This window comes from Staurois parvus, unplaced genomic scaffold (assembly GCF_062004578.1).
Source record: "Staurois parvus isolate SC_StPar_1 unplaced genomic scaffold, SC_StPar_1.0 ptg000604l, whole genome shotgun sequence".
Taxonomy (NCBI): Eukaryota; Metazoa; Chordata; class Amphibia; order Anura; family Ranidae; genus Staurois; species Staurois parvus.
In genome coordinates, this window is record NW_028318400.1 from 3,861,501 (window position 1) to 4,005,679 (window position 144,179).

A 144,179-nucleotide genomic window follows, 5' to 3' on the forward strand; every position below is an offset into this window, starting at 1 on the left:
CTCTTCTCCTGCTCATCTCCAGGACTTTGCCAGAGCCTTTCCCATCCTCTGACAATCTGTCTGACTAACTTCTACTCTGGCTGCCTTCAGACGATCCCTGAAAACTCATTTCTTCAGGGAAGTCTATCACACCTCCAACTGAATTTAGACAGTTGTAACTATAAGAAGTGTCCTCATTGAGATAAAGTGGACCTCTTCTATTGCATATGATTCTGTAAAGCATTGCAACCATGATCACTGGATTATGGGTGCAATGCACAGCTTTCTGCAGACTGTTTCTCCAGCTTATGGTACATGCTTCCAGATGGAGAGTGTCAATGGACTACATCTCAATGTATTTCATGGAGAACTAGAAGTCTATCTGCAACAGCTCTGCCACCAGTCTGTCTGTGAATGAATTACGTGGATGTGCGGGAGGATCCTTGCGTGGCTTGGCAAATTTCAAAAGTGACAGTGGCTACAGAGAAGAAGAATCTCCCCCCGCAGGCACTTGAACATCTTCATGTACAACGCAGGACAAGCAGCTCTGCATTATAGGTGGGGATGCCAGAGGCATGGCCACAGCATTGAGCACCATAAAGAGAGAGAGCTGACTGCTGGGATAGTAGGAAATAAGATAAGCAAAGCTGCTTAATTTCTAGACACAAATTAGCTTTTACCCTTTGCAGTGAGGGGAAAGGGAGACACTGCAAGGGTATCATTGAAATGATCCCAGAGTTCACCTTTAACCCCAACTTTTGTTCAGATTTTTTTTTTCCAAATGATTTTCCTCCCTTCCTGTACAGGCAACGATGGTCACCAGGACAAAAAAAGCAGATAATTTCCCCAGAAGCTAGAAACCAGAAACAGGGCTCAACCCATCCCTACTTTATCTAAAACTAAAAAAAGAAAAGCTTTGGTTAAATGTGTTACATGAACACTTTAAATACAACTTGACCTTACTGGAATAGTGTAAATTTGTTAGCTAAGAGGGAGGCATTTGATTCTATCCCCCCTCCCAACAATGGGTGTTCAAAATATAATATAGCAACATTTTTTTAGTAATATACAAATAACTTGGAGCACTTCTCAAAGCACTGCAAATATTCCCCCTGCAGTCCAAAGCATAGACTGGGCGCTGACATCCAGGCTTACAGAAACAGACTGGAAAAGAGAAGGTGGAAGTGCCACACACTGGAACTCAGCCACTGTATAAACAGGTAAAGACATACCTCCCAACTGTCCCTGATTTTGAGGGACTGTTCCTAATTTGGAACAAAGTCCCTCTTTCCTCCTCATATGTCCCTCATTTTGGTCTGATCTATATAGTTGTATATAAAATTCACTATTTATCTTTCAAAAAGTGTTTCACAGTGATAAACCTTTTACCCAGTATCTCAGTGGCTGCATTTGCAAACGTCAAAAGCCAGTATAAAGGAATAGTAGTTGTAAAAAAAGCACTTGCGGGTTTAGCTAATCTTTTTTGTATAATTCTCCTTTAAGGGGGTGTGTGCTATGCCTACATACATTTGCTAGTAGGTGTGCCTCATTCCCATCTCAAAAAAGTTGGGAGGTATGGGTAAAGATACGGCTTCAGCCTGAACTCCTCCTGACTATGCTCCTCTGACATGTTTTGCCCCCCCCTTCATAGAGCTTAGAGCGATTTTAAACGCTCATTTTTTATTTTTGGAGAAAATAACAAAATGTCTGTACTTACCTGCTGTGTGCAGTGGTTTTGCATAGAGAAGCCTGGATCCTCTTCTTCTCAGGTCCCCCGCAGGATATCCTGGCTCCTCCCTCCTGTCGAGTGCCCTCAGAGCAAGCAGCTTTCTATGGGGGCACTCGCTGCTCTGAGTGTCAATTCATGCACAGAGCCGTGGCTTAGCCCCCTCTCTCTCCTCATTGGCCGACTTCCTGTGATTGACAGCAGTGGGAGCCATTGCCGTCATAGCCAATGAGCAGGCAGAGACTTGGAAAAGTTGAGGCTATCGTTCACATCGCTGGATCGCAATGAGGCTCAAATAAGTATTGAGGGGGCTGGAGGCACTGCTGCACACAGAAGGTTTTTTTACCTTGAGCCTCCTTTTCAGCATCAAGCTTCAAACATTTTTGGCCCCAACAGACTTCAATGTGAGCACATATCGCCATGCATAACAAAACACACAAAAATGCCCTTATCATGTTGTTGTTGTTTTTATAATAACTGGCTATCCATTGGCTAAAAATACTTATGAAAAACACTAAAGCTTCAGATGCCTCTTAAAAAAACCTGAACAATCGTTCAAAAAAAAGAAAAAGCCTGACAAATGACCAAAGATGTTCAGCTCAAGTGTGAATGCAGCCACCAATGTACTACAACGTTCCAATGGATGGAATCATAACGGTTGTGAAAAAAATGCAAAATTATTAATTTTACAGTACACAGCCCTTGACCTCAGTATGGCTATAATTAGAGAATGGAAGCTAGAAAACTACATCTTGAAGGACAAAAATAAATGACAGAGGAGGGGTGTTCCGTGTCAGAAAGAATTATGTCAGCGATGTGGTGAGACACCAAAGATTTCACTTGAAATGTTGAAAACATGGGGTTTTAATTTCCATTGCAAAATAATCAGACAGTGAACACGAGTTTGCTTCTCTGTCATCTATTTTAGGTAGTCAGTAGGAAGTTTCAATAGCTGTGGTAGTCATGTCTTTCTTATCGTTGCATCAGTTAAAAGGCCACAGGAAAACCATGGACACATATTTCTTTCCACTCACCACTGGCCCATTTATACAGTATATGTATTTGAAAGACTTACCAGATCTAATATCAATGCACAGTTTTCCTTGTTTTATCCCTTGCAAGTACAGAAAAAATAAATACTGTAGATGAGAAGAACATCAGGGTTCAATCTGAGTGTAGTATATTAACAGATTTATTGTGGAGAAAAGACAAATGACAACTCATATTTTGACAGTTAAAATCAGGCTCATCACATAGTAAAGGCTTCCAATGGACAGTCCCACAACAATAGACCTCAGACGAGGATAGAAACACTGGGTGGATGCATACACCTGCAGGACCAAGAGAACACATTGGGGAGCACCAAACTAATTGTAGAATTAAATGTACTGAGAAACACTAGTAAGTTAGCAACTCACATGGGAAGAGGAAATGGCACTTTTTGTATGTAATCCCTGAATGGCCAGCTCATGCATCTGAGATATGGAGCCTCTTCCTAAAACTTGCAGCCTGGAAAGTTTGGATGTCAGGTGGTTAAGATAAGGAACCAACAAGATGGCGAAGGGCTTCTTTGGGATACAGAGAAGGTCAGAAGTGATGTCACTGGTAAAAAAGTGAAAGGGTGCTGCGCTATGTGAATGAACAGTAAAAACATAAATAGAAAAAATGCTGAATACAGATATTCCCCTCATCAAAATGTAAAATAACATATCCAAAAAACATGTGAATGGGTGGAAAAAACTGACAAATGACAATAACGGCAGCACAAAAGGCTATAATGTGCTGGTGACAGGGGTGATCATATTAGTAATGATGATGTGTATAGTGTAATAAAAGTGACTCAGTCCCAAAAATATCAATAAATAAAGTGACTCAGTCCCAAAAAATATATATGAGAGTCCCAAAACACAGAAAAAAACACAGTAAATCTTCAGTGCACGCCGTGAAACATCCAGTGCTGCAAAAATATACGAAAATATCCCCCACCGGCTAGTGTGCGCACTCACCTTCAAAATGCGACCCACAAGAAATCACAAAGCATGGAGAACCTCAAATGATGATTCCAAGAAATTGGTCCTCGATTGCAGTCAAATAGCAAAAGGTCATCCCCAATGGCACTGGTGGTCCAGAAATGGCCACAGATCTTTATCATCTCCAGTGTCTGTCACATCTCCACCAGGGACACGGACCATGCCATATTCAGTTCCCAGCTCCCCCATCACTGGTGTATCAGGGGGGCAGAGCTATGCATTTTAAGGCCGCCCAGGCCTCTTTCTCAAGCCCTGGTCTGAGGTTTCCAGTTGTGAGACTGTACATCAGAAGCCTTTACAATGCGATTAGCCTATTTTTAAAGTGGCAGTACAGTCTGTTTTTGTACCTGTACCTACAGGTAAGTCTATAATAAGGTAGGTACTGAAAATATCTCCCAAACATGCACCGTTTAGGAAATATTTAGCTGTGTAGAACACCAACACATGTGCTCTGAAGGAATGGCATGCCTGTGCTGTTCCTTCAGAGCTGTGTGCCGCAAAAACTGACTCCTGTGCGCATGCGCTGGAGTGACGTAATCGTAGCTCGGCCATTCAAGCCACCAGCATAATGTGCATACTAGCACATTATGACATTGTCTTGCAGGTTTGTTACATAGTTACATAGTTAGTCTGGCTGAAAAAAGACAATCGTCCATCCAGTTCAACCGTTAAAAAAAAAAAAAGTTATAATCCTATACCCACAGTTGATCCAGAAAAAGGCAAAAAAACCCAGCAAAGCATGATCCAATTTGCTCCTGCAGGGGAATAAAAATCCTTTCTGATACCCCAAGAGGCAATCGGATAAAGGTTTGTTTTTTAAAAAAGGTTGCAGTTTACTACCGCATTAACAATCACAATGAGAGTTGCCATTTATTCACCACAATAAATCTGTTAATATACTACACTGCGCCCTGCTGTTCTTATCTGTTTGCTTAGAGATACGTCAGTCTCTTCAGAGGTGCTGCATCTGATGCATCTGGTTACCCCAAGCTCTCCATTTGGATTCTTTGAACTTTTTGCTGTTCTGCATAGACTTTTATGTACAGCAACACTTATTGTGCCATATACCCCATTACATAAGTATGTACATACAGAAAAAATACTTGATGAAGAGCATTTTTGAGGAATGAGCAGTGTCAGCCCTGCCCAATTTTCTTTGCTAAACTAGTCAAACCCTCCATCTTTACAATAAAGGCCTATCGTTTTGTATTCTGAATTAGGAACTCAAAATAAAGAGCTCAATTGTTGTAGGGATAGGGCCTGTTATATTAGCTGGATTCTTTAACTAATTCAAGTCCAGACACTTTCACCCCCTTCCTGTCCAGGCCAATTTTCAGCTTTCAGCGCTATCACACTTTGAATGACAATTGCGCTGTCATGAAACACTGTACCCATATGACATTGTTTAGCATTTTTTTGAGGCAGAAAAAACTTTATTTTGCTGGTATTTATTCACCACTGGGATTTTTATTTTTTTGCTATATAAATGAAAAAGTCCAAAAATGTTGAAAAAAAGTGTTTTTTTTATAAAATTTTGCAAATAAATAATCTTTCTTCATAAATCTTGGCCAAAATGTATTCAGCTATCTTTTTAGTAAAAGAAATTTACCCAAATTAGTTTATAACCAAAAATTATAATTTTTCAAAAATTTACATTTTTATTTTAATTTTTTATATTATATATATATATATATATATATATATATATATATATATATATATATATATATATAGATATATTAATATATATATACATTAACATACTGTTACCCTAGCAGTACAGTGTCACCATAGTTTTTTTACACTGATTGCTTTTACACCCATAAAGGCTGTAAAAGCAATCATTTCTCCTTCTCTCTGACTGCATTCTTGCAGCCATTGAGATATACTGTCAGAGCTGTGATTGGTCACAGCTTGTCACATGGTACAAGGCTGTTGTGAATAGCCTTGTATTATGTGACCTCTGTGATCATTCACAGATTTTACACGTAGTAAGCAATGATTTCAGGAAGTGACATCTTGTTTACTACTATTCATGTGATCACTGATTGGCCAATCAGTGATCACATGAATCAGGACCTCACACAGAAATCATTCACAGAATTCACAAGTAGTAAGCAATGATGTCAAGAATTAACATCTTGTTTACTACTGTTCATGTGATCACTGATTGGCCAGTCAGTGATCAGATGAATCGGGACCTCACACAGAAATCATTCACAGATTTCACAAGTAGTAAGCAATGATGTCAGGAAGTGACATCTTGTTTACTACTGTTCATGTGATCACTGATTGGCCAGTCAGTGATCAGATGAATCGGGACCTCACACAGAGGTCCCGTACAGCGATCGGTGTTCCCAGGGAGCGTGCACAGACAATGGATGTGGGGGGACGTTTAGAAATGTCCACCCACTTCGGCAGCACTCCCGTCTGGCCGTTTATCTGCATGGGCCAGACGGAAGGTGGTTAAAGAAACAATAAAAACATGCCATTGCATGGTGTTTTCAGTCTAGTTCATTTTTAAATCAATCAAGTAAAAGCCATACAGAAAAAATAGATTAAATTTAATAAAAACAAATCAAGATCAAGGATTGTTTATTATTTATTTGGATGCTTAAAAATAGAGTAATGGCAGAAAAAAGACCCAGTAGTCCATTGAGTCTGCTCCATTTTTTTTTTGGTTTTACTTTTTTGTCTGAGTATATATCTATGTTTGTCTAAGCATGTTTTGAATATAATTTATTAGGTGCTCATGTAGTACATGTACTGAAGGTTAAGAATACAATTCCCCAGCTGTGTAAACTGAGCTGCACTATAAACCATATGCATGTATAAAACATGCAAAATCTGCTGACTTTAAAAGACCTTTACATATGTTAAAAGCTGACCAGGAAATAAACAGCACTTTCCCCCACCACATAGTAACAAAAACTTGACACAAAACACTACCACACAGCATGCTGGGTCCCCCTTTCAAAATTACTTTGAGCTTTTATGGTTCCCATATATTACTATTTCTTTAAAAAATACACATCTTTTCTTTTTGTCCATCTGAAACATTTGTCATAATATTTATCCAAAACTGAAAATATTAAATTTTAAGCTAAAGCACTCAAGAGGTAGGTTTTCAAAGGCTCAGAGGCTCAAATGTCAGATCTTTTTTGTAGCACGTAAATGAATAAATCTTCTAGTAATGCTATCACTAGGCTGCAGTTAGAGGCAGCTGTACTGATTTGGAGTGTGACTTCAGAAGACTAACAACCAACAAGCTCACATTAACTGCTTAAGGTCCGCCCTATAGCAGTAAGGACCCATGTACAGTGGGGCAAAAAAGTATTTAGTCAGCCACCAATTGTGCAAGTTCTCCCACTTAAAAAGATGAGAGAGGCCTGTAATTGGCATCATAGGTAGACCTCAACTATGAGAAACAAAATGAGAAAAAAAATCCAGACAATCACATTGGCTGATTTGGAAAGAATTTATTTGAATTTAAAAACTTTTTACTATATCCCCCAGACGAAGCTAAGAGTCCCTGTAGCGATACGCGTTGGGGAGGGGCAGTGACGTCACCAAGTATCCGGCTTCCAGACACGGCGAGTACTGACAGTATGTGCAAGCACACTGAAGAGTCTGATTATAACCGCACACAGTGGTATTTACACAAAAGCGCTAACTGTTTTTAATCATGTGAGTGCATTATGGGCACATAATAAATTACAATTTTTTATCAAAGATAAGACACTATGTACCGTATTTTTCGCTCCATAAGACGCACTTTTTTCCCCCAAAAAAAGGGGGGAAAATGTCAGTGCGTCTTATGGAGCGAATATGGGAGCGGCCGGTCCGGTATTTCCACCGCCGCCGTGCAGAATACCGGGCCGGCCGCTCAGCTCTGCAGCGGGACCTTATGGAGATGACTGCTGACTTTTGGGGAGGTGGGGAGCGGGTACCTGAATTTGACAGGTACCCGCTCTTACTTCCGCGGAGTTGTTCTTTGATCTTACCTGTTCCTCTATCCAGCGGCGCGCTGTCTTCCCAGCTTCTGTAGTGTGGACGCTGGGCTTAACAGCCGGGTGCCAAGTGCGCATGCGCAAGAAGCGGTGCTTTTTGTGAATGGTAAGGCGGTACCTGGGACACATGACAGATCCCAGAAGCCGCCGGACCAATCACAAAGCGCAAGTGCTTCTCGCCCATGCGCACTGGGCACCCGGCTGTCATGCCGAGCGCCGACACTATAGAAGCCGGAAAGACAGCGCGCGGCTGGATAGAGGAACAGGTAAGATCAAAGAACAACTCCGCGGAAATAAGAGCGGATACTGTCAAATTCAGGTACCCGCTCCCCCTCCCCAAAGGTCAGCAGTCATCTCCTGTACTGTCCGCAGGCTCTGGTCATCCTTGTGCTGTCCGCAGTCTCTGGTCATCCCTGTGCTGTCCGCAGTCTCTGGTCATCCCTGTGCTGTCCGCAGTCTCTGGTCATCCCTGTGCTGTCCGCAGTCTCTGGTCATCCCTGTGCTGCCTGCAGTCTCTGGTCATCCCTGTGCTGTCCGCAGTCTCTGGTCATCCCTGTGCTGTCCGCAGTCTCTGGTCATCCCTTTGCTGTCCGCAGTCTCTGGTCATCCCTGTGCTGTCCGCAGTCTCTGGTCATCCCTGTGCTGTCCACAGTCTCTGGTCATCTCCTGTACTATGTCTGCAGTCCATTAGTTCAGAATTTTTTTTTTTCCTGTTTTCTGCCTCTAAAACCTAGGTGTGTCTTATGGTCAGGCGTCTTATGGAGCGAAAAATACGGTACTTTCTCTTTTCTCTCTGGCTACTATGAGGATTTATAGAAAACTAGATAGAGGAGACTGAGAAGGGAGTGATCTGCACAGCTATACGATCAACAGCTGGTCGCATTACAGAGGATCAGATTGCAGCATATATTCAGCTTTAGGCTGATTAGAAGGAGAGTATATTGCCTTTTGGAATACTCACAAGACTTCAAATATAATTCCAATAACATTTTATTAATATTTTTTTATTATTATTTTTTCACTATCATTTGGATATACTTTTTCATATTAATAATTTTTTTTTTCTTTCACATTATTTGGAGACTTTTCTAACACTTTTTGTTTTTCACAGTATTTCCTTTATTCATTTTGATTTAAATTTATTGAACACATTGTAAAAAATTATTTTTGGATTTTTTTCATAGTATTTATAATTGAATGATTATTCACTGGTTATCACGTTTTGATATTTTATGCACTTGTCTAATGACCATGAAGAATTCAATCACCAGGTTTATTAATTTTATTATTTTTATTATTATTTATATATAATAATCAGGTTTATACAATATTAGAGCGCTGCACCCTAATACCATAACCTTAGCAACCGTCTGTTTATTCTGCCAGCAACAGGGTCCTGCTCTCACAATATACATAAGTAAGTGTTTGCAATGCTGTTCGATGAGATTTTTCATCCGCAGTTAAAAAAGAACATATATGTCCAAGCATGGAGGCTGGGGATGACCATGTTGGATGGCTGGGGATAATGTTTGGGGGTTCAAAGTAATTTCCTAGCAAAAAATACAGATTTTTGCATGTGAACAAATAGTGTCAGAAAAGGCTTGGCCTTCAGATGGTTAGGTGGTTAGAAGAATGAGGGATGTGTGGCATAAACTTCTAATGCTGGGCATAAAATGCCCCCCCCAAATGTCCCCTTTATGGAAAGTAGAAACCCCAAACTATTTGCTGAGAGGCCTGTTGAGTCAATAGAAGAATTTATTTTTTTACCACATGATTTTGGAAAATGAGAAAACCTTTTTTTTTTAACATAAAGTTGTCAATTAAATTGCATATTGCTCAAACATGCCATGGGTATAAGTGGAATTACTCCCCAAAATACATTCTGCTACTTCTCCCGAGTAAGGTGATACCGGATGTGGGAGACTTTTTGGCAGTCTAACCAAGTACAGGACCCCAAAATCCAACAAGCACCTTCAGGCTTTTAAAGGGCTTTATTTCCTTATTTAATTTCTTGACTACCTATCACAGTTTCAGAACCCCTAAAATGCTAGAATAGTACAACCCCCCCAAAGACCCTTTTTTGGAAAGTAGACACACCAAGGAATTTGATAAGAAGCTTGTTTGTTTCCACAGGTTTTTGGAAAATGAAGAAAGAAAACAAAACCTATTTTTTCTTTTCTTTCTTTATATTTCAAAACCTTGTGAGAAAAAATTAGATCTGCAAAATACTTACCATGCCTCTTTTTAAATTCCTTGTGGTGTTTACTTTCCAAAAAGGGGTCATTTGGGGGGGGGGGGGGGGGGTTGGTGCTATCCTGGCATTTCAAGTCCTCCGAACTGCGATAGGCAGTGAGGAGGTGAAATGAGGAAGTTACGGACCTTCAGGCTTTCAAAGTGGTCATTGGATTATGGGCTCCTGTATTTGGCTAGGCTCCTAAAAAGTCTCACACATGTGGTATCCCCATACTTGGTAGAAGTAGCAGAAAGTATTTTGGGGTGTAATTCCACATATACCCATAGCATTTGTGAGCAATATATCATTTAATTGACAACTTTGTGTAAAAAGAAAATGTTTTTGTCATTTTCCAAATACTTGTGGAAAAAAAATAAATCTTCCATGGACTCAACATGCCTCTCAGCAGATAGCTTAGAGTGTCTACTTTCAGAAAAGGGGTCATTTAGGGGGTTTTGTACTGCCCTGTTATTTTAGCACTTCAAGAAAAAGCTGAACACCTGAGAGGTATAGGAGAAGAAATAGAAGATTGTCATGTCGCAGTACTATTACTTAGTGGTTTATTAGAAACTTGAGAAACGCTTGTCACAGCACTTGATGCACTTCCAGTTGATGAAATTACTTTGGAATATGTTAAGGGCAAGCTTATGGGTGAATAGAAGCGTAAAATAGAAAGCATAAATAATGACGGTGCTTCTATCACAGGGTCTGCTTTAAAGATAAAAAATTGGAATAAAAACAGTAATATGGAAACAAGAAGCACATGAATGCTTTGTGTGCAAGAAACAAGGACATTTAAATGCAGATTGCAGAATCTGGAAAGCTAGAATACAGAAACAATCCAAACTACAGAGGGCAAAAAGTGTGAAGGAAGACACTGATTTTTCTTCAGATAATGTTTTTTAATCCAAAAGTTACACATCTTTTCAGGCATAGTGTGTTGATTCAGGAGTTACGAATCACATGACAAATGACAAAGATTTCTTTATTCACTTTGACCAGAGTAAAACAGAAAAAAATCACAACAGCTAATGGGTAAATAATGGAATCAGAAGGAATAAGAGATGGTTTTCTTTACTGTTGTTAGGAAAATACCTGTAGATAGTGGAGACCAATGGCCGAGAATATCAGGCTAAGCACCGTTCACAGTGCAGAGTTGAATTGTCTGAACCGCTAGACAAGTGATTGGTGTCGGAGTCACTAGCCAAGGTCAATGCAGAAGAGTTTCGTATTCAGGGTCACAAGCCAAGGTCGATTCCAAGTAGTAATTGTGGTAGCTCAAGGCTGGGGATAGAAATACTGAAAGAAGCACAATAATCTGCAACAGGAAGTGCAGAGGCATGGCTTAAATCAGGAAGTGCAAAGGAGGAGCACAGAGTTCAAGGTTCAAGACAAAAAGAAGGTTCAAGACAGGGTCATCCAAGGATTTGTTCAGGGAAGTGTCTAGCATTCCAAGTGTCTTAACAAGAATAGACACTGCTCAATGCAGCAGAGGTTCTGGGTTCAAATCTAATCCCTGACAACTGTCCTATTTCCCATATAGATACCTGTGAAAAATGTCCTGTATGGCCCTAGTCTGGAAACTATTCTTTTGTCAGTGAAGACGCTCAAAAAACAAGGCAATGTACATAGTGTCCTTCCAAGAGGACCGTTGTACCATCACAAAAGAGGATATCTTACTTGCAAAGGCTGAAATTACAGATGAACTGTATCAGCTGAACTACAATGAGGTGGTTAATACTGCCAAGGAGGAAAACATTCAAACTGCATTCACACGTGGCACAGACAACTTGTGCACAGAAATGCTGACATAATAAAGAAATTAACTGAGAATGACTATGCAGGTTGAAAAAAAATTGTGCATGTGAGCAAACAATGAAATGCACCAGCTGTATAAAAGGAAAAATGACAAGAAATGCCTTTCCAAAGCAGAGTAGCAGCAGAGCTAAAAAACCTCCAGACTTAATTCATTCAGATCTTTGTGGTCCAATGGAATAATTGACTCCAGGAAAGTAGAGGTATTTAATCACTTTCATAGATGTTTGCTCCAGGTATACTACACTACAACTGTTGCACAACAAAGTAAGCAACAATTTTGCAAAATGCTGAGTGTATTGCGCCCAGACATTGGAACTGAAAATACAGGTGATAACACACAGGCAATTCTCAGAAAGCATGCCATAATATTTCAAACTACTGTACCATACGACCCAGAACAAAACGGGGTTGCAGAAAGAATGAACCATACTCTATGTGAGAGTGGAAGAACCATGCTGTTTGATGGAGTTATGCCAACCACTGCATGCTATCTCCAAAATCGACTACCAGGAAAATCCATATGAACTGTGTAATGGAAAGGCTCTGAATATTAAGCATTTAAAAAATGTTGGAGGCAAAGCCTATGCGCACATTCCAAAAGAAAAATGTACAAAATGGGATACTCGCTCAAAGGAAGGTGTACTTATGAGGTACAGTGAATCTCAAAAGGGATACATAATTCCACACCAAGACGCAAACAAGGTAACCATTAGTAAAAGTGTAATTATCGATGAAACTTCAGTGTGTTCAAAATTTTATGAACTTACAGAAATGCTTCAAACTGAGTGAAATTCCACATCAGTGTCACATGAAGATAAGCAACAAAGTGAAATAGAAATTAACACAGACAATCCAAAAAGTGTAAAATAAGAAACCAGGCCACAAGAGGCTTCACCAGAAGCAATAGAGTCACCCCAGCCAAACGTCTGTCTTATGTTGCTCACAAAGCACTAAAATCAAAGCCAGATTCATGGGATGAGATGCAAAGACTTCCAACCCATGAGAAACAAAAGTGGATCAGATGCTTTGACAAAACTAAGAAACAGACACATAGAACTGAGATCCGAAATGAAACTAATCTAAAGGGTAGCTGTTGAGTGGGGGTGTTGGAATACAGTGTTCAAGTATTTTGTACAGCAACTGCATCAGTATTCAGTAGAGATATGAGGGAGAGGGAGGAAAACTTCCACAGCAAAAGTGGGAGCGGGTACTTGTCAAATTCGGGTTCCCGCTCCCCAAAGGTGCCAATCCTTAATAGGGAGTGGGGGACAAAGACTTAAAGCGGAACTTCCCCTTTTGGGTGGAGCTCTGCTTTAATTTGCAGCATAACGCATGTTTAAGCACTGTAAGCCTGGGTTCACACTTGTGTGGTGCAGAATACCGCATGTGATTCGCACAGGAACCACACCGCATTCCTGTGTAAATTCCATGTGAATTCTGTGCGGTGCGATTTGAGCCATACATTTTGTATGGCACAAACCGCACCACATTCGCACCAAAAAGGTGCAGGACCCTTTCTTTGGGTCCGCACTAGAATTTGATCGTATGCCCATGTGATCCAATTCTGCACATCGCACCACATTTTGCGAACTGATTTTGGAGTGTTGTTAACTTAAAATACACACCCGCAATGGTTCATGTGAACGGGGTGCGATTATGATGCGGTGCAGAAATCGCACAGAAACCGATGCAAATTTCACACTGCATCAGGGTGAACCCGGGCTTAAGATGTAAATGGGCCCCAAGTTTTGGTGATTGTATTGTATCTGTGTACCATGAGAACCAGTTTGATTTTTTTTTTTTTAATAATCTTAGTAAATATCAGTGTGCATCCCATTGGTGCATGTGAAACAGAAGCATTGCTGAAATAAAGTGCAAAGGTGCCCACAGCAGGAAAAGTGTTAGATGTCATTTGTAGTTCATATAATCTCATGGTTGGTTCACTTTAATGACTTCCGATATACTGAGTTTCATACAAGATAAAACATTCTTTTTATTCAACCATCTGATAATAATGAAACGTTAAGGTCATCCAGCTGAACAATCCTCGCCCCGCTCACATAACAGTCACGGGGTTTCCATAACTTCATATTGTTACTGCATGACACACACTTCTCCAGAACTCTGAAAGAGAGTAAGAATATATCCTAGGAAGCAATGCCAGGCCAATATTATGTGGAACAATATGTAGGAGGAAATGTGTTACTCGTCATGAATACATTGTGTGATAGATGTGCTTACCCAGCCACAATCCGTATCAGCCAAAAAAAAGTGATAATATCTTTTGTCATTGGTCAGTTCTATTGAGCTGATGCAGAACATTCTACTAAAATTCAACAAATGCTAACAGGGAGGTGGGCGGCCAGTTCTAGGGAACTCACATGTGGCACCAAATCTGATAGGGCTGCAGACTGAAATTCTATGTATTCCAACATTGAGCTCAGGTTCACACTGATGCGATGCGGCACATTGCATGTGATTCGCACAGGAATCGCAGGCAAATTCTGTGTGGTGCGATTTGAGCTATACATTTGTATGGCTCAAATCGCACCGTATCTGCACCAAAAAAAGGTGCAGGACCCTTTTTCTGGTCCGCACTAGAATCAGATCACATCGGTATTCACACCTATGCGATCTAATTCTGCACATCACACCTCGTTGTTCAGACCAATTTTGGGGTGTTGTTAACTTAACATACACACCCGCAGTGGTTCGCATGAATGGGGTGCGATTGTGATGCAGTGCGGAATTCGCACACAAAACGCTGTGCATCGCATCAGTGTGATCCCAGGCTGAGAGTCTGTGTTGGACTGGATCAAACACTTACTGTGACCAGGGGCGGACTGACAACTCATGGGGCCCCCGGGCAATAGGGGATCATGTGGCCCTTGTGTCCTTGCCCAAACTCAAAAAAGCCTATGAAAAAGGTACCAGGGGCATCTCATGGGGCCCCATACTGATCCCAGGCTCTTGGGCAGCGCCCGAGTTTCCAAATGGTCAGTCCGCCCCTGCTTAGATCCCATCATCGCCACCAATATGTGATAGAAAATGTGTGTATAAGACAGCGCTGGACCAATATGGAGTCTGGTGGTGATCTGTGATATGGTGCTCTTCAAAGGGGTCCCGTGGGTAGATGAGGGTGAAGGGAAAGGTAGTCCTGATGGGGACTCAGCTGCTCTCTCTCTGGTGGCGATATGAAATCGTTCCACAGAGTAAGTTTAGATGAGGTAGGAGGTGCACTCGATATGCAGGGAACATCACACTTCAGGCTTCTATACTACAGGTTTATTGAGGTTTGCAGTTCACAGGGTACAAATGGAGCCAACGCGTTTCAGGGGAAAAGCACCCATCTTCATCAGGGGCAATTAACAACTGGCCTGGAACTGGAGATAAGTTGTTAATGGAGCTCATAGGAGGCTGCAGGAAATGGAACAGAGCCTATATGTGATGGCGACACTCTCAGCTTCATCCTGCACAGAGATTTTCTAGCTTGTGAGTTGACAAGTACCAGCAGGCTCGGTTCACACTCCTGTAACTTTGGATCTGACTTGCGACACCCAAAGTTGCAGGATATGTGAAATGCTATGCATTCCTATGACAGCCGTTCCAATTACTAATTCTAAAGTCGCTGCAACTTCAGAAAAGGTTCCTGCACTACTTTGATGAACTTTCTTGCATCTTGAGTGCCGTAGAGTGTAAAAGTCGTATGAAAGTCGAACTCCAAAACGAAAATCGCACGACGTTGGAGTTGCCTATTGTGAACCAAGCCTCACAGTGATCATCACTGGGATTGGGCAACTCTGAAGTTAACCCTTATGGGCACACACAATAGCTGCCACTTCATGTTTTAATGGAAACCTGCATCACTGTTACAGTATCTACATGAAGAATTCTAACCTTTGAGACACTCACTGCCTCTCTGGAATATAGCAGAGGTTACAATATTGGAGCATTCTTCAAAGAAACAAGCCTCGGTTCACACTGCTGCCACCCCATTGTTATGCGATTTCCAGTGTGACTATGAAGTGCAACTTGCTTGCGTCTTTTTTATGTGGCATTACGAATCTATAGGACACTAAGTCGCACTGAAGTTGCATGAACGCAGTGCAGGAACCTTTTTAAAAATCACTGTAACCTGAGTTGCATTGATTGAAATGGCCACTGTTGAAATGAATGTGTTTTCACTTGTCATGCGACTCTAAGGGGTTGATTTACTAAAGGCAAATAGACTGTGCACTTTGCAAAGTGCAGTTGTTCCAGAGTTTAGTTAATGAGGTAAAGCTTCACTTTGCAAAGCATACCCAATCATGCGTAAGGAAAAGAAGAAACAGCATTTTCACTTGCACATGGTTGGATGATAGTAAATGGGCAGAAATTCTGCTGACTTCCAAGCTCACACCCTGATGACTTTTAGCATTCATGTTTAATTTCAATGGAAAATAGAAAGCTCAGAAGTTGTGGATGCCGCCATCTTATCTGGTTCCTGAGGTGGGTAGTTACAGAAATGACACAACCAATGAAAGGGTCTGGGGAGTTTATACATAGACATTAAACCTGGTATGATAGCATTTTCTGGTTGTTTGGTCCTGAGCTGATTGGTATCCTCATATTCATCTGTGTAAGCATGTGTTTTTTTAGTTAAGTCATAGCCTTAAAATGTTATTAAACCCAAAAACGAAAATGTAATATATTGCAGCTTACCAATCATTAGATGTGGCGGCTGCATTAGTTTTATTTTTTTAGGCTTTTCCCCTTGGTTTTCACCTGGTGAACTGGCCAGTAACACTGCACCTGTATTAGAGTGCTCCCACTATGGATGAAGGGGTGCAGGGAACCCCACAGACAACAGCAGCAGTATTAAATACACTTACAAATTGAAGCCAAACTCCATTCAGCACTTTATAGTTACAGCTAACATTTTTTCCCTAAGGGATAAAAGTCCTATATAAATAAAAGCTTATTATTGTAAGCACCCCTGTCAGTGGTAAATGGTTTGTCTCATCCTTGTAAACTGATACATCTGTAGGAGAGCTTGTTCTTTTTGAAAAACATCAGATTTACTGTCTGGATCACAGATGAAAATAGAAGAAAGGAAAACAAAAAAACAAATGCAGCCTTTACATCTACAAATTGGTAAGCTTCAATATAATAAATGTTTGCTTTTGGGTTTAATACAGCTTTAATTATGGTTGATAAAGGTATCAAACTTAACTTTGGGCAACTGATCTGTCTGTTAGTGTAGTTCACCAATCTAAGTCTGACAGATGTGTTTTGTGGAAGGCATTTTACGATCTCTATTAGCAGACCTGGATTAGGAGGCATTTACAATTCCATTTTTTTAACTTTGAAGAATTTTGCCAATGATTTTCATAGGGATTTGCTGCCCTCTAATGTCTGTATTTGTATGTGGTTGTGCTAAGTAAGGGAGAAGCTGAAACACATGCCCTACTGTAGCACCCTCCTAGTCAGCTAGTGGGAGCTAGACCTCAGTTGTTAGCCAGGAAGGCTGAGTAGCAGCTTGGGTGTGATAGCTAGCAGGAGTCAAATTGTGGTCAGAGCTTAGAGGCCCTCTGGAAGTTCACCTTGCTCTAGAACTTTGGAGAAAGGTCTAGAAGCAGTGGGTGGATCTGAGGAGTGGCTGATCTGCATTTTTGAGGGAGCCTGACCAATCCCTGACAGGAGACTTGGCAAAGGGGCCAGGGCATCCCTTAAAAGTGAGTGAGCCTGCTCAGCTGCAGGAGAGTTCGGGTGGAAGATATGAGGGAGCAAAGATATAGGAGCCTGGGAGGGGGCCTAGTGGGATGGAGTCTACCTACAGACCAGGAGCTTGGAAGGAAGAAAACTCAGGGCTTCACTGGCCCCCAGAGCGAAGAGTACCTGCACAGCAGGGAAGGAGCAGCCCAGCTAAAAGGCCTGGTAGCAGCCAGCAACCCACCAGCAGCACAGGAGAAGGACTGAGTGAGTAATGCTGCACTTCCTGGACCAAATAGGGGAAGGAGCATTCTGGTGGGAAACCTGATTAGCTCTGGGACTCTTAACTCTTTCAAGCAGCAGCCGCTAGATTCCTTCCCCAGGGATTCCTCCAGACAGCTGGGTAAAGAAGAGTATTTATCTAGGGTCTTGGGTGGTACACCACAAGAGGCTGGAGAGCTCTCCTAGAAGAGAAACCTTTTTCATGAACTTCTACATGGTTGCCAGGAAGTTATCCTCAGTTATTGTTCTTTGGGCATCCCATACATCCCTAACCCTATCCAAGTTGAAATTCCCCTAATAAAAAAAACAAAACAAAGCTCAAGGACTGGTTACTGACTCCTAGCTGCAGGTTTGTGTGAAAATGCGTGTTGCCTGGCTATGCAGGTCTTTAGGGGGACCCAAAACTTCAACAACTCCTAAGGGGGTAGTGCTACACTACTATGGAAAAGCTATTGCTCAATCCAGACCAGAAGGAGAGATTATTAGGCAAGTACTCCTAGGTTTAATAGTTTACTATCATTGCCCATAGCTTCTGGGTGTACATATACAGTATATATCTAAAGATTGGTGGCAGACGTATATCTGTCCCCTTGTTGTTATATCACATGCACTATACCAGATAGCTAAGTCTGTGATACGGTGTGTGTGTATACAAGTTGTGTGTGTGTAGTGGTCTCCTCAATGTATGTTTGTAGGTCAACCTGTTTATAGCAATAGAGTTTATATACAGCTCCTGTTATTGTAGTTAATCCTGCCCCTTCTGGTCTGGGATTCTATAGCTATCTTTAGTTTAGGACTCAATAACCAGCATACACTAGAGCCAGGTTAGGCATTCGACAGTCCATTAGGAAGTTAGTGGACCAGTTGCATGGCAGATTAGAGGTTGCTAAGGATGAGGATGCAGAGTAGAAAGGCTGACTTGGCACTAAGGTGTCACCCACAGTTTCCGCTGGTGAGAAGTGGCTTTCCAGGTTGGTTTGACAACAGTTGAAGGATCTCTTAATCACTGTTGATCTTGTCATCAGGTCTTCAGCATCAAGACAGGCTCTGCAAATGAACTTTCCTGCAACATTGATCTATTGTAATAACTTTGCTAATAACTATTTATATCTGGATATAGGGGCACAATTCCATCAGAACTCCTGTTGAGCCCTTTGCTGATATTACCTGTTTGTACAGTGGTTGTATGTACTGTTACTAATCTTTTATTATATAAAGCTCATATTATTTACATACTGGTCTGAATCTATTTGCTTATGGTTAATGTTATATGCTGGGTGCAGTGGTTCCTCTTCTCCCAATTACTCTGAATAAATTACTGGTTAATTCCCAGGAAGGGAATCACCTCTGTTCATGGAAGCCCTGTTCTGGGTGGAGGCACTGCCTACTTTAATAACAAGCCCCCTCTTCCACCTAGTGAAGGTTCTGGTTCTCTTATTTACCTATAGGTTTAGCACAATATCCCGGTCTAACAAACGGCTTCTGTTAAAAAAGACAGGGCTCCATATGGATCAAAATTTGTCCCTTTCCTGCTGAACCCGTCAAATTTTGATCTGTGTGTGGTCAGCTATAAAGTGCCCTTTGAAATAAGATGGGCACAAGAGGGCGCCAATCTCATGGATTCATGAAAGACAAAAGTTGTCAAACAATTCTGATTTCTTTTTATGAGGAGTTGAGCAAAACCTTGGACAGAGGGGTGGCGGTGGACGTGGTATACTTGGACAGAGGGGTGGCGGTGGACGTGGTATACTTGGACAGAGGGGTGGCGGTGGACGTGGTATACTTGGACAGAGGGGTGGCGGTGGACGTGGTATACTTAAATTTTGCAAAAGCGTTTGACACAGTTCCCCACACATGGCTAATGTGTAAGGTAAAGTCTACAGGCTTGGAAAAATCCGTATGTAAATGGATAGAAAACTGGCTAAAAGATTGTATTCAGAGAGTAGTGGTTAATGATTCATACTCTGCATGGTCTAGGGTTGTCAGTGGTGTACCCCAGGGTTCAGTGTTGGGACCCTTACTTTTTAATATATATATAAACAATATAGGGTCTGGGATTAAAAATCCCATTTCAGTCTTTGCAGATGACACCAAGCTGTGCAGTGGAATAACGTCCTTACAGGATGTCTCCAATTTACAAGCCGATCTCAATGCACTGTTTAATTGGGCAACTATGTGGCAAATGAGGTTTAGTGTAGATAAATGTAAGGTGATGCACTTGGGGGCTAAGAGTATGCATGCATCATACAGTGAGGAACAGAAGTGTTTGAACACCCTGCGATTTTGCAAGTTCTCCCACTTAGAAATCATGGAGGGGTCTGAAATTCACATTGTAGGTGCATTCCCACTCTGAGAGACAGAATTAAAAAAATAATTCAGGAAATCACATTGTATGATTTTTAAAGAATGTATTTGTCTTGCACTGCTGAACATAAGTATTTGAACACCTAAGAAACAGCAAGAATTCTGGCACTCAAAGACCTGTTACTGTGCCTTTAAAAAGTCCACCTATACTCCACTCATTAATCTAACTTAGTAGCACCTGTCTGAGCTCTTTAAAGACACCTGTCCACCCCACAGTCAGTCAGACGCCAACTACTACCATGGGCAAGACTAAAGAGCTGTCAAAAGACACCAGAGACAAAATTGTGGACCTCCACAAGGCTGGAAAGGGCTACAGGGCAATTGCCAAGCAGCTTGGTGAAAATAGATCAACTGTTGGAGCAATTGTTAGAAAATGGAAGAGGCTAAAGACGACTGTCAGTCTCCCTCGGACTGGGGCTCCATGCAAGATCTCACCTCGTGGGGTATCACTGATGATAAGAAAGGTGAGGAATCAGCCCAGAACTACAAGGGAGGAGCTGGTCAATGACATGAAGAGAGCTGGGACCACAGTTTCAAGGGTCACTGTCAGTAGAACACTACGCCGTCATGGTTTCAAATCATGCATTGCACGGAAGGTTCCCCTGCTCAAGTCATCACATGTCCAGGTCTGTCTGAAGTTTGCCAATGACCATCTGGATGATCCAGAGGAGGCATGGGAGAAAGTCATGTGGTCAGATGAGACCAAAGTAGAACTTTTTGGTCTAAACTTCACTTGTCGTGTTTGGAGGAAAAAGAAGGATGAGTTGCATCCCAAGAACACCATCCCTACTGTGAAGCATGGGGGTGGTAACATCATGCTTTGGGGGTAATTTTCTGCGAAGGGGACAGGACGACTGCACTGTATTAAGGAGAGGATGAATGGGGCCATTTATTGTGAGATTTTGAGCAACAACCTCCTTCCCTCAGTCAGAGCATTGAAGATGGGTCGTGGCTGGGTCTTCCAACATGACAACGACCCGAAGCACACAGCCAGGATAACCAAGGAGTGGCTCCGTAAGAAGCATATCAAGGTTCTGGAGTGGCCTAGCCAGTCTCCAGTCCTAAATCCAATAGAACATCTTTGGGGGGGAGCTGAAACTCTGTGTTGCTCAGCGACAGCCCCGAAACCTGACAGATCTAGAGGAGATCTGTGTGGAGGAGTGGGCCAAAATCCCTGTTGTAGTGTGTGCAAACCTGGTCAAGAACTACAGGAAACGTTTGACCTCTGTAATTGCAAACAAAGGCTTCTGTACCAAATATTAACACTGATTTTCTCAGGTGTTCAAATACTTATGTTCCAGCAGTGCAAGACAAATAAATTCTTTAAAAATCATACAATGTGATTTCCTGAATTTTGTTTTTAAATTCTGTCTCTCAGAGTGGGAATGCACCTACAATGTGAATTTCAGACCCCTCCATGATTTCTAAGCGGGAGAACTTGCAAAATCGCAGGGTGTTCAAATACTTATGTTCCTCACTGTAGATACTAGGGGGGGGGTACAACTGGGGAAATCAATAGTGAAGAAGGATCTGGGGTTCTGGTAGATCACAAGCTTAATAATGGCATGCAATGCCAAGCTGCGGTTTCTAAAGCGAGCAAAATCCTCTATTGTATTAAAAGAGGTATAGACTCCAGAGAGAGAGATATCCTATTACCCCTGTGCAGATCATTAATAAGACCTCATCTGGGATATGTAGTTCAGTTTGGGGCACCAATTCACAAAAAGACCATTGGGGAACTGGAGAAAGTACAGAGAAGGGCAACCAAACTGATAAGAGGCATGGAGGAGCTCAGCTATGAGGAAAGATTAGAGGAACTGAATTTATTCTCTCGAGAAGAGATTAAGGGGGGATATGATCAACATGTATAAATACATCAGTGGTTCATATAGTGAACTCGGTGTAGAGCTATTCACCCTGAGGTCATCACAGAGGACAAGGGGGCACTCTTTACGTCAGGAGGAAAATAAATTTAATCTCCAAACACGGAAAGGTTTCTTCACAGTGAGAGCTGTGGAAATGTGGAATAGACTCCCTAAAGAGTTGCTTCTGGCCAGCTCAGTGGATTACTTTAAAAAAGACCTGGATTCTTTCTTAGATACACAGAATATAACTGGATACTAACATTTATAGGTAAAGTTGATCCAGGGAATATTCGATTGCCTCTCGGGGGATCAGGAAGGAATTTTTCTCCCTGCAGGAGCAAATTGGATCATGCTTTGTTGGGTTTTTTGCCTTCCTCTGGATCAACTGTGGGTATAGGATTATAACTTTTTTTTTTTTTAATGATTGAACTGGATGGACTTTTGTCTTTTTTCATCCAGATTCACTATGTAACTATTTATTTTTAGGCATTACTATGATTTATTATATGAATTCTAAGAATACATCATATGTTAATGAGCTAATACTCACCAAGTAAACCTATCTTTATCATATGGTATCTGATGCATCGTGTTATGCAATATGGTTGTACAATGCTTGCTTGAACTTTTGACTGTAAAATACTTGTGTATAACTTTAAGTGCAGTTGAATGATTGAAGTCAGCACAAAATCACCCTCTTCACTAAGCTAAAAAAGAAAAGAAGAAGTACAAATGGACAGAAACTACGTACTCATATTGATAAGAACACTTACTGTATACTTTATTTTGACAGTATGTCACAAAAAACATCATTCAGTTAAAATATCATTGTACAATGTCCCCGCAGACAATGTCCCAAAGCCCAAAAACCATATTGTAGGAGCAAAACCAGTGATAAAGCATACTGTAACCACCAGATGTGTTTCTGTGTATATTTAAATAGGCATTTCTTTTAGATAATACTACTAGCACCTGAAGAAACGATTGTCGCAAAACATGATGGACCAATTCTGCAGCGGCTGAATATCTCTCACCCCCCATAGGATCTTTCTGGTGGTTACAGTATGCTTTATCACCTGTTTTGCTCCTACAATATGGTGGGCTTTGGGACATTGTCTGCGAGGACATTGTACAATGATCTTTTAACTGAACAATGTTTTTTGTGACACACTGTTAAAATAAAGTATAAGTGATCTTATCAATATGTGTATGTAGTTTCTGTGCTCTTAAAGTCCATTTGTACTTCTTCTTTTCTTTTTAGGTTAAACCAGGATGTGGCACTAGTGTATAATTTCTTGGGAGTGACCTAGCACCCGAGGGTACTCCAATCTCTTTTTTTTACTATTCGCTAAGCTAACAGTCTATATTCCTTTAGTAAATCAACTCAAATGTCTATCTAGCTACATACTATATACATAATATATATATATTGTGGCAGTGCTGTAGCCTGCCACGGTCTAAATCAAGCTTATAACCCAGGATTCGCAACCATACAGGTTGAGGGCCTCCAGAGGGGTTCCAGAGGGCAGAGGAAACTGGCTTTTCAGTTTCTTCATTTATTAGTAAAGTCTATTTTGGGATCTGGTGCCTGGAGATTTCAAAGTGATCTCCAATCCTGGGTCCATATTTTCAGAACCCCCAGCACACTGATTGCACAGGTATGTGCAGGCCTTTTTTTGTAGAGGCCTAACCATGATTCTGCACTCCACCCCAGCAGACAGGAGGTCATTGCCCCAGAGTCAGGAGGGCTCCACCTAAGAGAGGTGGGAGCCAGAGCAGCAAGGGGCTGCTAGCTGTGTGCAAGTGGCTGTTAGCTGTGTGCAGAAAAAGCCATTTAGGAATGAGTCTGCAGGAGACAGCCGTGAGCCTGAAGTGGAAGGCCAGAGCAGCAGAACTGTGTGTATAAGCCAGGAGGCTAAATATCTGGGTTTTTTTTGAAGAGTGAAATGCTGAAAACTTCTGTGAGGGAAATTTCTGGAACATTCTTTTAAATAAATTGGGCTAAAATGGCCCTGAAAAAGAAGAAAGCGAGTGGCTGTGTGCTTTAAAAACTCTACGCTTGATGCTAGTTCTCCCAATATATATACACTATATTGCCAAAAGTAGTGGGCCAGCCCTTCAAGTCATTGGATTCAAGTGATGTAATCACCTCCATGGCCACGGGTGTATAAAATCAAGCACCTAGGCATGCAGACTGCTTCTACAAACATTTGTGAAAGAATGGGTCGCTCTCAGGAGCTCAGTGAATTCAAGCGTGGTACCATGATAGGTTGCCACCTGTGCAATAAGTTCATACATGAAATTTCCTTGCTGCTAAATACTCCACGGTCAACTTCTAGTGGTATTATAACAAAGTGGAAGCAACTGGGAACAACAGCAACTCAGCCATGAAGTGGTAGGCCACATAAAATGACAGAGCGGGGTCAGCGCATGCTGAAGCGCACAGTCTGCAGATGTTGACAACTGTCTGCAGAGTCAATAGCTAAAGTCCTCCAAACTTCGTGTGGCCTTTAGATTAGCACAAAAACAGTGCATAAAGAGCTTCATGGAATGGGATTCCATGGCCAAGCAGCTGCATCCAAGCCTTAAATCACCAAGTGCAATGCAAAGCGTTAAATGCAGTGGTGAAAAGCACACCACCACTGGACTCTGGAGCACCAGTGGACTCTAGAGCAGTGAGGACGTGTTTTCTGGAGTGACGAATCACTCTTCTCTGTCTAGAAATCCAATGGACGTGTCTGGATTTTGCAGTTGCCATGAGAACGGTACCTGACTGCATTGTGCCAAGTGTAAAGTTTGGTGGAGGGGTGATTATGGTCTGGGATTGTTTTTCAGGGGTTGGGCTTGGCCCCTTAGTTCCAGTGAACGGAAGTCTTAAGGCATCAGCATACCAAGACATTTTGGACAATTTCATGCTCTCAACTTTTTGGGAACAGTTTGGGGATGGCCCCTTCCTGTTCCAACATGACTGCGTGCCAGTGCACAAAGCAAGGTCCATAAAGACATGGATGAGTGAGTTTGGGATGGAGGAACTAAACTGGCCTGCACAGAGTCCTGACCTCGAACCAATAGAACACCTTTGGGATGAATTAAAGCAGAGACTGCGAGCCAGGCCTTCTCGTCCTACATCAGTGCCTGACCTCACAAATGTGCTTCCTGAAGAATGGTCAGACATTCCCATAGACACCCTCCTAAACCTTGTGGACAGCCTTCCCAGAAGAGTTGAAGCTGTTATAGCTGCAAAGGGCGGGCCAACTCAATATTGAACCCTATGGACCAAAACTGGGATATCATTAAAGTTCATGAGCGTGTAAAGGCAGGCATCCCAATACTTTTGACAGTATAGAGTATCAATGTCTATTACTTCAATTCGGCTTTAAAGTGATTGTAAAGGTTGTAATTAAAAAATATACAGTTGTGTTCAAAACAATAGCAGTCAAACATCACTAACCTGATCAATCACTGTTTTTGGTAGAAATGATATTTCTATATGGCAAATAATTTACTAGCAGGTGTAGTAGAGTAATAGAAATCCAACGGACCCAACAGTCATGACATGCATGCTGCTGATTCTGTGTAATTGAATCACTAATTGAAAGGGGCATGTTCAAAATAATAGCAGTGTGGAGTTCTATTAGTGAGGTCATTCATTCATTCTTTGAAAAACAGGTGGCAATTATTGCCCTTATTTAAGGAAGGAAGGCAGAAAATGTTGTACATGCTGGTTACAGTGCATTTCCCTCTGAAATTGGGTCTCTGAGGAAAATGGGTCGTTCCAGACATTGTTCAGAAGAACAGCGTACCTTGATTAAAAAAAGTTGATTTGAGAGGGGAAAACATATAAAGAAGTGCAGAAAATGATAGGCTGCTCAGCTAAAATGATCGCAAATCCTTCAAAATGGCAACCAAAACCTGAAAGACCTGGAAGAAAGCGAAAAACTACCATTCGAATGGATAGAAGAATAGCCAAAATGGCAAGGACTCAGCCAACAATCAGCTCCAGGAAGATCAAAGAAGGTCTAAAGTTACCTGTGAGTACTGTTACAATTAGAAGACTCCTATGTGAAGCCAAGCTATCTGCAAGAAGCCCCCGCAAAGTCCCACTGTTGAAAAAAAGACATGTGCTGAAGAGGTTACAATTTGCCAAAGAGCACATTGACTGGCCTAAAGAGAAATGGCGCAACATTTTGTGGACTGATGAAAGTAAGATTGTTCTTTTTGGGTCTAGTGGCCGGAGACAGTTTGTCAGACGACTCCCAAACACTGAATTCAAGCCACAGTACACTGTGAAGACAGTGAAGCATGGTTGCGCAAGCATCATGATATGGGGATGTTTCTCATACTACGGTGTTGGGCCTATTTATCGCATACCAGGGATCATGGATCAGTTTGAATACATTAGAATACTTGAAGAGGTCATGCTGCCTTATGCTGAAGAGGAAATGCCCTTGAAATGGGTGTTCCAACAAGACAACGACCCCAAACACACCAGTAAACGTGCAACATCTTGGTTCCAGACCAACAAGAATGACGTTATGGAGTGGCCAGCCCAATCCCCGGATCTTAATCCAATAGAAAACTTGTGGGGTGACACCAAAAATGCAGTTTTTGAGGCAAAACCAAGAAAACCAAGAAAGAGAGAAGAACTGTGGAATGTAGTCCAATCATCCTGGGCTGGAATACCTGTTCACAGGTGCCAGAAGTTGGTTGACTCCATGCAACACGGATGTACAGCAGTTCTCAGAAACAGTGCTTATACAACTAAATATTAATTAAGTGATTCAAAGGAAGGCAAAATCTTCAAACATTTTTCAGTTTATATAGTGAATGTTTGAGTTTGTAAAGAATACAAACACTGCTATTTTTTTAAACAGTCTAATATTCACTTTTCTTCAATTGTTTTAGAGGAACAACACAAATTTGATATATTTTTCTTCATGTTTTGATTTGGAATAGAATGTGTCGTGTTCCCAATGCATTTGTGTGTATGGAAATAAAAGCTAGTAGAAGGATTTTGAGCTTTATTCACTTTTTTCCACACTCTGCTATTATTTTGAACACAACTGTATATTAACTTAAAAAACCTTCTGCTTTAGAACCACTTTAAGAAACCACAGGGACTGGGGACAAATGAGTATAAGACTGGGGAGGGGGCGCTATAACTTAATAGCAAAATGATAATCACCCATGTAGTCCTTGCGAAAGGCAGGATGCACACTGTTTTGTTGCAGTAATGGTCATTGACTAAACATATTTAAGGCTGTTTGTGTGCTACAGTGCCATTAGTTCTGAATCCAATGCTGTTCACTTTGCTACTCATTCTGAATGGCACCCCAACACACCTGTGTTGCAGTTCACCCCAAAGCACAGCAATGTGTAATGGCGCAACGTGTGTTTTGCTATGAATAGTGTATGCACCTTTATTGGTATGCTTCGGTACATTAGGCACCTTTATTGGTATGCTTCGGTACATTAGGCAGCCTATTCAAATAAATAAATGTCTTTAAGAGGAACCCCCCCCCCCGGATTATTTCCCCTTTTAACCCCCTCATCTTTTTGGCTGGTTTACTTGCCTGTCCATTGTATCCAGCATTGTCCCGCCGTGATCCGCTGCTCTGCCGCTATATACCAGGTCCTGTGGGGCCATGTTCTTTCCAAATGTCATCGGGAGCCACCGGCCTCTTCTGGGTTCTTGCATCTGGACACCTGATGACACATCTTTGGGCAGAGGCCAATGCCTCATGGTATATCTGACATATATTCCAGGGGGCTGCTGATGTCATTATTGTCTATAAAAAATGGAGGCAGAGGTCTGAGTGGAACAAAAATCCCACCAAAAAAAGGTAAGCAACAAAACAAAGTTGCCTTTTCAGGTATACGGAAAGGGGGAATGCAATGCTGCAAAGCCATTTTTGCAGTGAAGATCCGCTTCAACACAATACACGTTAACAAGCAGCATAACACATGATGACATATTGCGAATATGTAAATGGACTCTACATGTGAGTTTTGGATCTGAGTGCACCTTTTTGTTTTTTTGCAAAGATATTCTTCATAAATATTGCTGTGTATTCCTATGATGCATATGAAATGGAAGAACTGTTTGCCAAATAAGGTGCATAGCCCGTAACAACACAGGAGTTATATTGTTTTTATTCTTCATATAACCTCATGGTTGATGATTCACTTTAAATGACTTCCTATGTACTAAATTTCCTTCAACACATAAAATTACATTTTTTCAGCACGCTAATAAAAAAAGAAACATTCAAGGTCTTTCGGCTGCCCAGCCCTCCCTGTGCAGATAACATTCACAGGGTTTTACACTAATTGCTAACTTTTCACCAGTGTTACTGCATGACTCATGGATTCTCCAGAACTCCAAAGAGCAGAATACCTTTTATATAAACATATCGTAAGAAACAACTAAAACCCAATACGTGGGAGGAAATGTTATGTTTCCTGAATAAAAAGTGCAATCATTGTCAGGAGTGGTCATCCGGCTGTCTTCTGTGATGGCCACACTTGGAAACACTTAGGCCTCACGTACATGGGAAGTTTCTGAACGATGGAAACTGACTGCTGGGAAATGTTGGTTAAAAAACGTCTGTTTAGCTGCGTTTGCATAACACATTTATGCGCGTTTGCGTTTAGAAGCGTTTTTTAGCTAAGATAAGCACAGGAGAACCACGCAAATGCCCAGAATGCACTGAAAAGTGATAAATTATTAACTATTTCAGACAGTTTTAGAGAAATACAGAGAGTAGAAACAGAGAGAGAAGTATGTGTTGAGATAATTAGGTGCGAGTTGCTCATTAACATTTCTTTTGTTTCCAAGGGTGGGAAGGTGTTTGGTGGAGGGAGTCATTAAGGTCACCTGGCAGGGGGTCCTCATGAGGAATTTGAGGTGTGAATGGTCATTAACATATCTTTTGTTTCCAAGGGTGGGAAGGTGTCTGGTGGAGTCATTAAGGCCACCTGGCAGGGGGTCCTCATGAGGAATTTGAGGTGTGAATGGTCATTAACATATCTTTTGTTTCCAAGGGTGGGAGAGGTCTGAGGTGTGAATTGGTCATTACAATGTGTGACAAGCTTGGTAGGAACATCCTGTGGTCAGTGTTTTGTCCAGCTGAGCACCTTGAAAACTCTTTGCATGCATTTTGCATGATGAAAAAAGGCTCTGGACAGCATTGGGAACTGGAAGAGTTAAAAAAAAATTGCAAACGCTTATAAACGCGATTTGCCACTTTTTAGCCAGGTTTACAAGCATTTTGTGTTTGAAACGTAGATAAAATCAACGTCTGAACGCAAGTTTGTTGCGTTCAAAAAAACGACTGTAAACTCAACTGCCTGTAAATGACTGTAAACGATGATGTGTACATGAACACATAGGAAAACATTAGGGTGAGTTCAGGGGCTGCAGAAAAAAACGCTGAACAGCTCCTAAACGTGAGTTTATCAGCTGCAGTTTACATGAGCCCTTAAAAGAAAGAAAAAAAACTATAATTGTTCATTGTCATTGGTCAGTCCAATTGAGCTGGTGCAGAACAATCTACCAAAAGTCAGCATAAGATAACACAGTGATGGTCAGCCTACATGTTTTAGGATACTCACATGTGACTGCCAACTCTCTATAGGATTACAGACTGAAATTCTACCTATACCAACATCTGTATTGGAGTTGATTTATTAACCACTTGCCTACCAATTTGTCAAATAGAACATTTGAACAATAATTGTCTACTAACTTTTTTGTATGCAAAGCTTTTTCTGGTACTGGGAAAGTCTTTAACCACTTCAATACCAGGCACTTATACCCTCTTCCTGCCCAGGCCAATTTTCAGCGCTGTCGCACTTTGAATGACAATTGCACGGTCATGCAACACTGTACCCATATGAAATTTTTATATGAGATTTTCACTGTTTTTGTGGTCAGTGATGTCACTGGTGTATGTGCTCCGAAGGGACAGCATACTCATGCTGTCCCTTCAGAGCTCTGTGTCGAGGCTGTGACTCCCATGCCCATGCGCAGGAGTAACGTTTTCACAGTTCAACCATTCAAATGGCCAAAGACCATAAACCAGGAAGGAAGACTGGGTGAAGATGGAAGCTCTGTCAGCGATGACAGCGTGCTTCTGGAGAGCTTCATTTTAAGGTGTGTTTCATAACGTGCTAGTATGTGATGCCATTACCTCACAGGGGGCCCAGATTTTTTTGCCAGCATTTACTACTACTTTAATGCATGACCTCTGTCTGTAGTCTAAGAACTGACACTTCCTATGAAGAAACTAGATATCCCACAATCTCTGGGTCTCGCAGTCTAGTGCACTGAAGGTGAGAGCTAAAGGGTAAATAGATCTGAAAAAATCACACCTATTGAGTTGAGATGTATTAAACAGTTTGTTTGTCTTCTGCAAAACTGTTTGTGCATCATCTTTAGAAGAGGATTCCTTCTGGGACGACAGCTATGCAGACCAATTTGATGCAGTGTGCGACATATGGTCTGAGCACTGAAAGACTAACCCCCCCACCCCTTCAACCTCTTTAGCAATGCTGGCAGCATTCATATGTCTATTTCCCAAAGCCAACCTCTAGATAGGATGCTGAGTACATGCACTCAACTTCTTTGGTCGACCATGGTGAGGCCTGTGCTGAGTGGAACTTGTCCTGTTAAACCGCTATATGGTCTTGGCCACCGTGCTACATCTCAGTTTCAGGGTCTTGGCAGACTTCTTATAGCCTAGGCCATATTTATGTAGAGCAACAATTCTTTTTTTCAGATCCTCAGAGAGTTCTTTGCCATGAGGTGCCATGCTGAACTTCCTGTGACCAGTATGAGAGAGTGAGAGTGATAACACCAAATTTAACTCACCTGCTCCCAATTCACACCTGAGACCTTGTAACACTAACGAGTCACATGACACCGGGGAGGGTAAATGGCTAATTGGGTCCAATTTGGACATTTTGACTTAGGGGTGTACTCACTTTTGTTGCCAGTGGTTTAGACATTAATGGCTGTGTGTTGAGTTATTTTGAGGGGACAGCAAATTTACACTGTTATACAAGCTGTACACTCACTACTTTACATTGTAGCAAAGTGTCATTTCTTCAGTGTTGTCACATAAAAAGTTATAATAAAATATTTACAAAATTGTGAGGGGTGTACTCACTTCTGTGAGATACTGTGAATATATATATATATATATCATAAAATAGTGCAGCGCTGAAATAGTGACAATATGACAAAAATTGTCCACTAAAAGTCTTGTTCATAGGAACGTATCCAGTGTCAGATGTGAATTCAGAATTGGTGATCCGTGTGGAAATGGCTGGAAAACGCACTCACCAGAAGTAAGACACATAAACGCAGTGTGCATTAAAAGCTCATGGGTCATCAATCCAGAGGGAAGTAAAGCTGGTCCGGTTACAGGAATGGTGGGTCCCTCCTCCGTAAATGCAGCAACAGGTCTTCCTTCTCTCGATTAGAAGTAGAATTCCAAGATCCAGGTTCTGCAAGCAAAAGCTCCTCAAGGGAGTTTTAGGGAAGGACACCCATAGTGAAGTAGGTCATAAAAGGCAGCTTTATTCAAAATAGTGATATCCAATTCAAAGCAGGCAGGTATCATACAGATGTGTCAGCAAGACAACTAACCCTGGCACTTCGAATAGTGGCCGCCGGGCCTCCACGTGGCTACGGCGGCGTAGCGTCTCGACGTCCAGGCTCCTCCTTACACGTTACGTGCGCACGCACATCTTCAGAGGTATGGAACCATTGACGTATTGACGCGAATGGGCGCATATATATAGGTATAATGACGCATGCGCAGTAGCGTGTGCGCCAATGCGCAAAACCCAAGGCGCATGCGCGTGGCTCCGTCTTCCATTTTAATGGAGCTCGAAGACACAGGGTGGGAGGGCGGAAATGCCCTATGATTGACAAATGAATGTCAAATGGAGTCAAGTTCAACAAAGGTGTAAATTACACCTATATAAAGCAATCCGATGTGAGTCTATATAAAATATATGTAAACAAGGCGCGATAGCGCCGATATGCTGAACTAATTTCCAATTAGATAGTATTTCAGTAAATATATATATGCGTCATTATAACTATGCAACTTAAAATTTGTCAACATTCAATAAAAACATAATATGCATAAAAGTTAAGTAAAAAATTCCCAAAGGATACAACAAAATAAAGATAAGAAGGCTGCAGAGCTAGATCTGTACCAACCTAAGAAATAATGCGCATCATTGAGAGATCATGGAAGGTACTAAGGTAGAAGCGCATGTGAAAAGGTCAAATCAAGCGTCCATACCCATGCGACTAAAGCATGGAAAAAATGGGGTGAAATTAAATCATCCATTAGCAATAAAGCAGTTAAGATCTAGATCTACATTGAGCCCCGCTGGATGGGAAGTACCCAATTCAAAAATATGTTTAGTCTCCAGCTGGGAAACTGCTCTCACTTTATGTGTACCTCTCCAGTGTGGGGTGACTGAGTCGATCCCCACAAACTTGAGTGATGTGGGATCTCTATGGTGAAAACGTCTATAGTGTAGAGATAGAGAATGGTCTTTGTAACCTTTTCTAATATTGGCAATGTGTTCCCTAAGGCGATCCCTAAGCCTCCTGGTGGTCCGGCCAATATATTGTTTGGAGCACGGGCATTCAAGTAGGTATACTACAAATTTGCTGTTGCAACTAATAAATTTATCTATTTGGTATGTCTTGTGTGTTTGACTGGAATTGTAGGAAAAGATTTTCTTCTTTCTAATTCCATTACACTTGCAGGCGATGCACCTGTTACAGGGGAAAAAACCCTTCATATTGAATAGTGTGAGTGGTTGGGCAGGGGGGTTAATAATATTAGGAGATATTTTATCTCTGAGAATGGCTGGTCTCCGAAAAATTACTTCAGGTGTGTCAGGAAGTATGCTGTTCAAAACTGGATCTGATTTTAATATGTTCCAATTCTTCCTGATGATATATTTAACCGATCTATGTTGGACAGAGAATGTAGTGATGAACGGACAAAAAATGTCATTCATTTTCTTGGAATTGGTACCCAGGAGTTCCTCCTGGTTAATCTGGGTAATATCTAGGATAGTGTTATCTAGGGATACCCCATTATAGCCCTTCTCCAAAAAACGTTTTTTCAAAATATCGGCTTGTATCTGAAAGTCTGAGGTGTTAGTACAATTCCTTCTTAATCTTAGTAATTGTCCTTTAGGGACGTTAGCAAGCCAGCTGGGGTGGTGGCAACTGTCCAAAGGAATGTAGCTATTCCGGTCGGACGACTTGAAAAACGTTTTGGTGATAATTTTGTTATCTACCCTCATCAAGGTGAGGTCTAAAAAGTTAACTTCTTCATGGCTGAAGTTGTAAGTGAGTCTGATGTTTTGATTGTTAAAATTCAGAGTTGTGAAGAAATTATTTAGTGATTGTGTATCCCCATTCCACAACAAGAGAATATCATCAATGTATCTCCTATAGAAGGTCAATTCTGGCCAGTCCCTGGAATATATAATCTCCTCCTCCCAGAAGGACATAAATAGATTGGCGAGACTGGGGGCGAATTTCGCCCCCATAGCCACACCCTTTATTTGTAAATAGTATCTGCCATCGAACCACATGTAGTTCTTGACCATTGCAAATTCAAGTAATTCTATGATGAAATCTATATGGGTGGAACTAAGAGGGCTCTGCTGTCTTAAGTAGCATTCTGCAGCTCGCATTCCATCTGCATGGTTAATGTTACTATACAGTGATTCAACATCTGCCGTAACCAATATTGTAGATGGAGTGATGACTGCGTCTTTGATGGCATTTAGGACCTGTTTAGTGTCCTTGAGATATGAGGGGGTATGGACTACTAGTGGCTGTAGGTAATGGTCTATATATTGCCCGATCTTGGAGCAAAGGGAATTAATCCCGCTGACAATTGGCCTTCCTGGGGGTCTAAGAGGGTCTTTATGGATCTTTGGCAAGATATAAAGGATTGGTATCTTAGGTGCCTTGGGACAGAGGAAGTCCCTTTCTTTCTTGTCAATGATATCTCTCTCAAAGCCTGTCTTGATGATAGTTTTCAGGGCGTTCTTAAAAGACGATGTAGGGTTATAGTTAAGGGGGAGGTATGTGGAGGTATCTTTCAAGATATTATATACTTCCTCCATGTAATCCTGTTTATTAAGGACTACTATTCCTCCACCCTTATCCGCGGGGCGGATGACCAAGTCATTTTTCTCTAGCAGTGATTTAGTTGCATATTTGAGGCTTGCGTCTGTATATACTTTTTTAACTTGTAGTTTCTGCAAGTCTCTTAGGGTTTGATCTCTAAAGAGACCCACTGCAGAGTTAGTTTGTAGTGGAGGGTTAAATGTGGATGCATTACCGAGGTTAGAGGAATTAATATTTCTAATCCTAGTCACATCTTTAGCAATGGGATTGGTTTGGAAATGTCTTTTTATGGACAATTTTCTGGCGAACTTGTGCACGTCTATAAACGTCTCAAATTTGTTAAGGGATCTGGCCGGTGCGTACTTTAATCCTTTATCCAGGAGCTTCAGTTCATTGTCTGAAAGGGTTGTAGTACTAAGGTTAAAGATACCTTTACCAATTATACCTTCCTCCTTTTTTGTGGATCTATGTACTCTTCTTCCTCCTCTCTTTCCTCTTGGTCTGCACTCCTTTTTCTTATCCTGCCTGATCCTAAAAAACGTTGTTCTTGATTATTATAATAATGATAATCGTTAGTAACATGGACCCTAGGAGTTACTGGAGGGTAATAGTTAGGAGCAGGGTTTCTTGGAGGGTTGTAAGATTTTTTGTATGGTTTTTTAGAATTCTTTTTGTGGTTTCTTGGAGAGGGGTAGTAACCTCTATCGTTAGATTGTACCTCAGGACCCTTACGGTAATACCCCCCATGTTGAGGTGGTCTAGCAGGGCTATGTTGGTAATTCCTCTCAGGAGGGTATGGTTGGTTAGAATTTTGTGGTGTCTGGTAGTTATTAGGGTGCCACCTAGAGTCTCTGAAACCCACATTCATGTCAGGTAGATGGGATAGTGGTTCAAACCTATTAGAGGTTTTGATCTGATAGTCATTCCTATTGTGATTAGCATTTCTATTCTTATTTTTGTTAGAATTTTTCCCTTTTGGGAAAGATAGTTTAGGAATGGGGGGTTTTGGGGACCTAGGTGCAGGTGTTGTGACTGGTATCTGCATGGCTTCTTGGGGGTCCTCTTGCCATTTAAAAATCATATTAGACTGGTAATCATTTAAATCACGTTGATACTTTTTTCTTTTTTTATTCTTTTGTTCGTTCTCAATGTACTCCAGCCACGTGGAGGCCCGGCGGCCACTATTCGAAGTGCCAGGGTTAGTTGTCTTGCTGACACATCTGTATGATACCTGCCTGCTTTGAATTGGATATCACTATTTTGAATAAAGCTGCCTTTTATGACCTACTTCACTATGGGTGTCCTTCCCTAAAACTCCCTTGAGGAGCTTTTGCTTACAGAACCTGGATCTTGGAATTCTACTTCTAATCGAGAGAAGGAAGACCTGTTGCTGCATTTACGGAGGAGGGACCCACCATTCCTGTAACCGGACCAGCTTTACTTCCCTCTGGATTGATGACCCATGAGCTTTTAATGCACACTGCGTTTATGTGTCTTACTTCTGGTGAGTGCGTTTTCCAGCCATTTCCACACGGATCACCAATTCTGAATTCACATCTGACACTGGATACGTTCTTATGAACAAGACTTTTAGTGGACAATTTTTGTCATATTGTCACTATTTCAGCGCTGCACTATTTTATGTTATTGCTTGTAAGTTTTATTGGTTGCTTAGAGTGCTCAGCCGCTATCAGGATTAGCGCTCACTGCTGTTGTTTTCTCATATATATATATATATATATATATATATATATATATACTCACACATATATACAGTGGATATAAAAAGTCTACACACCCCTGTTAAAATGTCAGGTTTCTGTGATGTAAAATGAGACAAAGATAAATAATTTCACAGCTTTTTCCACCTTGAATGTGACCTATAAACTGTACAACTCAATTGAAAAACAAACTGAAATCTTTTAGGGGGGGAGTAAACATAAAAAACTAAAATAATGTGGTTGCATAAGTGTGCACACCCTCTTATAACTGGAGACGTAGCTTTGTTCAGAATTACGCAATAACATTCAATATCATGTTAAATAGGAGTCAGTACACACCTGCCATCATTTAAAGTGCCTCTGATTAACCCCAAATAAAGTTCAGCTGTTCTAGTAGGTCTTTCCTGACATTTTCTTAGTCGCATCTTACAGCAAAAGCCATGGTCCGCAGAGAGATCCAAAGCATCAGAGGGATTTCATTGTTAAAAGGTTAGGAGAAGGGTACAAAAGAATTTCCAAGGCATTAGATATATCATGGAACACAGTGAAGACAGTCATCATTAAGTGGAGAAAATATGGCACAACAGTGACATTAACAAGAACTGGATGTGCCTCCAATATTGATGAAAAGACGAGAAGAAAACTGGTCTGGGAGGCTACCAAGAGGCCTACAGCAACATTAAAGGATCTGCAGGAATATCTGGAAATTACTGACTGTATGGTACATGTTACAACAATCTCCCGTATTCTTCATATGTCTGGGCTATGGGGTAGAGTGGCAAGACGGAAGCCTTATCTTACGAAGAAAAATATCCAAGCCCAGCTAAATTTGGCAAAAACATATCTGAAGTATCCCAAAAGCACGTGGCAAAATGTGTTATGGTCTGATGAAACCTAGATTGAACTTTATGGCCATAATTCCAAAAGATATGTTTGGCGCAAAAACAACACTGCACATCATCAAACAAACACCATACCCACAGTGAAGCATGGTGGTGGCAGCATCATGCTTTGGGGCTCTTGTTCTTCAGCTGGAACTGGTACCTTATTTAAGGTAAAGGGAATTATGAACAGTTCCAAATACCAAATATTCAATAGAGAAGATGGGACTTTCAGGGTGCATAGACATGAATACCACACATTAAAAGTTAAATAATTTTTTTTTGTATTTTGGTAAAAAAAACACAAGAAGGGAAAAAATACAAAAAATACAAAAACATAAAAACAATTTCAATTCTAAGAATACCAACTGAGATTCAAACTTGGTTAGGTAAATGTAGTATACTCCCTACATGTTTCGCCCTCACGGGCTTCTTCAGGGGAGATTTTTTGAGGAAATTTCTACCGCCAAGGCAGTCCTAGATGTAAAAGCTCACGGAGCTAGAAGAAAATGACCTAAAAAATCTTAATTGGCCTACACGTCCAAAACAGTTGTAGAGGATATAATGGGCATCAGATATCATCTGTTAAATGTTTTAGGATATATAGGTATAACCTAACAAAGATCTGTTTGACCTATATGTTCACAACCAGAAGAGAGGAAACAATGGACATCAAACATCCATCTGTTAAATATTGCAATTCAAGTAGCAAGGAAAATGTAGGGGAAAAGGATTTTAATTGAGGATCGGTTTTCAATTCCACCACCAGATATCAGCAAAGGACAAAAGTCCAGACGAAATTAGCTCTGTTCAGATCCAAAACAGCCTCCAAGATACTCAGTGTGCACTGGTGATTATTTAACTTTTAATGTGTGGTATTCATGTCTATGCACTCTGAAAGTCCCATCTTCTCTATTGATTATTTGCAATTTTAAGGGATGTGGTGCAATAATCATATCTGGTCACTCGCTCGCCACTTCACTGTTCCAGTTCCAAATACCAGTCAATATTGGCACAAAACCTTCAGGCTTCTGCTAGAAAGCTGAACATGAAGAGGAACTTCATCTTTAAGCATGACAACGACCCAAAGCATACATCCAAATCAACAAAGGAATGGCTTCACCGGGAGAAGATTAAAGTTTTGGAATGGCCCAGCCAGAGCCCAGACCTGAATCAGATCAAAAATCTGTGGGGTGATCTGAAGAGGGCTGTGCACAGGAGATGCCCTCGCAATCTGACAGATTTGGAGTGTTTTTGCAAGGAAGAGTGGGCAAATATTGTCAAGTCAAGATGTGCCATGCTGATAGACTCATACCCAAAAAGATTGACTGCTGGAATCAAATCAAAAGGTGCTTCAACAAAGTATTAGTTTAGGGTGTGCACACTTATGCAACCATATTATTGTAGTTTTTTATTTTTACTTCCCTCCACCTAAAAGATTTCAGTTTGTTGTTCAACTGAGTTGTACAGTTTATAGGTTACATTAAAGGTGGAACAAGTTCTGAAATTATTTATCTTTGTCTCATTTTTCTATATTACAGAAACCTGACATTTTAGCAGGGGTGTGTACAATTTTTATATCCACTCTATATACAATGCCTTGAAAAAGTATTCAAACCCCTTGAAATTTTCCACATTTTGTCATGTTACAACCAAAAATGTATTTTATTGGGATTTTATGTGATAGACCAACACAAAGTGCCACATAATTGTGAAGTGGAATGAAAATGATAAATGGTTTTCAACATTTATTACAAATAAATCTGTGAAAAGTGTGGTGTGCATTTGTATTCAGCCCCCCTGAATCAATACTTTGTAAAACCACCTTTAGTTGCAATTACAGCTGCAAGTGTTTTTGGGGATGTCTCTACCAGCTCTGCACATATAGAGAGTGAAATTTGTGTTCATTGTTCTTGACAAAATAGCTCAAGCTCTGTTAGATTGGATGGAGAGCATTTGTGAACAGCAATTTTCAAGTCTTGCCCTAGATTTTCAATTGGATTTAGGTCTGGACTTTGACTGGGCCATTCTAACACATGAATATGCTTTGATCTAGCACTCATTACAAACAAATATACAGACTTCATCAGGACTCAGTCCTAGTCCTAGTGGCAGTGTTAGTGGCAGTAAAAAATGCCCCATGACTGGGACATGGCACATGACTGTCAGTGAGAGCTATAGTGCCCCATCATTGGTATCAGTGGGACGAATAGTGGCTCATCATTGGTATCAGTGGGAAGAATAGTGCCGATTCATTGGTATCAATGGGAGGATTAGTGGCCCATCATTGTTATTAGTGGTAGGAACAGTGCCCCATGATTGGTGTCAGTGGGAGGAATAGTGCCCCATCATTGATGTCAGTGGGAAGAATAGTGCCTCATTGTTGGTGTCAGTGACAGAAACTATGCCCCACTGTTGATGACAGTGAGGGAATAATGCTCCAAGGGCCAGATAAAATGAAGCAAAGGGCTACATCCGGCCCTTGGGCCACATTTTTGAGACCACTAATATATATTATAATTACTTGCAAGCCACTGAGGGATGAGGTAGTAATTAAATATATAGGTCAGCAGGCATCTATTCACATCCTCATATAAATGTGTTTTGTAGTAATGTACAGTAAATTGATTGCTTATTGCCGCGCCCTAAATGTGAGATATGAATACTTCCAGAAATAATGAACAATCTAAGTCAACTTATTACAACTTCAAAATAAATCAATAATAGAATGTGAAAAAAAACATGAGAAACATCTATCATAATATAAGTAATTTAAATAATAAAAATGAAAAGTGTCCGAAAAAAGTCTATATAAATGCGAATAAAGTTGACTAGTCAAACAAGATTGCAGATGGATTCTTGCTGGAATATAGATACTTCTATGCGCTCACCTTCTATTAAGCCCACTGCTGGGCTAACACAGCTTTATGGTGTTTATCCTTGATGGATATCTTTAGAGACTCCCTTAGATACTCCTGATGATTGATAATGGATGATTGTGGGTCTGTGGGTTTGCTTTTTCTCATGGCAATAAAAAGTGCTCCATCTCCTTGTATTATTCCTCATTAGTATAGTGGGAAAGAAAAAGGTACATGGTGTCTTATCGTTTTTTTAAAAGAACAATTTTATTCACAACTTCTTCTTATGCACTCACAAGTATTCAGTATAAAGAGCACGGAGTTAAAATCAGTGAAACCGCTAAATGCGTTTGTGACAGGTCTCCAGTGTGGCTGCTCACACTCGCTCACATAGACTATACTCGCCGTGAAGTCGGGTTGCTGTGGTGACGTCAAAGCCCCTCCCCAACGCGTTGCGCCACAGGGACACGTGGCTTCGTCCGGGGAATCTATATTCCAGCAAGAATCCATCTGCAATCTTGTTTGACTAATCAACTTTAATCAAATTTAGTTAGACTTTTTTTGGACACTATTCATTTTTATTATTTAAATTACTTATATTATGATATATTTTTTTCACATTTTTTGTTTTTTTTCCCATTCTATTATTGATTTATTTTGAAGTTATAATAAGTTGACTTGGATTGTTCATTATTTCTGGAAGTATTCATATCTCACATTTAGGGAGCGGCAATAAGCAATCAATTTACTGTACAGTTTGGAGACCACTGGAATAGAGCACGTTTATTTGTAAATAAGGTGAATCTTAATGAAAATTCGCATTGCAAAGAACATCCCGTCCTGTGCAAGGAAAATAAAAACAGGATTTTCGCTTCCACATGGTGGGATGATTGATGCCAGCACAGATTTGCCTCTTTATCACGTGCTCCTTTACTAAATCAACCCTAAAGTCTATGTGGCTGCATATCAATATCTATCACTTCAACTGGGCATTAAGAATTCATACCTAGTAAAGTGACAATGGTATTGGATGTGTCAGAATCCACGGTTATCTGTTACTCCATTGTATGACAGTAACGCCGCTTTAAGGGCCTTTTCAGACACCCTCTGAAAAGCAATCCATGGAATACTGCTTTTCAGAGAACAGTATAGCAGTGGCTGGCAGACGTTCAGGTGGTGCTATTGGCCACCCTCTCGATGATTGTTTTTTTTTTTTTACTTTTTTAAATTGATGAATGCCAATTTTACATTGCAGGACTGTGCTGCACCTGCAAGCCTTGTGTTCGGCATACAATTGTGGTGCAGCACCTTTGTTTTCAATGGGGGACTTTTACAGACAGAGCCTCTGCAACCCAAGTTGAAATTGCATTTCTATAAGGTTAGAATTCCAGTAGGTTGCGGGGGTTGATAAAACTGTGGCTCAGCTGCCTGTTTTTACCGCGACCCCCACACTAGGCTGCTAGTATGAAAGAGTCCTCACTGAGAAGCTTTCAGGGGAATTGTTGCTGCTCTCACACAATTATGGTAATTAGGGACTTTCTTTATTTGTACTTGAGACCAACGCGACCTTTATTAAAAATACAGTCACAATGGAGAATAGGAATTTAAACCCAAAGTAGAAAACTAGGTGAGCCAAAGCATATTTTTCTGAATCATAGCTCAGCAGGAATTCCCCTTCTAATAAATCTAAATGGTTTTGCAGAGCAAAGGAGAATTTCGGCCAGAACAAACAAAGATGATAAATGCCACTAAATCTTCTTCCATTGCTTCCTTCTCTATCTGTATTGGTATTTAGACAATGGGAGTGTACTATGCTCTTATCCCACATACTGGCTGTAATTATATACAGCGTATACTGGCAGCATTTAGCGTTTCAGCATTAATTCATTTCAACAGCCAGAATAAATGATTATTCTAGCCAATGAAATGAATTAACACCCAAGCGCTTGACACACCTAAACGCATTTCCATGCGTCTTTCTGCAGCCAGGATGAAAGGCTTGTAGGAGAGATGGCCAAGCATTCTGTGTGTATGAGGCTGTTATCTATAGCAACAAACAAGAGACGTTTTAGCTTCAGTTTACATGTAGTTGTGTATGCTGAATACTGCAGTAAAAATGCAAAACTAAAAATATGTATTTCTAAAAATAATGTAGGTCCTTTCCAGGGGCGGACTGACCACTCATGGGGCCCCCGGGCAATAGGGGATCATGGGGCCCCTGTGTCCTTGCCCAAACTCAAAAAAGCCTATGAAAATGGTACCAGGGGCATCTCATGGGGCCCCCTACTGACCCCGGGCCCTCGGGCAGTGCCTGGATTTCCAAATGGTCAGTCCGCCCCTGGTCCTTTCTCATTCATTGAAAAAAAAATCAGATTTTATAGATTACTAGATTATTTAAATTACTACTTATTGAAATTATTGCATGAAATTAATAGCTGATCTAGCAACATCAGTTCAGTAATAAATTATTTCATTCAAAGTGTGTTACTATTATACTTGGTTTAATTGCTCAAAGTTCGATTAAAAACCTATACTGAAGGATATATGCATAAGGGTATGACGCCACCTGCTGGCTGCTTATTTAAAGCGATAATAAAGGGATATAAACCCAAAACAAACAATGTAACATATTGCAATTTACCAATCATTAGCTTTCTGAGATGGGGTAATGTGACCAATTCATTGGCTGTACATTATAGCATTGTCATGTTTGCTCCTGAGCTGATTGGTATCCTCATATTCATCTGTGTATTATTATTATTATAATACAGGATTTATATAGAGCCAACAGTTGTGCAGCGCTTTACAAAACGAAGGCAGACATTACAGTTACAATACAATTTGGTACAAGAGGAAACAAAGGGCCCTGCTCGCTAGAGCTTACAATCTAGGAGGAAGGGTTGAGTGATACAAAAGGTAAAAGCTGTCGGGGGGATGAGCTGATGGAGGAAATAAATGGCGGTTTACTAGGTAGAAGCAGGATAGACTTCTTTAAAGAGAAAGGTTTTCAGGGATCGTCTAAAGGTGGCTAAATTAGGAGACAGCCAGACAGATTGGGTAGAGAATTCCATAGGATGGGAGAAGCTTGGGAGAAGTTCTGGAGGTGAGCATGGGAGGAGGTGACACGGGAACTAGAGAGCAGAAAGTCTTGGGAGGATTGAAGCATGTGTTTTTCTAGTTCAGTCATAGCCTTAAAATGTTATTAAAACCAAAACTGAAAATGTAATATATTGCAGATTACCAATCATCAGAAATTGACAGGTCCACCTGTCAATTTTTTAGGCAAACCCGACAGGACCCTCCATTATGCTCTATGAAGTGGTGGATGTAAACGACGTGTCCATTTACACCCACCTACATCTGATTGTATCAGCTAAAAACAGATGGATGGGGATTTGCTCCCCATCCATCTAGCAGATCGGATTGGATGGCTGTCAGGTGTAAATGGACAGCTGGTCGGTTTACAGGTCATCCAACTGCCCATAGAGAACAGCGGGCTGTGTATGTGTCTGCTGTGCATAAGTGGAGCAGACATGTACCAGCCATTTGCTTGCTCAGTGGGGATCAGTGGACAGATTCCCTGTTGAGGAAATGGACTCCTGGCGAAGTCCGTCCCGAATGGAAGGGGTCTTGCAAGCCAGGAAGGGGGGGGGAGCAACCATGTGGCTCCCCCTCCTAAACCATACTGGGCTAGATGCTCTCAAAACAACATCATTGAACCAAAATGGCCATATTTAGTCAATGATTTCACCCGGCAGACCCTGCCCCATGTTTATACTTAGATATCACTCTTCTGAGCTGTCATTCATGGGCGAGCAGTCATCAGGATCAGCTTTTTTTTTTGCCAGGTCAGTGGGCATCATTTATTGTGATTGACATGATCTTCATCGCTGGACATGATTACCCATTCACATGGCGAGACTCATTTATTTGCATTCAGTTATTGCCAGCTCAAATATTTTCTGCAATCTAGCCAGGATCCTTGGCCTGTCTGTTTCCTTGTGGCAGCAGTTAACAGGTGCAGCATTTTATGACAAACATACAGCACATGATCCTGAGCTTAAAAACATCAACATTGTTACTTGGTCTAGTCATGACACTTTTCCATTTGTTTAATGCATAAGAAACCATATAAGTAAGAAAATATTTAGCAGTAACATAATATAAATTCAATACAAGCATTCACAAAGAAGGACTAACCCTAATGCTGGTCATACACACATGACACAGTAGCTTCAACATTGTGATAAAACTGAGTATCACTTTCTTCTCTACCATTCTAATGGTTACCAGTATTGAACTGATGATAAAAAACAATCAGATAGGATAGAGAACTTTTTTTTTAGGTATTATCAAATAATTTCCATCATCTAAATGTAACAAATGGAGAACTGTCATCAGAATATGCCCTAAATATACACTATATTGCCAAAAGTATTGGGACGCCTGCCTTTCCATGCACATGAACTTTAAAGGCATCTCATCTTAGTCAGTAGGGTTCATTATTGAGTTGGCCCACCCATTGCAGCTATAACAGCTTCAACTCTTCTGGGAAGGCCATCCACAAGGTTTAGGAGTGTGTCTATGGGAATGTTTGACCATTCTTCCAGAAGCACATTTGTGAGGTCAGGCACTGATGTCGGATGAGAAGGCCTGGCTCGCAGTCTCCGCTCTAATTCATCCCAAAGGTGTTCTGTTGGGTCAAAGTCAGGATTCTGTGCGGGCCAGTCACATTTCTCCACCCCAAACTCACTCATCCATGTCTTTGTGGACCTTGCTTTGTGCACTGGTGCGCAGTCATGTTGGAATAGAAAGGGGCCATCCCCAAACTGTTCCCACAAGCTGGGAGCATGAAATTGTCCAAAATGTCTTGGTATGCTGACGCCCTAAGAGTTCCCTTCACTGGAACTAAGAGACCAAGCCCAACCCCTGAAATATAGCTCCACACCATAATCCCCCCTCCACCAAACTTTACACTTTACACTTGGCGCAATGCAGTCAGGCAAGTACCATTCTCATGGCAACCACCAAACCTAGACATGTCCATCGGATTGGCAGAGAAGCGTGATTCGTCACTCCAGAGAACATGTCCCCACTGCTCTAGAGTCCAGTGGCATCATGCTTTACACCACTGCATCCGAACCGCTTTGCAATGCACTTGGTGATGTAAGGCTTGGATGCAGCTTCTCGGCCATGGAAACCCATTCCATGAAGCTCTCTATGCACTTTTGTTGTGCTAATCTGAAGGCCACATGAAGTTTGAAGGTCTTTAGCTATTGACTTTGCAAACAATTGGTGACTTCTGCACACTGTGCACTTCAGCATGCGCTGACCCCTCTCTGTCATTTTACATGGCCTACCACTTCATGGCGGAGTTGCTGTTGTTCCCAGTTGCTTCCACTTTGTTATAATACCACTAACAGCTGACTGTGGAATATTTAGTAGCAAGGACTACTATCAGAATAGTACAATGTCACCATAGTAACGTTGTACTACTGTGGAGGGGGGGGGGTGATCAGGGATTTTTTTTCTTTACACTGCTTTGCAGGAGAAATAAAGATCATTTCTAGATTGTAAGCTCGAAAGAGCAGGGCCCTCGAACCCCTCGTGTATTGCATTGTTTCTGTCTTGTCTCATGTTCTGTCCCCCTTGCTACTGTACAGCGCTGAGCAAACCCTTTGGCGCTATATAAATACTGTATAATAATAATTTCTCCTACAATGCAAAGCTTGCTGCCATGAACCTAACTCATTCATGAACTGTCATGAATGAGTTACGTTTTGGCAGCTCAGGATAGTGATCTGTGATTGGCTGGAGCTGGTCACATGGTACAGGGTGCTGTGATTGGCCCCATGTATCATGTGACAGCTGTGGGACAATCACAGATCAATAAGAAGAGGAGCAGAGCTGTTATGATTGAGATTGATTCATAACAGCTTTGTTTACATTGTGATCATGTGATCGCATTGCGATCACATGATCGCCGTGTCCCGTTCACCGGGATCTTCATTCCGCTGTGTCTGCTGAACGCAGCGGTTGTGAGGGGTAAGCACTGTGTGCCCTCTTGGGTGCACAGCGCCCCCCTGTGTTAATATAGCCAGAGCGACATACGGGTACATCGCTTTACCTGTAGCTGCCGCTCTGCCGCAATACATTGGGGCGGGTGGTCGGGAAGCGGTTACTGAAGCCTTAGGGAGACCCCATACCATTTTTTTAGTACATGGAACAGTACACATTGTTTACACAGAATGTGTACTGTCCCCTTAAGAAAATAAAACATTGGGAGGTTTCCACTTTTTTTGTGAATGTTCCTCATTATAAAAGTGAAAAAGTAAATAAAAACACCTACATTGAGAAATAAACATCTTTATTTTAAAAAAATAAACAATATCTTCTGATGTAAATCCATCATCAATCAGGTTTCCAGCGATGCAGATGCAAAAACAATCACAATGATCCATAACCACAACCCGCGATGCTGCCACACCACTACTCCCAACTCAAATGACAGATCCCTGGCCACCCAGGGCTCATGGGTGACATCATTAAAGTGGATTCACAGCCCCCCCCCCATTTTTTAACCCCTGCTTACAGGGGGTTGTCTTCCGCACAATTCATATACTAACCCACCCAAGGGATCCAGCATTGTTCTGCTGAGATCCTTTTTTGTTTTGCCACCGCTCTGTTGTGCGCCGACATGGTTTTCTGTGATGTCATTGCTAGGTGCCAGCTTCTCGGTTCAGCCGACAGGCCTACTAATGACACGCCACTAGGCTCTCCTCACCTCCTCCTTTACTGAATGGAGAGATGATGCCTCCTGGGATATGTGGCCTACATGTCCCAGGAGACAAAGGGAGCACAGTGCACTTGGGGGCGGTCCGAACTTTTTTTCTAGAAATAAAAAAAAAATAGCCCTATTTTGGGAGAGTGGGGGTGGACAGAACTGATGACTGCCTGGAGGGTGAAGATCCCCTTTAACTAAATATGACCATAACCATATTTGGCCAATCACATCACCCAGAACCCAAGGCTAGTTTGTTTACAAACAAAAACTATCCAGGAACCTATCACTTTGTATCAGCAATTCGTCCACAGAAAAATGACAGATTACAGTTTTTGTTTTTTTTTAAATCAGCTGGGGGTCAGTCACCTAACAGCAAATAGGCTGAGCTTGGGTGCAGCTTATGTTCAGCTCAAACTCAAAGCTCATCCCTAGAAAGCAGTAAAGAATCCTTGTACTGCACCAATGTGCATAACCAGTATATCTAAAAAGTAATCATATATACAGTGTATAAAAACTATACTTAAACAAGAGTTTTACATTTAAAAACATTGCTTATGCAGAAAAAAAGTACAAAAATATACTCCTTGAGTGCCTGGAAAGAATGTAATTCTCTCCTGGTAAACATTTCTAACATTAAATAGAAGATCTAAAAGATTTAGCTAAAATTGTACAATAAAATGCTTACAGCTCTTAAACCTAACTAAATCCTTATCCAAAAATCGCCTAACTAGATGTAATGGAGAAAAAAAATCTCTTTAGGTTCTGCAGATACTGAGGTAGGTCTTAATGCCTTTGCTCAAACCAATGGGGAATTTGAGGAGTGCACCTTCACTGCAATGAGAACAGACTATGCTCTATTTTTAGAAAAATCTCCACCATAAATCTTCACTGTAATTTGCTTAAAGTGATTGTAAATTTTCAGATTTGTGTTTGTTTTGCACAGAGCATCCCCGATCCTCCTTTTCTTGGTTCCCCGCTGATGCTCCAGGCCCCATCCCCCTGCTGAGTGCCCCACTCTTGCGTGTTCTTTCCTGAGCCACCTCTGTGTGTCTATGAGACACACAGTGCGCAGCTCCGTCCCTCTCCCTCCTCACTGGCTGTAATTGACAGTAACAGGAGTTAATGGCTCCCAGTGCTGTGTCTCAGAAAATGAGGAGGCAGACAGCCAGGAGAGCTTCTGCTCTCATGCACATTGCTGGATTGGGATCGGGCTCAGGTGAGTATAAGGGGGTGGAAACTGAAGGGTGGGCTGCACACAGAAAGTTTTTTACCTTTTTCCATAGAATACATGAAGATAAAAAACCTTCAGCCTTTAACCACTTGCCTACCGGGCACTTATACCCCCTTAATTACCAGGCCAATTTTCAGCTTTCAGCGCTGTCGCACTTTGAGTGACAATTGCGCGGTCATGCAAGATTGTACCCATATGAAAGTTTTAGCATTTTTTTCTCACAAATAGAGCTTTCTTTTGGTGGTATTTAATCGCTGCTGGGCACTTTACTTTTTGCGCTATAAACAAAAACAGTGCAAAAAATTTTGAAAAAAAAAAAAAGTTTCCTTGTTTCTATTATAAAATTTTTCAAACAGGTAATTTTTCTCCTTCACTGATGTGCGTTGATGAGGCAGCACTGATGGGCACTGATAGGCGGCACTGACAGGCAGCACTGAAGGGCACTGATAGGCGGCACTGATAGGCAGCACTAATGAGGTGGCACAGATAGGCGGCACTGATAGGCAGCACTAATGAGGTGTTACGGATAGGTGGCACTGATATGCGGCACTGATAGGCGACACTGATAATGGGTTCTGATAGACAGCACTGATAGGTGGCACTGACTGGCATCACTGCTGGGCACTGACTGGTGGCACTGCTGGGCACTGACTGGCACAGCCGCTGGGCACTGACTGGTGGCACTGACTGGCAGCACTGCTGGGCTGCACTGATGGGCACTGGGGGGTGGCACTGGTGGGCACAGGTGGGTGGCACTACTGGGCACAGGTAGGTGGTACTTCTGGGCACAGGTGGTGACACTGCTGGGTGGCACAAGTGGGGGCACTGCTGGGCACAGGTGGGTGGCACTACTGGGCACAGGTAGGTGGCACTTCTGGGCATAGGTGGTGACACTGCTGGGTGGCACAGGTGGGGGCACTGCTGGGCACAGGTGGGCGCACTGCTGGGCACAGGTGGGCGGAACTTGTGTGTGGCACTGCTGGGCACCGATCATCAGGGCACTGATGATTAGTGCCCTGATGATCGGTGCCGATCCCCGCTCTGACAACTGCCGGTTCTCGTCAGTACTTTCCTCACGATCTGACAGCGTGAGGAAAGTGCAGCCGAGAACCGGCATTTGCATTTTCCTGTGATCAGCGTGCCATTAGACACGGCTGATCACGTGGTAAAAGGCCGCTGTGATTGGCCTTTTACCAGGTCACGTGATCAGCTGTGTCCGCAGGACACAGCGATCATGGAGATCCCAGGGGCGCGCAGGCGAGCACGTTCTGGGAGGACGTCATATGACGTCCACCCAGAACTGGCCGGCCGCAGTGCAGCCGTCATTCGGCTATCTGCGGTCGGCAAGTAGTTAAAACCACTTTTATATGTTTATTTCCTAAGATCATCAGTGCCATCTAGTGGTAATAATGTGGTATTTTGTGTGGAAAAATATTGCCGCTAGATGGCCCTGACAATCCTAAGGCCCCATGTACACGGGACATTTCTGAACGATGGAAACTGACTGCTGGAAAATGTAGGTTAAAAAACGTCTGTTTAGCCGCGTTTGCATAACGCATTTATGCGCGTTTATGGGCATTTGTGTTTAGAAGCGTTTTTAAAGATAAGCACAGGAGAACCTCCCAAATGCCCAGAATGCACTGAAAAGTGGTAAAGTATTAACTATTTCAGACTGTTTCAGAGAAATACAGAGAGTAGAAGCAGAGAGAGAAGTATGTGTTGAGATAATTAGGTGTGAGTTGCTCATTAACATTTTTGTTTTGTTTCCAAGGGTGGGAAGGTGTCTGGTGGAGTAAGTTATTAAGATCACCTGTCAGGGGGTCTTCATGAGGAATTTGAGGTGTGAATGGTCATTAACATATCTTTTGTTTCCAAGAGTGGGAGAGGTCTGAGATGTGAATTGGTCATTACAATGTGTGACAAGCTTGGTGGGAACATCCTGTGTTCAGTATTTTGTCCATCTGAGTACCGTGAAAATGCTTTGCATGCATTTTTCCTGATGAAAAAAGGCTCTGGACAGCATCGGGAACTGGAAGAGTTAAAAAAAATTTCAGACGCAAATGCTTATAAATGCGATTTGCCGCGTTTACACGCGTTTTGACGTCTGAACGCAAGTTTGTTGTGTTAAAAAAAACGACTATAAACTCAACTGCCTGTAAACGACTGTGAACGAAGATGTGTACATGGACACATAGGAAAACATTAGGGTGAGTTCGGGGGCTGCTGAAAAAAACGCTGAACAGCTCCTAAACGTGAGTTTATCAGCCGCAGTGTACATGAGCCCTAAGACATAAACATATTAGGACAGTGACAGTGACCGTTAAGCATTGCAGTAAGAAAACCTGTGGTCTAGCATACTCTTATATGTGCCCACGTTGTTAAGTAGGATGAGTATCATTTTGTAGAGAATGCCTACATTTTGGCTTCAAGCTGTGTGCAGATATAAAGGAAAATGGTGAGCTAATCTTTAAAACTGGACAGTGAATTTGATTCCAAATCTCATGAGAACAGCAAACATCACAGGCAGCAAATGGATGCCTTAAATGACTCTATATTGGGGATATCAACCTAGTAGGCTACCGAAACATGGCTACCCAGCAAGAACACAGGAAGTACATAGCATATTCATCATAGATTTTTCAGAATACTGCTTAGCCACAAATAACCTTTTAAGATATTTTTCTATAAGACAGCAGGGACGGTTTACTTAGGCTGGCCATACATTATACAATTATCTGGAGATTTTTGGTTTAGATTTACCAAAAACCATATAATAGGAGGACAAACCTAAACGACACTTTCAGTTGTATCCAATTAGGCAGGCCCTTGCACTACACAGTTAAAGGTAAATCTAAAGGAAATTGGGCAGAAAATTGGAAGATAATTGTATAATGTGTGGCCAGCCTAAAACTGGAGAGTGCAACATCTGGTGCAGCTCTGCATAGAAACCAATCAGCTTCCAGATTTTATCGTCAAAGCTTAATTGAACACATTGCAGTTAGAAGCTGATTGGTTACAATACACAGCTGCACCTGATGTTGCACTCTCTAGTTTTAGTAAATCAACCCCAGCAAATCTTTATCCGTTGACAATAGATCCCCTGTAAAGGCCAATTTCTCATCAAAATGGAAAAAATAACCAATCAGTAGTTAAAAGAATTAGTCTTCGCTTGGCATCATTTAACCAACTTTCTGTGAGCCCAGGAGTGTCATGGATTCACCTCCTGGGGGTGAAGGAGGTGTCATCTCGTTGCCTGGGCTCACAGTACTGCTCTACTAAATTGGAGCTTACATGCCATTACACGACCACCATTCAGTACAGCAGCAAGGACTTCCAACCACCAGAGGGAAGCAGAAAAGTATGGAGATCCCCCATGTCATGTGACCAAAGAGAAGACAGTTAGAGAAAACGTATGCATACTACTATTAAAAAAAGTAGGCCCCAAGGTGGTGGTGGTGGGGGCAGGAATGGGAAGTAATCTTTGTTCCAAACCTAGACTTGGCCTTTAATTCAAAGAGCAAAAACACAAGTACAGTATTCAAGTATTAAAAAATTAATTGGTATAGCAGTATTAAACCAAAAACAGAATTTTATATATTGTAGCCTACCACTTAGCTGTATTTTTAAGACTTTTTTTTCTCTTTATTTTTATCTGGTGATCTGGCCATTAACACACTTCCTGTCTTAGGATGTCCTCACTCTCATGCAGCCTTTCTCAACCAGGGTGCCCAACCACCCTAGGGTGCCTTGAGGTTTCTTCAGGGGTGCCTTGGCAAAATGCCAAAAAATGCCCAAAACATGAATACAAGCCAGAGGGTGGAACAAGCCTGCCTTTTAGTTACATAAAGCCACAGGTTTTCATTGTGCACCATTAGGACCTTTTAGTCGCCGGCATCCTGACAACTAATGACGTCATCAGTTGATAAGGAGGATGTCAGCTGCCTGCACAGCATCCTAGTTTGATCCTCTCCTGCCCCTCTCCATCAGTGCTGGGGTCATATTAGCTCAGTGATAGAGAAAAACTGAGGGAGAAGAGAAACACTGGAATACTAGTCAGTACCAGTGTGCAAAAGTGTATTTGCTTTGGAAGACTATATCACCTCTAATGTTGGGTGTCCTACATGTGTGGATGTTGCTGCATTATATAAAACTATTAGAATAGTTTTTCACATTTTAGAAAGGGGTGCCTCAGGACTGTCCATAATTTTAAAGGGTGCCTCGGGACTATCCATGATTTTAAAGGGTGCTTCTGGGATTGTCCATAATTTTAAAGGGTACCTTGACTGAAAAAGGTTGAGAAACACTGCTCTAATGGAGGAGCAACAGAGACACCTTTGGACAGCAATATTGTCAGTCTGGTAGGAGAGTAGTGTTAGCTGCACTAGCATATTTAGATGGACTTGACTAGCAAATCTAAATTCCCGCTAACACTTTTTAATCAGTTATAGCAGTTTTATTTTTTTTCCTTTTGAGATTAAGGTTTATATAAACTAATAAGAGCTGACCATTGTAAGCACCCCGGCCAGTTGTAAATAGTTTGTCTCAGACCAGATCAAAGCCAGATCACCAAGTCAAAATAAAAGTAAAAAAAAAGTAAAAAAAAGAAAACGAATGCAGTCATTACATCTAAGAATTGGCAAGTTAGAATATATTAAATTTATGTTTTAAGGGTTTTACACCACTTTAAGGCTCTGCGTTTCCTTTTTGAACTAAGTCTATTATTTTTTCAGCTTCTCCTTCTGTACTGTTTTCTATAAGCATTTTAAATGCTCCTCGGTGTCCATTGGCAGAATACCATTTCTTCAGCAGTTCATATTTTTCTTCACGAGCATTTTTTGAATTGTTTATTTTAATTTCTTCTTGGTCTACTGGCGATAATTTTTTTGACACCAGTTTTTGAACAGACTCCTGTGCCATTAGGCCAGCAATTGCAAACAGATGATTGTCCAGGTCAATGTCTGAAATGAAAATAAAATGTATTAAGAGGTGAACACGTGTACAATGTTCAAATTGCAAAAAGGTTTCAATTATAATGATTGTAAATGCCATGACTGAGGGACATGCAGAATATCGAGGCTAGTACTTACCACCTAAACCATAAAACAACCCCCCCCTCAACCTCCTCCACCTAAATAACCACCCGACTCTCCTTTTTGGTGTAAATGCCACAGCAGCCCATTTATTTAACAAAACTCTTACATAACATAACACTTCTTCTGGTACAATCAAATAATAACTGACAGTAATAATCCCAACCGGGTCCAAGGTCTTCGAAGGCACTGTTACTCACATCAATAGCTCGGCTGTACCTGACGCCCAACGAAAAGGCCCCCAGCCGCTACTACACCGCCTTAGGGACAATACTACAGTTACGTAGTCCCAAATACAGCCAATGACCTCCCACCTTGACCTTATAATTGGGAAGGGACACCCATACCTATGATGGGCCCAACCCATAATCCACCAACTTGTCACTCCAGCACCGCCTTCAAAGACCCAGCGACACCTGCCCACTGCCATGACAAAACAGAAAACCAGACAACACCACAGGACATCAAATGGCGATCAGGAAAAGAAACAAAGCAACAAACCCACACAAAACAAACAATAGGACAAACACAAAAAGAACAAAACCAATAAACAAAGCAAACAAAACAAAACAGCAAAACAAACAACTAAACAGCTCCAGGGAGGGAGGGCAGGAGAAACCACACCCATGCTGGCACAAGCTCTGACTGACCTCCAACAAGTCCCAACCCCTCTCCTCATCCTAGCAAGACCACCCTGAAGCCCGATTACTCCAATCAGGTGAGTAACCACCCCCATCTGCCTATACTCCCACCCAAATCCAGTCTTCGCCTCGTCTGCAAGCCCCAGTCATACTGGCCCTCCCTTTTAGCTTCGCTCAGTCCAGGCCTTGACTGGACAAGAGATCGATGGTGTAAGAATGTGTGCATATGTGCCACATTTAGGTAAACGTTGTGCACAAATGGCTGCTTATCCTGCTGATTTTTATATGATGACATTCTGGTCTTTCTGTACTTCATTTATCCATAGTCTCAAGCTGCATTGCTGAAATTATGGAACCATGGTAATAAACTAAATCAATTTACTTTTTTTTCACTGGATTATCATTTATTTGAAAATTATGATATGCCAAAATAATTTTTAGTAAATGACATTACTGGATTTAAAAAATTATTTATTTATGGAATTATCTGAACATGAGTTGAAAATCAAAGGCTCAATATTTTCTACTGGCCAGATACATACGTACATTACGGACACATAAGAAACTGACAAAAAACATCAAATCAGTTAGGGATCTTGGATGCACAATTGAATTGAATTCTAAGGACATACTTTGTATGCCCAGCATCCCCACATTAGTTTTGCCCACTCAAATAGGTTTAATTGGGGAGTACCAGCTGTATTGCATGAGCTTTGACAAAGGTTTCTGGGTGAATGAAGGGTTCAACAACTTTTACAATCTTCTTTCATTGATGTACTGTAACAATATAGATACATTGGGGTAGATTTACTAAAACTGGTACACTCAGAATCAATTCAGCTTGTTCAATTAAGCTTTGACAATAAAACCTGAAAACTTATTGGTTTCTATGCAGACTTGTACCAGATTTTACACTCTCCAGTTTTAGTAAATACCCTCCACTGCATCTTATTGTAGCTATTCTGTGCAGATCAAATGGCATGTCCTGGCAAAGGCATTGATCTGCTCATAATATAACCTTTTTTTTGGATCAATGCTGTTTAACCACTTGCCTACTGGGCACTTTTACCCCCTTCCTGTCCATGCCAATTTTCAGCTTTCAGCACTGTCGCGAATGGCAATTGTGCGGTCATGCAACACTGTACCCAAACAAAATTTGTATAATTGTTTTGAGACAGATAGAGCTTTCTTTTGGTGGTATTTAATCACTACTGGGTTTTTTATTTTTTGCTAAACAAACTAAAAAAAGACTGAAAATTTTGAAAAAATGTTTTTTCTTAGTTTCTGTTATAAAATTGTGTAAATAAGTAATTTTGCCCCTTCACTGATCTGTGCTAATGAGGCTGCAGTGATGGGCACTGATAGGCTGCACTGATGGGCACTGATAGTCAGCACTGATGGGCAGGCACTGATGGGCATTGACAGGCATCACTGATTGGCACTGATAGGCGACACTGATTGGAACTGTTATGCGGCACTGAGAGGCACTGATAGATAGCACTGAAAGGCAGTTCTGATGGGTACTGATATGTGGCATTGATGTGCACTGATATGTGTTATTGATGTGCACTGATGGGCACTGGTATGTGGCATTGATGGGCACTGACAGGTGGCAATTATGGGCACTGACAGGTGGCACTGATGGGGTTGCACTGATGATCAGTGCCCTGATGATCAGTGTACATGTACCCTCTGAGGAATGCCGCTTACCACTCTCCTCTGCTCACGTGCTGTCAGCGTGAGGAGAGGACTGCCGATAACCGGCATTTCCTGTTTACATGCGATCAGCTGTGATTGGACACAGCTGATCACATGATAGAGCCTACGTCATTGGCTCTTTACTGCGATCGGTGATCTTCTCTGTCCCAGGGACACAGCGCACCACTGATCGTGGCACTGTTGTGCAGCCATATCATATGATGTCCTCCCAGAATGAGAGAACCCATTTCCTTAAATGGCAGGCGAGAGGCGGTTAAAGAAAGCCTTGTTTATCCTGACAAATCAATATATGTGCCACTCAAAGCGGATGTTTACACTAGATAAAAAAAATAAGTCAATAGCTGCAAATCCCATAGCTGCTGACCCTTACCTTTCCAGGGACCCACCACTGTCCTCACCCGGGCTAGTTCTTCACCAGCCTTCGGGATCCCAGCGCTGACATCCTAACTGTGGGAAGCCAGCTATGCTGATCTTGGTTTCACAGCCGGCTGCACACTGCGCATGTGCAAACCACGCTGCGCTTTGAGAATGGTCCTGCAGTCTTCAGGAACTTGTATTGTGTCCCAGAAGACTGCAGGGAGGGAGTAGGGGAAGGGGAACTTCCGCTCGGATCACCTAGACAAATGGGTACCTGTCAACACTAGGTATCCGCTCCCTCTCCCCCCCAAAATGACATGCCAAATATGGTAGAGGATGGGGGGAGGAGGATTTAAAGCAGAACATCCCCTTTTGGGTGAAGTTCCATGTTTAGAATCATAAGTATTGATAAACCTTGACCCCAGGATCCTATAAACCAATTCAAAAGGGCCTTCCATGCCATTTTCTATTATCAGCCCACACTATCATCTTTGGACACTGCCGCACACCAAGTACCCTAGTGAGGGCTTGGATTCTGCATTTCTGTCAGATATTGCACCACTTCACCCAGAAAATTGTTTCAATTACAAATGTTTAGGCATTCTCATATTTTTTCTTTTGTTTGTATTGGTATGACACAAAAAAAGTGGAGAAACAAAAAGCCAAATCTGACACAGTCCACCCAAATCCCCAAAAATTGGCTGAACAAAATTATTGGCACCCTCAATTTAATATTTGGTAGCACACTCCTTGGAAAAAAATAACTGAAATCAATTGCTTCCTGTAACCATCAATAAGTTTCTTACACCTCTGTACCAGAATTTTGGACTACTCTTCTTTCACCAACTGCTCCAGGTCTCTCAGATTGGAGGGGTTCCTTTTCCTAAATGCTGTTTTGAGATCTCTCCACAGGTGCTCTATAGGATTGAGATCTGGACTCATTGCTGACCAGTTCAGTACTCTCCAGAGCTTTGTATTAGTCTCACTTTGTTTCACCTGTGTGAAAGTGAGACTAAACTTGTGGTTGGAGAAGCAAAATCTCCTGCGATGTCATTCCCATCTGATGAGCTAGTGGCTGTTGGTGCAGTCAGACACCAGCAAAGTAGTTGGAGTAATTCTGGAGCAATGGGCTCAGGACCAATGGCCTTTTTAAAGATTTCAAGATGGTGTCCAACATTTAGTCTCACTTTCTCACATCTTCTGACCTAGGTCCTCTGACTGCTACCAGTCCGGAAACACAACTTGACAGGGGGTGAGAGTTCAACTGAGCCCACCTGACCTGCTGGAACAAGGTTAAATGTGGCCCAATCTGAGATGTGAAAGATCTCCCAAATATATCCTGAAATGCTTGCCTTGAGGAAACATGTGTCTGTCACCAAAGGTGTACCTATGTTCAAAGAGGAGCCACCAAGTGCACATAAGACATGTATGGGTGGCAAAATCCCCAAAATACAGTAAAGTTTCTTAACCTGAAGTTTCTTGCTGACTTCTTGGATTGTGTGCTGGCTTTTTCTTTGACTCCCAGCCAGAAATGCATAAGCTACCCTCTCTGGAGCGAGCATGGAAACTGACACTTGAATTTCAGTCTCGTTTAACAGAACAGACGTTCATCTTGAGGCAGGAAGCCACACTGACCACTATTAATTTAGGCTTCACCTTCCAAGATCAAGAACAATGCAGTGTACTTCCTTGAAGGCCACAGCATCTTCTAATGATAAGGTAATGTATCTGGCCAACCCCATAAGGAACACACCGACCAAAGAGGTGATTCAAAACACTTGTCATCCTGCTGTGACATGCTTCAATCTTGTAGAACAAGCACTTTATTCAGTCCCAATGGAATTGTCATGAGGTCCTCTGGAGGAACTTGATATACTTACAGAGCTTTGGTTCTATTTAAAGGCATTTCAGAAACCTTACAAAGGGAGGAATCAAAAACATCACCTTCTTGTTCAGGAGGGATTCTGAGGCCAGTTATAGCGGCCCTAAAAGGAAGACTGGTAATTTGCCAGAGTAGATGGCCCTTGCAGAAGGTGAATTCAGCAATTCGTTTAGTGTCTTATTTATTTAATTCAGGCACTTAAATAGCGCCGTCCATTTACGCAGTGCTTTACATATATATTGTACATTCACATCAGTCCCTAACCCTTAAGGGTTGTACAATCTGAGGTCCCTAATTCACATTTATATACTAGGGCCAATTTAGACAGGATCCAATTGACCTACCAGCATGTCTTTGGAGTGTGGTAGGAAACCAGAGTACCCGGAGGAAACCCACTCAGGCAGAGGGAGATCATGCAAATTCCAGGCAGGAGGTGCCGTGGCTGGGATTTGAACCAACGACCCTAGTACTGCCAGGCGGAAGTGCTAACCATTTAGCCACTGTGCTAGTGTCTTGACCACATGCTTATTTAATTGTGACAACTTGGTCACCGTCATCTTAATGACTGTCTACTTAAATAAAGCAGGAATCATACAGTCATGTTCATCCACATGTTCTATAGATGAATCGGACAAGGGTTGATTTGCCTGTGAAGGTTCAGAGATTGCTGATTGGCAAAATATATGACCTCTTCACAAGGTGAGTGAAAGTAACTCCTTTAGAATGTATTGACCACATGGTCAATGACTATGATAACTTGTTAGGTGTCAACTTCTTTATCCCTGGCTGTTTGAACCAGCAGGGCTCATACAGTCATGCTCATCCAAATTTTCTTTTGGAAGAGTCTGAAGAGAATTGTTTGCCTTGAAGGCTAGGAGCCTGCTCATTGATAGAATAGATAACCCCCTGACAGTGTGAGTGGAAACACTCCTTTAGAGTGTATTAGCCTCCTGTAGCAGCCTGTTGTCAGCCTGGTGTCATCATCTTTATCCTTGGTTGCTTGAACAAAGCAGTATTCATGCAGCCATGTCCATCACCATTGTCCTCTTTGGAAACTCTAGAGAGGGTTGTTTCATCTGAGAAGGCTAGGTGGCTTCTCATTGCTAAAGCAGAAAAGGAAAACAATCCTTTAGTGTGTATTGACAATGTGTTTATTGAATGTGACATACTGTTAGGTGCCATCATCTCTATCCGTGGCTGCTTAAACCAGCAGGATACATACAATCATGCTTGTCCGCATCTCCCTCTTCAAATAGTCTGAAGAGGCTGTCTTGCCTGGCACGGCTATGAGACTTCTAATTGCCAGAACATATAACCCTTTCACAAGGTGAGTGGAAATAACTCAAGATTCATACCATCATGTTCATTTGTCTCTTCCCCTTTGGAGAGTCTGGAGATGTTGTTTTGCCTGGGAAGGCTATGAGACTGCCTATTGTTAGAACATGTAACCCCTTCACAAGGTGAGTGGAACACTTACATTCATGTTCATCGTACAGTCATGTTCATCTGTGTCTTCTTTTTTCAAAAAGTCTGAAGAGGGTTGTTTTGCTTGGGAAAGCTCTGAGACTGCTCAATGCCAGACTAAATAATCCTTTCATAGGGTTTTGCCTGCTGCTTAACAAAGCAACTAAAATTAATTTTTTGAAATAGAAAATAGCTTGCTTAGTAAGTCTAAAGCAGCGGTTCTCAACCTGGGGGTCGCGACCCCTTTGGGGGTCGAACGACACTTTCCCAGGGGTCGCCTAAGACCATCGGAAAACACATATTTCCGATGGCCTTAGGAACCGAGACACCGCTCCTTGATCCGTCTCCAGGTGTGGGCGGGATGACATGCCGTCCCTGTCATCTGGACACACCCCCGGGATCAATCCTTCCTCGTCGGTGATTGGCCGCCGGAACTGTAGCTCAAGAGAGGCACACAGGTGGCCAATCACCGGCGAGGAGGTGGAGCTTGGAAAGGAGGAGCCGAGCGGCACCGCGAAGCTCGAGCGAGTGAAGAGGAGGAGAGCGGCCGGAGAAGGAAGCCATCTGACCGGTAAGTGTTTGTACCATGGGAGAGGGAGGGAGCGAGCCAGCCCAGGCTGGAGCAGGGGTCAGCAAGGTAAGTATCATTGGTGTCAGTGGGAGGAATAGTGCCCAATCATTGGTGTCACTATTACCAATGATGGGGCACTATTCCTCCCCCCACTGACACCAATGATGGGGCACTATTCCTCCCCCCACTGACACCAACGATGGGGCACTATTCCTCCCACTGATACCAACGATGGGGCACTATTCCTCCCACTGATACCAACGATGGGGCACTATTCCTCCCACTGACACCAACGATGGGGCACTATTCCTCCCACTGACACCAACCATGGGGCACTATTCCTCCCACTGACACCAACGATGGGACACTATTCCTCCCACTGACACCAACGATGGGGCACTATTCCTCCCACTGATACCAACGATGGGGCACTATTGCTCCCCCTGACACCAACATTGGGGCACTATTGCTCCCCCTGATACCAACGATGGGGCACTATTCCTCCCACTGACACCAACGATGGGGCACTATTCCTCCCACTGACACCAACGATGGGGCACTATTCCTCCCACTGACACCAACGATGGGGCACTATTCCTCCCACTGACACCAACGATGGGGCACTATTCCTCCCACTGACACCAACGATGGGGCACTATTCCTCCCACTGACACCAACGATGGGGCACTATACTTCCCTCTGATACCAACGATGGGGCACTATACTTCCCTCTGATACCAACGATGGGGCACTATTCCTCCCACTGACACCAATGATGGGGGCACTATTCCTCCTACTGACACCAATGATGGGGCACTATTCCCCCAGACTGACACCTATGATGGGGGACTATTCCTCCCATTGACACCAACGATGGGGCACTATTCCTCCCCCCACTGACACCAACGATGGGGCACTATTCCTCCCCCCACTGACACCAACGATGGGGCACTATTCCTCCCCCCACTGACACCAACGATGGGGCACTATTCCTCCCCCCACTGACACCAACGATGGGGCACTATTCCTCCCCCCACTGACACCAACGATGGGGCACTATTCCTCCCCCCACTGACACCAACGATGGGGCACTATTCCTCCCCCCACTGACACCAACGATGGGGCACTATTCCTCCCCCCACTGACACCAACGATGGGGCACTATTCCTCCCCCCACTGACACCAACGATTTGGCACTATTCCTCCCCCCACTGACACCAACGATGGGGCACTATTCCTCCCCCCACTGACACCAACGATGGGGCACTATTCCTCCCCCCACTGACACCAACGATGGGGCACTATTCCTCCCCCCACTGACACCAACGATGGGGCACTATTCCTCCCCCCACTGACACCAACGATGGGGCACTATTCCTCCCCCCACTGACACCTACGATGGGGCACTATTCCCCCCACTGACACCTATGATGGGGCACTATTCCCCCCACTGACACCAATGATGGGGCACTATTCCTACCACTGATACCAATGATGGGGCACTATTCCTCCCATTGACATCAGTGATGGGACACTATTCCTCCCACTGACACCAATGACGTGGCACTATGCCTCCCACTGACACCAATGACGGGGCACTATTCCCCCCACTGACACCTATGACGGGGCACTATTCCTACCACTGACACCAATGATGGGGCACTATTCCTACCACTGACACCAATGATGGGGCACTATTCCTACCACTGATACCAATGATGGGGCACTATTCCTCCCATTGACATCAGTGATGGGGCACTATTCCTCCCACTGACACCAATGATGAGGCACTATTCCTCCCACTGACACCAATGACGTGGCACTATTCCTCCCACTGACACCAGTGACGTGGCACTATTCCTCCCACTGACACCAGTGACGTGGCACTACTCCTCCCACTGCAAAATTACAGTTATGAAGTAGCAACGAAAATAATTTTATGGTTGGGGGTCACCACAACATGAGGAACTGTATTAAGGGGTCGCGGCATTAGAAAGGTTGAGAACCACTGGTCTAAAGGGTTAACAACTGCTAGATGGAGGTTGACACTGCAGCGCCCAACCACAGCCCTGAAGTCACCAGGTGGTTAATGAACCAAATCTTGTCCTGCCAGAGAACAGGACATGATGAAAATGTTTTGTTAACCACTTCCCGCCCGCCCAATAGCAGAATTACTGCTACGGGGCGGCAGGGATGTACAAAATCATGTATATATACACGATTTTGCATTTGCGGGTAGGGGGCCTGCACGCACTCCCTACCTGTGCCGCTATTGGCTCCTCGGCCTCCTCTGTGCTCCTGGAGAGCACAAACAAATATAAAAGGATGTCCTATACTCCAACAGGCAATAGCTGGCTACAGTAGTCATCCAGAAGCAACCCCTCTACCTTCTCTGGAAAATGTTGGTCTTTTGAAGGGGTTGGCATAATACCACAATAGAAGAGCAACATGAAAAGCCACCAACAGGTTAATGCTATGTGTGAACAGACAAAATATTACTTTGTGCACCTGTTATACAGAGTACTTGCTGTGTAGGAGCTCAGGGTATGCACAGCAGCTGCAGGGAGCAAGGCACAACAATACCTAGCAATGCAGCATTCATTTGGATACAAGCATTTTTCAGTTTAGCTCACCCAACCTCCGCCATCTGACTGTAAACTTGGGAGACTCTGCTGACACTGCTGCCCACTTTACAAGGACCCAGTGGACCCCAGACAAGGCTGTTAGCCATTATAAAAGCTGCCCCGAGGACCAGCAGCAGGGCTCCCTGGATTATGGGTCATTTAGCCAGTACACCAGAGACTGCGTCCAGCTGAAACATACATGCATGGATGGACAGCCAGCAATTTAGTTAAGCCAGGTAGAGGAGCACACCTAGGTCCTGCACGTGGGAGGAAAAAAAAGGACCACCAAGGCTGCAGGTGGGCTCAAATTTATGAGTTAGGTCCTCAAAGCATGGGGGGGGGGGCTTGGCCCTTACCCAGCTGTGCTGACAAGCAGCTGTCAGGAAATCAAACAAATGCAGTCACTACATCTAAGGATTGGGAAGTTAATATATATATATATATATATATATATATATATATTCTCTTAGGTTTAGATATACTTGATGGAATGTGAATATATGCTAGATTCCTCCATTTATTTTGCTTGATTACTTCATATTTTCTTTAGATTTTGGTCGACACCATGCAGAGAAATTTGCTGAAAGATGCAAGAGACTACAGATCATTTTAGGGAAAAGAATAACTATTGTCCTAAACCATCAAGGAAGAATAATAAGGTAGGGATAACTACTAAATTTAGCCATGTTCATTCCCCAATGGTCTTTTTTGCTTTGTCACACAGGTCAATTACTTTGCAACATTTTCCTTGTCTCCTGGATCTTTATGTAAAGCAAATTGAAAAAGAAATAGAACGAATAATGTTAGTGTGCACACGGTCTTTCAGCCCTAGCTTAGATAAGAATATACATTATCACAAAGCATCTAACAAGAAGAATGTTCTAAATCATGTAGTGTTTTACATATGAAGACAATCTTACTTTCAAGTTCAGGAGGACATGTTGGAGTCTGAAAACAGAAAGAAAAAAAGAGTCTCAAAATGTATTCAGGAACAGCACTTAAAACATTTTAAACACAACTGAAAACATAACAAAACAAGGTTAATGGTTCAAGATGCAAGATATCATGTATTTTATATATTTCTTAAGTTGGGCATACACCAGCAGAATTTTGAATGAAAATTTGTAAGAAAATTTTAGGAAAACTCTCCATCGAATGTTGTTTGAAGGTAATTCAAGATTTCATTCTCTTATAACATTTGATTCTGGAATGAATGGACTTTACTGACCAAAAATCACAGACTATTAGTGCATACATTCCAGAAAAATTTTCCATCCGGCTTTGAAATTTTTTTGTCACTGCAGTCGGAAATGAATACCGAATTTACCTCTATTAATAATTAAATAATGAACAAACATCCTTTTGATGTTCTTACAATGAAATATGTCAAACAAAATTCTACTAGTGTATACCCAGCTTTACTAATGCTTACCATAGAGCAAAACCCATGGTTGCAGGAAATACATTTGCTCGATTCCCCCATCAAGATGGACTGTGTTGACAGGGGAATCTCTCCCATGGGTGGGGGTTCATGGGAGCCGTCCCTATCTGGAGAACACAGTGATTATTGCTAGCAAATATAACAGCTGCTAGCAGTAATAGCATGTAAAATCCAGCAGGCTGGTTGTACCCAAGTTGATCGATCAATCAACTTGAGTACATTCAGCCTGTCCATACATGGTTTGAATCTCGGCTTAGATTCGAACCGTCTATGGTCGGCTTAAGGCAGTGAATGAAGGATAACAACCATAGGGCATGTACCTTCAGAAGCAAGTCAATGCCAACTCCCAGGGTTTAAAGTAAAATTCAAAAAGTGGCTCTCGAGGAGACAAAGGAGGTTATTTAATAAAAGTTGAGAGTGAAAAATCTGGTGCAACTCTGCATAGAAACCAATCACCTTCCAGGTTTTATTGTCAAAGAGAACTGAACGGGGGTGTTTAGTCCATCCCTACTTCCCTGCTCTACACTACAGTCTGACCATTCAGTTGGATCCTATGAAACTGTGTAGAGCACAGTCTACACTGGAAGATCAACTCCACGTCAGAGAAGAAGGCTCTGCAATTCCATACAAATATTTTCCAGGTGCAAAAATGAGCTGGTAAAAATGTACCATTTACTTGTGTATTATTTAGATAACAGAGTGTGCCCACTTCTACCCCTTAAAACATTACACTCTTGTTATAAGGCCTTCTAGGCCAATGCCAAAACAAGGGCTGGCGATTCTTACACCATAACATCCTAAAAGCAGGATCCCCATTAGGAGGGTTTACTAGCACTCTCTGTGGCAAAGTATTGAAATGTCAGGTGCTTCTTTGGACTACTTTACCAGTTCACTACATTTGCTGGAAAGGATCCCTGGCTCACAGCAAACTAGCTGATTTACAACCGTAGCAAATCCATTTGCCCAATCTTAGTCACAATGAGAGCACGTTTGTCACATGGATAACCGACTACATATGGATAGAATTTAAAGTGGATTAAAGTGTTTTTGGAAGACCTCTGGATGCGGCTGGACCTGTTGCTTTGTTGTACAGGCTGAGTTTACTGAATGTATATTAGCGACATGATTAGTTACTTAGCACTCAGAGGTGGAGGATTTATTTTTGTGTTTGGATCAGTTTTGCTATTTGGTACAAGACTAACGAGTTACAGTGTTGACTTGCAGTATTTTTGCAATAAACTAGGAAAAGGCTTGGAGTTTTCTGTTATCCTGACAGCATTAAACTCAGCTTAATTAATCTCACACAATATGCATTTGATACTTACAGGAGGTATAAAAGGTTCAGAGTCTTTGTGTTTCTGTAAACAAAACAGAGATTTAAAAAAAATATATATTTTCTTGTACTTTATTTTATACACCAGTAGACACAAATAGGTTTCTGCAGTAATACCTTACAGTAGAACTATTGGTAAACCTTTTTTTTTCCTTTTGGATAGAGTAAGGGACGGTTATAACCCTTTTCATTTTTTTTTGCCATCTGTGTCCCATTGGGGAGATTTACCTTAATTTCCTGTCCCATAGCCAAACAGGATGTCAGAAGACATCCCTGCAAATAAAGGGAATCCCTTGGGGACCCCCAGGTCACCAGAACTAGTGTCCCCATTGAAAGATTTCCCCTCTATTACTTTTCTTGGGCCAGACCAAAATTTGTGATTTTCTTTTACCTTCACTTTCAATGATAATGGAAAAAGAGGACAAATAGAGAGGGGAATCTCCCTAACAGGGGCACAGACAGTAATAAAAACCTGACGGGGTACTAATCCCTCTCCACTCTATCCAAAATGTAAAAAAAACGTTTCGCCTTTATTTATACTTTAAAGGGGAATTTCACTTTTGTTAAAAAATAAATAACAGCATATAAATTTGCTACACAAGCCATTTTGTAATTTAATGTTTTTATATTTTACCTTTCCATTTCAATCTGCAGCTGCTGGAATTTTATAAAAGAAAATTCAATGCAGTATGGCAGAGTGGAGCCATCCTCAGAAGTGGTATTTCCTGCTGAGTGATTGGCTTACTGTATGTTAATTACTTCTAATGGATGCAGACACTAGGGTTAATTTACTAAAACTGGAGATAGCAAAATCTGGTGCAGCTCTGTAGAGAAACCAATCAGCTTCCAGTTTCTTTGTCAAAGCTTAATTGAAAAAGCTGAAATTAGAAGATGATTGGCTACCATGTAGAGCTGTGCCAGATTTTGCACTCTCCGGTTTTATTAAATCAACCCCGTCTGTTCATAAATTCATAAGAGTGTCTACGATACTCTTTATAATTTCATCGTTCCTGCACATAAATGTCCTGTACCTGTTGGAAACAGGAGGAGCACTGGTGCTGGCCAGACTCAATGCAGCTGATCTCCTTCCCTGCCGCTGCAGCTGTCAGACAGTGCAGCAGCCAGGGAGTTTTGTGGCTGGGTGAGCCTGATGGGGATTTAGAGACACTAGCTCCCTGTCAGGTCTGCTTGTCTTGTGATTGACAGCAGGCAGTGGGCTGATTCCATATCCAAAAGACAGCCTGCTATTGGCTATGGAATCCACCCACAGCCTCCAATCAATAACAAGGAGAGAATGGATCTGATGGGGAACTGGTCTGTCAGCTTACCCATGAGGCTTCACTAATGCCCCGTACACACAATAAAGAAAATCATCTGAAAAATTTTGCGGAACCACTGATCGAACGATTTTCTCTTCGTTGATGAGCAGGATGTTTTAACCGATAACAATATTGCGAACGAAAAAATCCGGTTGCACAACAGTGAAAAATGTTGTTGTTTCGCATACGAACGACTGATTTTCTATGCGGTCTGTATGACGGTTGTACGAAAAAAATCTATCAAGCGCTATCACGCATGAGCGGAAACAGAAGATGACCCGGATGTTTATGTCCAAGGAATCTTCGTAAACATGAATGAAAAAATCCAAATGTTCAAAGTAAATTGGCCGAATGAGATAATGAAACCAGAATTCTGCATATTCTATTTTTATGTATCACTATCTATGTATACAGGGAATGTCATAAACTATATTATACTCATTGCTGGTAATTGTTGTGTATAGCGCTCGTTCTGGCCGGAAATTAAGGCATTAGGCATTCAACAAACATATTGTTTTTTATATTGTGAATTAAAGTGGTTGTAAATCCTGAAGGTTTTTTTACCTTCATGCATTCTATACATGAAGGTAAAAAAGCCTTCAGTATGCAGCTTCCCCCGCCCAATCCATACAGCCTGAGACCAATCCAGCAAGCGGCTGCTGTCTCACCTCTCTACCTCCTCATTGGCTTACAGCAGCAGCAGGAGCCGCTGTTGTCAATCACAGTGAAGAGTAAGAATTGGGCGGGGCCGAGCCATGCTCTGTGTGTCTTATGGATACACAGAGTTGGGCTCGGGAGGAAGCATGCATGAGTCCCCCCAGAGCAAGCTGCTTGGTCTGGGGGCACACAGCAGGGGGGAGGAGCCCAGAGCGTCAGTGGGGGACCCGAGAAGAGGAGGACTGGGGCTCCTCTGTATAAAACCATATGCACTTACCCACAGAGTAGGTAAGTATAACATGTTTGTCATTAAAAAAAAAAGCCTTTTATAACACTTTAAGGCACAAAATAAATTAACAATGGCTCCTGCAAAACACAGATTTGCATCTCTACAAAAACGTTATTCCAGCCAGTGAGAGATTTTTCACACTTTTTGTGTGTTTTCAGCCTGCATTGTGGAAGAAGTAGAATTGTGAGTTAAGCTATCCTTCAGAAAGCTGAAGATGTATGATTGTTTTGTATTTTCTATGATCAGAAGTGGTGTAACTGGTCCTGCTTTCCATGTGTATGATAACCATTTATCTATATGCAGACTGAACGCAAACAGAAATCACACGTCTATCAGGGCTGCTGCAGCACTAGGTACGATATGTCAAAAAAGTAGATTTTATTAAAGTAAAATGCAATAGGTTTTGTAAATAAACAATAGTTACCTCAGGAGGAGATTTCACAATTTGTTCCTATGGACAAAGGGAAAAAAATCTCATGTCTAACTATACAAATCACTATGGTCAAAGTATAAAAGATACAGCAGCATGGGGATTTGTTGTATATCAAAGATATATTCAAAACAAAATCTCAAATGCCTCGGTTATGTCAAGGCAGAAAGCGTCAAAATATGGGAAGTTTAGCTGGAGTTCATTGATTTGTTCTTTATAAATTCATTAGGTTACTTTGTTGTGGTTATAATGAATTTATGTAATTAATACAACATTTTAGTAAACCATCAATGTTTCTATATTAATATTGTGTTCCAACAATGCATATTAGAGTATGGTAGCCCAAAGACAACCTAGCTAGTAAAAATGACAAAATAGGTGGAGAGCCATCTACTGCCCATAGGCACTATTAGTTCCAGATTGATGATTGCACAGCATTGCACACAGTGGGCAGAGAACATCTCGCCTACTTTTGTCACTATTGTCATTTTATTTTTTTAAGGACTATCATGTATAATATAGACTCACCTCTCTTGTTGAATTCCTGCAGTATCTTACTGAAATATAGACAAATAAAATGTAAATATTGCTAAAAATGTAAAATTACAAGAAAATGAACAGACTAGTGGATAGCATTATTGGATCAAACTTTACACAGTAAATAATACAGGATTATTATTACCCTACAAACCAGGGGCGGACTGACCATTCGAGGACTCGGGCACTGCCTGAGGGCCCGGGGTCAGTAAGGGCCCTATGAGATGCCCCTGGTACCTTTTATTGGCTTTTTCATAGGCTTTTTTGGTTGTGGACAAGGACCCAGGGGCCCTATGATCCCCTATTACCCAGGGGCCCCATGAGTTGCCAGTCCACCCCTGCTACAAACAGAAAAATCAATGTGTAAACTCAGTATAGAGTGTTTCCTTTTTACTTTTCCACCCTTTATCTCTTTATCTGCTTATGTATCTACAAATGAAAGGAGCCCATTTATAATGGTGCCTGTTAATACTGGAGAGTGACGCCACCAACTGATATCCATTGGACACCCCCAGTGTTTCATCCATACTGCACTCTGCATTTTACTTGTAATTGATAAACTGCAGAGCATAGTATGGAGCCTGTGGGGGCCAATCACGTCAATTTGACACGTCACCAAACAGGCTCCCCTGCTCCCAGCACAAATGTTTAGTATTAGAATAAATGGGGTGCAATATACATGTGTAAACACAACACTGTGCTTTAGAAATGAGCCTTTCCTATTAAAGCTGCGGTGTGGACATGGTAAGGTGATACTGCTGCTTTATGACTGAGCCTCTAAGGGCTTGTTCACACTTGCTGAAAATACTTATCAAACGCACCTATAGCGTTAGTAGGCATTAATAGGCGTGTTTCATAAGTATTTAATGAGTGTTAAAAATGCTCCCTCAAATGCCCTATGCGCATTTGCACTGTGGTTAACATGTGATTTTGGCATGTGAAAACCGCACCACAAACGCCTATTATTAACTGTAATGTGTTAATGTGTTGCAACCGTGCCGCAAACGCATGCTGGCCCATTTGCAGCACATTGCCTTATACTAAGGCTGGCCATACACTATACAATTTTCTGTCCAATTTCATTTAGATTTACCTTCAACTGTGTAGTGCAAGGGCCTGCCTAATTGGATACAACTGAAAGTGTTGTTTGGGTTTGACCTCATATTATATGGTTTTTGGTAAATCTAAAGAAAAAATCTCAAGAAAATTGTATACTGTATGGCTTAAATGGAAGGAGTTGAAATGCTTCAACTCCTTTCAAACTTGACATGAAGCGTCATTTTTGAAGCGAAGCGATGCTAACACTTCATGTTTTGATATTGTGAACAGCACTGCGCTGTCCATACTATCAACTGCATAGGCATTTGAAGAGGGTTGAAAATGGCCCTCAAACGCCTGCTTTCAATGCCAGTGTGAACTAGGCCTAACTGTCACTGTTTTTTGTTTTTTTATTTTGTCCAGTAGACAGAAATTAGTTTTAGTATAGTTACACAGTTAGTCTGGCTGAAAAAAGACAAAAGTCCATCCAGTTCAACCATTAAAAAAATAGAAAAAGTTATAATCCTACACCCACAGTTGATCCAGAAGAAGGCAAATAAAAACCCAGCAAAGCATGATCCAATTTGCTCCTGCAGGGAAAAAAAATCCTTCCTGATCCCCCGAAAGGCAATCAGATATTCCCTGGATCAATTTACCTATAAATGTTAGTATTCAGTTATATTCTGTGTATCTAAGAAAGAATCCAGTCTTAGTTTTAGCCAGTAGGTGGAGCTCTAAGCTCATTTTCACATCTGTATCTCTGCATAGAAAATAATACACACAATAATACAATACAAAGGCAAAATAATTATTGACTATATAAAATATTTAATTTTAATCTAACTAAAAAATATTTTTAATAAATAAAGAAATATATATAAAAAAATCAGGCATGGCTGATCACACAGAAAATTTTTGGATATTGCATAACATATTCAATCATTACTCTACTGTCAGCGTACAAAATTTCATTGGTTGTTAACTGTGGGTGTGCAGGACTTTAAAGACACTCATCTCCACAGACAGCCATATGATTAATAAATGTATAAATCATTATTGTAACAACATTATAAAGATGAATAAAAAACACATATAGGCTGAACATGTTTCAAAAACTCCTGTCCTCTCTGCCTGGTAGTCTCTTGGCCTCTTGGAATACAAACACTCGTTCCATGATGGCCTCTCCATTCCGCCGCCATGCATGCGCAATATTGTCACTTCTTTTGTTGCACAGCAGGAGATCCAATAGAGGACAGCAGCCCTTCTCTTCCTGCTGCATTATATTTTAGTAGGGACAGACTAGCTGGCAGTGCATGGTTCAATGATGACACTTGCCCTTTATTTTCTGCTCTAGGCATATTTAAGGGGCCTGTCCTGGGGCATGGCTGTTACTGCTTCTTTCCCAAGTGGACTGGTGCAGCTGGCCATGCCCCAGGACAGATTCCCCTGTTGTGGTGTTTAACCACTTGCCTACTGGGCACTTATACCCCCTTCCTGCCCAGGCCAATTTTCAGCTTTCAGTGCTGTCGCACTTTGAATGACAATTACATGGTTTTAGTATTTTTGGCACACAAATAGAGCTTTCTTTTGGTGGTATTTAATCGCTGCTGTGTGTCTTATTTTTTGCGCTATAGACAAAAAAAGAGCACAAAATTTTTAAAAAAATGTTTTTCTTTGTTTCTATTATAAAATTTTGCAAACAGGTAATTTTTCTCCTTCACTGATGTGCGTTGATGAGGCTGCACTGATGGGCAGAACTGATGAGCACTGATAGGAGGCACTGATAGGCAGCACTGTTGAGCTGGCACTGATGATGCTGCACTGATAGGCAACACTGATGGGCAGCAGTGATGGGTGGCACTGATGGGCACAGGTGGGTGGCACTGATGGGCACAGGTGGGTGGCAATGATGGGCAGAGGTGGGTGGCACTGATGGGTACAGGTGGGTGGCACTGATGGGTACAGGTGGGTGACACAGGTGGGCGGCACTGCTGGTCATTGATCATCAGTGCCCTGATGATCAGTGCCGATCACTTCTCTGACAATTGCCGATTATTGGCAGTACTTTCACAGCGTGAGGAAAGTGCAGTTGATAACCGGCAACTGTATTTACCCGGTGATCTGCTGTGTCATTGGACACAGCTGATCACGTGGTAAAAGGCCGCTGTGATTGGCCGTTTTTCATCACATGATCAGCTGTGTCCGTAGGACACAGGGATCATCTGCAGCACCTGGTGTGCACCTCAGGGGGCGTGTTCTGGAATGACGTCCATGGACGTCGTCCCAGAACTAGACAACCACGCTGTAGCCGTCTTTCGGAAGTTAAGGTCAGATGTTCTTATTATTCTATTCCTTTTCTTTCTCCTAATTACAATGGTTTTAAAAAGTCTACACACCCCTGTTAAAATGTCAGCTTTCTGTGATGTAACAACATGAGACAAAGATAAATAATTTCAGAACTTTTTCCACCTATAATGTGACCTGTAAACTGTACAACTCAATTGAAAAACAAACTGAAATCTTTTAGGGGGGAAGTAAATATAAAAAACTAAAATAATATGGTGGACAAGTGTGCACACCCTCTTATAACTGGGGATGTAGCTATGTTTAGAATTAAGCAACCACATTCAAAATCATGTTCAATAGTCAGTTCACACCGGCCATCATTTAAAGTGCCTCTGATTAACCCCAAATAAAGTTCAGCTGTTCTAGTAGGTCTTTCCTGACATTTTCTTAGTCGCATCCTACAGGAAAAGCCATGGTCCGCAGCTTCCAAAGCATCAGAGGGATCTCACTGTTAAAAGGTATCAGTCAGGAGAAGGGTACAAACGAATTTTCAAGGCATTAGATATAACAGGGAACACAATGAAGACAGTCATCATCAAGTGGAGAAAATATGGCGCAACAGTGACATTACCAAGAACTGGACATCCCTACAAAATTGGTGAAAAGACGAGAAGAAAACTGGTCTGGGAGGCTGCCAAGAGGCCTACAGCAACATTAAAGGAGCTGCAGGAATATCTGGCAAGTACTGGCTGTGTGGTACATGTGACAACAATTCCCCATATTCTTCATATGTCTGGACTATGGGGTAGAGTGGCAAGATGGAAGCTTTTTCTTACAAAGAAAGACATCCAAGTCCAGATACAAAATCACATATGATGTCTCCCAAAAGCATGTGGGAAAATGTGTTATGGTCTGATGAAACCAAGGTTGAACTTTTTGGCCATAATTCCAAAAGATATGTTTGGCGCAAAAACAACACTGCACATCACCAAAAGAACACCATACCCACAGTGAAGCATGGTGGTGGCAGCATCATGGTTTGGGGCTGTGTTTCTTCAGCTGGAACTGGGGCCTTCATTAAGGTAGAGGGAATTATGAACAGTTCCAAATACCAGTCAATATTGGCACAAAACCTTCAGGCTAACTGCTAGAAAGCTGAACATGAAGAGGAACTTAATTTTTCAGCATGAGAACGATCCAAAGCATACATCCAAATCAACAAAGGAATGGATTCACCAGAAGAAGATTAAGGTTTTGAGTCCAATAGAAAATCTGTGGGGGGATCTGAAGAGGGTTGTACACAGGAGATTCCCTAGCAATCTGACAGATTTAGATTTTTTTTGCAAGGAAGAGTGGCCAAATATTGCCAAGTCAAGATGTACCATGCTGATAGACTCATACCCAAAAAGACTGAGTGCTGGAATCAAATCAAAAGGTGCTTCAATAAAGTATTAGTTTAAGGGTGTGCACACTTATGCAATCATATTATTGTAGTTTTTTTATTTTTACTTCCCTCCACCTAAAAGATTTCAGTTTGTTGTTCAACTGAGTTGTACAGTTTATAGGTCACATTAAAGGTGGAAAAAGTTCTGAAATGGTTTATCTTTGTCTCTTTTTTTTTACATCACAGAAACCTGACATTTTAACAGGGGTGTGTAGACTTTTTATATCCACTGTATTTGACAAATAAAAATATTTTTCTCGCATTTGGATTGAAAAATATAGTTTTTTTTCTTTTTCTTTTAATTAATATAATTTTTTTTTTCGCAAAGTGGGATTACCTTATTGGAAAAATCTTTGTTTATGATTTATAAGTAAACTGAGGTTCTTTTCTGTACTAGATGTGTTTACCAATGCTTCTGCTGCCCTGGTTTCTGTGTGCACTTCTTTCCGATTTTGGGCCATCACGGGACTGCATGGACTGCGTTATTTTTAAATCCTTATAGGCTGACTGAGATATACTGTACTTCTCACTGACACTGTAAATCCTATACTTCTCACTGACACTGTAAATCCTATACTTGTCACTGACACTGTAAATCCTATACTTCTCACTGACAGTGTAAACTCTATACTTGTCACTGACACTGTAAACCCTATACTTCTCACTGACACTGTAAATCCTATACTTCTCACTGACACTGTAAATCCTATACTTCTCACTGACAGTGTAAACTCTATACTTGTCACTGACACTGTAAATCCTATACTTCTCACTGACAGTGTAAACTCTATACTTCTCACTGACACTGTAAATCCTATACTTCTCACTGACAGTGTAAACTCTATACTTCTCACTGACACTGTAAATCCTATACTTCTCACTGACACTGTAAATCCTATACTTCTCACTGACACTGTAAATCCTATACTTCTCACTGACACTGTAAATCTTATACTTCTCACTGACACTGTAAATCTTATACTTCTCACTGACACTGTAAACCATATACTTGTCACTGACACTGTAAATCCTATACTTCTCACTGACACTGTAAATCCTATACTTCTCACTGACACTGTAAATCCTATACTTCTCACTGACACTGTAAATCCTATACTTCTCACTGACACTGTAAATCTTATACTTTTCACTGACACTGTAAACCCTATACTTGTCACTGACACTGTAAACCCTATACTTCTCACTGACACTGTAAACTCTATACTTGTCACTGACACTGTAAATCCGATACTTGTCACTGACACTGTAAACCCTATACTTGTCACTGACACTGTAAACTCTATACTTGTCACTGACACTGTAAACTCTATTCTTGTCACTGACACTGTAAACTCTATACTTGTCACTGACACTGTAAATCCTATACTTGTCACTGACACTGTAAATCCTATACATGTCACTGACACTGTAAATCCTATACTTCTCACTGACACTGTAAATCCTATACTTCTCACTGACACTGTAAATCTTATACTTCTCACTGACACTGTAAACCCTATACTTCTCACTGACACTGTAAATCCTATACTTCGCAATGACACTGTAAACTTTATACTTCTCACTGACACTGTAAACCCTATACTTGTCAATGACACTGTAAACCCTATACTTGTCACTGACACTGTAAACTCTATACTTGTCACTGACACTGTAAATCCGATACTTCTCACTGACACTGTAAACCCTATACTTGTCACTGACACTGTAAACTCTATACTTGTCACTGACACTGTAAACCCTATACTTGTCACTGACACTGTAAACTCTATTCTTGTCACTGACACTGTAAACTCTATACTTGTCACTGACACTGTAAATCCTATACTTGTCACTGACACTGTAAATCCTATACATGTCACTGACACTGTAAATCCTATACTTCTCAATGACACTGTAAACTCTATACTTGTCACTGACACTGTAAACCCTATACTTCTCACTGACACTGTAAACTCTATACTTGTCACTGACACTGTAAACTCTATACTTGTCACTGACACTGTAAACCCTATACTTCTCACTGACACTGTAAACCCTATACTTCTCACTGACACTGTAAACCCTATACTTCTCACTGACACTGTAAACCCTATACTTCTCACTGACACTGTAAACTCTATACTTCTCACTGACACTGTAAACCCTATACTTCTCACTGACACTGTAAACTCTATACTTGTCACTGACACTGTAAATTCTATACTTCTCACTGACACTGTAAATCCTATACTTCTCACTGACACTGTAAACCCTATACTTCTCACTGACACTGTAAATCCTATACTTCTCACTGACACTGTAAATCCTATACTTCTCACTGACAGTGTAAATCCTATACTTCTCACTGACACTGTAAATCCTATACTTCTCACTGACACTGTAAATCCTATACTTCTCACTGACACTGTTAATCCTATACTTCTCACTGACACTGTAAACCCCATACTTGTCACTGACACTGTAAATCCTATACTTCTCACTGACACTGTAAATCCTATACTTGTCACTGACACTGTAAATCCTATACTTCTCACTGACACTGTAAATCCTATACTTGTCACTAACGCTGTGAGTCCTTGAATTCAATATATCTGATACTGATTGAATTAATTCGTTTTTGTGAGTAGATACCATTGAATAGTACAATGTTTTGATTCATGCTTGTATACATACTGTCTCTGACATTAAGGTCCCTGAAGAAGAGAGAAACCAACGCATTGGTCATTGATAATGACATTTTGATGACTGAACTGTTTATATCAGTGTACCTACATTCAGGAGAGTATAAGGGTTTTTGACAAATGTTCAACCTATATTTGTTTTGTATTTATCTATTTTAATGTTATTACAATAAAGATTCATAAACTTTTTATCATCCATTGGATGTTAACTATACTCAACCAGGCGAATGGGAACTTTTCTAAGATGTAATCCACCAAGCGGATAAAAAATTCTCAGCACATTTTATGGACCAAAGTCCACTTCTTCAGGAGAAAAAAAGAGGATTGTTGCTCATCTATCTATTCCTAAGCATTGTAAAAGAGCCACTATTTGTAAAAACACACATCATTCAGCAGTGAGCGTTGCCAAAAGTCTGACCTGGAGACCATGAGAAGGATAGGGGCGGGGGGACAACAGACTAACAAGGCATCCCAGATGTGCTTTCCAAATCCCCTAATTAGACTTTAACACCATCCCCAGTTCAATCCAACTTGCAGCAAGAAGAAATAAGAAAACACCCCAGAATGCTCCCTCCTGTGCCTCCACTTTGTGAAGGTCCTACCTCTGATCTGTTTCACCTTAGTGCAAACATCGTGTGTATTTTTAATAAATAGTGGCTGTTTTGCAAATGCCAATGTGTATGAAACATTCCTCTTTTGCTCTCCTGAAGAAGTGGACTTTGGTTCACAAAATGCTTATCAAAAATATTTGAGAATGTACTGTGTAATCGGCTGTCTGATTTTTGTTTTTAAATTAAATATGCTTTGTAAGCCTATTTATTGATAAAATGATGTTGTAACCTATGAGTACAGTGGTAACTTGTGTGTACTTAGAAAGTCCCATAGGATGTTGATACACTCTGATGTGGATCAAACTGCAGAGTATTCACTTCAGCTCCAGAAGGTTTTACCCCCTTCATGACTAGGCCATTTTTTGCTGTTGGGCACTGCGCTACTTTAACTGGTAATTGCATATACGTGCAATATTGTACCCAAACAAAATTTATATAATTTTTTTCTTTCACACAAATAGAGCTTTCTTTTAGTGGTATTTGATCTTTTTTTATCTTTTTCGATATAAGTGAAAAATGGCCGCAATTTTTTTTTTTTTAAACTGTATTTTTTGCTTCCTGCTATAAAACATATCCAATAAAAAATAATTAGCAAAATCTAATTTCTTCATAAATTTTCTCCAAAATGTATACTTCTACATGTCTTTGGTAAAAAAAAAACCCAATAAGTGTATACTAATTGGTTTGCGTGAAAGTGTCTACAAACTAATATTTTAATATATTTATAAACGATATATAGGGTCTGGGATTAAAAATCCCATTTCAGTCTTCGCAGATCACACCAAGCTGTGCAGTGGAATAACGTCCTTACAGGATGTCTTCAACTTACAAGCCGACCTCAATGCACTGTTTAATTGGGCAATTATGTGGCAAATGAAACATCGCCAAAATACACACGTTCCTAACCCCAGAAACCATTAAACAGCTCATCCACTCCCTCATCATATCACGATTCGATTACTGCAACTCCCTCCTTACTGGCCTGCCTCGCCGCTGGCTATCCCCGCTTCAGTCGATTCTGAATACGGCTGCCAGACTCATTCACCTTTCCAACCGCTTCGTTTCCACCACCCCCCTCTGCCAATCCCTCCACTGGCTTCCGATTGCGCAACGGATCAAATTCAAAATCCTAACACTGACGTACAAAGCCGTCCACCATACTGCCCCGAACTACATCACCGACCTAATATCCAAGTACCACCCAACAGGCACACTCTGCTCCTCACAAGACTTCCTTCTCTCTAGTTCCCTGGTCTCCTCCTCCCATGCCCGCCTCCAGGACTTCTCCAGGGTGTCACCCATCCTCTGGAACTCCCTGCCCCAACCCATCAGATTATCACCTACTCTCCTCTCCTTTAGGTGCACCCTGAAAACCCATCTCTTCAGGGAAGCCTACCCCACCCCCTGCTAACTTGCCGACCTCCTCCACTCTTCCTACCACTCCATCCCCCACAGCTTTCTCCTCCTGTGCCACTATCCCCTCCCTCCTAGATTGCATTGTATTGTTATTGTTCTGTCACATGTTCTGTCCCCCTTTGTAATGTACAGCGCTGAGCGAACTATTGGCGCTTTATAAATACTGTATAATAATGTTGATAAATGTAAGGTTCTGCACTTGGGGGATAAGAATATGCATGCATCATACATACTAGGGGGGGTACAACTGGGGGAATCAATGGTGGACAAGGATCTGGGGGTTCTGGTAGATCACAAGCTTAATAATGGCATGCAATGCCAAGCTGTGGTTTCTAAAGCGAGCAAAATCCTCTCTTGTATTAAAAGAGGTATAGACTCCAGAGAGAGAGATATCATATTACCCCGGTACAAATCATTAGTAAGACCTCATCTGGAATATGCAGTTCAGTTTTGGGCACCAATTCACAAAAAGAATATTGGGGAACTGGAGAAAGTACAGAGAAGGGCAACCAAACTGATACGAGGCATGGAGGAGCTCAGCTATGAGGAAAGATTAGAGGAACTGAATTTATTCTCTTTTGAGAAGAGGAGATTGAGGGGGGATATGATCAACATGTATAATACATAAGGGGGGATATGATCAACATGTATAATACATAAGGGGGATATGATCACCATGTATAAATACATCAGTGGTTCATATAGTGAACTCGGTGTAGAGCTATTCACCCTGAGGTCATCACAGAGGACAAGGGGGAACTCTTTACGGCTGAAGGAAAAGAAATGTAATCTCCAAATACAGAAATGTTTCTTCAGAGTGAGAGCTGTGAAAATGTGGAATAGACTCCCTCAAGAGTTGGTTCTGGCCAGCTCAGTGGATTGCTTCAAAAAAGGCCTGGATTCTTTCTTAGATACACAGAATATAACTGGTTACTAACATTTATATGTAAAGTGGAATATGCCTCTCATAAGATCAGGAAGGGATTTTTTCCCTGCAGGAGCAAATTGGATCATGCTTTGCTGGATTTTTTTGCCTTCCTCTGGATCAACTGTGGGTGTAGGATTATAACTTTTTTTTTTTTATAGTTGAAATGGATGGACTTTTATCTTTTTTCAGCCAGACTAACTATGTAACCATATAACTATAGTATATATATTGGAATATTTTTTTCTAATACTAACTGATTTTTTTATACTAACCTATACTAGCAGTCCAACACTAACTGATGCTGGGGGGAGCTGGCTATCTGCCACTGATATCACCAGTGACACTGATAAAGTGATCAGTGATAATACTGCCACTGTACAGGGGGTCAAGGGGTTAAGTGTGTGCCTAACAATGTGCAATGTGTGCTGCGTTTACTAATCACATGCACAATCACAGTGGGTGTCAGCAGGGGGGGGGTGCATGCTAGAAAGTCGCTGTGCCTGCATGAGTCGCCCATCCGCAGTACATTGCAGGCAGTCCTTAAGCAGGTATTCCTTGTCCAATACAACATATTAAATGCATCTAGTGAATTACACTTTTTAGGGCAGGAATATTGATACAGCTTTGTCTGAATCCTACTGAACTTATCTTGTATACTTACAGAGAACAAAAGTGATTCCTGCAAAGACAATAACTCCTAATATTGGCCACACTATTGCGTGTGCTCTGCCTGAAAAATCTGAAAAAGAAGCAAAAACATTGGAAAAAAGTAAAGTTTTGCCATAAATCAATAAATATATTTTATGTCATGTATGCTGTAGAACAGGGGTGTCCAGCCTGAAGCCCACGGACCGCACGTGGCCAAAGACGGCTATGAATACGGCCCAACACAAAATTCTAAACTGTCCTGAAGATCTTGATTTTTTTTGTTTATGCTTTTACACTTAGCAAACACATGTGGCTGAAGAAAAGTTTAACAGTGTCTCTTTGCTGGACTTTTATAAGTCCTATCTTTCCAAAGAAAAATCCCCTATTCTTCACAATCACGTCTTATTCGCGTCATCAGTTTTCGTCAGCACCTATATTTGTGAGCAACTATTTTCGGGGATGAAGCACACGAAGGACAAAATTTTAACCTAAATATTTGATGAGCACCTTGAGAACTCATTGAGAATTGCTGCTACATCCATTGAACCAGATATGGCTGCGTTAGCTCATCAAAAGCAGTGTCAAGTATGGCACTCATTCTATGTTACCTCTTTTACTTTTATAATAAAAAAATATTATTACAAAAAAATGAAGTTTTGTTATTCAGATAGGTATATTATCTATATCAGTGATCGGTAATTTGTGATCTGCCCAACTCTTTCCACTCATTGGCTATCCTTATTATTAGTGTATTTTATGTGTAGCTCAAGACAATACTTCTTCTTCCAATGTGGTCCAGGAAAGTCAAAAGGTTGGACACCTCTGCTTTTTGATTGTTATTTAAGTAATCAATAAATTAAAGCAAAGAACACTATTCTCTCGTTTATACCAACATATGTCATCAAGGTATGGCTGCCCATGCCAAACTATGTTTGAAAGAATGGGGTTTCCATCCTGATTGACTGGCCTCAGGTGATATACAGAGATGAAAAGCATCCTCCTACCTATGTTGTACCTGTTTATCTGCAGTATTCTCTTCTCTACATCCGTTCTAAGTCCAGGATATTTAAAGTTTTCTGAGAATTTAGAAAAAAGGGGATGGAGAGCTGAAATTACACTCTGTAGACCTCAGTGAGAGAGCTGATTGGAGGGAAGAGACACACCCCTCCCCAAACAGCTCACAAGAACAGAGCTGAGGCTGTCAATCTGCTGGAGTTCCTTCCCCTGTCACCATTTTTCTCTTGGTGTCAAGAAAACTTGTCAGAAGTGATTCATGCTGATAGCAGAGGAATGAAGTAGCAGACAGAAATTACACTTAGTGCTCTTAATTGAGACAAGTATACACTATGGAGGGATATGCTTTGATCATATTTCACGTCTGAGGTTTACAACCACTTTAACTGACTGTCCCACTCTGTACACTATGCTGCACGTTACATGTCATGCGTCTGCCTGTACAATGATGTACACTATGTTGTAGGTTACATACTCCCATCTGTCTACTCACTACACTGTGCTGTGAGTTCACATACGTCTGACTGAGCTATTCTGTACACTGTCATTCATTCATTTATATTTTGGACTGCTACACCCTATACACTATGCTGAACATAATATACTCTAGTCTAGACCATGACACGCTGTATTGCACAATAAGTACTTCACACTATTCCAATGTGTATGCTGCCCTATAGGTGAGAGCAATTTCTTTTGCGGTTTATGTGTTTATCTGTTATAGTAACAGGGGAACTCACTTTTGCAAATGGTGTCTTTTGTGGATGTACATTCCTCATCAATTCCGTTATCACATCTAAAATAAAAATATGACCATTAATATACAATATAAAGTGAAAGAGATCTGACAGATTTAGGAAGCGCTCTTACTAACAGGTGATTTAATTTACACATTTTCACCAATGAGGTTTACTATTAAATAATGACTGCAGTGTAATGTTCATGTTCACATATTAACTGTGGGTGTATGAGCAAGAAAACAGAGAAGACAAAGTTAATGAGCATAATAATACAGCTGCCAGTGATCTAGTAATGTGCCAGGTGATTGGTAAACATTAGCATCATATGAGGTTGTGGATGTGTTGATGCCAATCTAGAGTGCTTTTTATACAGATTGAGTTTGGAGGATTAAGGCTACGTTCACACTAGCGTTGTGTGCAGGTGGCGGAGAGGCGTTTGGGAAGCGTTTTTACCAATCTGCCAATTCTGCACATTACAGCACATGGTGCTGTTCTAACGGGAGCATTTGCGTCACGTCGCGTTGCGGCAAAACGGACGCCTCTGGTCGAGTCAGGAGACTTTGAAGCCTCCTATTCTCGTCTATGGTGCCGCTCCGCAAACGGCGTTTGCGGTGCAGTTGCGACGCGGTTGTGGGGCGTTTGCGGAGCGGTAACACCACTCAAACTGCATTATAGGCGTTTGTGGGGCGTTATTAATGCTCGGCAAACGCCTAGCAACCGCCGCTAAAATGCGTATGCGGCGTTTGCGGAGCGTTTGCCGAGCGTTAAAAAACGCTCCGCAAACGCCAGACCAACGCTTGCCAAATGCTATAGGGGCGTTTGGCAAGCGTTGGTAAAACAGCCAAGTGTGAACGAGCCCGAAGTGTGTTGATTTTAATTTATATTAAAATAAGACAATTCCCCCCTTCCTTTTCCGCCCAATCAGCCCAGCATACCAGCAAAGTAAGAATGTGGCCTGATATCCCCCTGCCATGCTGATACCAACCCACACACCCTTCACTATTGGGGGGAGTGCTTTGAGAGGGGTCCCCTAATTAAGGATATCATTCTAAAAGCAGTGGTACCTGATACTGACTGGGGCACATTTTTCTGCACCCCCAATGCCAAATTTACATATAGTATAACATTTTTTTAAAAAGATATATATATATATATTCCACTGACTCGCTACAGTGTTGACATCGGTTGCAGTTCACATCAGCTGATGACAAACTTTCAGAACAGAAGAATCCTTTTTTACATTTGCAAACTGTATTTTGGGTTGTTGTACATGGATGAAGCTCTTCTTGACCTGCAATATGTGAAGGAAAGCAATCAAAGATCATCAAAAATAGAAATCAAACAATATTAGAGAGTGTTTTTTGTGTTCACATCAGAATGCCTGCATTAACGCAGGTTGCATTGTTGTACTGTTATTATTTCTCAAATGCTTCACACTTAATCAACATTTCTGTTTAAATGGCAAAATGTAGGACAACACACCAGAGATGCAGCCCTTTAGGACCTTTTTCATCATACTGTAAAAAAACGCATTGCAATGAATAGGTCATATTGCCTATGCATTTTATTGTGTGTGGAAATGCACAATGGTGCTTCTGGTGTGAAGAAACCCCCCAAGCTGTACATGGCAGGAAAACCCAATGCGCACCTGTACACCAGCACTCACAAAAGGACTGATTTACTAAACCTAGAAAGTGCAAAATCTGGTGCAGCTGTGCATGGCAGTGAATCAGCTTCTAACTTCAGCTTGTTCAATTAAGCTTTGATAATAAAACCTGGAAGCTGATTGGTTTCTCTGCAGAGCTGCACCAGATGTTGCACTCTCCAGTTTTAGTAAATCAACCCCACAGTTCTAGCTGTCAGTTAAGATCACTTTAGAACTTGATAAATACAAAATATATGTCATGATTTGGTTAAAACAAAGAAAGGCAGTTGGTGAGAGATTAAATGGCCTAGATATTTATAGTCAACTGGATATTGAAGAAGAAGCAGAAGAGGTAACTGGTGGACATGTATCAAAACTGAAGCAGATGGAATCTGTAGCAGCCATGCAAAACAACCAATCAGCCTCTAAGTTTAGCTTGTTCAGTTAAACTTTAAAGCGGTAGTAAAGTAACAAAAGAAAGAAAAAATAATGTGCTAATATACATCACATACTAGAACATTATGCGAGACTTACCTTAAAATGAAGTCCTCCAGCAACATGTTATCCCCATTGACAGGGCTTCCATGATCACCCAGTCTTCCTTCCAGGTTTGCGGGCTCCCGCCGTTTGAATGGCTGAGCCACGATTACGTAACTGCTGTGCATGCTTGCAGGAGTCACAGCCGTGGCACAGCTCTCTCAATGGATGGCATGCTGTCCATTGAGAGCACAGTGCACATGCATTGGTGACTTCACTGGCTGGTACACAAGTAAATATCTCCTAAATGGTGCATGTTTAGGAGATATTTACAGTACTTACAGGTAAGCCTTACTATAGGATTACCTGAAGGGACAAGATAACCAAAAAAGCTTTAATACCACTTTAAAAATGATTATATACCAGCCTTCTTTCTACTACATCACTCTTCAATTTCCTCCAAAATGTACATGAAAGCTATCCTCTGCCATCTCTTGGCGCTTGCTGCTAACCCATGCATTCCCCTAAAATAGAAGGACAACAATCCTCCTAGGTCTTACTTTGGTTATGTAAAAAAAGCTGATCACATTTACAGTATGGATGACCTTATTCTTTCCTGCCTAAATAAACATGAAGCCTTCAGGAAGACCTGGTTGTACTGGTAAGACTTCACATTTTCAGAGGAAGGTAAAGCCCTCATGTTTGAGGACACCTGACTCTGCTGCTTATCCAACTCTCCACCTGAAGGTTGTGTTGTTGTTTTCCTTGTTTTTTTTTCTCTCCTGATTCCTGTAATGTACGTAGCCTTCCCCTCCTTATCTAAACCTAAATGGTTTGTCCTTTCCCCCTGTCCATTTTATTCCATGCCCTTTCCATTTCTCTCTCTGTCTTGGTAACTTTTTATCTCCCTCATTTTGGTCCCTGATTTGTCATTGTCACTGATTGAACCCATTACTTATGCAAAACGTACCTGCTCTGTGAATATCTTGTTTCATGTACCCTTCAAAGAAGGTATGTGTTACCATTTTGGTGTGCAGCACCCTCCTAGAAAGGCTGCTAGGATGTTAGGTAAATTTAGTACTTTTTGGCTCCTCTGCAATCATTGGAGCTGTTCTATGGGCTGTTCTAGGTCTCAGGGGCTGAAGGTTTGCTCCCCCTTGGATTCTACAGGTTTCTGGAACACAGAGGGCTGGAAGATTTAGATTGGCAGTCTGAATATTTATTATGCTGCAGCCAATCCCTGAAGAGGTGTGCCCAGTGGGTGGCTGGAGAGGGACATAAATAATCTGAGGCCTGGTGCAGCCCTGGTCTAGAGGAGCCCCCAGCCTAGAGTCTAGAGCAGGGGTCTGCAACCTTTAAGACATAAAGAGCCACTTGGACCCGTGTCCGAGAGGGAAAAAAAGACTGGGAGCCGCAAAACCATTGCAACATTTAAAACAAATCCGACACTGCATATATTGCGAAAAGCGCTCTGGTCATGAAGGGGGTTTAAGGGCCCAGTAAGCAAAGGGTTAACCAGGGCCACAGTGTATCGTCATAATCACAATCATAGCCTTATGTCAGTGGTGGGCAACCTTTTTTTTCAACTGAGCCAAATCTCGCCAAAACCACGATTGAAATTTATTTTGAGAGAAACATTTTTAAAACTGAAAATACATCCCCCATATAGTAATTCATCCCCCATAGTAATTCATCCCCCATATAGTAATTCATCCCCCCATAGTAATTCATCCCCCATATAGCAATTCATCCCCCCTATAGTAATTCATCCCCCATATAGTAATTCATCCCCCATATAGTAATTCATCCCCCCTATAGTAATTCATCCCCCCTATAGTAATTCATCCCCCATAGTAATTCATCCCCCATAGTAATTCATCCCCCATATAGTAATTCATCCCCCATATAGTAATTCATCCCCCATAGTAATTCATCCCCCATATAGTAATTCATCCCCCATATAGTAATTCATCCCCCATAGTAATTCATCCCCCATATAGTAATTAATTCATCCCCCATAGTAATTCATCCCCCATATAGTAATTCATCCCCCATATAGTAATTCATCCCCCATATAGTAATACATCCCCCATAGTAATTCATCCCCCATATAGTAATTCATCCCCCATATAGTAATTCATCCCCCATATAGTAATTCATCCTCCCTATAGTATTTCATCCCCCCTATAGTATTTCATCCCCCCTATAGTAATTCATCCCCCATATAGTAATTCATCCCCCATATAGTAATACATCCCCCATATAGTAATACATCCCCCATATAGTAATTCATCCCCCATAGTAATTCATCCCCCATATAGTAATTCATCCCCCATAGTAATTCATCCCCCCTATAGTAATTCATCCCCCCTGTGTCAATTCACTTACCTTTGCTCCGCGCGTTCCTCTAGCTGTGTTCCCGCGCCGTTCTGGTCTTCAGGGCGGACTGTGAGAGGAGAGGAGTTCGTCACGCTGCCCCGCCTACATCCTGACAGCCAATGTTTGGAGGAGGGAGGGGAGCGGGCGCCCGGCACATAGAAGAGCTGCATTAAAAGAGCCGCGGCTTGCCGACCCTATTGCCTGTCACCTGGTGGGCAGTGTGCTCCAGAGCCGCAGGAAAGGTGAAAAAGAGCCGCATGCGGCTCCGGAGCCGCGGGTTGCCGACACCCGGTCTAGAGGATTCCCCTCTGTGGACTGCTGCCCCTTTGAGGCAATCCTGCTGGAGCATATTGATTTTCATCAAGGTCCCATTTGTGGCAGAGCTGGGGAAGGGGCTATTCTTGATTTCTTCTGAAGCTAAGGATCTGGTCTGGAGATCTCACTGAGTAGTGCCTTGTTGAAGCTGGGAGGAGTGCAGCTGCCCACGCTCAGGTGTAGTGACTGTGTGCTGTTCTACATCTGGGGCACCAACTGTACCCTTTACCCTGAGACTGCTTCAGTCTACATATCTACATTTACTTATACTGCACTCTACCTCATGGTCGTCAGCCGTGAGATTACAGGCTGCTTCAGTCTGCAATTTATGTACTCAGCTGTGAGAGACAGACTGAGTTATCTTGAAGAGTATCCTCTGTCTATTGTGTTTAAGTGCTTGAAGTATCCCATACCATCCCAAGCCCTGCCCTGCTGCAAGTTCTACAAACAAATAAACTTTAAGACCTCATGCACACTGGGTGTTTTTGAAGCTACTGCTAGGGGCATTAGGTGCTTTTTGTACTGCCTCTAAACTCTCCTGCACCTTATCCTATGTGTCCATGCACACATATGCTTTTAGCAGCATTTTGTGGCAGGAGAGTTTAATGGCAGAAAAATAAAACACTGCCAGGGCATCCAGGAGCAGCGACATTTTGGCTGCAAAAATGCTTGACGCAATAAATGCGTGTAAACGTGTCTAAACGCTAGGCACGTTTAGCACTTGAGCGTTAATTTATTTCAGTGGCCAGAATAAATTATTTATTCAGGCCAATGAAAAGAATAAACGCCCAAGCATTTTTAATACCTGCAAATGCACCTAAACATTTGTAATAGCGTTTTTAAAACGGCAGGCATTTTTTCAGTAAAAAACTGCTGTGTTCTAGGAAAGTTAAAGAAAAGTCCTGTGTGCATGAGGCCTATAAAGACATCCCCTAGACCAGCAATGGGCAAACTACGGCCCGCGGACCATATACGGCCCGGCGGACCTTTTAATCCGGCTCGCGGAGCGTGATACATTGGCTGTCAGGATGTGTGTAGGCGGGGCAGCGTGACGAACGTGAGGGGAGCTAGGCTCCTCTCACAGTCCACCCTGAAGACCGGAACGGCGCGGGAACACAGCGAGAGGAACGCGTGGAGCAAAGGTAAGTAAATTGACACAGGGGAATATGGGGAATGAATTACTATAGGGGGGGGTGAATTACTATAGGGGGGATGAATTACTATATGGGGGATGAATTACTATATGGGGGATGGATTACTATATGGGGGATGAATTACTATGGGGGATGAATTACTATGGGGGATGAATTACTATATGTGGGATGAATTACTATATGGGGGATGAATTACTATATGGGGGATGAATTACTATGGGGGATGAATTACTATATGGGGGATGAATTACTATGGGGGATGAATTACTATATGTGGGATGAATTACCATATGGGGGATGAATTACTATGGGGGATGAATTACTATATGTGGGATGAATTACTATATGGGGGATGAATTACTATATGGGGGATGAATTACTATATGGGGGATGAATTACTATGGGGGATGAATTACTATATGGGGGATGAATTACTATGGGGGATGAATTACTATATGGGGGATGAATTACTATATGGGGGATGAATTACTATGGGGGATGAATTACTATATGGGGGATGAATTACTATATGGGGGATTAATTACTATGCTTACTATGGGGGAATATTACTAAACTTACTATGGATGACACATACACATCATTCATCTACTCTTGGTCCGGCCCCCGGGTCCAATATATGAACCCATTGCGGCCCTCAAGTCAAAAAGTTTGCCCACCCCTGCCCTAGACTGTTCAATGAGACAGAGAAAATGGACTGTTGCTGTGTGCCTGGTTGTCTCTGCACTGTTTTGAGAAAGAATCAGTTAAACTATGTGGCTCCTACGGAGGTAGCGCTACAGGTGTATTTTGGAAACCATATTATTTTTTAAAAGCAATAAAGATAGAAGCTCATTGGTTGCCATGCACAGCTGCTCCACATTCTGTCAACTCCAGTTTCCACAAATTCCCCTTATGTTCTCCCCTCCTGTAGGCCTATTTGCACTCACTACAGATAGCACTGAACAAAGTAGTAGAGTATTTAGTGCTTGGTAAGCATGGTAAAACCGAGAAAATAGCTTTCACCTATTCTTTATTGAGGAGTATAACCTATTGCCTGGCATAAGACCAAGACAACAGAGCTACCTGCTTTACCAACAATACACATTATTTTCACTTTGTTAGTATATGTGTTTTTAGAGCTATAGATCTTTTACTATTTACACACCTGAGCCAGAATCACAATCCCGGCATTTTTCGCACCTTGGATAGCCATTTGGTTCATCCATGAAATCTACCCCTTTAGTACAATATTTACACACTGGCTCTCCTTGTGGTGCAGCACAATCAGATTCCGCATATGTACCTATGAATGAAGCAGAGAAAACATGTCTGTTACACAGAATAATCATCAGGTGTCACTGTTAGTATAAATGTCACATGGGGAGGAAGATCTTATCTACTGGGATGTGTTCATTTAATTGAAATGAACTTCCAATGGTTAGTCCAAGTTTCTGACTGCTGCGGACAGATATGAGTAAAAGGATCGCAGGGTGCCCTGTTCTATTGCTGATGATCTAGTATAGGGGTAGGCAACCTGCAGCTCTCCAGCTGTTGCAGGACTAAACGTTCCATCATGCCTCTGCAAGTCATAGCTGTAACTGTCAATTTTGCAATGTCTCATGGGAAATGTAGTTCTAAAACAGCTAGAGAGCCGCAGGTTGCCTACCCCTGGTCTAGTACAATGGTCTGGAAACTGCAGCACACGTGCCGAATGTGGCCCTTTGATAGCCTTTATCTGGCCCTTGGGGCAGTATTTCTCCCACTGACACCAATGATGGGGCACTGTTCCTCCCACTGATACCAATGATGAGGCACTATTTCTCCCAATTCTCCCAATTCCTCCAGCTGACACCAATGATCAGGTACTAATCCCCCCACGATACCAATGGGGGGGCAATATTCCTCTCAGTAATACCTAATGATGGGGCACTATTCCTCCTCCTACTGACCACTGGCACTATGTAACTGACCACCAACCCCAAGGCAATGTTTATTCTGATGCTGGGCCCAGGACATTTTCTTCCTCCTGCCCAGCCACAATACAGCCACCTGAAGGCTGAAGGACAGTAACTGAGACTCCCTTCTGATATAGCATATCAGTGTACATCAATATCAGATGTTTAGTATTCTCACTTAAAGGAAGAGTCATTAGGTGGATGGGCAACCAAGAGTACAGTGGAATGGTTCCAATGGTTCTCTGAAGCTCTGTCCTTGTTTTACTTCACCCTTGGCTGGGCAGTTATAATGATTGAGATACACACCTCTATACCCTATACCACCAAGATATCGAACCAGAGACTATCTAGACAGATCAGCAGACATAGATGGCACATCTATATGGTTTTGTTTCTCATACTCCCTGTTGTTTTAAATACTGTTGGCCCTGTTTTTAAGAACATATTATATTCTGCTGCGCAGTTAAATACTGTATGTCATGTTTAGGGAGTGTTCAAATGTGGATTTCTAGAATAACACGGCATATGGTGGTCACTGACATTTAAAGTGGTTGTAAACTTCAGATATGAAATATGAACAAAGCATACCCCTCTATAGTGTGTACTTGTCTCAGTCGGGACCACTACGTGTTATTTCTGTCTGCTGCCTTGTTCCTCTGTTATCAGCATGAGTCACTTCTGACAAGTTTTCCTGACACCAAGAGAAAAATGGTGACAGGGAGGGACCTCCAGTTGATTGACAGCCTTAGCTCTGTTCCTGTGAGCTGTGTGAAGGGGGTGTGTCCCTTTCCTCCAATCAGCTCTCAGAGCTCTCCTCACTGAGCTCTGCAGAGTGTAACTTCAGTGCTCTGCTCCCTTTTTTCTGGAATTTCAGACAAGCTTTATAAAGTTAGCACTTTGAATAGCTGTTGAGAAGAGAAGACTGCAGGTAAACAGGTACAACTTGTAGGAGGATTTGTTTCATTTCTGTGTATCACCTGAGGCCAGTCAGTTCACTGGGTATATTGAAGAATTTACAACCACTTCAATCATAATATATATGTTTTTCCTGGCTCTGAGACAGTGGTAGTAAAGGTGGTGGATGTAACACATAATTCTTTAAGAATGCTGCCATATTTACAATAGACAGCAGAGCTGCACTGTGTGATAATCAGCATTATTTCTTAAGTGAAAGCCCGTAATGGGTTCTTGTGTCTAGTCAGAAGAAGAGTCTTGTGGGTTCCCTACATGTGGGTCTTGTGTTTCTAGTATTGAGATATGGCTATTTGTTAGAGCTCAGACAAGTAGGATTTTCTATTCCACTTGTTTTCTGTAATGTTGGGTGAAGGTTTGGATGAGGAAGGCCAATCCGCACTTAGCAAAGACTGGATTTCTTGGTGAATTTGTAAAGTGCAATAAAAGGGCCTCTTACTGGTTTATCTCAGTACTGATAAGAGCGGTAGTGGGTACCCCTACAAGAAGCATGTGCAACCTGGATGACTCCTGGGGCCAGTAGGGATTCCTCTTGAACAGATATATACATTATATTGCCAAAAGTATAGGGATGCCTGCCTTTACACACACATGAACTTTAATGGCACCCCAGTCTTAGTCCATAGGGTTCAATATTGAATTGGTCCACCCTTTGCAGCTATAACAGCTTCAACTTTTGTGGGAAGGCTGCCCACAAGGTTTAGGAGTGTGTCTATGGGAATGTTTGACCATTCTTCCGGAAGCGCATTTGTGAGGTCAAGCACTGATGTTGGACGAGAAGGCCTGGCTCGCAATTCATCCCAAAGGTGTTCTGTTGGATTGAGGTCAGGACTCTTTGCAGGCCAGTCAAGTTCCTTCACCCAAACTCACTCATCCATGTCTTTATGGACCTTGCTGTGCGCTGGTGCACAGTCATGTTGGAACAGGAAGGGGCCATTCCCAAACTGTTTCCAAAAAGTTGGGAGCATGAAATCGTCAAAAATGTCTTAGTATGCTGATGCCTTAAGAGTTCCCTTCACTGGAACGAAGGGGCTAAGCCCAACCCCTGAAAAACAACCCTACACCATAATCCCCCCTCCACCAAACTTTACACTTGGCACAATGCAGTCAGGCAACGGTCAAACCCAGACACGTCCATCAGATTGCCAGACAGAGGAGCGTGATTTGTCACTCCAGAGAAGACATCTCCACTGCTCTAGAGTCCAGTGGCGGCGTATTTTACACCACTGCATCCGATGCTTTGCATTGCACTTGGTGATGTAAGGCTTGGATGCAGCTGCTCAGCCATAGAAACCCATTCCATGAAGCTCTCTACGCACTTTTGTTGCGCTAACCTGAAGGCCACACGAAGTTTGGAGATCTTTAGCTATTGACTCTGCAGACAGTTGGCGACTTCTGCGCACTGTTAGCTTCAGCATGCGCTGCCCCCAATCTGTCATTTTACATGGCCTACCGCTTCATGGCTCAGTTGCTGTTGTTCCCAGTTGCTTCCATTTTGTTATAATACCACTAACAGTTGACGGTGGAATATTTAGTAGCAAGGAAATTTCACTGACTTATTGCACAGGTGGCAACCTATCACAGTGCCTTGCTTGAATTATTACCGAGTTCCTGAAAGCAACCCATTCTTTCACAAATGTTTGTAGAAGCAGTCTGCATGCCTAGGTGCTTGATTTTATGCTGTGACCATGGAGGTGATTGGGACACCTAAATCCAATGATTTGGATCGGTGTCCCAATACTTTTGGCAATATAGTGTATATACACTGCTCAAAAAAATTAAAGGAACACTTTTTAATCAGAGTTTAGCATCAAGTCAATTAAACTCCTGGGATATTGATCTGGTCAGTTAAATAGCAGAAGGGGTTGTTGATCAGTTTCAGCTGCTCTGGTGTTAATGAAATTAACAGCAGGTGCACTAGATAGGCAACAATGAGACAATCCCCAAAACAGGAATGGTTTTACAGGTGGAGGCCACTGACATTTTTTTCCCTACTCGCCTTTTATGACTGTTTTTAACTAGTTTTGCATTTGGCTAGGGTCAGTGTCACTACTGGTAGTATGAGGTGATACCTGGACCCTACAGAGGTTACACAGGCAGTCCAACTCCTCCAGGATGGCACATCAATACGTGCCATTGCCAGAAGGTTTGCTGTGTCTCCCAGCACAGTCTCAAGAGCATGGAGGAGATTCCAGGAGACAGGCAGTTACTCTAGAAGAGCTGGACAGTGCCGTAGAAGGTCCTTAACCTATAAGCAGGACCAGTATCTGCTCCTTTCTGAAAGGAGGAACAGGATGAGCACTAGCAGAGCCCTACAAAATTACCTCCAGCAGGCCACTTGTGTGAATGTCTCTGACCAAACAATCAGAAACAGACTTCATGAGGGTGGCCTGAGGGCCTGACGTCCTCTAGTGGGCCCTGTGATCACTGCCTGGTACCATAGAGCTTGATTGGCATTTGCCATTGAAAACCAGAATTGGCAGGTCTGCCACTGGTGCCCTGTGCTTTTCACAGATGAGAGCAGGTGACAGATGTAAAAGGGTCTGGAGAAGCCGTGGAGAACATTATGCTGCCTGAAACATCGTTCAGAATGACCGTTTTTGTGGTGGGTCAGTGATGGTCTGGGAAGGCATATCCATGGTTAGATGCACAGACCTATAAAGGCTAGACAATGGCACCCTGACTGCCATTGGGTATCAGGATGAAATCCTTGGACCCATTGTAAGACCCTATGCTGGTGCAGTGAGTCATCGGTTCCTCCTGGTGCATGACAATGATTGACCTCATGTGGGGAGAGTATGCAGGCAGTTCCTGGAGGATGAAGGAATTGATACCATTGAATGGCCCCCATGCTCACCTGACCTAAATCCAATAGAACACCGCTAGGATATCATGTTTCGGTCCATCTGATGCCACGAGGTTGCACCTCAGACTTTCCAGGAGCTCAGTGATTCCCTGGTCCAGATATGGGAGGAAATACCCCAGGACACCATCCATCATCTTATTAGGAGCATGCCCCCAACATTGTCAGGCATGCATACAAGCACGTGGGGGCCATACAAACTACTGAGTACCATTTTGAGTTGCTCCAATGAAATTTCAGCAAAATGGACTCGCCTGCTGGATAACTTTTTGCACTTTGATTTTTGGAGTGTCTTTGAATTCAGTCCCCTGTAGATTAAGATAATTTTCATTTCCATCAAATGATGGTGCATCCTTACATTCCTAACACATTACCCAGTCCATATCAGAATAGATATCCAGCATGATATTTTTCCTCATTGAGATCTGATGTATTTTCAAAGTGCTTCTTTAATTTTGAGCCATATATATATATATATATATATATATATATATATATATATATATATATACACACACACATTGTGTGTACAGTGGATATAAAAAGTCTACACACCCCTGTTAAAATGGCAGGTTTCTGTGATGTAAAAAAATGAGGCAAAAATAAATAATTTCAGAACTTTTTCCACCTTTACTGAGACCTATAAACTGTACAACTCAATTGGAAAACGAACTGAAATCTTTTAGAGGGGGGAAATGCATAAAAAAATAAAATAATGTGGTTTCATAGGTTTGCACACCCTCTTATAACTGGGGACGCAGCTGTGTTCAGAATTAAGCAATCACATTCAAAATCATGTTAAAACAGGAGTCAGTACACACCTCCTATCATATAAAGTGCCTCTGATTAACCCCAAATAAAGTTCAGCTGTTCTAGTAGGTCTTTCCTGACATTTTCTTAGTTGCATCCTACAGCAAAAGCCATGGCACGCAGAGAGCTTTCAAAGCATCAAAGGGATCTCATTGTTAAAGGTTATCAGTCAGAAGAAGGGTACAAAAGAATTTCCAAGCCATTAGATATACCATGGAACACAGTGAAGACAGTCATCATCAAGTGGAGAAAATATGGCACAACAGTGACATCACCAAGAACTGAACATCCCTCTAAAGATGATGAAAAGACGAGAAGAAAACTGGTCTGAGAGGCTGCCAAGAGGCCTACAGCAACATTAAAGGAGCTGCAGGATATCTGGCAAGTACTGGCTGTGTGGTACATGTGACAACAATCTCCCATATTCTGGGCTATGGGGTAAAATGGCAAGACGGAAGCCTTTTCTTACGAAGAAAAACATCCAAAACTGGCTATATTTTGCAAAAACACATCTGAAGTCTCTGAAAAGCATGTGGGAAATGTGTTATGGTCTGATGAAACCAAAGTTGAACTTTTTGGCATAATTCCAAAAGATATGTTTGGCACAAAAACAAAACTGCACGTCACCAAAAGAACACCATACCCCCAGTGAAGCATGATGGTGGCAGCATCATGCTATGGGGCTGTTTTTCTTTAGCTGGAACTGGGGCCTTAGTCAAGGTAGAGGGAATTATGAACAGTTCCAAATACCTGTCAATATTGGCACAAAACCTTCAGGCTTCTGCTAGAAAGCTGAACATGAAGAGGAACTTCATCTTCCAGCATGACAACGACCCAAAGCATACATCCAAATCGACAAAGGAATGGCTTCACCAGAAGAAGTTGAAAGTTTTGGAATAGCCCAGCCAGAGCCCAGACCTGAATCCGATGGAAAATCTGTGGAGTGATCTGAAGAGGGCTGTGCACAGGAGATGCCCTCGCAATCTGACAGATTTGTAGTGTTTTTGCAAGGAAGAGTGGGCAAATATTGCCAAGTCAAGATGTGCCATACTGATAGACTCATACCCAAAAAGACTGAGTGCTGGAATCAAATTCAGAAGGTGCTTCAACAAAGTATTAGTTTAAGGGTGTGCACACTTATACAACCATATTAATTTAGATTTTTATTTTTACTTCCCTCCACCTAAAAGATTTCAGTTTGTTGTTCAACTGAGTTGTACAGTTTATAGGTTACATTAAAGGTGGAAACAATTTTTGTAATGATTTATCTTTGTTTCATTTTTTACATCACAGAAACCTGACATTTTAACAGGGGTGTGTAGACTTTTTATATCCACTGTATGTATATGTGTGTATAATATATACATATATATATATATATATATATATATATATACACACACATATACAGTGCATCTAGAAAGTATTCACAGCGTTTAACTTTTGTCACATTTTGTTATCTTACAGCCTTATTCCAAAATGGATTAAATTAATTTTTTTCCTCAACATTCTACAAACAATACCCCATAATGACAACGTGAAAGAAGTTAGTTTTGAAATCTTTGCAATTTATTAAAAATAAACAAAAAAAAATGTACATAAGTATTCACAGCCTTTGCCATGACAATCAAAATTGAGCTCTGGTGCATCCTGTTTCCACTGATCATCCTTGAGATGTTCCACAACTTGATTGGAGTCCACCTATGGGAAATTCAGTTGATTGGACAAGCTTAGGAAAGGCATAAACCTGTTTATATAAGGTTCCACATTTAACAGTGCATGTCAGAGCACAAACGAAGCCATGAAGTCCAAGCATTTGTCCGTAGACCTCCGAGGCAGGATTGTATCAAGGCACAGATCTGGGGAAGGGTACAGAAAAATTTCTGCAGCATTGAAGGTCCCAAGCACAGTGGCATCCAGCATCCGTAAATGGAAGAAATTTAGAATCACCAGGAATCTTCCTAAAGTGCGCCGCCCAGCCAAAATGAGTGACCGAGGGAGAAGGGCCTTAGCCAGGGAGATAACTAAGCACCCGATGGCCACTCTGAAAGAGCTCCAGCGTTTCTCTGTGGAGAGAGGAGAACCTTCCAGAAGAAGAACAACCATCTCTGCAGCACTCCACCAATCAGGCCTGTATGGTAGAGTGGCCAGACAGAAGCCACTCCTCAGTAAAAGGCAAATGACAGCCCGCCTGGAGTTTGCCAAAAGGCACCTTAGGGACTCTCAGACCATAGGAAACAAAACTCTCTGGTCTGATTAAACAAAGATTGAACTCTTTGGCTTGAAAGCCAAGCGTCATGTCTGGAGGAAACCAGGCACTGCTCACCACCTGCCAATACCATCCCTACAGTGAAGCATGGTGGTGGCAGCATCATGCTGTGGGAATGTTTTTCAGTAGGAGGTACTGGTAGACTAGTCAGGTTTGAAGGAAAGATGAATGCAGCAATGTTCAGAGACATCCTTGATGAAAACTTGTTCCAGAGCGCTCTGGACCTTAGACTGTGGCGACGGTTCATCTTTCAACAGCACAACGACCCTAGGCACACAGCCCACATAACAAAGGAGTGGCTACGGGCCAACTCTGTGAATGTCCTGGAGTGGCCCAGCCAGAGCCCAGACTTGAACCCGATTGTACATCTCTGGAGAGATTTGAAAAAGGCTGTGCACCGATGCTCCCCATCCAACCTGATGGAGCTTGAGAGGTACTGCAAAGAAGAATGGGAGTAATTGCCCAAAAAAGCTTGTAGCATCTGTAATAGGTGCTAAAGGTGCTTCAACAAAGTATTGAGCAAAGGCTGTGAATACTTATGTACATGTGTTTTTTTTTTTTCGTTTTTTATTTTATAATAAATTGCAAAGATTTCAATGAACTTCTTTCACATTGTCATTATGGGGTATTGTTTGTAGAATATTGAGGGAAAAAATTAATGTCATCCATTTTGGAATAAGGCTGTAACATAACAAAATGTGTCAAAAGTTAAGCGCTGTGAATACTTTCTGGATGCACTGTATACATACACACACTGGGAATTGTTGCCAGCTAGCAAAAAAGGCAATCTCAATATACCTCAGCAAAACAAACAACCCATACAGTGCAGTGTTACCATAAAATAAAATGAAATAAAATAAAGCATCATACAATATGTAATTCAATGAAAAAAACTCAGACAATTTAAATATCAAATGTTTTATACTGTACATAATACGTAAGTGCACCTAATTATAAAGTCCCATAAAAGTGCATCAGTTATTGAAATACCCACACACTGTAACATCATTGGTAGACTTACAGTATACAGGGAATTTACTCCTTTGTAACTGTTACATCACTGCCATAACCTGCCATAACCTGAAAGCAAGCTGCCTCTTTTTTCGACCAATGACATCATAGCAAGCAGGGTTTCTAACCACAGACTTTGATAGAGCTTATGGGATTGGTTTACCAAAGGCAAATAGGCAGTTCACTTTGCAGGAGAATATGCACTTTGCAAAAAAAAACACCCAATCAGTGGAATGAAAAAAAAACTAAACTGCATTTTTAGCTTTCACATGATTGAATGATGAAAGTCAGCAGAGCTTCCCCACATTCACTAAGCCAAGGGAAATGCCCCTTCAAAGTGCAAATCCCATGCAAAATGAACAGCTCATTAGCTTTTACTAAATCAACCTCTAACAGTCCATGCTAGCATTTAGTCTATTTCACTCAAGCAGTCCACAAAAAGAATAATATATATAGTTCATATACAGTCAGGTCCATAAATATTGGGACATCGACACAAATCTAACATTTTTGGCTCTATACACCACCACAATGGATTTGAAATGAAATGAACAAGATGTGCTTTAACTGCAGACTGTCGGCTTTAATTTGAGGGTATTTACATCCAAATCAGGCGAACGGTGTAGGAATTACAACAGTTTGCATATGTGCCTCCCACTTGTTAAGGGATCAAAAGTAATGGGACAATTGGCTTCTCAGCTGTTCCATGGCCAGGTGTGTGTTATTCCCTCATTATCCCAATTTCAATGAGCAGATAAAAGGTCAAGAGTTCATTTCAAGTGTGCTATTTGCATTTGGAATCTGTTGCTGTCAACTCTCAAGATGAGATCCAAAGAGCTGTCACTATCAGTGAAGCAAGCCATCATTAGGCTGAAAAAACAAAACAAACCCATCAGAGAGATAGCAAAAACATTAGGCGTGGGCAAAACAACTGTTTGGAACATTCTTAAAAAGAAGGAACGCACCGGTGAGCTCAGCAACACCAAAAGTCCTGGAAGACCACGGAAAACAACTGTGGTGGATGACCGAAGAATTCTTTCCCTGGTGAAGAAAACACCCTTCACAACAGTTGGCCAGATCAAGAACACCCTCCAGGAGGTAGGTGTATGTGTGTCAAAGTCAACAATCAAGAGAAGACTTCACCAGAGTGAATACAGAGGGTTCACCACAAGATGTAAACCATTGGTGAGCCTCAAAAACAGGAAGGCCAGATTAGAGTTTGCCAAACGACATCTAAAAAAGCCTTCCCAGTTCTGGAACAACATCCTATGGACAGATGAGACCGAGATCAACTTGTACCAGAGTGATGGGAAGAGAAGAGTATGGAGAAGGAAAGGAACTGCTCATGATCCTAAGCATACCACCTCATCAGTGAAGCATGGTGGTGGTAGTGTCATGGCGTGGGCATGTATGGCTGCCAATGGAACTGGTTCTCTTGTATTTATTGATGATGTGACTGCTGACAAAAGCAGCCGGATGAATTCTGAAGTGTTTCGGGCAATATTATCTGCTCATATTCAGCCAAATGCTTCAGAACTCATTGGACGCCGCTTCACAGTGCAGATGGACAATGACCCAAAGCATACTGCAAAAGCAACCAAAGAGTTTTTTAAGGGAAAGAAGTGGAATGTTATGCAATGGCCAAGTCAATCACCTGACCTGAATCCGATTGAGCATGCATTTCACTTGCTGAAGACAAAACTGAAGGGAAAATGCCCCAAGAACAAGCAGGAACTGAAGACAGTTACAGTAGAGGCCTGACAGAGCATCACCAGGGATGAAACCCAACGTCTGGTGATGTCTATGCGTTCCAGACTTCAGGCTGTAATTGACTGCAAAGGATTTGCAACCAAGTATTAAAAAGTGAAAGTTTGATTTATGATTATTATTCTGTCCCATTACTTTTGGTCCCTTAACAAGTGGGAGGCACATACGCAAACTGTTCTAATTCCTACGCTGTTCACCTGATTTGGATGTAAATACCCTCAAATTAAAACTGACAGTCTGCAGTTAAAGCACATCTTGTTCGTTTTATTTCAAATCCATTGTGGTGGTGTATAGAGCCAAAAATGTTAGAATTGTGTCGATGTCCCAATATTTATGGACCTGACTGTATATACCTTTATCGCTGCAACGTATTAGTTGCAGCGATAAAGGTGCGCCTGTGGCTTCTCCTATCCACTTTAAATGGAAGAAACAGGAAGCAACTTCCAATTGTGTACCACTGTGAGAGAAACTTAAAAGAGCTGTATGGAGTAAGAATATCACTGCCACCAGTACCACAGAAGAAAACTCGCTGGAAACTAGGATAGCAATACAGAAAAGAGATCAATACGCATTGACACTATCCTTCAGGTTGGAGTATAAAGGTCTCAGATCTTCCATTCCAAAATGGTGGACATACTGGAAAATATTCCCAGTCACAACAAAAAGAAAATGAAACTCCATTGGTATATTACCCTTTATTTAAAATATTTAACACCATGAATAAAAGGCAGCTAAACTCACATAGGATGCTGTTGGATCAGTCCATAAATCAGTAATATGGCTCCATCATTCCGATCCAATTGTTTCAGTCTGGAGGGTGGCACATAATAGTGGACCCCTTGTGACTTTTTAATGGAGCTTTGGTATCCATTATGCTAGCCTCAGATGATGCCCTAAAGGATGAAATGTGTTGAGTGCAACTTAGTGCACTGAGGTCTCGCGCTTTTGGCTGGATTGATCCAACAGTGTCCTATGCGAGTTTAGCCGGCTTTTTGTTGAATGTTTTAATAAAAAGGCAATGTATCATTGAAGCTTAATTTTCCTTTACATTTTGCTGTGACCAGGAGTATTTTCCACTATGTCCACCATTTTGAAAGGGAGGATCATAGACCCTTATACGCCAACCTGGAAGATAGTTTCTGAATGCAATTTGACCTCTTTTATGCATTGTGGTCCTACTTTCTATTGAGTTTTCACCTGAGGTTCTGGTGATGGTGGTATTCTTACGCCATATGGATCTTATAAGTTCCTGTCATGGTACAACATAGTTGGAGGCTGTGCCTCGTTTCTTCCTTTGAAAGTGGATAAGAGAAGTCAGTCTCACTTTTGGCACTACAACTTATACTTCAAGACTTTCATACTTTTGCAGTACCTAGAGATACAGTAGGCTGTGTTAGCTTGTGGCAAGGGATAAGGTACAGTATCTCACAGAAGTGAGTACACCCCTCACATTTTTGTAAATATTCTATTATATCTTTTTATGTGACAACACTGTGTACAACTTGTATAACAGTGTAAATTTGCTGTCCCCTCAAAATAACTCAACACACAGCCATTAATGTCTAAACCGCTGGCAGCAAAAGTGAGTACACCCCTAAGTAAAAATGTCCAAATTGAGCTCAAAGTGTCAATATTTTGTCCCAGTAATCCATGTCCTTAGTCTTTTTGTCTTCAGCAAACTGTTTGCGGGCTTTCTTGTGCATAATCTTTAGAAGAGGCTTCCTTCTGGGACGACAGCCATGCAGACCAATTTGATGCAGTATGCGGCGTATGGTCTGAGCACTGACAGGCTGACCCCCCACCTCTTGAACCTCTGCAGCAATGCTGACAGCACTCATACGTCTATTTCCCAAATACAACCTCTGGATATGACGCTGAGCAGCTGAGCATGTGCACTCAACTTCTTTGGTTGACCATGATGAGGCCTGTTCTGAGTGGAACCTGTCCTGTTAAACCGCTGTATGATCTTGGCCACAGTGCTGCAGCTCAGTTTCAGGGTCTTGACAATCTTCTTATAGCCTAGGTCATCTTTATGTAGAGCGACAATTCTTTGTTTCAGATCCTCAGAGAGTTCTTTGCCATGAGGTGCCATGTTGAACTTCCAGTGACCAGTATGAGAGAGTGAAAGCGATAACACCAAATTTAACACACCTGCTCCCCATTCACCCCTGAGACCTTGTAACACTGAGTCACATGACTCCAGAGAGGGAAAATGGCTAATTGGGCCCAATTTGGACATTTTCACTTAGGGGTGTACTCACTTTAGTTGCCAGCGGTTTAGACATTAATGGCTGTGTGTTGAGTCATTTTGAGGGGACAGCAAATTTACACTGTTATAAACCTGTACACTCACTACATTACACTGTAGCAAAGTGTAATTTCTTCAGTGTTGTCACTTGAAAATATATAATAAAATATTTACAAAAATGTGAGAGGTGTACTCACTTCTGTGAGATACAGTAAGTATACCACAAAAAGGGGTTTCTTTAGTGTAATTGATTAGCACTAGTTAATATTAGGATTATGGGGTCTAGTTCAACTGTTAGGGTTAAAGTTAAGATTAGTTTTTAGGTGTAAGTTTTAAGATAATTGCTGGGGGATAAGGTAAGTATTAGGTATTCGTTAGGTATTCATTCATTTGTACTGTTTACCATTATTGTTGAAAATGAAACTAAAAGAAATAAAAAAAACCTTGGGTTGTCTCCACAACAGGAATAGAGGAGAAATCTATTATGAGATGCTAGTTCTGGTGACAGCCCGGAATTCCATCACTTTGGAGTGATTCACACTCACTTCCTTTTTTTGGCTATGGGACAGGAAGTGAAGAGACATCTCCCCAATGGGATACAGATTGAAAAAAAAAAAACTGGAAGGGATTATAACCCTCCCTTTACTCCATCCAAAATGAAAAAAAAAAAAGTTTTGCCTTTGATACAACTGTCAGTGTTAGTGTACCATTTAGTGTTAAAGACACTTAGGGCAGTGTTAGAATTTCCATTTGTACCAAAAACTATTGCAGTGATTTAACAACCTGTTCTGTTGAAAACTGCCTCTTGTCAAACTTACCTTTTCTACAATTTTTACAACAATGTTTATCTCCTTGATATTCTCCCTCATTACAGGATACTTGTCTTTTGTATAGTCTGTGAGTGAAATCATGTTTTTCCTTCACGTGTTTGTCTGAAGAATCCTGAAGGAGTGTCATAGGTAAAACTAGACTGCTTTGAATGATCACCTACAAATGAAAAAAAAAAACTTTAATTTTATGACTTGTTAAAGTACAGATATGGCATTTGTTATCTGGAATTCTCCATGAGGGGGTTCTCCAGATTTGCCTAAAATGAGAGTTAATTGTTATTTCAATACATGTCTCTAACATGTGTCCTACCCCACACTGTCTTCTGCATTCATATTTTTGTTATAATACTTAGTTTACCACAGAAATTAAAAATCTATAACCTGGACATTTTAAAGTGGTTCCAAAGTCAAAATGTAAAGCTTGTTTGACTGTACTTCTCATGTGGATACAGGAGTGCAGTTTGCTTTCCACTCCTATGACCCGTTTTCAGCTGACAGCCAGCTAAAGTCTGCTGTTGACTGATGTAAATCAGCCGTTCCAGGCTGGGGAAAGATCTACCCAGATCCCTGGACCGTTACCTGGCTCAGCCTCTCAGCAATCCGCTGAGAACCTGAGCCAGCAGCTTCCATCGCTCCACAGCCCAGCACTCCAGTGAACATGGGGGGAAATAGAGCAGAGAGCCAGTGACTAAAAAGTTGCCAGCTATCTGCTCACAGAGCACTGAGAACTGAGCGATCAGCGGCCTTTGATTGCAAAGTTTTCACCCTTAAAGTGGCAGTGGGTAGATGCAGCATTGGACTGATCCTGCATCCACCTAGGTAAGTATGACTTATGAAAAAAAAAAACCTTGACTTCTCTTTTAAGGCAAAAAAACTCCCCACTATCTATCCTACCCACCCCCTTCCCTAAACACTTGCCTGACTCCTCTCAGCAATCCAGCACTGTCCCACTTGCAGCACCTCTCCTCTAATTTCCTGGTCTTATAGGAGACACTTAGAGCAGCAGAAGCCATAGGCCCTGCTGCCATCAGTAAAACTTCTTCTAGCAGGGAGCAGAGGTTGTGGCTTATGGCACTGTGTCTATGAACATACACAGCCTGCTTCGGGAGCACGTGCGCAAAGGTGCCTACATAGCAGAAAGGAGGAGCTGACAGTGGCGGTGGGGGACTGCCAAAAAAGAAGGACAGCTCTGTACAAAATCTTTGCACAGAGTAGGTAAGTAAAACATCTTTTTTATTTTAACCCTTTCGAACCGACGCTTCCCAGCCCTTTAATAGCTTCTAGATGCCCAGAGGCTGGCATTTGGGTCATGTGACTGCTGTGATTATCTGTCACGGTGATCACATGATTGGAAAGCTCCCAATATCATGTATGCATCGGGAGCTTACCAATCACCACCGGCTACCGTGCTGGGAGCATGCAAGGAGAGTGTGCGGTAATTGGTTTATACAGGGCTGCATATACACAGTGAGGAACAGAAGTATTTGAACACCCTGCAATTTTGCAAGTTCTCCCACTTAGAAATCATGGAGGGGTCTGAAATTCACATTGTAGGTGCATTCCCACTCTGAGAGACAGAATTTTAAAAAAAATTCAGGAAATCACATTGTATGATTTTTAAAGAATTTATTTCTCTTGCACTGCTGAACATAAGTATTTGAACACCTAAGAAACAGCAAGAATTCTGGCTTTCAAAGACCTGTTACTGTGCCTTTAAAAAGTCCACCTATACTCCACTCAATCTAACTTAGTAGCATCTGTCTGAGCTCTTTAAAGACACCTGTCCACCCCACAGTCAGTCAGATGCCAACTACTACCATGGGCAAGACCAAAGAGCTGTAAAAAGACACCAGAGACAAAATTGTGGACCTCCACAGGGCTGGAAAGGGCTACTGGGCAATTGCCAAGCAGCTTGGTGAAAATAGATCAACTGTTGGAGCAATTGTTAGAAAATGAAAGAGGCTAAAGACGACTGTCAGTCTCCCTCGGACTGGGGCTCCGTGCAAGATCTCACCTCGTGGGGTATCACTGATGATAAGAAAGGTGAGGAATCAGCCCAGAACTACAAAGGAGGAGCTGGTCAATGACATGAAGAGAGCTGGGACCACAGTTTCAAAGGTCACTGTCGGTAGAACACTACGCCGTCATGGTTTCAAATCATGCATTGCACGGAAGGTTCCCCTGCTCAAGTCATCACATGTCCAGGCCCGTCTGAAGTTTGCCAATGACCATCTGGATGATCCAGAGGAGGCATGGGAGAAGTCATGTGGTCAGATGAGACCAAAGTAGAACTTTTTGGTCTAAACTTCACTCGTCATGTTTGGAGGAAAAAGAAGGATGAGGTGCATCCCAAGAATACCATCCCTACTGTCAGGGAATGGGAAGATCGCTGCGGCGATCGAATCCGCACATGCGTAGAGTCCTGACAAAACGTACAGGCAGGCGGGCACTAGGACCCAGGCGTGCCTGTCACCAATGACGGCGCCGGGCAAGCACTAGGACCCAGGAGCGCCTGTTAGGAGTCGGGCGGGCTATTTAAACCCAGCTCTTGCAATGCTCAAGTGCCGTATGGTCTTTCCTGTGTTCCTGTGAGTTTACTTTGCTGCTGACCCTGCCTGATCCTGATCTGCTGACTTCTCCTGCTCTGACCCCTGGCTTGCCTGACCATTCTCCTGCCTGCTCCTGCACTTTTGATCTCCTGTTGCCAAACCTGGACCGTGACCCGTTTATTCTTCTGCCTGCTGTTTTGTACCGACCTGCTCCACTGTTACCGACCCGGCCTGTCTGACCTCGCTTACTCTACCTCCTCACATCAGACTCTCACCTGCTGCGTACCACCGACAGGTGCCTCTACCACAGCTGGTTGCACCCAGGGGTCACGACCTGATCTCGGCTTGCTCCAAGTCCATCCCCACCATCAGGGGCTCTGGTGAAGAAGCAGGTCGGAACTTAGATTCCGCGCCCTGGGGAATTCTGGTCTGTGGAACGCTAGAGGCTACCACCGGCTGGTCCCTAACACCTACTGTGAAGCATGGGGGTGGTAACATCATGCTTTGGGGGTGCTTTTCTGCGAAGGGGACAAAACAACTGCACTGTATTAAGGAGAGGATGAATGGGACCATTTATTGTGAGATTTTGAGCAACAACCTCCTTCCCTCAGTCAGAGCATTGAAGATGGGTCATGGCTGGGTCTTCCAACATGACAACAACCCGAAGCACACAGCCAGGAGAACCAAGGAGTGGCTCCGTAAGAAGCATATCAAGGTTCTGGAGTGGCCTAGCCAGTCTCCAGACCTAAATCCAATAGAACATCTTTGGAGGGAGCTGAAACTCCGTGTTGCTCAGCGACAGCCCCGAAACCTGACAGATCTAGAGGAGATCTGTGTGGAGGAGTGGGCCAAAATCCCTGTTGCAGTGTGTGCAAACCTGGTCAAGAACTACAGGAAACGTTTGACCTCTGTAACTGCAAAGTTCCACTTTTCTGCCTCCTCCCCCCACCTCAAACGATTTTTTTGGGGGGGAGTGGGTACCTGGTTTTGACAGGTACCCAAACCCACTTTTGGTCAGATCGCTGTGAGGGATCCACTGAAATTTCTCCACCCCCCTCCCTGCCTGCAACCTTCTGGGACACGTCACAGTTCCCAGAAGGCTGAGAACCTGCATTTGGGGTGACGTTAACTTTGCACTGATGCCCACTGCAGATCACAAGGGCAGTGCAATTTGAATATGGCATGGGAAACTCGCAGAGAACACGGGTTTCTCGCACATCATTCTAGTGTGAATGGGCCCTAAAGGTTGCTGGTTGAGGCTCTGGAGACTTACTGGAACTTCATGCACAGAGATGTAAAAAACACTCCGTTCTTCTCAATATAGCATTTTTGTTTATGGAACTGAGCACATGTGTAATGTAGTCTGTGGGTCTATGCACAAAGCTGCATAAAGATTGTTAAACCTCCGCTGTGCTAAAATTCATAAAAATAAAATAGGAGTAATCTGCAACCGTAGTCAATAATTTATGTGTGTACTCATCGAAACATGCAAAGACACATGTACAAGCATAGAGCTAGAATGGAAGAAGAATTTTATGGATGTTTTACACATACAGATATTTCTGTGTCTATACACATGTAATTATGGACCATCACATGTGCTTTTTATACAGGATCTCACAACTGTAGCAGAGCCCTTGGCTTGATGACAGAGATCTACTGGTTGATTGTTATGGTTTTAAAAAGTTTCTTCTTATTGAAGTTGCCTTTTTTCCATTAAGACTTTCACTTTACACATTACAGTAGCTCTTTGAACTAACGGAATGTAAAAAGTACCTTGGTGGAAGGGGATTTCACCCAATTCATTTTATGCAAAAAAAAAAAGTTTACTGAATGAAAACTAAATCTGTTTATTAGTTGGAATATCCCATCTCTATATATTTGTCAGAAAACATCCCCTTTGTATAGTTGATTTCACAACCCATTGCCAGTACTGTTTTTCTGAATATATGCACCATATGATCATGCAGTGATGTAGTGGTTGGCAGGAGGAATTATAGCATCCAATAGGGAAAACACGATCTGACACAACCTGAAGTGTCAGACAGCAGTGCCGGTAGTTCTGCAAGAGAGCAAAGATTAATCTCGGCCGCTTTCAGATGCCTGTTCCGAACAGGAGGGGTGTAAATTGACTTTTGTCCAATACACCTGCATACCTCCGAGTCCAATAAGTTCTGCTAAAACAAACATAGGGGGATCCATCCACTTCCGTTTAGGCGGAGCAGATCAGAAGGTTATCAGGTATAACAGACAACAGAGTCCATTTACTCCTGGCCGACCATAGAGCAGAACAGGCTCTGTCCATATCCTCTCTGCAGAAATTGTGCGGACACGGATTTGTTATCTGCCCACTCTGCTCCAATCAACAGGAGATCTGTAAGCTGATCCCCTGCTGATCGTAGTGGAAGCTGCCTAGTGTAAAAGGGGCCTTAAAAGTAAGTGTGGAACATGTCATTTAACAGAGTTCTGCTGCTATTTTTTTAAACTGAGTGACAGGGTGATTTTGAATCAGGGGCGGACTGAGCATTTGGAAACTCGGGCACTGCCCGAGGGCCCGGGGTCAGTAGGGGGCCCCATGAGATGCCCCTGGTACCTTTTTCATAGGCTTTTTGAGTTTGGGCAAGGACACAGGGGCCCCATGATCTCCTATTGCCCAGGGGCCCCATGAGTTGTCAGTCCGCCCCTGTTTTGAATAGTAATGAATACAGAGGCGTAAGTAATGGAAAGCTGAAAGTTCAATGCATATGGTGTAGTCCTAGTTTGCCATGAATGTCAAACATCCAAATAATGCTGCTTTTGTGCTTTCTATTCCCATAAGGTGCACTATTCAGTAGAGTGTACACATCAACATTTTACTTACAAATAGATTTATATTAAAAACAAAAACGAATGTGACTGATTATCTGTACAATGAAATGTACTAAACTAAATGGCATTTAAAAAAAAAAACTGTATGCCCTTGTTGTAGCAAAAGGTCAGAAAACATGGAAGAATCTGCCAATGGAGTCTGTATTCCAAGTAGCATCATGTGACATATTGTACACTGGCTGGCGTACAATCATCATGGCATGTACACAAGGGTAAACACATGTGACATGCCATACCCACCCGTGTACAGTTCACTGAGGCTTTTTACAAAGTCATCAGAGCCAAGGTCTCTAGATTTAGGCGCAGCGCTACTAAACAAGAATATTTATTTTGCACAAACGTTATTTCAGCAAAGTAGAAGGAATGAGGAAAGGATACAGACAATCTCAATACTGGATTATTTGTGGGAAAGCAATAGTAAATAACATTTTTAAACCTGTTTCATCATTTTCTAGGACTTTTACAAACTAGACCATGGAACAGGTTTATCAGCTAGGGTTTTGTGGAAGCCTAGTGGTCCTTCAGAGGTTGCCACGGGCAATAGCAGATTGATCTCCCAATGTAAGGTGGGGGGGACATTCCGCACTGACATCCATTGGGAGGGGGTCACTTCTACACTGATTACCAACATAAGGGGGCAGTCCTTGGTAGGGGTCTACCTCTAAACTGACCACCAATGTAAAGCACTGTCTCCACTGACATCCAATGATAGGGGGTCACTTCTAAACTAGTCACCAATGTAAAAGCTTCTCTCCTCTGACCACCTATTTGAGGGAACAATATTTCTATTGCCCACTAATGCCAGAGGACACTTTTCCATTGTTAATTAATACAAGGAGATGCTATAATTTTCACATTTTCATTTAACATGTAAAAATAGTTAAGAAAGGATGCAATAGGCATTGTGTAGTATACAGAAAGTATTTTATCTATTTTAAGTGAAAGATGATAATGAAATCTCCATCTAAAAGTTTAAGTCTGGTACATACAATGAGATTATCGGATGGAATGAGCGTCCGTTTTTGTTTTTTTTTTGCATGCTAATCTCCATATCGAAAATGAAGAGGTTACTAAAGTGGTTCTAAAGGCTCAAGGTTTTTTAAATTAATGCATTCTATGTGAAGCATTCTCCCCTGCCCCCCTAATACTCACCGAAGCCCCCTCTCAATGCAGCGATGTGCACTGGAGTCTCGGCTATCTCGGGACTCCCTCTTCTCATTGGCTGGGACAGAAGCGGGAGCCATCGGCTCCCACTGCTGTCAATCACAGACTGTGAGCCAATGAGAAGAGAGAGGGGGTGGGGCCAAGCCGTGGCTCTGTGTGTGAAAAGCAGCAGGTGCCCCCCATAGCAAGGTGCTTGCTGTGGGGGCACCCGACAAGAGGGAGGGGCCAGGAGAGCCTGTGGGGGACCTGAGAAGAGGAGAATCGGGGCTGCTCTGTGCAAAACCACTGCACACAGCAGGTAAGTATAACATGTTTCGAATCTTTCCAATCACTTTAAGCCTGGTATACACGATGAGACTATCGGACGATTCATCAACCGTTTTTTTTGCTAGTCTCCATATCATAAATTAAGTGGTTACTAAAGTTACAAAAAAACTCGTACAACAGAATAAAAATTGGGAAATTATGTAATGTATTTTATTTTCGGATGAAAACTGTACTAATTAAATGAAAATTGTATAAAAAGATTTTTCGTGCTTCACCCATCGGATAATTTTGCACGACCTGTCCTGATCGGCTCTTGAAAACTGTATACTAAGGGCTCGTTCACACTAGGCTGTTTTGCCAACGCTTGCCAAACGCCCCTATAGCGTTTGGCAAGCGTTGGTCCGGCGTTTGCGGAGCGTTTTTTAACGCTCGGCAAACGCTCCGCAAACGCCGCATGCGCGGTTTAGCGGCGGTTGCTAGGCGTTTGCCGAGCGTTAATAACGCCCCACAAACGCCTATAATGCAGTTTGAGTGGCGTTACCGCTCCGCAAACGCCCCGCAACCGCGTCGGAACCGCACCACAAACGCCGGCCGGGCGTTTGCGGAGCGGCACCATAGACGAGAATAGGAGGCTTCAAAGCCTCCTGACTCGTCCAGAGGCGTTCGTTTTGCCGCGACGCGATGCAAACGCTCCCGTTAGAACAGCACCATGTGCTGTAATGTGCAGAATTGGCAGAGGCGTTTGGGAAGCGGTAAAAACGCTTCCCAAACGCCTCTCTGCCGCCTGCACACAAGGCTAGTGTGAACGTAGCCTAACGATCAGATTATCAGATGATCGCTTCTAAAGCAGTATACTTTGTACAATTTTATGATGTGTGTGTACGGGCCTTTACTTTCATTACTGCTGCCTTTCAGAGAAATACATTGTCACTTCAGCTTTCACATTCATCTGACTTCTGATACAGAGAGGGGTTGGAGCCATCAGAAAGAAGAAGAGACTGTCACATGAAATTCACAAAGACTAATGGCAAACAAAAGCATTCTTTCACTTGTAGCCTGCTTACATCCTATGCCAACAAAAGTACAATGTATATTTTTGATATTGGTTTTCTTTAATATCAATTATTTTGTTAACCACAGAGTAAAATAAACTCATAGCTCCCAACTGCCTCTAACTAGAACCACTTTCTAAAAGTTGCAGGAATCGGAAGTGCTTAAGCGTTACTAAACCCACAGCAGTAAAATCAATCTGTATATACATTAAAGAATGCTTGTTATACTGTGGAGCATAAGGGGTCAATTCTCTGCATTGTGTAAAAAGGCTGTGTGATCCTGACTTTTCTGATCCTCCCCTTCTTCCAGTGCTCCCCCTCTTATTTCCTGATGAGACATAACATGTGGAGTCACTCTGCACATGCTCAGTTTGGTGTGTATTGCTAGAGAGGTTTTTTTTTTTTCTTGGGAGAGGGCATGTGATCAGCACAGGGCAATCAGCACTGTCCAGACAGGGGGTCAGTTGTCCTGCATCCTCCTAGAGCAGAAAGAAAGCTCCTCCTACAAACTTTAACCAGTGCTCTGCTGGACACTTATAGAAGTCACGTGACTGCTATATATTGCTGATGAGTTCTGTGGGAGACCATATATAGTGAATGCAGGGTCCTGGGTTTAAAGACACTTTAAATCAGACACATCGCTCTCAAGCTGCATAGAATTGTTTTACTAAACCAGAAAGAATACATTCTAGTGCAAGCCATGAAAACAGACATCATTGTATATAACCTATGTTATATGTTATGTTACTCTATAGGAATTTTAATTTAAATTGCTGAGACAGTTAAAGTAGAACTCCATCCCTTTAATTTTATCCAATTTACAAATAGAGTGGAAAAGGGTCAGAACCACTGTTAGGGTTTTACTACAGTGATTACCCACTGGGTGAAAGACAGGAACACAATAATCTGTTTAACAGCAAGACAAAAGCTCTTGTCAAATGTTTAATTATTTCTAACATGCCTAATCAAACTTCATGCGAGATCTCGTACTGTTACCATAGCTTCCACTATTGACGTGTACAAGATCTGTCTTAACTTTACCCATAACAACTTGATTAAAAAAAATAATTGTTCTTTAACAAGGAACATACATTCCACATTAATAATTATGCTCCCAAAATTAGTGTATGCTGTAAATTGCCTCCAGCATTGTTCTTGCTTCTTCTTGCTAGAGGCTGCCATTTTGCTGAAGCCCAGAGCCCCTGAGCAGCAGTAAATCTTTAGGCTGTCAGCAGATCAGCCTCTACAAATTCAACACAGCGCCTAAAAACAGAGAGCAACTGAGAATGTGGAGAGCAGGGTGCTTTATATAATATAATGCTTTATATAGCTATACCTGCAAAAGGGACCAGCCTGAAGAGATCTAACAGGATTTGTTTTTCTGACTAAAGTTCCACTTTGATTGAACTTTCTGTGATGTTCCTTCATGTTTATGAATAATATTATTTAAAAAAAAAATAAAAATAAAGAATGTTTAAAAAAACAGCAATACAATAGCAATAAAAGCATGCTTTCTTGGTAGATCGGAGAAAGGCTTGAATCTCCTCCTGTGTACCCTTTAGAGGTTTCACCACACTTCTTGTCCTGTGTCAATATTGTCAATAGGTTCTAGTCTCCTCATTTCTTCCAAAACTAAAAGGAAAGCAGAATTTTGGCTGCTGGTACATAACTGGCCTCATTTTCACAAGCAGTGCTTCCAAATTAAGGTCCTCAATGACAACCCTAAAAGGCCATAATGAGTGCCTCCAGGAAGCATGTGGGAATATCTCTATGCAGAAGAGCCATCCTTCTGTTCTGTGGTCCTAGGGGAAAGAGAGTATTGCTGTGTACACCCTACAGGTTGGTTTAGTATTACAGAGGCCAATGATGTAGTGCTGGATCAACACATTCCTCTCGTTCTCTGGAAGATATCTGTCCATCTGACCTTGCTGTACCCAACCACACTGTCAGATGACAGTATTTGGCCATTGCTGTAACACAATTAGAAACCAAGGGATGGGGGCGTCTACTTTCTTGGATATTGGGGTAATTTAGCAGGCTAAGCAGTGACTCCAAAGTCTGAAGGAAGTCTGGAATTCTTTGCTTGTGCATCTTACAAACATTAGGCAACATCCATCCAGCCCAGATGCATATTACTGGATCAGAAACCATTCATACATTTCTAGGGCTTCCCCCATGTTTGATAAACAAGACTTCGTGGGGGAAGTATTAATTGATTTTCCTGGCAGATTGCTATGGTTCCTTCCAATGACAGGCCAGTGCTAGTAGTGCTCTTCCTCCTATACCCATAGAAAGCAACATGCAATTTTACCCAAAATTAAAGAACCTGTTGAATCATGCATACATAGGTGACTGCTATGTACAGTATATATGAACTTCAGTTGATAACATGTTTCTCAAGTACAAGTTTGCTTTAAAACTCAACCCTGGCAAATTATCCCTTACAAAGGGGCTGTGCCTGCACTACAAAGGTTAATTGCTTGTTTATGTCTAAGGGAAATTTAAAAGGAAGTACACCGCGTTCCAAATTATTATGCAAATTATATTTAAGTGTCACAAAGATTAAATATTTTGTTTTTCAGTTCAACTCATGGATGGCATTGTGTGTCAGGGCTCTTTTGATCACTGAAAACAATCTCGGACACCTGTGATAATTAGATTGGCAGGTGAGCCCAATTTAAGGAAAAACTACTAAAGGAGGGTGTTCCACATTATTAAGCAGAGCACCATTTTCAAGCAATATGGGGAAGAAAAAGGATCTCTCTGCTGCCGAAAAGAGTGAAATAGTTCAATGCCTTGGATGAGGTATGAAAACATTAAATATTTAACGAAAACTTAAGCGTGATCATCGCACTATTAAGAGATTTGTGGCTGATTCAGAGCACAGACGGGTGCGTGCAGATAATGGCACATTGAGGAAGATTTCTGCCAGATCCATGCATCGGATCAAGAGAGAAGCTGCTAAAATACCATTACATAGCAGCAAACAGATATTTGAAGCTGCTGGTGCCTCTGGAGTCCCACGGACATCAAGGTGTAGAGTCCTCCAGAGTCTTACAACGGTGCATAAACCTTCTATTCGGCCACCACTAACCAATGCTCACAAGCAGAAACGGCTGCATTGGGCAGAAAAATACATGAAGACTAATTTTCAAACAGTCCTGTTCACCGATGAGTGCCGTGCAACCCTGGATGGGGCAGATGGATGGAGTAGTGGATGGTTGGTGGATGGCCACCCTGTTCCAACAAGGGTGTGAGGTCAGCAAGGCGGTGGTGGAGTCATGTTTTGGGCCGGAATCATGGGAACAGAGCTGGTCGGCCACTTTAGGGTCCCCGAAGGTGTAAAGATGACCTGTGCAAAGTATGTGGAGTTTATGACTGACCACTTTCTTCCCTGGTACAGAAGGAAGAACTATGCTTTCCATAATAAAATCATCTTCATGCATGACAATGCACCATCTCATGCTGCAAAGAATACCTCTGCATCAATGGCTGCTATGGGGATAAAAGGAGAGAAAGTCATGGTGTGGCCTCCATCCTCCTCTGACCTCAATCCTATTGAGAACCTTTGGAGCATCCTCAAGCAAAAGATCTATGAGGGTGGAAGGCAGTTTACATCCAAACAGCAGCTCTGGGAGGCTATTCTGACATCTTGCAAACAAATTCAAGCAGAAACTGTCCAAAAAGTCACAAGTTCAATGGATGCAAGACTTGTGAAGCTGCTATCAAATAAGGGGTCCTATGTTACAATGTAACGTGATCTGTTAAAATGTTTAACAAGTTAAAATCTTGTTAAAAGTTTGATTGAAATAGCTTTTGATTTCAGTAAATATGCTGCAAACACAACAAATTACAATTTTCAGTTCTTTACAACCTATAAAGTGTTTTGAAACTTACTGTGTGTAATACTTTGGAACAGTGCATTGGAAGTGTTTTATGTTTAAAAAAAAATCCTGTTATCATTAGGAGGTTTGTTCAATAAAATGTGAATTGTACTCTTAATAGTTGATAACATGAGAATTATGCTGACTGTTATTTACATCAATTATTTGGGTAAATGAGAAAAATATCATTTGTATAATAATTTGGAACAGGGTATATACTTATCTGCTTCTCCCCTCAACTAAACCCGTACCTGCAGCCTCTGCACCCCCCACTCTAGTGATCCAGGGCTGACTTCATCAAGACCAAAGCAAGGTCCATAGTTAGGATGCCAAGGACAGTGGGGGAGCATTGTCTGTCAGGGAAGCGAAAAACAAAACAAGCTATTAATCCATACAGTGCTGGCACAGACTCACTGCAAGGCAGGAGTGCTCAACCTGTGGTAGACGGAGCCCTGTGATGTGGTCCATGACCTCCAACCAGGGGAGTGTATTCCCAAGGTCGACAACGCATTGATCGCAATCTGGGTTAGCCGATCAGACATCCCAGAGCATCAGAATGTGTCGAGCTGGCGCTAGCAGCGGAGGAAGCTGGCAGGGAATGCTCTTCCTCTTGGAACTATAAGCTGAGGCTGCAAGCAGAAACCTTGATGCTGTGAAAGTTAAGAAGGCCTCGCAGTCTGGACAATGTGGAGAGTCTTTGGTGTCAGCAGATCACCCTTCCACAGCGTCCTGTTGGCAGAAAAGACTGGTCCAAGACGTGAGCATCGCCACTGTCACAGTTACAGTGGAATCCCAGTGTCACAAGGGGCTAGACCAATCGTCCCACGTTGGATACAGATTCTGCAGGAGCTTTCCAGGACATCCCTGATCCCTTGAGCCACAGTATCATCAGGATTGGTGAGCAGGCAGAAGCCCACACTGTGTACACTCTTCATTAACCTCCTTGGCGGTATGATTCTTTCAGATTTTTTGTGCTGAAAGCGGTACCATTTTTTTGCATATAAATATGTAGTTTTTTATTGTAGGCTGTAATTTTTAGGAATAACTCACTGAAATCTGTACGAACAAGAGTCTATTAAACATTCCGGATATGATAAAACTTGAAACACGAAATCATAAATTATAATTTAATAAATAATCATAAAAAATAATAAAATAATAATAATAAATTTAATTCAATAATATAATCAAACCAAAAACACTGAAATTTGAAATACAGAGGCAAATTCGCACATTGCTGAGCAAAGTTGCAAAATCGTTTTCAGTATCTGATGACGAATTTCCCCACGAATCATTATCACTCAATTCTGCAAGTGGTTCTGATTTATTATCGCTGTTCTCTAGCTGGTCTAAAACCGCTTTTGACGTAAAGGGACACTTTTTGGACGCCATGGACTTTTCTGGGTTTCCAGGCAGAAAGAACAGTCAAAATGCAGGCAGGGCACAGGACAAAGCAGTAGGGACAAAATATATGTGAAATGCATTGAAACAGCAATGACAGCAAAAATTACATTTTTAAAAAATTTCAAATTTGCCGCCAGTTTCGGCGCCCGTACGTCCCGACGTCACAGGGACCGGAACACGGAAGCCGGATGCTGGCATCGGCCAGAGGAGATGGCCGGGGACACTGCAGGGGACACATCGCGGGAGCGAAGGACAAGGTAAGTGCTGCAGGGACCCCCTGAGCAACGCCGCATGGTAAGCCCGAGTGTAGCTCGGGGTTACCGCTCTTGGTACTCAAATTTTACCCCAAGCTACACTCGGGAAAACCGCTAAGGAGGTTAAGTAACACTGCATGCAGACACCTTTTATACCTCACACCTGCTTACAAGTTATTATTATTATACAGGATTTATATAGCGCCAACAGTTTGCTCAGTGCTTTACAATATAACGGGAGACAGTACAGTACAAATACAGTAACGGTACAGTGCAAAACAAGTTTGTGATATTTACCTGGAATCATCTACTGTACCTAAATATCTACTACTGCTGCTCTCCATTGCACAGCAATCCTTTCGGGCCCTTATCAAGCTAGCTGGACCCAGGACATTCTTTCTACCAAGACTCTCTTTGACACTCCTCAAGCTCAGGACTCGGTGCTTATCTCTGTGCATGTGTTAAAGGGGAACTCTGTTTAGAACTGTTCATAGCATAGCTCCACATTTAGCTTTACAGAGTGTGTTGTTTATTTCTGGGCCTGTGGGAGCAGACTGACACCGAGAAGTCTTTCTTCTGCAGCTGATAAACGTTTAGGAGCTGTTCAGCGTTTTTTTCAGCAGCCCCTAAACTCACCCTAATGTTTTCCTATGTGTCCTTGTACACATCGTCATTTATAGGCAGTTGAGTTTACAGCCGTTTTTTTGAACGCACAAAACTTTTCCTCGTTCAGGAGTAGATTTTATCAGTGTTTCAAACGCCAAATGCATGTAAAAGCAGCTAAATGTGGCTAACAATGTTTAAAAGCTTTTGCAAATTTTTTTTTAACTCTTCCATTTCCAGATGCTGTCTAGAGAATTTTTTCATCATGAAAAATGCATGCAAAGTGTTTTCCTGGTACTCAAATGGACCTGGTACACTCTGCTTTGAGGTTTTGCATGAAAGAAAATATGTTAGACACTGCTGCAATAATTTCTGCACAGAAATGGGCTGGAACACATCCAAACACCACACAAAAAAAAGACAGCTAATCTCAACAAATACTGCTCTCTCTGGTTCTGCTCTCTCTATTTCTCTCTAAATGTCTGAAATAGTTAATTTTTTACTGTTTTTCAGTGCATTCTGGGCATTTTGGAGGGTCTCCTGAGGTTATCTTTAAAAAACGCTTCTAAACGCAAACCCTCATAAATGCGGTATGCAAACCCTCATAAATGCGGTATGCAAACCCTCATAAACGCAGCTAAACAAACATTTTTTAACCTACGTTTTCCAGCAGTCAGTTTCCATCGTTCAGAAGTGTCCCGTGTACATGGGGCCTTAACCTCACCTAACCGTGGCAGCTACTAAACTCTGCTAAAAGTCTGTGTGTACATGGACACATAGGCTTTTATGGAGTTGACTTTATGAGCTTTGGCAAAAAATGCCAAAAGCTCCTAAACTCGAGTTTAGCAGCTGTTTGTGTACATGAGACCTTAGGTTAATGATATCACCAGCACCCCCACCCCTTTGTTAAGCATGGCTATGGGGTGACAGTTTCCGATGGGTTTCAGATGAATGAGGTTTTGCCTGTACCTTTGTTCATCACTAGTCTTAATCATTTCCTTCTCTATTCAAAACAAAACAAAAAAGTTTCGACTTCAAAGATTAGGCTTAGGTTTAGTGCTCAACATGACTTTTCTGTGTTAAGGGGTCGACCTTAAAAGATAGGTTGATAAATTAAGTTTAAGGACAGATAGGGTTAAATGGTAGGGAGCTGATAAGTGTTGACAGCTTGGGACAGGCACATCTGTTACAGAATATTTTCACAATCAAACTACAAAAACAGGAAGCATGATAATGCACATCTTATAATCAGGACACTAATGACATGAAAATCTCTGTTGTCATGAAGTCAGGTACACTCCGTATGTCTGTAATGAAAGTTTATTTCAGAGCACATTGCTATTCTGGAAACATTTCCCCAACTGTTACAATGCCCTTTCTAGTTTGTTTACTCCTAACTGTCACTTGTCTTTTTAAAACCACAACTAGATATTTCTCCTATTGTAACGGTCCGCTATGCAGAAAGACGATCGGAGTATATCACAGAGAATATCATTATCGTTACATTTTAAACTTACCAAAATAAAGACTAGACGCCGGGTGACCATGGTTGCTGCTTCTTGCTTGTCTGTCCTGAAACTGAAAGTAATGACATGGGCTGAGCCCTGAGGAGGAGCCTTTAAGAAAGTCATGTGAATTCACAGAACAGCAGAGACATAACATGCCTGGCCATGCCGGAATGTATGGTTCGATTTGTTTTTTTGTGAGACACACTTCCTTATTTGTAAATATGATTCATGTATTGTAACATAGCGCACAATTGATATAAATAGAAGCAAACCTTTATAATAATTTTTTTGTTTTGGATAAAGTGGAGAGGGATTAGTACCCCTGTCAGGTTTTTATTTCTGTCTGTGCCCCATTAGGGAGATTCACCCTCTCCATTTCTCCTGTTTACCATGATCATCGAAAGTGAAAGTAAAAGAATATCCCAAATTTGGGGTTTATATCAGAACACAATAAAAGGGAAATCTTTCAATAGAGACACTGCTGGTAGTTCTGGTCCTGCAGTGAATACCACAAGTTTTCCTTCTTTTAGAGCGATTTGGTTATGGGAAAAAAAACGAAGAGAAATGGGACACACAAAAAAAAAAATCTTACAGGGGTTATAACTCCCCCTAAGGCTGACCATACATTATACAATTTCCTTGTACAACTTTCCTTTAGATTTACCAAAACCATATAATATGAGGTCAAACCTAAACACTTTCAATTTTTATGCAGTCAGACAGGCCCTTGCACTACAGAGTTGAAGGTAAATCTAAAGGAAATTGAACAAGAAAATCGTATAATGTATGGTCAGCTTTACTCTATCCAAAATGAAAAAATTAAGTTTAGCATTTAGTTCCACTTTAAAGGATAAGTTCACCTTTGGGAACATATTTTTAGGGTGGAACATGTAACATGTTCCCATAGCTGCAGCTGCGCACCCCCCCCCCCCCCTTCCCCTGATCGTATGGGTCCAAAAGGTGAACATATTGTTTAATTAACATAAAAACATAATATCTCTGAATAATTTTTTTGTTTTGAACTGTAAAGCCCAATTCACACAAGTGCAGTGACCAGCGGTTTTCCTCACTGGAAGAACGCCACTAACTGCTAGAACACAAGTGATTCCCGTGTGCCCTATTCACACTGAAGCGTAGCCTGGAGCAGCACTGCAGTGAGCTAAGATAAAATGCAGACATGCAGAATTTTATGACAGCGCATTGTACAGTGACAGGAATGAAGTGTCGTTTTTGTGCACTTAAAAATAAATGTGTGAAAAAAAAAAAAATGGAGCTGTATAATGCATTGACTCGCCCACCACACTGCCCCCTACCACTGGCTCTCCAGAGCTGGAGCACTGCCTTCACACTAAACCATTCCGTGTGAACTGGCCCTAACTGTTTCAGATGACTTTGCCTTTTTTTATCAGTTTCTTAAGCCCCGTACGCTTGATGAGAATATCGGATGAATCATTGTCTGTTTTTTTGGGTTTTTTTGCATGCTAGTCCCATATAATTAATGAATACTAAATACTAGTATTAATGAATAATAAATACTAATGAATTCTAAAGTTACAAAAATTCTCTTACAATAGATGGTGGGGGGTGTCTGCTGATGTGACTCTGATTGCTGGATTTGGTTTGCCCCGCCCTGTGTCCATATGCAGGGAGGGGGCTTGTACATTTGAATGTTTATATCTTGTGACTGTGTTAAAATAAAGCAGTTTATTTCCTGATTTTATTTCGAGAGGTGTCTGTGGATCTGTGTTTGGACAGGGAAGCGGGAGTCTAACGGAAATACCCTAGTGCAGTCAGGGTCCGGTTCCGTTACAGCCTCCCCAGACCATCACTGACCCACCACCAAAATGGTCATGCTGAAGGATGTTACAGGCAGCATAACATTATCCACGGATTCTCCAGACCCTTTCATGTCTGTCACATGTGCTCAGGGTGAACCTGCTCTCATCTGTGAAAAGCACAGGGCGCCAGCGGTGGACCTGCCCATTCTTGTGTTCAATGGCAAATGTCAATCGAGCTCTATGGTGCTGGGCAGTGAGCACAGGGCCCACTAGAGGATGTCGGGCCCTCAGGCACCCCTCATGAAGTCTGTTTCTGATTGTTTGGTCAGAGACATTCACACCAGTGGCCTGCTGGAGGTAATTTTGTTGGGCTCTGGCAGTGCTCATCCTGTTCCTCCTTGCACAAAGGAGCAGATAACGGTCCTGTTGATGGGTTAAGTACCTTCTACGGCTCTGTCCAGCTCTCCTAGAGTAACTGCCTGTCTCCTGGAATCTCCTCAGTGCTCTTGAGACTGCTGGGAGACACAGCAAACCTGGCAATGGTAAGTAATGATGTGCCATCCTGGAGGAGTTAGACTGCCTGTGCAACCTCTGTAGGGTCCAGGTATCGCCTCATGCTACCAGTAGTGACACTGACCCTAGCCACATGCAAACCTAGTGAAAAACAGTCAGAAAAGATGAGTAGGGAAAAAAATGTCAGTGGCCTCCACCCATAAAACCATTCCTGTTTTAGGGGTTGTCTCATTGTTGCCCATCTAGGGCACCTGTTGTTAATTTTAGTAACACCAAAGCAGCTGAAACTGATTAACAACCCCCTCTGCTACTTAACTGACCAGATCAATATCCCAGGAGTTTACGTGACTTGATGCTATACTCTGATTCAAAAGTGTTCCTTTAATTTTTTATTTTTTGGAGCAGTGTATGTATGTATGTATAAATATATATATATATATATATGTATATAATGTGCACATACCTTACGAACCTACACAGCCTGTGTCTGGCAGAAATCCACCCACACCATGTTATTGCCAAAAAATATTAAAGATTTAATTTCAAATATATTTTTGTTTGAAGATTTAAAACAGCTCATTAATATTGTTTATTTTTACTGTGTCCCAAAGGCTGTTTTTTTTTAATTTTTAACATGTGACCAGTGTGACAAACGAGGTGCCCAACCCATGTCCTTTTCAAAACTTGTGACAAAGGACTGGCCAATTTCACACTGTGCTGTCACTTGCTTAACAATTCCACTCTCAACTGCACAGTGCACAAATATTTTACAGCTGCTGTACCACAATCTAGGTGCCAGCATCCTGAGAGCAATTGTCACTGGGTTAAGTTAATTAAGCAATTAACCCCTTAAATGCCACCACTTCCTTTTTACCAAGAAGGAGGAAACTCACAATCTTAGCAATAACAACTATGGTTTTAGCAAAAACGTCTGCAACATGCACTGTCACCACAAACAGGTACAGTGGGGCAAAAAAGTATTTAGTCAGCCACCAATTGTGCAAGTTCTCCCACTTAAAAAGATGAGAGAGGCCTGTAATTGGCATCATAGGTAGACCTCAACTATGAGAGACAAAATGAGAAAAAAAAAACAGACAATCACATTGGCTGATTTGGAAAGAATTTATTTGAAAATTATGGTGGAAAATAAGTATTTGGTGAATATCAAAAGTTCATCTCAATACTTTGTTATATATCCTTTGTTGGCAATGACAGAGGTCAAACGTTTCCTGGAAGTCTTCACAAGGTTGGCACACACTGTTGCTGGTATGTTGGCCCATTCCTCCATGCAGATCTCCTCTAGAGCAGTGATGTTTTGGGGCTGTGGCTGGGCAACACAGACTTTCAACTCCCTCCAAAGGTTTTCTATGGGGTTGAGATCTGGAGACTGGCTAGGCCACTCCAGGACCTTGAAATGCTTCTTATGAAGCCACTCCTTCGTTGCCAGGGCGGTATGTTTGGGATCATTGTCATGTTGGAAGACCCAGCCACGTTTCATCTTCAGTGCCCTTGCTGATGGAAGGAGTTTGCACTCAAAATCTCACGACACATGGCCCCATTCATTCTGTCCTGTACATGGATCAGTCCCTTTGCGGAGAAACAGCCCCAAAGCATGATGATGCCAACCCCATGCTTTACAGTAGGTATGGTGTTCTTTGGATGCAACTCAGCATTCACTCTCCTCCAAACAGGAAGAGTTGTGTTTCTACCAAACAGTTCTATTTTAGTTTCATCTGACCATATGACATTCTCCCAATCCTCTTCTGGATCATCCAAATGCTCTCTAGCAAACTTTAGACGGGCCCGGACATGTACTGGCTTAAGCAGGGGGACACGTCTGGCACTGTAGGATCTGAGTCCCTGGCGGCGTAGTGTGTTACTGATGGTAGCCTTTGTTATGTTGGTCCCAGCTCTCTGCAGGTCATTCACTAGGTCCCCCTGTGTGGTCCTGGGATTTTTGTTCACCGTTCTTGTGATCATTTTGACCCCACGGGGTGAGATCTTGCATGGAGCCCCAGATCCAGGGAGATTATCAGTGGTCTTGTATGTCTTCCACTTTCTAATTACTGCTCCCACAGTTGATTTGTTCACACCAAGCTGCTTGCCTATTGCAGATTCAGTCTTCCCAGCCTGGTGCAGGTCTACAATTTTGTTTCTGGTGTTCTTCAACAGCTCTTTGGCTTCACCATAGTGGAGTTTGGAGTGTGACTGAGGTTGTGGAAAGGTGTCTTTTATACTGATAACACTGTTCAACAAATTTTTATTTTTTGCCAGTTTTGGAAACAAAAGGATCCATTTCTTAATGAATTTCACATTCTGAGTTCAAATATAACAATGAAATTTGTCAATTGGCTCTAGTTTTTCTGTAAACGGAAAGTTTCCTACTATAGGCGTAATGACTACATAATGCACAATAATTATATAGATAGATGTCTTTCCACAAATATAAAGCAAGTGATATTGACTACATAACAAAGCCTAAATGGCATAATATATTGCATAGGATTACCAAGAAAAATTATAGCCATAAGCTAAGTTGAATCATTTTAATACTTAGGATTCTCACTAGTTTTGTCTTCAGTTTGTGTCGGTTTTGCTTCTCTTGGCTTTTCTCTTGTATTCGAGGAAAGGGCTATCTCTTACAACTGCACGTGACTACACGCTTCAGGTTCTTCCTCACTTGACTCAACCACAAAGGTTTCTGGTGCTTTAGGAATTGGTAGCCCCTCTCCATGAGGAACTGGACGTATTGCCGATGGAATATTTGGATAGTGCACAGATAACTTTTTCTTCTTATTTAGCCCTTTTACAATTGGAGGCACCATACAAAAGTAACAATTACTAACGTGATCTGTTGGCTCTCTCCAAATCATTGACACAGCGAAAGGCATAGATGCCTTTTTTCCATTCAACCATTGCTCCAGTGCCGTCCCACAAGAATTGCAGCATATATGTGGTGCCCAGCTCTTGTCCTGGTCTCCTATCTTGCAGCCAAAATACAAGTTGTAGGCTTTCTTAATCATTCCTGTTATCCTCCTTTTTTGTGAGATAAAAGTTATTTCACCGCAGATATAGCAGAAATTATCTGCTTTATTCACACAAGTTCGAGGCATTACTGAGTAGCCTATATAAGCATAAAACGAAATGTAAAGACGCTGTCGAACTACAATCAGCTACAGATACTGCAGCTTTTATGCAGTGAAGTGATGCAATTAAAGGCTAATATTGCGTCATCTCAGTATACATGCAATTTTCTATTGGTCACCAGTATCAATTGCGCAATATGCAGCTGAAGTTGCATCATAATTTTGAATGGCTTACGTCATTAGATGGGTGAATATATCATGGAAACTAGAGCCAATCAACATTTTTTAGGGTCATTTTCGTTTTCAGCACCCCAAAATTATGTAAGATTAGCTAATTTTATGCCCAAAACTTTTTACCTGTTTACCAGTGTAACAAGTTCAAACAGGTGCCATTGATACAGGTAATGAGTGCAGGACAGAGGAGCCTCTTAAAGAAGAAGGTACAGGTCTGTGAGAGCCAGAAATCTTGCTTGTTTGTAGGTGACCAAATACTTATTTTCCACCATAATTTGCAAATAAATTCTTTCCAAATCAGCCAATGTGATTGTCTGGATTTTTTTTCTTATTTTGTCTCTCATAGTTGAGGTCTACCTATGATGCCAATTACAGGCCTCTCTCATCTTTTTAAGTGGGAGAACTTGCACAATTGGTGGCTGACTAAATACTTTTTTGCCCCATTGTATGTTCATAGATTAATACTACAGTAGCACCCTTCATGAGACAGGGATTCTTTTAGTTTGCATTAAAAGCTTCAGAGACAATTTCAACACTTTTTCAAATATGGTTTAATAGGGAAAAATGTTAAAATGGTGCAAATACAATATATATAGAATAAGGATGTTACAAGGAAATAAATAAACAATAATGCAACAGAGAAATAAAAAGTTGAAAATGAATAATACTTGTAAAGTCCTTGGTTTAAGCAGAGTTCAGTCAATGAACTTCGGCTCTCATAACTTGACAGATGTTCCTTGGTTGATGGTACATGAGAGCTGTCAGATCTGCTTGCAATCTCTTTTTTTTATCTGACATCAAGAAGGTGTTGAGAAAGGCCATCTGACCAGTTACACAGCTGGGGAGTGGCCCTGGGATTTCACTCATTTATGACCAAGTTCCAGATATAGTTTTCTATAAGTTTTAATAAATCTGAATATCGGCAGGGTACATTCGGCTACCCAGCATATTATTGTCCAGCATGAAATTAGCTTCAAAATGGATATAAATGTGTCTTGGATATCCATTTCTCATAGGAGAGGTGTGGGTGCCTAATTCACTTTGGTACCTCCTAGCATAGGGGTGTTTGGGTTCAAAATGCTACCCAATAACTGATGAAAGTGAATACATCCTTGTTCTGGCTATGCTATTATTATACATGAGTTATGCAATATGCTGAAGTGTTAGAGTATTGGCTGCTAACCATTCTAGCAGAAATGTGGATTGGCCATTCCCTTCAGCTGGGCTATTTACAACCGGGTATCTGTTGATTCTCTGAATTGCTCAAGCTTGTGAGGGTGACAATTATATTAGGGTTTCCAGACTTAAATTGTGGATTGGGTAATGGAGACGTCTATGTGTCTGATCAATGGATTGATAAGTATGTCCTGGCATCAGTTAACATTTGTGTGCCAGATGGCTTCCTGGGGGGATGGAAAATGGGACCACTGCTGCCATTAGGCCTCCTTGTGTTACAAACTGTCATGAGTAAATTATGAACAACATGACTGACGCACACAGCTTTGCGAAGGCATAGTCCGTGTTACCATTACAACCAGTAGCAGAGGACTAGAATCTCCTCCTGCCACTGTTTCCCTTCAGACAGGCTGGGAAAGAGCTGGGTCATGTGACAGCTGTATATCAATTAGGAAAAAAGGTGCTTTTTCATTTTTTTTTTAATTGAAATAATTACAGTGCAATCATCCATATACAGAATGAGAAGGGATAATGTAAATTGAACAGTGTGTGTTTAGTATCACTTTAATACTTTTTTAAAAGTTCTTTATTTATCTATCACTATTTTTAATCCAAGAAATAGGCATGAAATTCCAGAATTGATTGGTCAGATTAGCAAATGTCTTAAAGGACATGAAATTTCACTGAATAGTATTACATGGGAGAAATGAACAGAAATAACCTCTAACTCTCAGTTTGTCTAAATAACTGAAGCAAAGATATAGGCTTTGCTAGGAATTGACTTTTTTCAAAGTTGCTGAAGTAGAGAATCATCAAATAGTATGCAGAGATAAATATAGCATGTGTCTTTTATTATGTATTCATCTTATTTCTATGGAGTCTAATCTGCATTTTCTATGGAAACTGGGCAGAATAGTGTATAGACTTTGCCAGCTGTACTTGACATCACTCTATGGGTGTTTCGCTAACCTTGCACTAGGAACCTTAGCTGCTGCTCTATGAGTGAATGGTACTCATAAGTAATTTAAAGTACCCCTCAGAATCATAACTGAAAGAAGCAAGCACTGAAATCAATATGGAAGGAAGTAGGCTGTCTGCTGAAAACATACAATTTCATTAGAACTTGTACATAATTTCACTAAGTATACAGTATATTCACAGTCTCTGCCTCCTGTTGTATGTTTGCAGTCTCTGCCTCCTGCGGCATGTTTGCAGTCTCTACCTCCTGTTGTGTGTTTGCAGTCTCTGCCTCCTGCTGCGTGTTTTCAGTCTCTGCCTCCTATGGCGTGTTTGCAGTATCTGCCTCTAGCAGAAAATGCACAGTCTCTACCTCCTGTTGTGTGTTTGCAGTCTCTACCTCCTGTTGTGTGTTTGCAGTCTCTACCTCCTGTTGTGTGTTTGCAGTCTCTGCCTCCTGTGGCATGTTTGCAGTCTCTGCCTCTAGCAGAAAATGCACAGTTTCTACCTCCTGTTGTGTGTTTTCAGTCTCTGCCTCCTGTGGCATGTTTTCAGTCTCTGCCTCCTGCGGCGTGTTTTCAGTCTCTGCCTCCTTTGGCATGTTTGCAGTCTCTGCCTCCTGCGGCATGTTTTCAGTCTCTACCTCCTGTTGTGTGTTTGCAGTCTCTGCCTCCTGCTGCGTGTTTTCAGTCTCTGACTCCTATGGCGTGTTTGCAGTCTCTGCCTCCTGCGGCATGTTTGCAGTCTCTGCCTCTAGCAGAAAATGCACAGTTTCTACCTCCTGTTGTGTGTTTGCAGTCTCTGCCTCCTGCTGCGTGTTTGCAGTCTCTGCCTCCTGCGGCATGTTTGCAGTCTCTGCCTCTAGCAGAAAATGCACAGTCTCTACCTCCTGTTGTGTGTTTGCAGTCTCTACCTCCTGTTGTGTGTTTTCAGTCTCTGCCTCCTGCAGCGTGTTTGCAGTATCTGTCTCTAGCAGAAAATGCACAGTCTCTACCTCCTGTTGTGTGTTTGCTGTCTCTGCCTCCTGCGGCATGTTTGCAGTCTCTGCCTCTAGCAGAAAATGCACAGTCTCTACCTCCTGCAGCATGTCCAGCCTCCTGCAGTATATTCACAGTCTCTGTCTCCTGCAGCATATTTCCAGACTCTGTCTCCTGCACATTTTTTGCAGTCTCTGTCTCCTGCAGCATTATTATTATATATTTATTCTGTCACAGACAGAGGCTAACCTAACCTGAGAATCCATCAATTATAATGTTTCTGTCAGTCATTGTCAGTTTGTTTTCATCTACAGCTGTCAGTTGTATCTGTGCGTCACCTATCAACGTCTGTTCATCTTTTATATATCAATGTATTCATCAACGTTCATCATTCTTTGTCTTTTAGCCTAGATTTTTGGTGTATTTAATAAAATGTTATAATTCAATTCAGAACAATATGGTAGAGATTTACTAAAACTGGTGCACTCAGAATCTGGTGCAGCTGTGCATGGTAGCCAATCAGCCACTTACTTCAGCTTGTTCAATTACGCTTTGGCAATAAATCCTGGAAGCTGATTGGTTTCTGTGCAGAGCTGCACCAGATTTTGCACTCTCCAGTTTTAGTAAATAATCCCCATATGCCTTTTATAAATGCACTTGACCTGTGGTCTCCTGCATTTATATGGTCATGGACTTCCATACCATGTACTAATAGCCCAGTAATATAACGTAAGTGTTATATATTGTGCCATACAATGCTTTCCACGGGGCTATAACCCTGTTTTCTTGCTGTAAGCCCGCATGGACAAATTTCATTATACCTGTAGAATACATAATCTGCTTCATTACAGCAAAAATGTTTGCAGCACCTAATTTGTTATGTTTATCTCTTGCAGGAATTCCAGGCATTCTGAGGGAACATGGTACAGTAGAACTTCTGCAGACTTGGGTTAAAAATACTTTAAATCAGGACTTTTTTTTTCTAGCGGAGCATTTCTCTGAATTGGACAAGAAATCTGGCCAGGCGCCACGTTTTCTCCCAGCCAATCATTTCAATGTTACCATAAATGTAGATCTCAGGCGGCATGTGCTCCGGGGCTCATTATTTTACTTAGTGAGCCGGGGAGGTGTGCTGGAGATGGATCCCTTCTCCTCTCCTAGGGAGTGGCATGCTCACATAGCTAAGCCCTTCAAGCACTGTATACATTTCTCGAAATGGAACTTCACAGCTTATACAACATGTAGCTGTCAGTGATCACAGTGCTAACAGTTGTCCGTGTCTCAGTTCACTTGGAGGCCAAGATGCAACCTAAAGAGAAATTCTGGGTGATATTAATGAACTACTAGACCTAGCTAGGAAATATTGCCACTGTATTAAAGATGACCTGTAAGGATAGCATTATCGTAGTTGTCAGGGCTAGCTTGTTTTTAAAGATACAGATCCCAGGATTTCATCCTCATACTTGGTGAGCCACTGTCCTGAAACCAGCATGGAACCAGTGAAAAAAAATCAGAAATCCCATTCTGAAGAAATGTATCAGGTCTGTGACTTACTTTGTAGATTTTTTAAATCCAAACAACTTTTATTGTCAAGATAATAGAGAAGATGGAATAGTGCTTACAGAATCCACAATGACATTAATGCAACAGCAGGATTACACATGAATAAAACAACACGGATACACAGATCCTGTAATGGACAGAATAACAGAAATAGTAATCAAACAAAACAGAGACTACAAGGATCCAAAACTTTATTGACAATACCCTGCTTTTTACTTTTTATTCCTTCCCGACCAGATGTAAGCAGAAATGGGGGAAAGGAACAAAGCCCAAAACATGCCTTCAAACAGTTAAAAAAAAATCACATCAACAACAACCTCTGCTTACCAACCAATAGCTGTTGAGGCAATGAACACTTTGGTCAGAAATATGTAATGTACAATATAGTTATAACGTTCAGGAGTCTGTAATGCACAGAATGAAGGTGTCAGGGGTGTGTAACACACAGAGTACAGGGGTAAGTAATGCACAGAGTGCAGGGGCCAGGAGTGTATAATGCACAGTGTGCAGGGGTCAGGAGTACATAATGCACAAAGTGTATATATCAGGAATGTATAACACACAGGGAAGGGTTAGGAATGTGTAATGCACGGAGCACAGGGGTGTATAACACACAGAATGCAGGGGTCAAGAGTGTGTAATGCACACAGTGTAGGGGTCATGAGCATGTTTTGCAAGAGTGGTAGGGTCAAGGAGTACATAGTGCAGAGAATTCAAGGGTCAGGAGTACATAATACACAAGGAACACGTGTCAGGAGTGTGTAACACACAGAGCACAGGGGTCAGAAATGCATATCACACAGAGTCAGGAGTGTGTAACACACAGAGCACAGGGGTCAGGGGTGTGCAACGTGCAAAGTGCAAGGGGCAAGGGTATGTAATGTACAAGGATCAGAGTTGTGTAATGTAGGAGTCAAGAGTGTGTAATCCACAAAGTATACGGGTCAGGAGTATGTAATGCACAGTGTGCAGGGGTCAAGATTCTTTAATACACAAAGTGTCCTGTATTGTACATGTTACAATGCCGAGAGGGGCAGGGAAAGAATTAAGCCAAGGAAGGAGTATTATTATACAGGATTTATAAAGCGCCAACAGTTTGCTCAGCGTTTTACAATATAATGGGAGACAATACAGCAACAATACAGTTCAATACAAGAGTGTTAGGAGGGCCCTGTTCCTTGGAGCTTACAATCTAAGACGGAGGGGCTAGTGGTACAAAAGGTAGTAACTGTGGGGGATGGACTGGTAGGAGGAGTAGAAGATTCCATTATTAGCTGAGAGCAGGATAGGCTTCCCTGAAGAGATAGGTTTTCAGAGATTGACAAAAAGTGAGCAGAGTAGGCGATAATCTGATAAATTGGGGTATAGAGTTCCAGAGGATGGGGGAAGCTCTGGATAACTGGAGACGAGCATGGAAGGAGAAGACAAGGGAGCTAGAGAGCAGGAGGTCGTGCGAGGAGCAGAGAGTACGGTTTGGGTGATATTTGGAAACAAGATTGGTGCTGTAATTTGGGGCAGAGTTATAAATGGCTTTATATGTGATTTTTAATGTTTTGAATTGTATCCGTTGGGCAATGGGAAGCCAGTGGAGGGATTGGCAGAGAGGGGTGGCTAATACGGAACAGTTAGTAAGGTGGATGAGTCTGGCAGCAGCATTCATGATAGACTGAAGAGGGGACAGCCTGCGATGAGGTAGGCCAATGAGGAGGGAGTTACAATAGTCAAGTCAAGTAGTTTCCGAGGTCTTGGAGATGTTGCGGAGGTGAAGTCTACATGATTTGGACAGCGATTGGATTTGGAGCTGAAAGGACAGATGGGAGTCTAGGATTACACCAAGTACCCTGGCATGAGGAGAGGAACTGATGGTTGTGTTATTGATCTTGATGGAGAAGTCAAGGGAGGGGGCACAGGCTGGAGGGAATAGTATGAGCTCAGTTTTGGAAAGATTGAGTTTGAGGAAGTGGAGTGACATCCATGCTGATATGTCACTTAGTAGGTTAGTAATGTGAGAGGAGACTGAAGGGGTGAGGTGAGGAGTAGAAAGATATATTTGTGTGTCATCGGCATAGATATGGTACATAAAGCCATGGGAGTTTATCAAGTGACCAAGGGAGGAGGTGTAGATGGAGAAGAGAAGGGGTCCAAGGACAGAACCTTGAGGGACCCCTACAGAAAGAGGGAGTGGAGAGGAGGAGCCAGAGTTATAGGTAATGCTGAAGGAGCACTGCGATGGGTAGGAGGAAAACCAGGAGAGAGCAGAGTCTTGGAGGCCAAGAGAGTGGAGTTTTTTGAGGAGGAGAGGATGGTCAACAGTATCAAAAGCCATGGAGAGGTCAAGTAGTAAGAGTATGGAGTAGTGGCCATTGGTTTTAGCAGTTAGTAGATCATTAGTGAGTTTTAGTAGAGCAGTTTCAGTGGAGTTTAGTGAGCAAAAGCCAGACTATAAAGGGTCAAGAAGGTTGTTAACAGTGAGGCAGGAGCTCAGGCGATTGTAGATTAAGAATTTAGAGAGAAATGGCAGCAGATAGATAGGTCTTAAGTTGTTCAGGTTGGTGGGGTCCAGGGAGGGCTTTTTAAGTATGGGGGTGATGTGTGCATGCTTTAGAGGGGAGGGGAAGGCACCGTTAGAGAGGGAGAGATTGAAGATGTGAGGGAGCATAGGATAAAGAAGAGGGTGGCCATAGTAGTTGTGAGGGGACAGGATCCAGGGGGCAGGTAGTGAGGCTGGCTTCTGAGAAAGCCTTAGTGACCTCTTCAGTAGTAGCAAGGTCAAAAGAGAAAAGTTTTGATGGAGGTTTAGTATAAGGTATGCTGAGTGGGATGGATGTCTGTGCAGTGGCGATGCTCCTACGAATTACATCAATCTTGTTTTTTTTTTGTTTACAAACGATTTTATTGTACATAAGTAGACAGTAAAACAACAGCACAGTATAAAAGTGATATTGTCAACAAAAATATGGCACATTTGAACCGTACAATCATAAAAGTATATTAACATAAAAAAGAAGATAGAGGAAGAAAGAAAGTTATGAGTGCATGAGATACATAAATGATAAAACAGATTGAGTGATACAGCTATCAACAATATATGTCAGCCATTCTTTACCGGGGATGTTGTCAATCATGCAATAAATGTCTACAATCCTTCCATGACTCCCATTTTTTATCGTATAAGTGCATCTTATCCAGTAGTGTATAATGAATACGTTCCATAAGCATTACAGCATCAATTCTGTGTAAAACAGAGTCCAAGGGTACAGCATTAGACCGCCAATGCAGGGCAATGGACCACAAAGTGGCAATACATAATGTATGTAGCAATCTCAGAGTGGCATCAGAGACCCCTGGGATATGAACCCCCAATAAACAGGTCTGTATAGACAACTGTATCGGGTTGCCCGATAGTGAGGTAGCCACCTCAGATATCTTACGCCAGATCAAAGATATGTTTGGGCAATCCCAAAACATATGGACCAAAGTACCTGTGCGGCCACAGCCCCGGAAACATAAAGGGGATGTTTGTGGGAACATTGTATGTAGTCTGGACGGAGTATAATACCATCTGGTTAAAACTTTAAGGGCCGTCTCACGAACCGAAAGAGATCTAGAGCTCTTGCATATATTATCCACCATGGAGTCCCAATCCTCATCCGAAAAAGTGATACCACAATCCTCCTCCCACCTCTGCCTGTACATAGGAGGAGCATGAAAAAGACAGATCAAAAATTGGTGATAAAGATCTGAAATAAGACCCCTACCTCTAGGAGAGTCACGGCTGACACGCTCAAAAAAAGAGATCGGAGAAGACGGGGTAAGGCCAAAGTGCGCATTAAAAAAGTGCCTAATCTGTCTATAACGAAGGTACTCACGAAGAGGAACATCAAATAGCACGCGCAACATATCGAAGGTAATATAAGATCCTCCTCTTTGGAAATCAGACAATCTGATAAAGGATCGATCATACCACCAACGAAACATGTGAGGGGAAGAGAAGGCTACAACAAAAGTAGGATCACCAAAAAATGAAACACCTGGGGGAATATGAGAAACTAAACTCAGCTTAGCCTTGTATTTGGACCAAAGTGTCAGTGAGTGGGTCACTATAGAGTTATGAAAAGTAAGCGATCGGGGGGAGATTTTAGACCACAAAATTCCCGGTAAATAAAAAGGACGTATCGACTGAGACTCAAACTTAATCCATGGGATTTGAGAGTTAATAGTAGCCCATTGTGATAATTGCGCAAAACGAGCCGAGAGGTAATATAGCCAAAAGTTGGGAAGACCAAGACCTCCCGTCCATTGTGAGCGATATAAAATGGATGAGGCAAAACGTGGATGCTTATTTCCCCAAATAAAATTGTTAATAATCCGCTGAAAATGATCCAAAAACGTTTTTGAAACCGGAACTGGAAGTGCTCTAAAAAGATAAAGCAGTTTGGGCAAGATATTCATTTTAACCGCCGTGACTCTACCCAGAAAGGAGATATGATAACCATGCCAAATCTTCAGTAGAGTAGAGAGACGTGACACACATGGTGGATAATTAGCCACAAACACATCAGAGTATCTGGGAGCAAGATTAATCCCCAAATAGGATATCCTGTCCTTGACCCAGCGAAATGGAAAAGAACTACGGAGAGATGCACTTAGGGAGTCAGGAACATTAACAGGCATAATTACCGATTTGGTAAAATTAACAGTGAGGCCTGACACTTTAGCAAAATCATTCAATACGACACACAAATTGGGCAAAGAAGTCAACGGGTTAGTAATAAAAAGCATAACATCATCAGCATACATGCTCAGCTTAAAGTGTGAACTAATAACGAATAGCCAGAAATATCCGAATGTGATTTGATCGCCAATGCCAAAGGTTCCAACACCAGCGCAAACAAAAGGGGCGAAAGAGGACAACCCTGACGGGTACCTCTACCCAATGTAAAAAAGTCAGAGTTACAGCCAGGAAGCCTTATTCTTGTTTTAGGAGAGTTGTATAGGGCATGTATGCCTGCCAAAAACCCATCACTGAAGCCCATTTTCTGTAGCAAAGAGAACAAGTAGGGCCAAAGGACACTGTCAAAGGCCTTGTTTATGTCTAAACTCATCAACAGAACCTCTTTGGAATGTAAATTGGCATCTTGGATAACGTTTAGAGTGAGACGAATGTTATCAGTAATAAATCTGTCGGGAATAAAACCCGACTGGTCTGGAGATACCAAAGAGGAGATAATAGGAGCCAACCTGTTCGCCAAAATGCGGCTAAATATCTTCAGATCGTTATTCATTACTGAGATTGGTCTATAGTTTTGCGGCAAACAGTGGTCTTTCTGTGGCTTGGGTATTAGAGACATGTTAGCTAACAACATCTCCTCGGGGAATTTACCCCCCTGTAAAACATCATTAAATAGTGTTATCAAGTATGGAGCCAATGTAGAGGCAAAATGTTTATAATAGCCAGCAGTAAATCCATCAGGACCCGGTGCAGTAGAGCGTTTCAGCGTTCCTATTGCACATGTTATTTCCTCTAAAGTACAGGGGGCATTAAGAGAGGCAATCTGAGAAGGTGTGAGAGCAGGAAGGGGTATAGAATCTAGCCATGAATCTGATAGAGAAACAGAATCCGACTGTGGAGAAGCCAGTAGTTTAGAATAAAAATTTTCAAAAATACCCAAAACTTCCTGAGGTAATGATGAGATAGCACCTGAATTAGTACGCAATTTATACACATGTGGGGGGCGCAAAGAATGGTTCAATTTCCTAGCAAACATGGTAGATGCTGAGTTGCTATGTAATAGGAACGAGGCCTTCGACCAGCGGAGGGCCTTTTCAGTTTTTTGGGAAAGTAGGGCATTCAGTTCCAAGCGTTTTTGGGACAACAGCTGTTTATTAAGTAGAGATGGATCAGCTACATGGCTTCTATAGTGTGCTTCTAATTCTCGGGTTAAAAGTAGTATCTGCTGCCAACGTTTTTTATTTCTGGCCGAAGCCATAGAGATAAGTCGGCCCCGCAGGACCACCTTGTGGGCTACCCAGAGTGTGGCTGGGGAAATATCAGGGGTTGAATTAGATTGAAAGTATTCCTTAAGAGACGTAACCACCTCCTGCCGAGAGTCAGTATCAGTTAGCATAGAATCATTAAGTCTCCATGAAAAGGGAGTAGGTGCCAATCCCACAAACGTGATAGATAAGGCCATAATACTGTGATCCGACTAGGTGCTCAAATGAATACTAGCTATCCTAGAATTAGCTAGCAAAATAGGGGTACAAAAGATATAGTCTAGTCTAGCATAAGAGTCATGTGGGTGGGAATAAAATGTGTAATCCCTGGCTCCCGTGTTGTGCGCCCTCCAAGCATCCACCAACTGGAGGGTATCTAGTTTCTTAGTAAGAGATTTTGGGAAAGCTTGGGAAGTGTGCGAGGCGGAGCTACGGTCCAAAAGAGGATTTGCCACCAGATTAAAATCACCACCCACCAATAGATGGGGGGACAAAAATTTATCCAGAGCACCAAAAAATTTAGAAAAAAAGGTAGCCTGTGCCGAATTTGGTGCATAGACATTAGCAATTGTAAGTTCTCGACCTGAAAGGGTGCCCTTAAGAATAATAAACCTACTGTCTGGATCACGATACACTTGTTGAACCTCAAAAGGAAATGAGTTATGTAGAAAAATGGCCACTCCCCTACTCTTGGAGGAATGTAGGGTATAATACCCCTGCCTATAGGATCTATGAAAAAAGGTCGGGTGTTTTGCGGCTGCAAAATGTGTTTCCTGTAATAAGATGATTTTTGCTCCTAATCTTTTATATTGAAGAAAGGCTGTTTTGCGCTTATTTGGCGAATTGAAACCCTGGACATTACGTGAAATACATTGCATTACCATAATAAACAGAGCTTGCCACTATCACCATAAAAGTACACATTACAAGGATATCCCCTAAAGTTATTTGACTAGACATAGAAACCCGCAAGTCTGCATCAGACAGACATACAGGTGGCAGAACCAGCCTAGGGGACCTCCAGACCCCAACATAGGGGTCGTGACGTCCACAGACCGACATAATACCATCCACATGCACTAAAGTTTTAAGAAAAGAAAAAGCAAAACACAATGGAGAAGAAGCTTTAACATCTTCTATATTTGAAAGGGTAACTGAAGAACGTGGATCAGGCAGAAAAGTCGTCATACCTGATAAAACAAAAAGTTCAAACATTAAGGGGCCACATGGGCCCAAACCCTGTCTCCTTAGAACATGGAAAACAGAGCTGCCACCCCGCAATCGGGCGGCGACACCTCCGGCCATGTCAGGAGGCAGGGTGGGGTAACGTGTCAAAGAGTAGTACAACCATGAATTAATGGGCGCAATTAGGAGGGTCCAATGACCCTTGTTATACCTTAACCCGTACAGTTATCAATGCAAGGCATACAAAATATTCAGTATTGCAAAAATAGCACAGCAACAACCACAGAAATACACAACCTGACAATGTAAAAAATAGAGAGCAAAATCCCTGTGTCCCAAATCTTAGTAAAGTCATAAAAAAACAATAGACCAAACCAAAGACTATCAAGACAATGAGTATTAGGCAAGTGAGAGTGGACACGTCAACCCGGTTCTTGTCTGACTCTCCTTCTATCCCTCCGTGGGGAAGGGGTATGCCAAATGGGAGAAATACGAGGGGTGGAGGGTGGACGTTGAGGTGATGGGGCATCCGCCAAGCCCAATTTGGCCAAGATTGCTCTACCTTCGGGAGGGGATGTAGCTATATATGTGCTCCCATTGTGTGGAACTATCAGCTTAAAAGGGAAGCCCCACTTGTAGCGGATACGAGCTGAGAACAGGGCAGTTGTAACTTCTTTCATCTTTCTACGTTTTTCCAACGTGGCCGGGGAAACATCAGGATAGATTTGTAAAACCGAGCCCTCAAAGGAGATTGTTGGAGTATTGCGAGCAGCTCTGAGGATTTCTTCCTTGGTCAGAAAATCCTTCATGCACAAGACAATATCCCTAGGCGGCTTGTCAGCAGGAGGTTTAGGGCGTAGGGCTCTGTGGATGCGGTCACAAGCAAAAGATCCAGGGTCACGATCTGGGAGGAGTGACTTGAACAATTTGGTTATAATTAATGAAAGATCTGACATAGACTCCGGGATTCCCCTGATTCGCAGATTATTCCTGCGATTGCGATTGTCAAGATCCTCGACCTGCGCCTGCAGTTGTGAAAAAGCCGTTTGTAAATGATCATGCTCTCTGGAAAGTTCACCATAGGCCAGGCTAAGTTCATCGTGTTTGGTTTCCAAGCGGTCTGTCCTAGAGCCCAGCGTGGCTATTTCCTGAGAGAGAACATTAGTGCTTTTATGCAATTCTGATTGAAATTTGGCAGCTAGTTTGGTGTACATAGATTCCAAGCAGGACTCCAAGTCCCCTTTTGTGAGATGCTGTGTATTTTCGCTGACTAAGGCCGATAAGGGAGCGGTGGTATCCCTTGCGGGATCGGACAGGGATGCTTGCTCTGTATTGACTGGAGACATGCCGCAAATCTCGTGAGCCTTAAGTAGGTATGTTGTGAGGGACTTCTGAGCTTGTCCCTTTTTTTTCTTGGTGGACGGCATACAAGTAATCTCCCGGGGGTGATCAACTGAAAATTGGAAAGTGAGTGAAGATTATAACCCCAGGGGACCTATAGCGCCCAAAATAGGTTCAAGGTTGTAGTTACATGGATGCTGTCAGATCCATATGCGATAACATTATATTGTAAAAATATTCAGCAAGCCTTGAGAGGGTAGATAGAACATAAGTCGCAGCAATCCTGCAAAAAATTCACGTTGGAGCAAGATGATGACACTGGATCCCAACTCAGGACATGAGAGGGACGGATGGGAAGCAGGAAGCAGAGGACCTCCAATTCTGAGCACAGGGCCCCGCAGGGAGACACCCTCTGGGGCAGTATCAAGGCCCCAGTAGGCCTCTGAGCACAGTAAGGGCCACAGTCACAGAGGATGGTGGATTCTGGGGCTATTAATATGTGGCCCACTCCCCAAAGCACTGTGGGGAGATCATAGTGACAGGATGCCGCCTGTACCCCCCACTCACTGTGTCCAGGTGAAAGGAGGCCTCTGGCAGAAGGTGTAGGCCGCAACCGTTGCCGCCGCCGCGGGGAGCAGCAATACACAGCGGCGTCCCTCTCCCAGCCTCTGTGATACAGAGGACGCTGCAGACGTCCTCGGATGATCCCCCACAGCCCGGATGGCAGCGGGTGTGGATGGAAGACGCCGGAGCCCCGGCCCGCGCGGCCGAACTAGGCCGCGGATGTCCGCCGCCACGAGGGGCGGAAATGTCGCCCGGATTCCACCTCCCAGGTATCCGGAATGACACCAGGGCCCTCCTCTGCTCCACTGTGATCCGCTGCTGCACGGATGGCAGCGGATTCCGAAAATCGGCGCCGGAGCTCCGGATTATGCGGCCGCTCCGGTCGCCATCTTGGACACGCCCCCCATCAATCTTGTTTTTTAAATGATTTCCAATCTTGTGAGCAGTGAGTGAGATACTGGGTGGAGGTGGAGAAAGTAGAGAGTTATAAGTAAAGAAGAGACAACGAGGACTGGATGACAAGCTACTGATGAGAGTGACAAAGTAGGCTTGTTTGACAGCATGGAGGATGGAATTGAATGTTAAGAAAGCAGATTTATATAGGGTGAAAACAAATAATATAAATGATGAAGCGCTCAACTTATATCCTTCAAAATTATAATCAGTATAGTGCAAAAACCCTCATGTAAATTATACACCCCCTAGTGATAAATAGTGATATCCAACAGAATAAAAAAATGACAATTGAACTGTGCAAAGTGACAAAATATTAAACAAAGAAAATGCAAGATAAATCCAAAAAAATTCTTATTAGTGATGCCACACTGTGTAAAATAATAAAAGTGTTCAATACACTGTGGTAATAATTTCACTCCATGCTGCCATTTGTGCTCTTCGTGACTCTTGAAGTGACTCCCCTTATAAATGGCCAAAATGCCCCCTCACCTTCAATATTCGACCCTTGCGGGTCACAAGGCTTTGTATATATAATATATATTTCTGCCAGGATATTGATACTCCACTGCCTCCACCGACTTACATCAAGATCCTCCTCCAAGTTATGGGTTCCTCTCAAAATACCTTCCCTCATACAAAGGGCGCATATGCAAGAGAAGAGCAGACCTCCATAGTGCAACACTGTTTTAATGCACACAAGGTAAAGTAACAAGAAACGCACTCACATGTACTCCAACAAAGAGAAGCAGTTCCCATGTGCTATGGGTATACTCAGGTGTACCAAGATGGCGTCCCTTGAGGGAAGGTATTTTGAGAGGAACCCATAACTTGGAGGAGGATCTTGATGTAAGTCGGTGGAGGCAGTGGAGTATCAATATCCTGGCAGAAATATATATTATATATACAAAGCCTTGTGACCCGCAAGGGTCGAATATTGAAGGTGAGGGGGCATTTTGGCCATTTATAAGGGAAGTCACTTCAAGAATCACGAAGAGCACAAATGGCAGCATGGAGTGAAATTATTACCACAGCGTATTGAACACTTTTATTATTTTACACAGTGTGGCATCACTAATAAGAATTTTTTTGGATTTATCTTGCATTTTCTTTGTTTAATATTTTGTCACTTTGCACAGTTCAATTGTCATTTTTTTATTCTGTTGGATATCACTATTTATCACTAGGGGGTGTATAATTTACATGAGGGTTTTTGCACTATACTGATTATAATTTTGAAGGATATAAGTTGAGCGCTTCATCATTTATATTACTTGTTGACACATATCTGGAGGTATAAAGATTAGGTGATAGCAGCTTACTTTTTTGATCACTAGGTTCTGTGGAGCGCAGGGGGATTTTCATATAGTTATATAGGGTGAAAGCTTGGTGTGATTTAGTTTTACGCCACATTCGCTCCAGCGCACGACTATGTCTCTTAAGATTACTGGTGTCGTCAGTCTGCCAAGGTTGTAATGGTTGGGGCCTGATGCTTTGTGTGGTTAGAGGAGCAAGTGAGTCTAACGTGGATGAAAGTGAACTATTGTAGAGAGCAGTGGCCAGGTCAGGGCAGGACTGGGGAGAGATTCTGTCATAAAGGTGGTCAGTTGCAGAGTAGAAAAGAGAAGGGTTAAAGTTGTGAAGGTTTCTGCGGGTAATTGTTTGCTGCTTGGAGGTATAAGTGTTTGAAGATGAAGAGATTGTGAAGATGACGAGATTGTGATCAGGGAGAGGAAAGGGGGTGTTTGTAAGGTTGTAGGGAGTGCAAAGACATGAGAAAACAAGGTCTAATGTATTCCCATCAGAGTGAGTGGAGGACTGTGTCCACTGTGTTAAGGCAAAAGATGAGGTTAGGGATGTAGCTGGGTTGTTCACATTAATCCAAGAATGATAGTGGGTATTTCAGAGGAGAGAAAGTAGGGTAGCCAGGCAGAGAAGTCATCAAGAAAGCAGGACACCGGTCTAGGAGGCCGATAGATCACTGCAATCCTCAAAGAAATAGGAGAAAACAGCCGAATGCAGTGAGTCTCGAAAGAAGAGAAGCATAGAGAGGGAGGGTTATGGAGGACTTGAAAGGTGTTCAGTGGGGATAGAAGCAAACCAACCCCACCACCTTTCCAACCACTGGGTCTGGGTGAGTGAGTCCAAAGAAGGCCTGCATAGGAAAGTGCTCCGGGAGAAGCAGCATCTGCTGCTTGAAGCCAGGTTTCTGTAATTGCTAGTAGGCTAAGGAAGCAGGAGACCAAAAGGTCATGGGCATCTATGGCATGTATAGCAACTACTGAGACCTAGTAGTAGTAGCTTCTCAGGCCTGCTCCCAAGAGAAGACCTATGGAAGATAGAGACTCCGATCAGCTCCCCCCAAATATTTATCTTCTCCCCAGCCACACCTTCTGGGTCAGCCTCCCAGGGATTGGCTAAGCTTCAAATAAACATTCATAACCCTAATGACTGATCCTTCCACCCTATTGCTGGAATATTCTTTCAACAGCAGGCAGGAGCAATCACCTACCAGGCCTAGGAAAAAACCTAAGCAGACCTAAAAGATAAATTGCAGCTCAGTTGACTACAGCAAAGCCCTAGCAGTCAATTTCACCAGCCCAGGGCAGGGATGCTACATAACATACCCTGCTTTGAGTAATAAGGGTTCGTTGATAGACTTTCTGTTCTATGTGTGACGTGTATGAAAAGAAGTACTGAAACATTTACATCATTTCTTCACCTTTGAAGAAAATTCCAAAAACTTCAGTAACTGTGACCAGTGAAATAGCTGCAGCAGGACATACAGTAATATTGCAGTGATTTGCAGTTCTAGTTAAATGCAGACAACAGAAAACACCATTACCTCTATTTATCTTGGAGAGGGAGAATTCAACTCCTTTGAAAAGCAAAGCTTTTTAGGTTTGTCTCTTATTTCTTACATGAGTGTTTATTGCTTGTTTTCATCCTTTCCCCAAAATATGTCCTTAGTATTTGGCTTTCAATGTGCAAAGTCAGTGTCTGACATAGTTTTGTCTGGCTTTGAGGTATTGCCAAATGGGCAGACCCTTCCAAGGAGGCTGTGAGTGGAAACATCACCATGCAATATGTTTTCTGTTGCTATGTATCATTGTACAACATTACGATTAATTATGCATTTTAAATGTAACTAATGTAAGTACCTGAATCTGTTTTAGCACTGGGTCACACTGCTGTGACTTCTCATGCAACTTGCTGCGATGTGCGACACAGAAATTTGCATGACCAGTCAAAACACATTCACCTCAATGGGCTCTGTGTTAATCGCAGCAACAAAACAAATGTAGTTCCTGCACTACTTTTCTACGTCTTCTGTGCGACATGAGTGTCATAGACTGCAATGTTGGAAACACAAAAATTGCAAAGAAGTTGTTTCTTTGTCTTATTTTTGGGACTTTGGCTGAGATTTCAGAGGGTTTTGTAAGTTCAATAGTATGTGTCACAGTTATGATTGGCCAAAGTCGCAAAACATCGAAGTCGTGTAAAGTCTCAAGCAAGTTGCAATGCAAAATCGCACAACTTTGGGGTCGCAGCAGTGTGAACCGAGTATTAGTTTGTACTCATCAGTACAGCAGAACTGACTGGCAGAGTACTAATATTGCTCTGCTGCATGCATATGTGCTGGCAGGGAATGTGCTGAAAGGAAGGGAGAAGAGAAGGCTGACCTTCATCACTCAGTTGCTGCTTCTTCATTGCAAACACAAACAAATGTAGCTAAGCTGTATTGTTTAGCAATAAAAAAGTAGGATTGCCAACCTGGCTGTACTGTCTGTCAGGGCTGTGTAAATCTCATGTTTTGCTGGACAAAATGATAAATTCTTTGGCAGGTAAAGCAGCTGCCATATAAGCCAAGATGATAAGCCTTCCTGTCTTTAACCCTAACATGGCTAAAGATTGCCAACAAAAAGCAGTTTTACTGAAATAAAGGTGATACTGGGCTAGGGATGCCACCTGTCCCGTATAATACAGGAACGTCCCAGATTTCAAACACACTGCTTCCCATATTGATTCAGTATGGGATGTAGTTTGTCCCATATTGGACGCTAGCCTAAGCTGCAAGCTGGTCATTTTGTAGAGAATCCTTGGTTACTAGTATGCAGATGGCTTCTGCATCCTAGTGGCCTTGGTTGCTAGGACGCAGGCGGCTTTTGCTGCCTAGTGCAGTGGTTCTTGCACTCAAATTCTCATTGAAATATTCGGGAGCTGTAAATCAGGATTTGGCCAGAGAAAAATGGTGGTGGTGAGCCATGGAGAGAGGCTGGAGGCAAGACAAGCTGACAAAGAGTCCTAAGCAGGCGTAATGGAGGGTGAAAGGAGAGGATGCGACAGAGGAGGCCAGGCAGCTCAGTATGGAGCACCATTGGAAGTTCAGTCTGGATGACCCCTACTCAATGACACTGAAATTCTTCCAAGTTGAGAGACACCTGTGGAGGGGCCCCCGAGGCTCTGTATTGTTGTGTGCACCAGGAGGGGGGGGGGTCATCTCATTTAATTTCACTGTTTGGCCCCATTTCATATAACTGTAAAGTGGGAACCCCCTACTGCTTTACCCCATATCTCATTATACAGTGGAACCCTCATCTCGTTATACATATCATTTGACTGTACTATGGGACCTCTGGTAGATAAACAAACTTACAAAGCAGCCACAAGGCAGGCAAAAAAAGTTTATGGCCATACAATAAAAGTATGGGAATACAAATTTTGCATTCCCAATCTTTTACTGTACGACTATACTAACATTTCTGTGTTGCGGTAACACATGTAACATTCATTGCTGCACTGCGTTGCTGATCATTTTGAAAGCCATTGCAACACACAGACCCTTACTATTGGGGAATGAAAGGTTTTGAAAGAAAATGACTTGGCCATGATATCACTAGGGTTGAGAACCACTAATCTAGTTGTAAGCAGGCGCCGTCTGTATTCTCCACTGCAGGTGGCGCTCAATCAAAGCAGCAATGCAGATGGGGGAGGAAGTTGAGAGGAACTTAGTTCCTCTATGATTTCCTTGGTCACACGGGGACGGTCATATTGATATTGGTGCCCCATGTGACTATGAAGGCCATCTTGGGTCAGGCAGAGTCTATGTAAGACTCTGACTCCCAGGCCTGGAGCACTTTATGCTAGTGAGTAATGTAGGGGCAGCTTCCCCATCTGTTAGGGAACGTGCTTATATAGAGAAAGGTTCCGGAGGACTAGGGAGAGTGCAGGGACTATGACTATCTCTACGAGGAAGCCTTTCCCTTTGGATTGGACATGTCAGGTCACATTCCGCTCCTCGTGGCAGAGGCTGTGATCATGTTTGGGTCTTCAGACCGCTGTCCCACAGCTGTATAGTTGTAACCAGGCCCAGTGGGAGGACACCCGCATCTGGAGCGAATTACATTTGTTGCACGTTTTCTACAATGCATTGCTTTTGACAAATTTGGACACTGTGTGATCACTGCCTGCCACACCACGCTACAATCAGTCTGCATAGTGTCCTAGGTTGCTAGGATGCAGGTATTTGACGTTCATGCAGCAGATGATGTGAAAGGGGAGAGTCTAACGTGAAGGGGGGCTTCCTATGTGAAGAGGGGAATCTGATGTGAAGAGGGACTCTGATTTGAACAAGGGACACCATGCAATGCCAAGGAGAAGTTGACATCATCATCCAATGTAAATGTGAGTGTCCTTCAGCCAGAACAAAGGAGGCAGGCATAGGTTTACGTGGACATTGCCCCACCTCCGAAGGTTCCAGAGGAGAGATTAATTGATACTATGTTTCACTATTAGACTGAAATGACTGCCACACCACGCTGTCTACATGGTGTCCTAGGTTGCTAGGATGCAGGCAGCTGACATGCATGTAACTTCTGCTGGGATGGTAGAAAACATTCTGCGAAGACAGAGCTTTTAGTTTGTCTATGGGTGGGTGTGTTTTCCTCTACTCAAAACAGAAGGAAGAGCACTTTGCCAACTTCTCAAACCAATCTGTTACCCATATACTGTACCTTAGGAAATACTGCACAAAATTCAGAGGTTTTTGGCTTCTCATTGGTTTGCCAAAAGTTCTTTTAAGGGATCCTTGCAAATTGTGATCCCAGTATAGCAACAGAGGTTCCATTCTCTGATTAGAGGAACTATCTAGGCACTGGGTCACCTCCTCACTGGTTGTTTTAACCCCTCATAGCCTGCACCACCATGCTGCAACTGCATGCATTGCACACAGCTGCTAGATAGCCTAATTCACTTGAATTGGTCATGTTTGGCAATCGGTACTTCTCACCAAATGGGACAGGAGGTTAAACTAGTAAGGGGGCAATAAAACTTGACTCAATAGTGTGTTTTTACTACACCCCCCCTCCCTCCAACCACAAATTTAAATGATCCCAAAGACTGGTATCGCTAAAACAAGTGCCCCTACTGGAAGATTTACCTTCACCTTCAATTTGAATTGTAGAAACCTGGTTTCCTTGTATAGTATGTAATTATCAGTATACATGGAGAAAGCCATATTTGCTGATATAGAGGCTGTGCTGTCTTTGTGCCTTGCTGATACTTTTATCCTTTAGGCAATTGGGAATCGCTAGCAGGATCGCTGCAATTCTGCCTGAGGCTCCAAATCGCGGCAACACACGTGAAGCACATTTGGGTGCCATTATTCTTAAGGGCACCCTAAACACTATGTGATTTTGTTGAGTGACAGAATCGCGCAGCAATTGCGTCAAAATGTGCAATTAAAAATTGCGCTAAGCTCGTTGCCTAAAAATGAGCAGGAGCTTCTTTTGGGCAACAAACAAGTGGAAACGCATGTAAATTGTGCTTTCAGAATGGGAATGCTTGTTCCACCAGCACGATATATGAACTGGGCCTAAGAGGTTGGAAGATCAGAAGTATTTTTTTTATTTACAGCAAGCAAGAGGTACTCTTTCACTCATAATATTAACATGGCTCACAAGTGCCGCTTACTTGGAGGGACTGTCCCTATTTTGGAACCAAATTTCTATGTCCCTTTTTCCTTCTCAGTGGTCCATCTTTTTCTGTTTGATGTATAGATTTGATAAAAAAAAATTTATTATTTAACTACCACAAGTGTTGTATAAAACATTAAACCTAGATTGTAAGCTTGAAAGAGCAGGACCCTCGAACCCCTCGTGTATCGTTTTGTTACTGTATTGTCTCATGTTCTGTCCCCCACTATAATGTACAGCGCTGAGCAAACCCTTTGGCACTATATAAATACTATATAATAATAATAATAGTAATGTA

General features: G+C 42.1%; 1 protein-coding gene across 1 annotated transcript; it reads right to left on the bottom strand.

Moving 5' to 3' along the window:
- Positions 1-45,989: 45,989 nt before the first annotated feature.
- Positions 45,990-117,176, bottom strand: FAS (Fas cell surface death receptor). Its single transcript, XM_089692781.1, has 11 exons — positions 117,093-117,176; positions 101,519-101,687; positions 87,971-88,108; positions 82,000-82,126; positions 80,836-80,891; positions 79,095-79,172; positions 68,000-68,028; positions 67,466-67,492; positions 64,769-64,801; positions 62,923-62,950; positions 45,990-52,612 (listed from the first exon to the last, which is right to left on the bottom strand). Exons 1-11 carry the CDS (start codon positions 117,120-117,122, stop codon positions 52,338-52,340), a joined length of 990 nt encoding a protein of 329 aa, XP_089548907.1. The 5' UTR covers positions 117,123-117,176; the 3' UTR covers positions 45,990-52,337.
- Positions 117,177-144,179: the final 27,003 nt, after the last annotated feature.

What these genes read in the sequence shown, in the direction of transcription:
- FAS (XM_089692781.1), bottom strand. Translation starts at nt 117,122, where the DNA reads ATGGTCACCCGGCGTCTAGTCTTTATTTTG. An exon ending in CGATGTCAACACTGTAGCGA is followed by an intron (nt 80,892 to 81,999) that starts GTCAGTGGAATA and finishes TTTTTATTTTAG; the next exon opens with ATGTGATAACGGAATTGATG. An exon ending in AAAAGACACCATTTGCAAAA is followed by an intron (nt 79,173 to 80,835) that starts GTGAGTTCCCCT and finishes CTTCTTTTTCAG; the next exon opens with ATTTTTCAGGCAGAGCACAC.